General features: G+C 37.4%; 1 protein-coding gene across 1 annotated transcript; it reads left to right on the top strand.

The window, feature by feature from the left end:
* The first annotated feature begins 37,619 nt into the window (after positions 1–37,619).
* On the top strand, positions 37,620–135,510 carry SLC38A9 (solute carrier family 38 member 9). Its single transcript, XM_014477843.2, is given in 16 exon segments — positions 37,620–38,145; positions 51,508–51,654; positions 74,100–74,232; positions 77,662–77,783; positions 77,918–77,981; positions 78,212–78,305; positions 80,102–80,247; positions 80,249–80,273; positions 85,093–85,152; positions 88,064–88,258; positions 99,663–99,770; positions 115,098–115,204; positions 124,489–124,602; positions 126,586–126,734; positions 131,208–131,297; positions 132,486–135,510. Coding segments are annotated over 15 exon segments (1,686 nt in total). The 5' UTR covers positions 37,620–38,145; positions 51,508–51,541; the 3' UTR covers positions 132,652–135,510.
* Positions 135,511–136,907: the final 1,397 nt, after the last annotated feature.

The following is a 136,907-nucleotide window of genomic DNA, read 5'->3' as shown; positions in this document are numbered from 1 at the left end:
GGAGGTTCCTGACATAGTACAAAAGGCAGTGATCAAGACCATCTCCAAGAAAAAGAAATGGAAAAAGGCAAAATGGTTGTCTTAGGAGGCCTTACAAATAGCTGAGAAGAGAAGTGAAAGAAAAAGGAGAAAAGGAAAGATAAACCCATTTGAATGCAGAGTTCCAAAGAATAGCACAGAGAGAGAAGAAAGCCTTCCTCAGTGATCAGTGCAAAGAGATAGAGGAAAACAATAGAATGGGAAAGTCTAGAGATCTCTTCAAGAAAATGAGTGATACTAAAGGGAACAGTTCATGCAAAGATGGGCTCGATAAAGGACAGAAATAGTATGGACCTAAAAGAAGCAGAGATATTAAGAAGAGGTGGCAAATACACAGAACTATATACAAAAAAGATCTTCACGACCCAGATAATCACGATGGTGTAATCACTCACCTAGAGCCAGACATCCTGGAACGTGAAGTCAAGTGGGCCTTAGGAAGCATCACTATGAACAAAGCTAGTAGAGGTGATGGAATTCCAATTGAGCTATTTAAAATCCTAAAAGATGATGCTGTGAAAAGTGTTGCACTCAACATGCCAGCAAATTTTGAAGACTCAGCAGTGGCCACAGGACTGGAAAAGGTCAATTTTCATTCCAATCCACAAGAAAGGCAATACCAAAGAATGTTCAAACTACTGCACAACTGCACTCATCTCACATGCTAGCAAAGTAATGCTCAAAATTCTCCAAGCCAGGCTTCAACAGTACATGAACCATGAACTTACAGATGTTCAAGCTGGATTTAGAAAAGGCAGAGGGACCCAAGATCAAATTGCCAATATTCAAATTGCCAATAACTCAAGATCATTGAAAAAGCATGTGAGTTCAAGAAAAATATCTACTTCTGCTTTATTGACTAGGCCAAAGCCTTTGACTGTGTAGATCTCAACAAACTATGGAAAATTCTTAATGAGATGGGAATACCAGACCACCTGACCTGTCTCCTGAGAAATCTATTTCCAGGTCAAGAAGCAACAATTAGAACTGGACATGGAACAAAAGACTGGTTCCAAATAGGAAAAAGAGTACATCAAGGCTGTATATTGTCACCCTGCTTATTTAACTTACATGCAGAGTACATCATGCGAAATGCCAGGCTGGATGAAGCACAAGCTGGAATCAAGATTGCCAGGAGAAATATCAATAACCTAAGACATGCAGATGACACCACGCTTATGGCAGGAAGCAAAGAAGAACTAAAGAGCCTCTTGATGAGAATCAAAGAGGACAGTGGAAAAAGTGGCTTCAAATTCAATATTCAGAAAACGAAGACCATGGCATCCAGTCCCATCACTTCATGGCAAATAGACGGGGAAATAATGGAAACACTAACAGCCTTTATTTTGGGGGGCTCCAAAATCATGGCAGATGGTGACTGCAGCCATGAAATGAAAAAATGTTTGTTTCTTGGAAGAAAAGCCAATGACCAACCTAGACAGCATATTAAAAAGCAGAGACATTAATTTGCCAACAAAAGTCCATCTAGTCAAAGCTATGGTTTTTCCAGCAGTCATGTATGGATGTAAGAGCTGGGCTATAAAGAAAGCTGAGTGCCAAGAATTGATGTTTTTGAACTGGGGTTTTGGAGAAGACTCTTCAGAGTCCCTTGGACTACAAGGAGATCCAACCAGTCAATCCTAATGGAAAGCATTCCTGAATATTCATTGGAAGGATGCTGAAGCTGAAACTCCAATACTTTGGCCACTTGATGCGAAGAACTGACATTTGAAAAGATCCTGATGCTGAGCAAGATTGAAGACAGGAGGAGAAGGGTATGACAGAGGATGAGATGGTTGGATGGGATCACTGATCGATGGACATGACTTTGAGTAAGCTCTGGGAGTTGGTGATGGACAGGGAAGCCTGGCATGCTGCAGTCCATGGGGTCACAAAGAGTCGGACACAACTCAGCAGCAACTGAACTGAACTGAAATATAGAAAACAAATACTAACAGACCTAAAGGGAGAAATGGATCGGAATACAATAATAGAGACTTTAACACCTCACTGACATCAGTAGACAAATCTTCCAGACAGAAAATCAATAAGGCAACAGAGATCCTAAATGACGTATTAGAACAGTTAGACTTAATTGGTATTTTCAGGACATTCATGCTCAGACTCTTTGTGAGTCTGACACCACAGTTCAAAAGCATCAATCCTTGGCGCTAAGCTTTCTTTATGGTCCAACTCTCACATCCATACATGACTACTGGAAAAACCATGGCTCTGACTAGACAGACCTTTGCTGGCAAAGTAATGTCTCTGCTTTTTAATATGCTGTCTAGGTTGGTCATAACTTTCCTTCCAAGGAGCAAGCGTCTCTTTTAATTCATGGCTTCAGTCACCATCTGCAGTGATTTTGGAGCCCCCCAAAATAAAGGCTCTCACTGTTTCCACTGTTTTCCCATCTATTTGCCATGAAGTGATGGGACTGGATGCCATGATCTTCGTTTTCTGAATATTGAGTTTTAAGCCAACTTTTTCACTCTCCTCTTTCACTTTCAAGAGGCTCTTTAGTTCTTTGCTTTCTGCCATAAGGTTGTGTCATCTGCATATCTGAGGTTATTGATATTTCTCCTGGCAATCTTGATTCCAGCTTGTGCTTCATCCAGCTTGGCATTTCACATGATGTACTCTGCATATAAGTTAAATAAGCAGGGTGTAAGTTAAATAAGCAGGGTGTAAGTTAAATAAGCAGGGTGACAATATACAGCCTTGACGTACTCCTTTCCTGATTTGAAATCAGTCACATTACATCCCCCAAATACACATACTACACATTCTTTTCAATTACACATCATTTTCAATTAAAACATTCTCTAGGTTAGACCCATAGTAGGCCACCTCATGCGAAGAGTTGACTCATTGGAAAAGACTCTGATGCTGGGAGGGATTGGGGGCAGGAGGAGAAGGGGACGACAGAGGATGAGATGGCTGGATGGCATCACTGACTCAATGGACGTGAGTTTGAGTGAACTCCAGGAGTTGGTGATGGACAGGGAGGCCTGGGGTGCTGCAATTCACGGGTTGCAAAGAGTCAGGACACAACTGAGCGACTGAACTGAACTGAAGGATACAAAATAAGCCTCAACAAATTTTAAAGGACAGAAATTATTTTAAACATCTCTTCTGACCACAATGGCATGAAGTCAGAAATCAACCACTGAGAAACAAGAAAAAAAGTGATTATTCAGAGACTAAACAACATGCTACTTAAGAAAAAAAAAATGGATCAACGAGATCAAAGAGGAAATTTTAAAAATACCCTGAGACAAATGACAATGAAAACATAACTATATACAAAATCTATGGGATACAGGAAAAGCAGTCCTTTGAGGGAAGTTTACAGTGATACAGGCCTTCCTCACAGAACAAGAAAAACTCTCAAACAAGTAACCTAACCTATTACCTAAAGAATTAGAAACAGAAGAACAAACAAAAGCTAAAGTCAGAAGGAAGAGAGATTTAATAAAAATCAAAGAGAAAATAAATTAAAATAGATATTAAGAAATAGGAAAAAAAAATCAATAAAACTGAGACCTGGTTTTTTGAAATGACAAACAAAGTGCACAATCTCTGGCCAGGCTCACCAAGAACAAGAGAGAGAGAGGACAGAAATAAAACAAGAAATGAAAGGGGAAATATACCAACCAATACTGCAGAAATACAAAAAACCATAAGAGAATACTATGGACAATTATATGCCAATAAATTAAACAATCTAGAAGAAATGGACAAGTTTTTAGAAACATACAGCCTACCAAAACTGAAGCAAGAAGAAACAGATAATCTGAACAGACTGATCACTAGAAGTGAAATAGAAACTGTAATTTAAAAACTCCCTGCAACAGAAAGAAGCACATTTGAGCCAATTCTAATGAGGTGGATGAACCTAGAGTCTATTATACAGTGTGAAGTAAGTTTGACAGAGAAAAACAAATATTTTATACTAATGCATATACATGGAATCTAGAAAGATGGTACTGATGAAATTATTTGGGGCAGCAATGGAGACACAGACATAGAGAACAGATTTATGGACATGGATATGGGGAGGAAGGAGAGGGTGGGATGTATGGAGACAGTAACATGGAAACTTACATTACCATTACGTAAAATAGACAGTCAATAGGAATTTGCTGTATGACTCAGGGAACTCAAACTGGGGCTCTGTAACTACCTAGAGGAATGGGATTGGGAGGGAGGTTCAAATAGGAGTGGATATATGTATACCTATAGCTGATGCATGTTGATGTTGGGCAGAAACCAACACAATTCTATAAAGCAAATATCCTTCAATTAAAAACTAAATTTAAAATTTTTTTAAAGTATAGGGACCAAAATATTACTAAAAAAAAAAAAGAAAGTTCCCTACAAATGTTCAGAACTGGATGGCTTAAATGGAAAATTCTACCAAACATACAAAGAAAAACTTGAACCAATCCTTCTCAAACTTTTCCGTAAGACTGAGAAGGAACACTCCCAAAGTGATTCTATGACATCACCATCACCCTGATACCAGGCAAAGACATTACCAAAAAAGAAAATTACAGGCCAGTACCTCTGGTGAATATAGATGCAAAAATTCTCAAGGAAGTATTAGCAAATCAAACCCAACACATAAAAAGTCATACACCATGATTAAGCTGGTTTCATCACAGGGTCAAAAGAATGGTTCAACACATACACCATATTGACAAAAGACAAAAACCACATATCATCTCAACAGATGCAGAAAAAGCATTTGCTACAATTCAACACCCATTCATGATAAAAATTCTTACCAAAGTGGATATGGAGGGAACATATCCAAGCATAATAAAAACTATTTGTGACAAACCCACAGCCAACATAGTACTCAAAAGCAAAAAGTTGAAAGCCTTCCTACTAAAATCTGAAACAAGTATGCCCACTCTCACCATTTCCATTCAACATAGTATTGGAAGTCCTAGCCACAGCAATGAGATAAGAAAAATAAAAGATGTCCAAACTGGAAAGGAAGAGGTAATACTGTCATTATATGCAGATGGCATGATAATATATATAGAAAACCCTAAAAACTCCACACAAAAACTACTAGAACTGATAAAATCAGCAAGGTAGCAGGATACAAGATTACCATACAGAAATCTGTTGCATTTTTTAACACGTACAATGAAATATCAGAAAGGGAAAAGTAATGAAAATTCTTTTTAAAATCACATTAAAAACTCCTAAAAGAGAAGAAAGGCAAAACATTCTCTGAAATAAATCTTACCCAATGTTCTCCTAGGTTACTCTCCCAAGGCAACAGAAATAAAAACAAAAACTAGCAAATGGGACCTAATCAAAACTTACAGGCTTTTGCACGCCAAAGGAAACCATAAAAAAAAAAAAAAAATTAAAAGACACACTACAGACTGAGAGAAGGACCAAGAAGGGATTAATTTCAAAAATGTACAAACAGCTCAATAACAAAAGAAACAAACAGCCCAATTACAAAATGGGCTGAACACCTAAACAAACATTTCTGCAAAGAAGACATACAGATAGCCAACAGGCACATGAAAAGATGCTCAACACTGCTAACTATCAGAGAAATGCAAATCAAAACTACAATGAGGCATAACCTCATATCAGTCAGAATGGCTATCACTAAAAGGTCCTGAAAATAAACCACTATGTTGGCTGTGGGTTTGTCATAAAATTATAAATCCTGAAGAGAGTGTGGAGAAAAAGGAACCCTCCTACACTGTTGGTGGGAATGTAAACTGGTGCAGCCACTATGGAAAACCTCCATACGTTACAGAGGTTCTTTAAAAAACTAAGTTACTATATGATCTGGCAATCTCACTCCTGGGCATATACCTGGAGAAAACTCTAATTTGAAAAGATACATACACCCCTATGTACCCCAATGTTAACAGAAGCACTATTTACAATAACCAAGATATGGAAGAAATCTAAATGCCCATCAACAGAGGAAAGGACAAAGAATATATACACACACACACAATGGAATACTGCTCAGTCATTAAAAAAAGACAAATAATGCCATTTGAAGCAACATAGGCAGACCCAGAGAATAACATACTAAGTGAAGCAAGTCAGAAAAATGAAGACAAATATATCACTTACATCTGAAATCTAAAAAAGACAAACAGCAAAGTTCTGATTCACCAAAACTGACTCAAGAAAACAAAAACAAAAACTGTCCTACAGAAAGTGAACCAGTACTCAAATCTCTGTATCAAACCTATTTAAATGTAGTTTCACAGGTGAGCTCTAGCAAACTCTCAAAGAACAAATCATTCCAACATTATACAATTCTCCCAGAAAATAGAAAGAGGAATTATTCCCCAATTCATTCCACAAGGCCATAGTAATTATGATATGACAAGACAGAAGAAAATTAAACCTCTTTTACTCATGAGTAGATATAAAATGGAGAAGGAAATGGCAACCCACTCCAGTGTTCTTGCCTGGAGAATCCCATGGACAGAGAAGCCTGGTAGGCTGCAGTCCATGGGGTCGCACAGAGTCGGACACGACTGAAGCAACTTGGCAGCAGCAGGCAGATATAAAATCTCAAAAATACATATTAGCAAATCAATCCCAATAGTAAATTGAACAGGTACAACAGTATGACCAAGTTGAGTTTACTCCAGTATGCAAGGGTGTTTATCATCAGAACATCTAAAAAGGTAATTAATTAACATTAACAGATTAAAAAGTATATCTCCACAGATTAAAGTACATAATACAATTCAACACCATTCATAACCTAAACCATATATTTAGCAAACAAGGGAAAATAAGAGATGTTCATGGTAGCTTTGCTCATAACAACAAAAAAGGAAGCAACTCAAATGTACATTAAAAAAAGAATTCAAATATGTGGTACAGTCACACAACAGAGTTTTACATATATTGTGTTCTATACTGTATTACAGAGTATTAAATATATGGTATATCCACACAACAGAGTATAATTATAAATGAACTACAATAACTGGCAATACAGATGAACCTGGTGGTCTGGTATTTTGTGTGGCAAAAACCACAATACTGTAAAGTAATTAGATTCCAATTAAAATAAATAATAATAATAAAAAGAATCTGCCTTCCAATGGAGGTGACAGGTTCGATCCTTGGTTGGGGAATTAAGATCCCACGTGACACAGGGCAAAAAAGCTACTGAGCCTACACGTCTCAACTAGAAAGAAGCTCGCACGCTGCAACAGAGCAGACTCAAATAAGTAAATTTTTTTTTTTAAAAGAAAGAAATCTAAAATATCAGAGTCAACAGACTTTAACAAAACAGAGTTTAACAAAAGTGGTTAAACCTGGAAGTCAAGATTTCAGATTATTTTCTTTCTTTTCACCACTATATTTAAGTTTTTTCTTTTTTTTTGTTTTTTTGCAATAAGAATATTTAGATAGTAACTTAGGATAGCATTCATTGCCCTGGTATGTATTTCTGTAATAAGAAAATCTATTTTCATGAAAAAGAAATCAATTAAAAAAGAGGGAGGGGGGATGATTTGGGAGAATGGCATTGAAACATGTATAATATCATATAAGAAACGAATTGCCAGTCCAGGTTCGATGCAGGATACAGGATGCTTGGGGCTGGTGCACTGGGATGACCCAGATGGATGGTATGGGGAGGGAGGTGGGAGGGGGGTTCAGGATTGGGAACATGTGTACACCTGTGGCGGATTCATGTTGATGTATGGCAAAACCAATACAATATTGTAAAGTAATTAGCCTCTAATTAAAATAAATAAATTTAAATTTAAAAAATAAATAAAAGAAATATACTAAAAAAAAAATAGAGATACCAAAGTACTTATTATTCAGAAGGTAAATAAGCAAGCTATATTTTTCATTATTGATTTTACTTCATTAGTCTGAACATTCAAGATCTAATGCTAAGAAAAGTCCACATTTTTAGCTGGTGGCCATTTCAATCTAGCTTATTGATGACTTCACTACAACGTTACACCTTAATGTACTATAGATTCAAACTTTCATTCCTTTATGAAAGTTATCTTTGACACCTCACAGAACAAGGTTTCTTTTGATTACACAATGATCTATGCATATAGATATGTTAAGTATAGAATACTTTCACCCAATTTTCTTCTTTGAATACTTCAAGTACCTACACATGGTTATTAGCCTTTTCCTGGGGTTTCAGCAGGCAGCAATTTCATAAACTTTTGAGAATCAGGATATTCTACATTAAACTGCTGCATTTAAAAGTTTACAAAAGATAAGTGTATCTTGACAACAACAAAAATATTTCATCTAAACTTGACTTCCTTCTATCAAGAGGATTACTCTGAACTTAAGGTGAACATGGGAATTAAATTTGCTTTAACCTGACGAAATCTCTCAACAACCCACCACCTTTTACATTTTATAAACTACCTCTCCACAGGTTTTTTCACATTAGGACAGGCTTCAGTGAGTCAGTAGCTCCCTTAACTATAAAAATGTTTTACTTCATTCACAAATTTTTGATGAGAGAAATGAAACTACCTGGTGTCACCAGGCCCTCTTTCTTACATTAGTTGTTGTTTTAGTCCCAAAGTCACGTCCGACTCTTTTGCAACTCCGTGGGCTGTATATCCCACCAGGCTCCTCTGTCCATGGGATTCCCCAAGCAAGAATACTGAAGTGGGTTGCCATTTCCTTCTCCAGAGGATTTTCCTGACTTGGAATCAAACACACATCTCCTGCATTGGCAGGTGGATTCTGTATCACTGAGCCACCAAGAAAGCCCCTTTCTTGCATGAGAGTAAGACTTAAAAGAAGTAGTTACTCAAGGTCACAGAGACTCAGAAAATTCATAGTAACTTAAATTCATAGAAAGTAAACAATGGTTGCCAAGAGCTGAGGAGAGGAGTGATTGTTGAGTTATTGTTTACTGGGTATGAAATTTCAGTTTGGGAAGGTGAAAAAGTTTCAGAGGTAGATGGTGGTCATGGCTGCACAGCAACATGAAGGTACATAATATCACTTGAACAGTACATTTAAAAATGGTTAATACAGTAAATTTCGTTGCTACATGTATTTCTTAACTGAAAAAATACTAGAAGTAGCATATCAGCCTGCTGTGAACTTCAACAAAATCAAAGACTACTGTCATGAGTTTAATTTTCTAGCCCAGGTCCTACCACTTCCAGCTATCTTCTCAACTTTATAAAAAAATGTAGGTGAACAAAATGGAGACAAGTGACGGGAAAAACAACAGCTCCCTTATCTTGATTTGTTTCTCTTATTTGCCAAGGACCTCCCTAAGTTAGTTTTCAGATCCCAAAGAGGCTCATATTATCTTTTAATTAAATATTTTACTTTTTAATTATTTAATTAGATCAGATCAGATCAGTCGCTCAGTCGTGTCCGACTCTTTGCAACCCCATGAACTGCAGCCAGCCAGGCCTCCCTGTCCATTACCAACTCCCAGAGTTCATTCAAACTCACGTCCACCGAGTCGATGATGCCATCCAACCATCTCATCCTCTGTCTCCTCCTGCCCCCAATCCCTCCTAGCATCAGAGTCTTTTCCAATGAGTCAACTCTTCGCATGAGGTGGCCAAAGTACCGGAGTTTCAGCTTTAGCATCATTCCTTCCAAAGAAATCCCAGGGCTGATCTCCTTCAGAATGGACTGGCTGGATCTCCTTGCAGTCCAAGGTACTCTCAAGAGTCTTCTCCAACACCACAGTTCAAAAGCATCAATTTAAGTACAATATTGTGGTGGGTTTTGCCATACACTGACATCAATCAGCCACGAGTGTACAAGTGTCCCCCTGTTCCAAACCCTCCTCCCACCTACCTCCCCATCCCATCCCTCTGGGTTGTCCCAGTGCACCAGCTTTGAGTGCCCTGTTTCATGCATTGAACTTGGACTGGTCATCTATTTCACATATGGTAATATACACGTTTCAATGCTATTCTCTAAAATCATCCTACCCTCGCCTTCTCCCACAGAGTCCAAAAGCCTGTACTTTATATCTGTCTCTTTTGCTGTCTTACATATAGGGTCACTGTTACCATCTTTCTAAATTCCACCATATATATGCATTAATATACTGTATTGGTGTTTTTCCTTCTGACTTACTTCACTCTGTATAGGCTCCAGTTTCATCCACCTCATTAGAACTGACTCAAGTATGTTATTTTTATAGCTGAGTAATATTCCACTGTGCATACATATCACAACTTTCTTATCCATTCATCTGCGGATGGACATCTAGGTTGCCTCCATGTCCTAGCTACTGTAAACAGTGTTGCAATGAACATTGGGGTACACGTGTCTCTTTCAATTCTGGTTTCCTCAGTGTGTATGCCCAGCAGTGGGACTGCTGGGTCATATGGCAGTTCTATTTCCAGTTTTTTAGGGAATCTCCATACTGTTCTCCATAGTTGCTGTACTAGTTTGCATTCCTACCAACAGTGTAAGAGGGTTCCCTTTTCTCCGCACCTTCTCCAGCATTTACTGTTCGTAGACTTTTTGATAGCAGCCATTCTGACCAGCGTGAGATGGTACCTCATTGTGGTTTTGATTTGCATTTCTCTGATAAATGATGCTGAGCATCTTTTCATGTCTTTGTTAGCCATTTGTATGTCTTCTTTGGAGAAATGTCTGTTTAGTTCTTTGGCCCGTTTTTTGATTGGGTCATTTATTTTTCTGGTATTGAGCTGCTTGTATATTTTTGAGATTGTCAGTTGCTTTGTTTGCTATTATTTTCTCCCATTCTGAAGGCTGTCTTTTCAACTTGCTTATAGTTTCCTTCGTTGTACAAAAGCTTTTAATTAGGTCCCATTTGTTTATTTTTGCTTTTATTTCCATTACTCTGGGAGGTGGGTCACAGAGGGATCATGTTGTGATTTATGTCAGAGAGTGTTCTGCCTATGTTTTCCTCTAGGAGTTTTATTTTCTGGTTTTATATTTAGATCTTTAATTTATTTTGAGTTTATTTTTGTTTATGGTGTTAGGTGTTCTAGTTTCATTCTTTTATAGGTGGTTGACCAGTTTTCCCAGCACCACCTGTTAAAGAGATTGTCTTTTCTCCATTGTATATTTTTGTCTCCTTTGTCAAAGATAAGGTGTCTACAGGTGCACGGATTTATCTCTGGGCTTTCTATTTTGTTCCATTGATCTGTATTTCTGTTTTTGTGCCAGTACCATACTGTCTTGACGACTGTAGCTTTATAGTATAGTCTGAAGTCAGGCAGGTTGATTCCTCCAGTTCCATTCTTCTTTCTCAAGATTGCTTTGGCTATTTGAGGTTTTTTGTGTTTCCATACAAATTGTGAAATTAATTGTTCTAGTTTTGTGAAAAAAGCTATTGGTGGCTTGATAGGGATTGTATTGGATCTACAGATAGCTTTGGGTAGTACACTCATTTTCACTATGTTGATTCTTCCAATCCATGAACATGGTATATGTCTCCATATATTTCTGTCATCTTGGATTTCTGTCATCAGTGTTTTACAGTTTTCTAAATATAGGTCTTTTGTTTCCTGAGGTAAATTTATTCCTAAGTATTTTATTCTTTTTGACATAATGGTGAATGGGGTTGTTTCCTTAATTTCTGTATCTATTTTCTCATTGTTAGTGTATAGAAATGCAAGGGATTTATGCATATTAATTTGATATGAGTTTGGTTTAAATAGTTGTTATCCTGACAAGTCACCATCACTGTAACCTGCTTCAACACCTGAGTCTACTCTCCTACTGCCTCATATCAGGAATCCTGACAATTCCCATAGCAGCCTGAAAGCCAAACATGCAACTTCCAGGCTGGGCAAAGGTTTTACAGCAAACCCACTAAATCAAAGGATACACTCTGTAATACTACACTCTTTCTTCTCTCCCTTCCTTTAATTCTAAGAGGCTCCCAACCCAAAATATTCAAGCCAGAATGTCTCACTGCTGCTGCTGCTAAGTCGCTTCAGTCGTGTCCGACTCTGCGACCCCATAGACGGCAGCCCAGCAGGCTCCCCATCCCTGGGATTCTCCAGGCAAGAACACTGGAATGGGTTGCCATTTCCTTCTCCAATGCATGAAGTGAAAAGTGAAAGTGAAGTCGCTCAGTCATGTCCGACTCTTAGTGACTGCATAGACGGCAGCCTACCAGGCTCCTCTGCCCATGGGATTTTCCAGGCAAGAGTACTGCAGTGGGTTGCCACTGCCTTCTCCGGAATGTCTCACTAGAAAATTTTAAAGACATCCTTGACAAGGTATCTATTAGTCTGCTTCTCATCCAATGCATGAAGCCCTTAACCTAAAAACAGTTCTGCATTTTTGCCTTAACACATACCTGACGATGAAGCCGGAGTCCTGTTAAAAGTGTCTCCATTTGCTCCAGAAGAATACCTATCCTGTAAGAAAAAAGAAAAGATTAGTTTTCTACTTTGAATAATAAAAATGAGTAATCTATCTCATAAATACTAGAAAGTTTTAACAACTGGGTTTTGTCCAGAACAAAACAATTAAAGAATGTAAGATTTCCTGGGTCACTGCATGTTCCTTTATTAACTACTCTAAAACACCTTCACTTTAAAATTGTATGTATAGCATACTAATATATCACTTAAAACAATGGTCAGCAAACTATAGCCACAAGCCAAATCTGGTGGGCCACCAGTTTTTATAAATAAAGTTTTATTGGAAAAAAGCCATCCTCAATTCATTTAGGTATGTAACAGTCTGCTTCCTCTCAAACAAGTTTCTGATACTAAATGCAAAACTTTTGAACAGAGCTCTGAAATTCTTCAAAATCAAATTCAATAATTTAAGCACAAAAAGTGACCTAAAGTTTACAGATAACACTTCAATTAACTGACTGAATTAGAAAAATTACGATTTTTTTGTCAAATAAGTTTCTTTAAATAAACCTAAAGCTGGAGGGAGTGCACCAAGGTAGGTATTAACATCTTCAGGTAATACTTTTGCTCCAAAATTTCTTTCACAAAAGACACTGACTTTAAAAACTACCTTTATAAAGCTCAAAAGACATTCAACTATTTTTCTAACTTACTAAAAACATACAATAAAATCCTTGAAATGGCTTGGGATTTTGATAACTGCTACAGTAAAAAGTTCCAATTTATGATTACCATAGACGATAAGACAAACAAGAAAAGTAATCTAGCTTTCCCGATTTAAAGTGAAACACTGAAGACTTTCTCTTTTCTAGTATCCAAAATACTACTGGATGAATAGAGCCCCCAAAGGGGCTAGTTTTATAAGTGTTATAACATTCAGCTTCATATAACTGATAAAAAGTAATGAAACACCCTGGTACCAAACAACTGAAAAATTATTATTACCAAACAATCTTCAGAAGATGGAATTTAACATCCCACATACATTCTAAGGAAAATTTTGAAAAAAAAAAAATTTTGTTTCAATAGAATTCATCTTTCATCATAAAAATCCTTAACATTTTTCATTACCTTAAAAATAAGGTAATTTTTATAAGAAATAAATAAGAAATAAGCATTTATCTGCTCCATTGTAGGCAAAAAATTTTGTCTACATTTGCTGCCTCTATTTTCTCACATTCCATATTTCCTTCAAGCTACTCTTGCTAGCCTCCATCCTCACCTCTGCACTCAAAAAGCTTATAGTAAGCATATTATGTAATAAAATTACTACTTTTAAGATTCATCCTGCCAGAGCTCTCAGCAGCATTTGAAACAACAGACTATCTACTTCCCTCTCTGGCTTAGGGAACACATACTTCCCAGATTTTCCTCTTGCCCCATAGCCATTCCCTCCACAGTCTCCTTTGCCAGCTCCCCAGCTAACGTACCTTTAAAGTCAAAGTGTCCCACAGTTCATGGCAGAGCTCTCTGTTTTATTCCATCCAACTTTACCCACTTTCACAGATTTAAATCCTATTAAAATAGATAAATCCCAAATTTGTACCTACAGCTCTGATCCCTCTCCTAAACAACAACTACTGACTAGTATCCTTACTTAAATCTTTTCTTGCTGCTGCTGCTGCTAAGTCGCTTGAGTCATGTCCGACTCTGTGCGACCCCTTAGACGGTAGCCCAGCAGGCTCCCCCATCCCTGGGATTCTCCAGCCAAGAATACTGGAGTGGGTTGCCATTTCCTCCTCCAATGCATGAAAGTGGAAACTGAAAGTGAAGTCGCTCAGTCGTGTCTGACTCTTAGCAACCCCATGGACTGCAGCCCACCAGGCTCCTCCATCCATGGGATTTTCCAGGCCAGAGTACTGGAGTGGGGTACCCTTTTCTTAGGCCTCTGAAATTGAACACTGCAAATACAGAATTCTTGATTTTTTTCCCTGCCAAACTGGATCATCTCCATTTCAATAAAGAGCACCATCATCTATCTACTTGCTTCAGTAAAAAAACTTAGCATCACTCTCTCTTGCATTCCCCATATCCAGCCCATCTAGTTCTATCAACTATATGTCCACCTCTATCTCCAGGGTCCTCTCCCTCTCTTCCTTTTCTCTTTCCTTCTCAGATTTCATTTACTATAAATCTTCCATCTTACTATAGTTTAGCCATACTCGATATTTGTTGTTGCTCACTCAGTCATGCCCGACTCTTTGCGATCCCATGGACTGCAGCACAACAGGCATCCCTCTCCTTTACCATCTTCCAGAGGTTGTTCAAAGTCATGTCCATTGAGTCACATGATGCCATCCAACCATCTCATCCTCTGTCATCCCCGTCTCCTCCTGCCATCAGTCTTTCCCAGCATCAGGGTATTTTCTAATGAGTCTGCTCTTCAAATCAGGTAGCCAAAATATTCAGGACTGATTTCCTTTAGGATTGACAGGTTTGATCTCCTAGCAGTCCAAGGGACTCTCAAGAGTCTTCTCCAACATCACAGTTCAAAAGGATCAATCCTTGGCACTTAGCCTTCTTTACGGTCCAACTTCACACCCATACATGACTATTCAAAAAACCACAGCTTTGTCTAGATGGACCTTTGTTGACAAAGTAATGTCTCTACTTTTTAATATACTGTCTAGGATGGTCATAGCTTTTCTTCCAAGGAACAAGCATCTTTTAATTTCATGGCTGCAGTCACCATCTGCAGTGATTCTAGAACCCAAAAAAAATGGTCTCTCACTGTTTCCATTGTTTCCCCATCTATTTGCCACAAAGTGATGAGACCAGATACCATGATCTTCGTTTTTTGAATGTTAAATTTTAAGCCAGCCTTTTCACTCTCCTCATTCATTTTCATCAAGAGGCTCTTTAGTTCCTCTTCGCTTTCGACCATAAGGCTGATATCATCTGCATATCTGAGGTTATTGATATTTCTCCTGGGAATCTCGATTCCAGCTTGTGCTACATTCAGCCTGGCATTTCACATGATGTACTCTGCATATAAGTTAAATAAGCAGGGTGACAATATACAGCGTTGACGTACTCCTTTCCCAATTTGGAACCAAACCATTGTTTCATGTCCAGTTCTAACTGTTGCTTCTGGCCTTGCATACAGGTTTCTCAGGAGGCAGGTCAGGTGGTCTGGTATTTCCATCTCTTTAAGAATTTTACACAGTTTGAAGTGATCCACACAGTCAAAAGCTTTAGCATAGTCAGTGAGGCAGAAGTAGGTGTTTTTTTGGAATTCTCTTGCTTTTGCTATGATCCAGCGGATGTTGGCAATTTGATCTCTGGTTCCTCTGCCTTTTCTAAATCCAGCTTGAACATCTGGAAGTTCTCAGTTTATGTTGAAGCCTAGCTTTGAAAATTCTGAGCATTACTCTGCTAGAGCATGAGATGAGTGCAACTCTGTGGTAGTTTTTTGTCATTGCCTTTCTTTGGGAATGGAATGAAAACTGACCTTTTCCAGTCCTATGGCCACTGCTGAGTTTTCCAAATTTGCTGGCATATTGAGTGCAGCACTTTCACAGCATCATCTTTTAGGATTTCAAATAGCTCTATACTAGCTATAGGAGATTGAATAATGTCCACTCAATGATATCAAGCCCTAATTTCTGAAATATGTGTTATATTATTTGGAAAAAAAAAAGTTCTAGCCAATATAACTAAGAATTTTGAAATGAAGAGATTACCCTGGATTATCCAAGTGGGTCCTAAATGTCATCACAAGTGTCCTTATGAAAGGCCAAGGGTATTAACACAAACACAGAGAAGGCCAAGTGAAGACAACAGAAAGAGATGCAGCCACAAGCCAAGGCTGCCTATAACCACCAGAAGTTGGAAGAAGCATGGATTCTCTCCAAGAGCCTACTGAAGGAAAATAGCACTGCTGAGACCATGGTTTCTAACTTCTGGCCTCCAGAACTATAAGAGAAATTTTTCTGTTACTGTAAGCTATCTAGTTTGTGATAATTGGTTACAGCATCTATAGACAACTAATACATTGTACTTCTTCCTGTTGTCCTGATACCCCAAGTTTGTTTCCTCTTCAGGATCTTTGCACATCATGTGTTACTGGGACTCTTTGAGGTCTCCGGCTCATGAGTCATAGTCTCAAGGAATATTTTCCCCTCCACATGATCTAAATCTACCCATACCAATACTCTTCCTCTCTCCCTCACACAGAGAGTTTCCTGATTCTCTTATTACTATTATTATTAAATTATTATTTAATACTTTTTACTACTAGTATGTGATTTTTAATGTGCTTATTCTGTCTCCTCCAGTAAAATACAACATCCATGCCAGCAAGCCCCTTATCTATCATGTTCACCACTAGCTCCAGCATCTAATAAGGCTCAAAAAAACTTGTTGAATGAGTCTTAGGTCTTAACGTTACCTATTTTTAGAACACTTAGCTATAAAACTTTTATAACCTCTTTACTCATCCAAGTGAACCAATTTATAAATTTTAAAACTTAACATTATTTCAAACATTATAAATTTCAAAATAATAATTGTGGATGGACTAATTATCTTGAGCAGTTTCCACTTTAATTACAAGAGTATATGCCTTCTGAAATACACCAGAAAAATGGCAAAAAGATCAGACAGAAGAGATGAGTGTGTAGACTCATCAGTCATTTAGTAAGAAATATTACAACTAGCAAGCAAACCCAGTATACTTTTACAGTCATCACGCTCATCCATTTCATCTCTCATCCCAAAAAGTGTGCACACAATGTGCAAATGCCTAACCATTTCTGGACTACTGTAACTGCTAGATTACCAAATATTTCTCAACCTCACATTTTTTTATTATTCTATCCCCGCATGGTACATTCACTTCAAAAACTAGCATTGGGAAGTTCTAAAATCTACCAGAAGAGCAACCTGTTAGTTCAAAATTATGTAAGTTTGTGTTAATACTAAATCTCCTTAGAAGGATCCTTAGAAGCACTCAGAAAAGGCTTATCACATAATAAGAACCTCCTGCATAGCACAGGGAATTCTATTCAATACTTTTTAAAGACCTATATTAAGAATACAAAATAAAAAATGAATATATGTGTATGTATAACTGACCTATTTTGCTGTACAGCAGAAACACAACATTGTAAATCAAATATACTCCCAATTTTTTAAATTAAGAAAAGGCTGATCACAGATATTATTACCAATCCAAGATGATGTCACAGCCAATACAAATTGAACAAAAGGGAAACCCAGTCACTTCTTGAAACAGAAACCCAATTAGACCAACCAATCAAATGGTGCCTTTAAAAGAAAACAGGCTGAAGAAAAGACCTCAGATTTCTCCTACATAAAAATGTCATATGTTCATTAGCTTCTACACAGCTTATTCAACGAAGACAAGCAAACAAAGCCATCATGTTCCTTCAAGTCAAGTAGGTCAAATTACTAACTGCACATCTAGCATCAGATGTTAAGTTTGTGGACAAATGTAAAAAATTTACTACAAATTGGCCCCACACAGATATGTACTAGGAATCGTAAGGTAGAAATATTAACATAATTAATATTCAATCAGTATGACCAATATCAAGAAACAAAGTATGTTACTGAATAGCACAAAGACTCCCAAAAGGTAAATCTGGAAGCCTGACAGTTGACCATCCTCAATTTCAGACACCCTTTGCAATAACCATGCACAACATGCTACAGTGCAGTATACCATTTGAATAATACTTAGTTAAGACAAAATCTCAGAGTAAGAAAAAGTAAAAATTAGACAAGTCCAAACGGTACTTTGGTACAAATGGAAGAACATCTGTACTTGTGAGTTAAACTGTGTTATTAGAACAAATCTACCAAGAACCTGGGAAAAAAAAGAACCATAAAAAATTATTTGACCAAGTAATTCAATTTTTGAAAAAAATACTCCCAAATAATAAACTGTAGATATTCATGACAATACTACAGTGCAAAGATAACACTTTAATTTCTACCAACAGAAAATTAATTATGTTATGGTAGTTCTAGTCCATTAAATACTATATAACCATAAGAAATTATTTTTAGGAAGTTAGTAATACGGGATAGCTAGTGCTGAAGAGTGAAAAAGCTGAAATCAAAAATTACTATAATGTACAATCATTACAATCCATATAAAAATGTGTTTGGGAAATACAGTAGAAAATTTACTAAAACCTCAACAGAGCATTTGTGCTAGTGAGCGAGACTGTTAGGTAATGTTTCACCTCTTTTGGTCTTACAGTATTTTTATGATATTGTAACATAAAGAAGACTATAAAAAGATACAAAAAAAATGTTATTTCTAAAACAAGTCCCAAAGCAAGAAACATTATAAATTCAGATTAACATTTTAGGTATTTTAATCTAAACTTTATATGCAAACAGACCAAATTCAAGACAGACAAAGAATTAAATTTTATGTTTTGGGGTAAATTAAGAATTTCTATAAGATATCACTTGAAATAGAAAGTGTCAGAACCGACTAACATAAATACAAACTGGAAATCCTAAAAGGAAAACAATTTGACCTTTGGAGACATTTTCAAGTAGATAAAATTTATGTAAAAGCAATCCATTAAATATACTGTTTTCCAAAGTAGACTCTGTTCATCATCTTAAAGTCAAAACTAAATTCCAAAAACCCACTCCATAACCCCCTCACCTAAATTACAGTGTAACTTTTCAAAAGCTATTGAGGAAAAAGATCTGCAGATTTGTACATCTGAAGATCAAACTGATGTTACCATCTGAACCAGCCTAATGTTTTCAACTTGAGACCCCTGCTTGTATAAAACCAATTTTCAGAATTCAAATTGCCACCCAAAAACGAATTGTATTTTTCCATTTTCTATACAACTATATCTGAGACATTCAACCACATTAACACAAGCTTGCTTTCACCCACAATAAGTTCTAAATCACTGAGATTTAAATTAAGTTGCTAATAATATTATACCCGTTTTAGGTTTTAATTATTACATTACGTCAGACTGTTTTCTTCTATTTGAGGCTTAGCATGCTTCATCATTCCCTATAAGACAGTTAATAACAATCAGGTGGAGAAGCACAGCATGCTTCTCACCACAGATGAACTTTCTCACCACAGAGATTTTCAACTTTGATAAAATCTGTAGCATTCAATAACTACAAACTTTAAATTTTATTACCTTCTCAAATACAGGAACATAGGAAGATATATGAGGTTTGATTATTTCTGCTTCCCAATCTTCATCTCCCATGGTGGCTTCCAGTTCAGTTTTTATAAAAATACAAACATGCACATTTAGGCTCAGTCAGAATCAGAGATCACAGTTGTACCTTTAAAAGCATAAACCATCTTTTCACACATATACCTCCAAACTACACAATTAACTGTTGATCCTCCCCAGAAGTTTTTGCAAAAAGAGCAATTAAAGTTTTGTTTCTTACCGAGAGAGACCATTTATATTCATCCTTTTGGCTCAGACGGTAAAGAATCCGCCTGCAATGTGGGAGACCTGGATTCGATCCCTGGGTTGGGAGGATCCCCTAGAGAAGGGAATGGCTACCCACTCCAGTATTCTGGCCTGGAGAATTCCACGGACTGTATAGTCCATGGGGTCGCAAAGAGTCGGACACTACTGAGCACTTCCAATTTTTTACCTTAAAAAATTAGTTGAACCACTTATCTAATCACTCTAGCAATCACCATGTTCCGGTGAAGTGTAGGCTTTTCCCCAAAATCTGTTGACAGAATTTATTTTCTCACCGAAGGGTTCCCAGTACGTCTTACTGAATATTAAGGGGGAGGGGAAATTTTTCAGACACTACTCAAGGTTTCTCCCTTCAAAACTGGGTACGACATTTCGCGTGGGGTTTATTTAGTTTCTTTGGCGGGGAGGGGGAGATTGACCAGGGATCAAGGCCTTGAAGTTTGGCAGGGAAGGAAGGGGTGATTAGGTGGCCCAAATGTCTCCAACAAACAACTAGTTTCGCGAAAGAAAGTGTATACACGAATAGTTCTACAACCATCCGTGTTCTGAGAGTCTTGTTCTCTGAACACGGATGGTGTAGCACCAGGTGGTCAAAAATGCTCCTTCGCCTTTCCTGCAGGCCTCAACTCCAGACTTCGGACACGCACCGTGCTACTGGACTCTCCGGCAGGAAGCAGAAAAGACCCCAAAGGACAGCTTCAAACCCCTACCCACCCCAACGGTTCTTCACTTGGCCCGAAGTCCAGCTACTACTAGGAAGCCCAGAGCGTTGGGATGACTCCTGTACTGGGAAAAGAGCCGGCGGCCTACTCACCTCTCCGCGGCTTGCTCTCCCGGGGTCCTCACAGGCGCTGACGCGGCTTAAACGGCTGCACGTGCAGGACGCAGACTGCGTCTGGTGCGCTTATCCAACAACAAATGGCACCAGGCGACGAGCTCCATCAGCCAATCAGCGTCAGGCAGCCATGTCGTCCCGCCCCCATCTCCCGCCTCTCCTACCCTACGCGTTCGCGTTCGAGGCCGCTGTCGGCTGACCCATTACGTTCCGGACGGAGTGGCCCGTTAGGCCTGGGGGTACAAGGTTGATCGTGGGTCACTTTCTCTGGATGCTTGTGCGGGGTCCTCAATCTGGAGAGGCTATAGAATTTTCCTATGTAAGCACTGCAAGTCAAAGTTTAAAATAGAAGAGGAATTAAAACGTCCTCCTACCTACCTCTTTAAGTTTTCTCTCCTTTTTTTGCCTACTGCAGTCCCTGGCAGTTGGCCTCTATTTCTGAGGCGCTTGCTTCACATCCAGGGGGTTCCCAGGTACCTCAAAGTATGGCTGAGGCCGGGGGTGGTGGTGTATTTCTTTTTCTTCCCAGACCGAAGTTATGAGACTGTCACGCTGATACCTAGGAGGCTGTGAAGACAGTAACTTGTCTTAAAGAGCTAGAGGTCGAATTCTTTGGGCACCCTCTGATCCGGAAAGGAAAAATAAATTGTGCTGGTGAAGGTCGTTCATTAGATTTGTGACCCACCTGTTTATAGCCCTACTTACTGGCCAAACCTAAGGGTGTCCGAAGGTAGTTCAGACTTACACTCATCAACCAGTTAGTGTTCTGGCCCACAAAAAGTCAGAGAAATCTTTCCATATTTTCCTATCCTTCCAAAAGGCATAACAACACACCACTGGAAAAATGCCATTTTTATTTTTGGCTTTATATTCATCATTTTCCATGCTCTGAATCTTTTAATAAATTCCTGAATAGTTCAGAAATGTAAGTCCCAACACAGTCTGACACTCAGGCATAGAGGCTGAAGTACTTTATGGAACACTTTACACTTTCCAGCTCTAGAACCATCATTATTGGTCTCTTTAATTAAAAATACTTATTTTCTTTGAATCCTTAAAAAGTATTTATTTGGTTAGCATCAAACTTTGTCAGACTATTATCAAGGTGAATTTAAAAGATTACATTTAACAAAAGTGAAACCAGAATATTTTTTATAATTTTTATTTTTTCATTTTAAAAATTTCTATTTAAAAAATTTTTACATCGTACTCTTGAGGCATCTTATACTTTCAACTGTATATGTATGGGGGAGAGCTACCAACACTCTTTCTGATGCTCTGAATTTGTACACAGGGTCCTCTGATGTATTTTTACTCACTTTGAATTGAATGTTCTTTCGAAAATTTTTATGTTGTAGGAAAATATGTATTAAGTGAAAATAAAATATGAAATTGTGTAGATAGAATGATAACCAACTAGCTTTTTTATTTTAGGAATGGAAAGCTTGGAAATATTTTCTAAAATGAGCATATTTTTTTAAAACACTTGGCAAACATTCTCCGCTATTAACTCTAGAAGAAATTTTTGTGCTTTCAGGTATTGCAATGAAATAGTTCTTTATGAAACAATATAATCCTTGAGAGCTCCTAGTTAAGAAAAAGTGCATTCTGATGAGAACTAAAGTTCAGTATTGAGTAAAGGATAAACAATGGATAAAAATCATGCAATTCAAAACTTGAACATAAACAGTGAAAAAAAGACAAGCACGGTTTAGTAAACACTTGCTCCTTAATGGGTGTCCCAAGAAAATCAAGCCAGTATAAATATATTCTATTTTCTTGTTCTCACTAACAGATCCTAAGTTACTGGTGGTAATAAATCACAATGTATGGAAAAGGCAGAGATTCATTCATAAGTTAAAGAGGCTTTAAATGAGCACCTACTGTATGCCAGGTATTATGCTAAATGTTCCAGGTAAAATTAGCTTCTCAAGCAACATTCTAGTGACAAGAATGGCAATGACCAATGAAATTTAAACCTTAACATTCTTATCTCAAAAGATTCCCTGGAAAGCTTATGTAATGTTTCTCCAAATTCCCTAAATCCCCTATAATAAGGTAGGGCAAGAGTTTCCTCAAAGCTGTCTCTCAGTTTGGAATCAATGTAGTTAGTTCAAAGTACTGCATATAAATATGACTGATATAGATTTTATGTTCTTAGCATTCTCTCCACATTATTCAAGTTATGATTTTTTAATTGATGTGTACTGTGCCTTGCACCATGTCAAGTCTATTAAAAATTCTTTTAATCTACCAGTAGTACATGGGGCTTCTCTGGTGGTTCAGTGGTAAAGAACCTGCTTGCCAATGCAGGAGACGTGGGTTCAATCCCTGGGTCCAAAGACTTTCTGGAGAAAGAAATGACAACCCACTCCAGTACTGTTGCCTGGGAAATCCCATGGACAGAGGAGCCTGGTGGGCTACAGTCTATGGGGTCACTAAAGACTCAGACACGATTTACTGACTGAACAACAAACAGTACAAAAATGGGTCACCTCATGTGGGGGAGAATTAGATGTTCATCTTTAAGTATTATAAATATTTGAGAATCTTTTATTATGTACATAACCATACAATAGGCTAAAAAGAATTAAATACTGCAGATTGGAGCCCTATAAATCAACACAAAAACGAGGTGGAGTGGGTTATAATGTCTCAGACAGGTAGCACATCTTGTACTAGTGAAACTTCTAAGGAGGAAAGCAACTTGGACAGGGGTTTTCAGCATACCAAGCAAGGTTCAGAGAGGCCAAAATATCTGTATTTTTCAAGTAATGGCTAAGGCAGTGTTTATGAATGTGTGGTACTCATACCACTGATTTTAGGCAACTCATAGACAATTTCCATTTTGATAGTCATTTTAGTGTTTTTATTTAATATCTTAGTATATATTAGACACATTCAGTGCACATGTTGATAATGAACTCTGTTCGAGGAGCTTCGAGGTAACAAGCACCCTCTTATATCACTGTTGGGGATGTTCCATGCCCTAAACCTTGAGGGAAGGGAATTTGACAACATCTAGCAAAATCACATGTGTATTTACCCTTGGATCCTGTAATCCTACTTCTAGAATTTATCTCAAAGATACACTAACAAAAATATAAAAGGACAAATCTGATGTTCAGTTGCTCAATTGTGTCCAACTCTGCAACCCCATGGACTGCTGCACGCCAGGCTTCCCTGTCCTTCACCATCTCCTGGAGCTTGCTCAAACTCATGTCCATTGAATCAATGATGCCATCCAACCATCACATCTTCTGTCATCTCCTTCTCCTCTTGCCTTCCATCTTTCCCAGCATCAGGGTTTTTTCTAATGAGTCAGCTCTTCATGTCAAATAGCCAAAGTATTGGCCCCTCAGTTCAGCATCAGTCCTTCTAATGAATATGCAGGATCGATTTCATTTAGGATTGACTGGTTTGATCTCCTTGAAGCCCAAGGGACTCTCAAAAGTCTTCTCCAAAACCACAATTCAAAAGCATGAATTCTTTGGCATTCAGCTTCTTTATGGTCCAACTCTCACATCCATACATGACTACTGGAAAAACCATAGCTTTGACTAGATGGACCTTTGTCAGCAAAGTAATGTGTCTGCTTTTTAATACACTGTCTAGGTTTGTCATGGAGAAGGCAATGGCAACCCACTCTAGTACTCTTGCCTGGAAAACCCCATGGACGGAGGAGCCTGGTAGGCTGTAGTCCATGGGGTCGCTAAGAGTCGGACACGACTCAGCGACTTCACTTTCACTTTTCACTTTCATGCATTGGAGAAGGAAATGGCAACCCACTCCAGTGTTCTTGTCTGGAGAATCCCAGGGACGGGGGAGCCTGGTGGGCTTCCATCTATGGGGTCTCACAGAGTTGGACACAACTGAAGCGACTTAGCAGCAGCAGCAGCAGCAGATTTGTCATAACTTTTATTTCAAGGAGCAAGCATCTTTTAATTTCATGGCTTCATTCACCATCTTAGGTGATCTTGGAGCCCCCCAAAATAAAGTCTGTCACTGTTTCCACAAAGTTATTAACTGCAAAACTAAAAGTTAACCAGAAATAAGTCAAAAATCCCTCAATAGCAGACTGAAACATCCACCTATGTAGTTGAAGGGGCAGAAAAATTTTCCCTTCTTCCTTTGTAGGCTTTTTGGCTGGCCCAATAATTAAACTGACATTAAACAAAAGGAGAAAAACAACTTTAATTTCATACATACAGGAGTCACACAAAAATATGAGACTCAAAGAAGTGACCAGGGGTTTTCTTGATGGCTCAGTATCAATATAATGTCCTTCCAGTGCATATCCAGGGCTTATTAACTTTAGGATTGACTGGTTTGATCTCTGCAGTCCAAGGGACTCTCATAGTCTCCTCTAGCACCACAATTTGAAAGCATCAATTCTTCGGTGCTCAGCTTTCTTTATGGTCCAACTCTCATATCCCTACAAGATTACTGGAAAAACCATAGTTTTTTACTATATGGACCTTTGTTGGCAAACTGATGTCTCTGCTTTTTTTAATATGCTATCTAGGTTGGTCACAGCTTTTCTTCCAAGGAGCAAATGTCTTTTGATTTCATGGCTGCAGCCACTGTCTGCAGTGATTTTGGAGCCAAAGAAAAAATCTGGCACTAATTCCATTTTTTCCCCATCTATTTGCCATGAAGTGATGGGAACAGATGCTGTGATCTTTGTTTTTTGAATGTTGCATCTTAAGCCAGCCTTCTCACTCTCTTCTTTCACCCTCCTCAAGAAGTTCTTTAGTTCCTCTTCACTTTTTGCTATTAGAACGGTACAATTTTCGTATCTGAGGTTGTTGATATTTCTCCAGGCAATCTTGGTTCCAGTTTATGAGTCATCCAACCTGGCATTTCGCATGATGTACTCTGCACAGAAGTTAAATAAGCAGGATGACAATATACATCCTTGACATTGACATACTTGATTTTGAACCAGTCTTTTGTTCCATGTCCAGTTCTAACTGTTGCTTCTTGTCCTGCATACAGGTTTCTTAGGAGACAGGTAAGGTGGTCTGGTATTCCCATCTCTTTAAGAAGAGGGTGGGATGATTTGGGAGAATGGCATTGAAACATGTATAATATAAGAAACGAATTGCCAGTCCAGGTTCGATGCAGGATACAGGATGCTTGGGGCTGGTGCACTGGGATGACCCAGAGGGATGGTATGGGGAGGGAGGTGGGAGGGGGCTTCAGGATTGGGAACACGTGTACACTCATGGTGGATTCATGTTGATGTATGGCAAAAACCAATACAATATTGTAAAGTAATTAGCCTCCAATTAAAATAAATAAATTTAAATTAAAAAAAAGAAAAATGGAAGCATTGTAAAATCAGAAAATTATGATTACATATTGCTGCTGCTACTGCTGCTAAGTCGCTTCAGTCGTGTCCGACTCTGTGCGACCCCATGGACTGCAGCCTACCAGGCTTCTCCGTCCGTGGGATTCTCCAGGCAAGAACACTGGAGTGGGTTGCCATTTCCTTCTCCAATGCATGAAGGTGGAAAGTGAAAATGAAGTTGCTCAGTCGTGTCTGACTCTTAGCGACCCCATGGACTGCAGCCTACCAGGCTCCTCCATCCGTGGGATTTTCCAGGCAACAGTACTGGAGTGGGGTACCATTGCCTTCTCCCTGATTACATATTACTGATGCTATAAAATAAAAATAAAGATGTTCTAAAAAAGATTTAAATGAAAAAAAAAAAAAAATTTTCCAGTTTGTTGTGATCTACAAAGTCAAAGGCTTTAGTGGAGTCAAGTATGTTAGGTCAAGTATGCTGGCTTATATCTAAAGAGATATATCTGCTTGTATTTTTTTTAATGGAAGGACAAGCCAAAAATTATAAAATGACTAAGAGAGAATAGGTTGAGAAGGAGAAGAATGTCAGACTTCTCTGAATGAGTGGATTTGATTGTGAAACCATGTGATTGTTATACAAAATTATAAAACTAAATCAAATCAAAATTTAAAAAGGTAATCTTTAAAGTTAATGCAAAAAAACAAATGCACTTAAATAAATGTGTATTTAGTTAGTGGCTTAACCACACAGAAATGTATTTCAAATGCTTTAAAATATAGTAATTTGACCATATGTCCCTAGTGAGATATATCATAAGGCAAAAAATATTGCATAAAATCCACCAATTCTGTAGTCATATTGTCAGTAATAAACTGGTACATAATTAAGTTACTATTGTTTAAGAAGTAAGATTTTTCAGTGTGAGAGAAAAGAAATTGAAAAAGAAAAGCAGAGGTTAAGAAATAACCCTATACTCTTAAATTTGAACTAGAAGTATCAGTATGAACTCATGATATATTATCTCCTTAAAAAAATAAAAAATTTACAACACAAAGACTTCCGTACTCTGCCCACTGAAAAAACTTAGCAACTATGACAAACCCATCAGCAGTACACATGCTAACACATAGACTAATGTTGACTTGAAACAAAAACACTGCTAAATATTTCTCCAGCAAAGATTTGTTTATTCAGGATCAGAAGAGAACTGCATTTTGGGGTCGGCAGCCATCCCAAACCACATGCAAGTCCTGGCGTGGCAAAGGAAGGAGAACACTTTTATAGAGAGGAGAAAGGCTTGTCAAAGTACCTGCCCAATAAGATGGGTTCCTCAGAGCTCTAGAGGAGTTCCCCAGATAGGGATAACCACTTCTAAAAAGACTTTAGCCACAGAAGAGGTAGTCTGTCTTCAAGGAAAGTCTTCAGTCCAGTGCACAAACATACATATCACGACTAAAACAAACAGCTCATGGCTTTTCACTGAGTCCTTGTCAGGAAAGGAGTCTTTCCTCTTCCTGTTGGGTTCTATTATCATTACAGGTTACGAGAGCTCCCCCTTCTGGTCTCCCAACTCTATTTAACTGAGGTTTCTGTTCATTAATTTTTACATCTTCCCCTTTTGATCAGGATTTTTCTCTGAAAGCATTGCTGATCAAGAGTCAGGGTTTCTAGTTCTAACAGCTTTTTGTCCCTCAGTGTCACAAAGGACCATTACTGGGCATAGTGTCTCACATTAGATTGGAAACCCATTAATGTCACATTTGAGTAACAAGGAGGGGAAGGAGGGAAGACTGTCAAGCACTTTTTATCTAAAGTCCTGTTATCAAAATCATAGACATCGGAGATCTTCTGAAGCATTATGCCATCATCAAAGGTTTGGCAACAAACTTCCAACAGGCCTGGTCTACATATCTAGGGAAAGTTGTCTCATCAGATGTCATCTGCTTCAGTTCTGGAAAATCTTCACTTTCATGTCACCAGACGATGTGCAGTTTCAGTCAGGGTTTGGTGCTTTCTTTAGGTGTAGCTCAGGAATCCAAGAGTCTATTCTTTGGAGTCTGGAGGCACAAGGGTTGTTTGGAGTATTCAATAAAGGGCTTTCCAACAAGACTGAAGAGAGTTCTTCTGGATGTATCGTTTCTAATAGATGAAATCTCCAAGTTGCAAGTTGTGACACTTAAGGTCTTTGTCCCCCAAGGGTGCCATTTGAAAAGACTGATCTACCAAAACATGGTTATTTTTAATAGAAGCCATTACGCACTTGCAATACTGGAGTTCCTTTCCTTTTATCAGTTGTGGATCAAAAGAAGCAGGAGCCAAGTTCATTGGATATACTGTGACTATCTTTAAGAGTTTATAAATTCCAAAAGGAATGGATGTGAGATTTAGATGCCGAGGTCCAGCCCCGGCTGATCCGGGGTATTCGAAAGAGAGACGGCTTCAGCAACTATTTATTTATTTATTTATCAAAGATATAAAGAGTAATAGAATGAGGATAGCTCAGTAGGAAAATTCAGTGGAGAAAAGAAGCTGAGTAGCTTGGTTTACGCGGAAAATCAATATAACCCGTGACACCAGGTTAGCTCTGACCACGGAGGCCTCAGGCGCCCTCTCGAATAGCGGAAGGTGCCCCACCTTAGACACCTTCTCGAGTGGGTCTTAGATGCCCAGGCAAATAAATGGTTGCAGAGGATATCCACGCTCCAGATGGAGACTCAGCTGGAAGTTAAGGGGGAGAATGACATGGGGAGACCAAGCGTTGGTGAGCAAGGCCCGTAGCTTTATTTTCAACAGGGGCTTATATACCCTAAGTTACACATAGAGGATAATAGGGGATGCAAAATCAGCAGTCTTTGATCCTTATAAAAAACCAGGGTTTCTTTCCTACAAATTTATCGAATACAAATGGTTTAGGTGATTTACATCATCTTCTGGCCAGAAGGCTTATTAACATTTTATGACTCTTGACAAAGACTTATCAACCGTAAGACTTATTTTCTCTAAGAGTAATTATTTTAAGGTTTGGCACCATCTTCTGAAGATAAAATTGCATTCCTATAGGGCGGATGTGTAATGGGTTTACAACAAAGGAAAGAATTTATTACCTTAAGGGTCTAAAGTTACTAACACCAAGGCCACTACTTATTTTTTCTACATACCAACTATTAATTAATACATATTCAAGGATACAATTCAGGGGATGTGGAAACTTGGCAGCAAGCGTTGGTTCATCAATGAAATCTTTTACTAGTTTTATTCTGACAGTTTCTAATTCTCTGAGAGGCTCTAAGCTATTTGAACATCTTAAGCTTCCTTTGCCTCTCAAGGCTGGGAGACTGTAAACAATTGTATGCATAGCTGTAGGAGTCTGGGTAAACTTGTCAGGTGAGTTAGAGAGCCATCTGAGGGGTTTGGATTTAAACACTCCTAGTTGCCCAGGAACTTTATTAATTGGAGCTGTAAGTTAACTCTTTGTCAGAGAGAACGAGATGGTGGTAGGGGACAGCCCCCAGTAAAGTCAGAGGTGAGAGCACAAAGCAATAAAATAGGCAGACTCTGGTTTTTTGGGGGTAGATGCTCGAGAATATATGGGGGGACTCCTGAGGCTCGATCCCGCCTTTGCGTATGCCGAGCCTCCTTCCTCATGACCTTTGTCACGAGTGGAATGTCTCTTGCTGGCTCCCGGCATTTAGAGGAATCATAGCAAGGCTTTAGGCCTCTCTGAATTTTGCCAATTGAATCTAAACAACACCCTTTGTGCGTTAGACTAAACCAGAGGACTAAGGATGGTAACTACAGTGAAAGTGATATAAAGCCAGCCAAACAGCACAGACTTGTCAAAGCACCTGGCCAGTAAGATGGGCTCCTCATAGTTCTAGAAGACTTCCCCAGGTAGGGGTGATCTTTTTCAAAAGGACTTTAACCACAGAAGAAGTAGTAGTCTGTCTTCAAAGAAAGGCTTCATTCAGTCCAGTGTGAAAACATATAGACCATATCTAAAACATACATATATGCATTAAATGGAGGAACTTGTATGAAATCCACTTGCCAGACCTCAAATGGTCCACAATGCAGTTTAAATTGTCCAGGATGCAATACAAACCAGCTTCCCAGATTTGTACTTTGGACAAGTGAGACAAGTGAGGTAGGCATTTTTTGCAGCCTTGTTAATGTATTGATTCATGAAGGCTATTATTTTGTCAGTATACTAATTGTTTAATTCATATATAGTAGTGAAGAGTGGGAATTCTAGAGTCTTCAGCAGGCTGGATTATTATTTGGTCCAAAACACAGTTTTTAAAAAACCAACACTTAAAATTTTACTTCCACTGGAATAAGGAAGCCATGTTGTTTCCACATTCTGAAATCATGAACTACTTCAAAACCATGTCTACTAACGATATAAACATTGGCAGTTTTGTCCTTGCCTAAAGTACAAGTCCATGTAAGAGCATATAATTTAGTGTATTGGGCTGAAGTAGTCATGGATAAAGATGCTGCCTCAACAGCATCAAAAAGAGTTGTTATAGCATACCCAACACAATATTTTCCATTGTCACCTTTCAAATAAGAACCATCAGTGAATCATGAGAAAGAAATATTACACAGTGGAATTTCCTTTAGATCATTATAAGAATTCAGGAGGTGATCCATCAGCATTAAGCAGTCATGAGGTACTTGATGAGTGACAGAGGGAGGAGAAATAATCAGGGTAAGGTTATTACAAGGTAAAAGAGTTATGTGAAGGACAGTTAACCAAAGTACTTCACTGGAGTTGAGGCAGCTGTCTGAGGAACGTTGAGTGTGATGGGAATTCTGCTGTGTGTGTGTGCTTAGTAGTGTCCAGCTCTTTGTAGCCCCATGGACTATAGCCGCCCCCCAGGCTCCTCTGTCCGTGAAACTTTCGATACAAGAATACTGGAGTAGTGGTCACTTCCTACTTTAGGGGCTCTTCCCGACCTAGAGATTGACTCTCCGACTCTTGCATCTCCTGTACTGGCAAGCAGATTCTTTACAACTAGTGCCACCTGGAAGCCCTGAGCTTCTGCTGGCTGAGCAGATGTGCATAATTTTGTAACAATCTAGACACTAAAAGATGATGCTGTGAAAGTGCCAATATGCCAGAAAATTTGGAAAACTCAGCAGTGGCCACAGGACTGGAAAAGGTCAGCTTTCACTCCAATACAAAAGAAAGGCAATGCCAAAGAATGCTCAAACTACCGTACAATTGCACCCATCACACATGCTAGTAAACACAGCAACATCTGTCAGATGCCATGTGAACCAGCTTGAGATGCTTCACAGTTTTAACATTAGATCAAGCTAATTCTTTTGGCTAACATCACATCTTTGGAAAATTGAGTTTGCCACAGTTGCTATGATGTCAAGTAAGTGTCATGCAAAATCCAGTGTGGGACAGGACATGAAGATAGTGATGTCCCATCTGATTTCCAGGTTTGAGAAGTTACACAGTGCCCAATAGGTATATACACCCAATTAGTAAGCAATTGTGGTTCTTTAAGAATAAAATAAAATAGTTTTCTTTAAATTTACATATGTATTTAAATGGTTAAAATTGTTAGGGCATAAACACATATTAACTTGTTTGGATCTAACTACTTAGTAAATGGATACAAGGACACGGAGAAAAACTTACTCAGACACTGAAGGTGACATGAACCTCTGATCTAGCAGATGATCATCAATGGCTGCATCTGCTGCTGCTGCTAAATCGCTTCAGTTGTGTCCGACTCTGTTCGACCCCATGGACAGCAGCCCACCAGGCTCCCCTGTCCCTGGGATTCTCCAGGCAAGAACACTGGAGTGGGTTGCCATTTCCTTCTCCAATGCATGAAAGTGAAAAGTGAAAGTGAAGTCACTCAGTCACATCTGACTCTTAGCGACCCCATGGACTGCAGCCTACCAGGCTCCTCCATCCATGGGGTTTTCCAAGCAGGAGTACTGGAGTGGGTTGCCATTGCCTTCTCCGTATCAAAGAATGGTGAAAAGCTAAAGGAGAATTTTGAAAGAAAAAATATTTGAGCCCACTGAGTAGTTTAATATCGCAAATGAGACTTCCAGAAATGTGCTTTCTAATATGATGGAAAGTACACAATACCACTTACAAAGACTTGATTTTAAAAATCAAGCTTAAATATGATCAAGCTTCTAGCCTTAACTGCCATTCTTGTTCAGTTGCTAAGTCATGTCTGACTCTTTGTGACCCCATATACTGCAGCACGCCAGGCTCCTTTGTCCTCCACTGTCTCCCAGAGTTTGCTCAAAGTCATGTCCACTGAGTAGGTGATACTATCTAATAACAATCTCATTCTCTGCTGCCCTCTTCTCCTTTTGCCTTCAATCTTTCCCAGCATCAGGGTCTTTTTCAAGGAGATTTAACTACCAGTTAACTAATTCTATAAAGTCTGCCTTCTTTGCTGCATGACCACTCCATTCCATTAGCTTGGTGGTCAACTAGTAATTTTTTTTTTCTGGTTATTTATATATATTTTCTCTCTCTTTTTAAATTTAATTTTATTTTTTAACTTTACAATATTGTATTGGTTTTGCCATATATCAAAAAGAATCCACCACAGGTATACACGTGTTCCCCATCCTGAACCCTCCTCCCTCCTCCCTCCCCATACCATCCCTCTGGGTCGTCCCAGTGCACCAGCCCCAAGCATCCAGTATCGTGCATCGAACCTGGACTGGCGACTCGTTTCATATATGATATTATACATGTTTCAATGCCATTCTCCCAAATCATCCCACCCTCTCCCTCTCCCACAGAGTCCAAAAGACTGTTCTATACATCAGTGTCTCTTTTGCTGTCTCGTATACAGGGTTATTGTTACCATCTTTATAAATTCCATATATATGCATTAGTATACTGTATTGCTGTTTTTCTTTCTGGCTTACTTCACTCTGTATAATAGGCTCCAGTTTCATCCACCTCATTAGAACTGATTCAAATGTATTCTTTTTAATGGCTGAGTAATACTCCATTGTGTATATGTACCACAGCTTTCTTATCCATTCATCTGCTGATGGACATCTAGGTTGTTTCCATGTCCTGGCTATTATAAACAGTGCTGCGATGAACATTGGGGTACACGTGTCTCTTTCAATTCTGGTTTCCTCAGTGTGTATGGCCAGCAGTGGGATTGCTGGGTCATAAGGCAGTTCTATTTCCAGGTTTTTAAGGAATCTCCACACTGTTCTCCATAGTGGCTATACTAGTTTGCATTCCCACCAACAGTGTAAGAGGTTTCCCTTTTCTCCACACCCTCTCCAGCATTTATTGCTTGTAGACTTTTGGATTGCAGCCATTTTGACTGGCGTGAAATGGTACCTCATAGTGGTTTTGATTTGCGTTTCTCTGATAATGAGTGATGTTGAGCATCTTTTCATGTGTTTGTTAGCCATCTGTATGTCTTCTTTGGAGAAATGTCTATTTAGTTCTTTGGCCCATTTTTTTGATTGGGTCATTTATTTTCCTGGAATTGAGCTGTAGGAGTTGCTTGTATATTTTTGAGATTAGTTGTTTGTCAGTTGCTTCATCTGCTATTATTTTCTCCCATTCTGAAGGCTGTCTTTTCACCTTGCTTAGAGTTTCCTTTGTTGTGCATAAGCTTTTAAGTTTAATTAGGTCCCATTTGTTTATTTTTGCTTTTATTTCCAATATTCTGGGAGGTGGGTCATAGAGGATCCTGCTGTGATGTATGTCGGAGAATGTTTTGCCTATGTTCTCCTCTAGGAGTTTTATAGTTTCTGGTCTTACGTTTATATCTTTAATCCATTTTGAGTTTATTTTTGTGTATGGTGTTAGAAAGTGTTCTAGTTTCATTCTTTTACAAGTGGTTGACCAGTTTTCCCAGCACCACTTGTTAAAGAGATTGTCTTTTCTCCATTGTATATTCTTGCCTCTTTTGTCAAAGATGAGGTGTCCATATGTGCGTGGATTTATCTCTGGGCTTTCTATTTTGTTCCATTGATCTATATTTCTGTCTTTGTGCCAGTACCATACTGTCTTGATGACTGTGGCTTTGTAGTAGAGCCTGAAGTCAGGTAGGTTGATTCCTCCAGTTCCATTCTTCTTTCTCAAGATTGCTTTGGCTATTCGAGGTTTTTTGTATTTCCATACAAATTGTGAAATTATTTGTTCTAGCTCTGTGAAGAATACCATTGGTAGCTTGATAGGGATTGCATTGAATCTATAAATTGCTTTGGGTAGTATACTCATTTTCACTATATTGATTCTTCCAATCCATGAACATGGTATATTTCTCCATCTATTACTGTTCTCTTTGATTTCTTTCACCAGTGTTTTATAGTTTTCTATATATAGGTCTTTAGTTTCTTTAGGTAGATATATTTCTAAGTATTTTATTCTTTTCATTGCAATGGTGAATGGAATTGTTTCCTTAATTTCTCTTCCTATTTTCTCATTATTAGTGTATAGGAATGCAAGGGCTTTCTGTTGTTAATTTTATATCCTGCAACTTTACTGTAGTCATTGATTAGCTCTAGTAATTTTCTGGTGGAGTCTTTGGGGTTTTCTATGTAGAGGATCATGTCATCTGCAAACAGTGAGAGTTTTACTTCTTCTTTTCCAATTTGGATTCCTTTTATTTCTTTTTCTGCTCTGATTGCTGTGGCCAAAACTTCCAGAACTATTCAATTAGTAATTTAGCAGAGATGTCTTTATTAAATGCCTAGAAGCAAAAAAATAAACACTCAAGATTCAAAAAAACTCTTCCAGTGCTTGCCAATTAGTTGTGTCACTGGGGCACTCCTTCAATGCTTAGTTAGATACTTTACATTTCTGCAGTAGTCTTCATTTCCTCCTTGCACCAACTGTAAAGGTCAACCAGAAGTGAGAGCTTAGGTTGACAGGGTCTTCTCAGGTCTTTTCTGAGTATATGTCCAGACCAAGGTAGGCATGTGGCCTTCTGGATTTCCCAGAATAAGAGGAAGCTTTTCAAAATCCTTATTCCCCAAGTATCTGCTCTCCTAGCCTCTTCCTTCCAGGGTTTTGGCCTGCTTATTGTTTGTCTCATCTGTTATACTGTACCCTGATGGCAGTGGCTAATACATTTTAAACCCTTTTGACAAACACTGCCTAGGAAGCTAGCTGCCTTAGTCCTGGGGAGGCTCCAGGACAGCCTTGAGTCAAACTTTTAGGGAACCACCAGATAGGTCAAAACACACAATTACAACTCTTTATCTTTTTTTTTTTTTTGCCCTCACAGCACTGCCTGTGGGATCTTAGCTCCCTTACCAGCAATTGAACAGGGGCTCTCAGAAGTAAAATTGGGGACTCCTTAACACTGGACTGCCATGGAATCCTTTAGAATAAGGTCTGTGTTGCCCTCTGTGTTACTGTCAACCTAAGCCAGGAATGTGGGCTGCTGTCTTCAAGGCCACTGACAAGCTGGAGATGATCATAGAGCTCTCTTGCCGAAATTCAGCAGTCTCTCCTTAAGTGTTTCCCTGGTTGCTGTAATTTTTTTTTATTAGATTTCAGAGTACCCAAAAAAGTTGATTCTGACAGTTTTGCCAGCTTATTCATTGCTTTTGTGGGAGGGACAATTTTCAAGTTCCCTATTCAGCTATCTTTGCTGATGTCATTCTATACCATTTCCTTTTACGCTTCTCAGCCTTGCCTAAAAATATTTTCTCAGCTTGAAAAGCAGAGAAAAAAGAACATTTTGCTGTCACTGGAGTTATCAAAAGAAATGTACTGTTGATCTGAAGAATGTAATGTTGATCTAAAGAGCAGTTGTAAAAGTTTTTAAATAAGGATACCATTAGCAAAATAACTTTTATCTACCTTAAAGGCAAGGAGGGCATGGCAACACACTCCAGTATTCCTGCCCAGAGGATCTTATGGTCAGGGAAGCCTGGTGGGCTACAGTCCATAGGGTCACAAAGAATCAGACGCTACCGAAGTGACTTAGCATGCACCTTAAAGGCAACGTTCATCACATCACCTGCCTTGCATTTGTCAAACCCTCAATACCAGAGGCAGTGTTTGAGAGCACAGGTTTTGGAATAAGACCTTAGTCTGATTTCCAGCTCTTCTGCTGCTTAATAGTTGTTGTGCCTTGGGTAACTCACTTAAATTCTCTAGGATGGCTTCCTTATTTGTAAAATAGTGGTAATATACACTTCTAGAATCATGGTAAAGACTTAGAGAGATACTGAATGTGAGAGTACAGTGGATAATGATCCAACTGTCAATGCAGGGGACACAGGTTCAATCCCTGGTCAGGGAAGATTTCACATGCTGCAGAGCAACTAAGCCCACGCACCACAACTTCTGAGCCCAACAAATACTGAAGCCAGCACACCTAGAGCCTGTCCTCCACAAGAGAAGCCACCACAATGAGAAGCCTCTGTAACGAAGAGTAGCCCTGCTCTCCACAACTAGAGAAAGCCCGCACAGCAACAAAGATCCAGCACAGCCAAAAATAATAAAATATTTTTAAAAGATATTTTGCATGTAAAATGCTTGGCACTCAATATTAGATATTTATTAAATTTGGGTTATTTCATTTTCCATTAACATATTACATTGTTGTAGTTATGCTGGTTGTTTTGCTTCCAAAAAAAAAAAAAAAAAAACTCACAGGCTTCCTATATAAGAAGAGCTTGCTGCTGCTATGTCACTTCAGTCGTGTCCGACTCTGTGTGACCCCATAGACGGCAGCCCACCAGGCTCCCCCGTCCCTGGGATTCTCCAGGCAAGAACACTGGAGTGGGTTGCCATTTCCTTCTCCAATGCATGAAAGTGAAAAGTCAAAGTGAAGTCGCTCAGTCGTGTCTGACTCTTGGCGACCCCATGGACTGCAGCCTACCAGGCCCCTCCACCCATGGGATTTTCCAGGCAAAAGTACTGGAGTAGGGTGCCATTGCCTTCTCCAAGGAAGAGCTTAGGTATCACCATATGCTTTTCAGAAGGCTTACCTTAAGCTGACTTTTAATAACAAGCACATTAATTTTACTTAGTTGTATATTTATTTGGGGTGGCTCTGGGAGAAACTGTTAGGGATGAGGAGGGGGTGTTTAAAATCCTCCCAAATCCCCTTTCCGGCTAATGAGTAATTTGCCAACACGTTAAAAATTAAAAAAAAAAAAAAAAAGCCTAAGTGTCGAGACAAGGAAGGAAAAGTGCCAATCCAACTATTTATTTTTCAAACCAGCTTCCCTTGGTATCCATAGGGTTCAAGCACGTGATGAGAGTACAGAGCATCAGCCAGAACATCCCGAGATGAGAGACAGTGGGAAGTCCGCCCTAGATAGAAATATCACATCGGCCCTTTCTCAGTGGCCTCCGGGGTGGTACCGACTGCAGGAGATCGCGTCCCTCCGCTTCGACGCCTTAAGGGCCTCGGACAGACAACAGACTCCAGCGCGGACGTCAGGCGGCTGGGGGAAGCGATCTGCCTACCCCGGCCGCCCGTCTTCCTGAAGCCGAAGCCCAAGCAAAAGCCGAAGCTGAAGAAGGAGGGTTGGGCTCTGCGGCGGGAGGCGTGTTGGTTGTCGCAGAGCCCTCTGGGAGTTGTAGTCCGCGACGGCGGGAGGTTTGACTGCGGCTGCCGGCTTGGTGCTCTGAGAACTCCATCCCCCGCCGGCCCCCGCGACCTAGGCCTTTGCCTTTTCCTGTCCTGGGGACGAGAAGCCTCGCTGTGGCAAGTTGAGAAGCTTGGGGAAGGGGTGTCCTTCTTCCCGCCAAACACTCTGAGTTTCTGGGCTTGGCCTGCTCAGGTAGAGCACGTTCCGGGTTTTGCAAACTCACCTCCGGGGAAGGAGCGGAGGGAACAGGGTAGAAGCGGCCTGAACTACTGAGCTTGCATCGGAGCGGTCTGTCACCCGGGGAAGTTCTTTGGGGAAACGCTCCGGAACGGTGGCTTCTTGCGGGAGCGGTGAGGCCAAAGCTGGGGCCCGTGGAGTCCTGTCCGGAGGGGAGGCGCGCGCCCCTGCAGGGTTCGGGTGCGAGCAAAGCAGGGGACTCATTCCGTGACTGGGAGAACTCAAGGGGCTGTGGGAGTCGTGTCTGCCGGAGCCTTAAGGAAAAGACATGGTTACAGTGGGTGAACACCCAGGTGAGAGGAGGATGGCGGAGAATTGGCAGAATTATAGGAATGGGAGTAGGAGAGAGCTTAGAGAGGGGAGGTGGGGGGGAAACCCCTTTGATGCCTTGATGTGATCCTAACCGCAGATGGCGGGGGCGAGGGGTGGGGAGTGAGGGCCAGACCAGTAAGTCCTTGTCACTCTTCTCCCCAACCTCCACCCCCGGCTCGATTGTGAGAGCTAGTGTTCTGAAGGCAATGGCACCCCACGGAGGAGCCTGGTAGGCTGCAGTCCATGGGGTCGCACAGAGTCGGACACGACTGAAGCGACTTAGCAGCAGTAGCAGCAGTGCCCTGATAGTAGGTGGCTTGACATCTTCCTGTCTTAGAATAACAGCTAGAAGGGGTCTTTGAGAGTTGCTATCAAGTGCTTTGAGACTTTCCAGATGAGGAAAGTCAGGCCCACCGAGATGAAGAAATTGACTCGCTCACCACCAGACAACCAGTTATTGACCAGCTTGACTGAAACCTAATTTTCATGACTCTCAAGCCTTGCCTTAATCTATTGCTGCCATCAGTAGATTAGCAAACTCTAACCTGTTCGCCCTTCTTTTATCTTTTTACTCTGTCATATGCAAGGTAACCAGGCAACCCCTGAAGGGAAAGAAAGGCTTTAAACTCCAATGCGTGAGTGCAAAGTCGCTTCAATCGTTTCAGACTCTTTGCGACCCTATGGGCCGGCTGTAAACCGCCAGGCTTCTCTCTCAGTGGGATTCTGCAGACAAGAATACTGGAGTGGGTTGTCATGCCCTTCTCCAGGGACTCTTCCTGAACCAGGGATTGAATCAGCGTCTCTTCCCTCTCTTGCATTGGCGGGCGGATTCCTTACCACTAGGGCCACCTGGGAAGCCGTTAAACTTTTCAATAGGTTAAAGAAACCTTGTTTTAACTTGAACAAAAATCTCCTTGCATCACATGTTAAAATGACAGATCGATAGCAAACTAAAATGTAAGCTATAGATTCTTTGACTGGAAGAAAATAAAGTTCACCTTTCCCACTGTGTGCCCACTAGAGCTCTGAGAACCTTTAGCCTTAGATTTCTTCTCTCAATCTTAAATGCTGCATATCTCAGTTACATACATAAAAGTAGTTGCTGTTCATTGTGATTTTCATAATGCCCTGAATAGTTACAATAAAGGATAAACAGCATAGGAGGATGGGAATGCATGAATGATTTATAGTATTATTTTTTTTTAAAGAAAATATAACCATAAAAGTAAAAAAAAAAATCATTAAGAGGTTAAAAATCTCTACCAGGCCAGCATTTTATAATACACTTAAATTTAAGTCCTTTACCAGTATTCTTTCTTTCTTCCTCCCTAAACATAACTTGAGAGCATTTATAATAGTGTTCCCTATTGTGGGAGAAGAGGTTCTTTGGTGCTACTGCATTGTTTTAACTGGTAATTTCTTTATTAAGCCACATTCTCTTCCAGCACCGTCAAATTTACACCTCTTGAAGGATTTGTTGATCCAACTGTCACATCAGAATTTAAATATTATAGCTCCTGGCGGTTGACCATTAAGCAATTCATAAGGAAGAGGTTTGGATAAGTCCATTACTGGACTTTATAGAAGTTATAGACTTACAATACATAAAAGAACATACATATACATAACAAAACTGCTTTTACCAGGCTGCCTTTTTAATGGTATGATTCCATTTGCTTTTTTTTTTTTTGAATATTTATTTATTTGGCTGCATTAGGTCTTAATTGCAGCATGTGGGATGTTTTAGTTGTGGCATGTGGAATCTAATTCCATGACCAGGGATTGAACCCAGGCCTCTTGCATTGGGAACACAGATTCTTAGCCACTGGATCAATGGTAAAGTCCCCCATTTGCTTTTCTTTTTTTCCCCCGTTTGCTTTTATATTGGCGTACTGGATAGGTGTGTAAACTATGACCAAACTTGGCCCACTGCCAAATGTATTTACTTTTTATGTAGTTTTACTGGAATACAGCTGTGCTTGCTCATTTATATATTGTCTTTTGTGCTACAAGGCAAAGTTGAATAGTTGCACAGACTGTATGGCTGGCAAAGCCTAAAATATTTACTATCTGGCCATTAACAGAAAAAAAATTATCAACCCCCAGCCTGGTAAACTGAATATAAATATAATATAAACTGAATCTAAAACTCTACCATATGCAGAAGTATTAGTTAATAGTAATTCTCAGTCATAAATACTTATATGGTGGGTTCATAATCCATTTCTTTGGGCAAAAGCCAGTGCCTGTTATTGCAGATTGTTGCTAGCATCTTGGCATATATATTGAGTTGGCCAAAAACTTGATTTGGTTGTTTTATGTAAGGTGCTATAGTAGTGCTTTGTTGTTTTTAACTTCATTTGAAACAGTTCTGTTAGATTGTATTGTAACAGCTGTCATATCAGTGTGCATTAAAAAAATTCATCAAAATTGGTGAATTTTTGTGTAGCTTTTTTAATATTGAAGATGGAAGGAAAAAAGCAACACTTTTGGCATTTTATGTTTTATTATTTCAAGAAAGGTAAAAAGGCAACTGAAACACAAGAATAGACTTGTGCAGTGTGTAGAGAAGGTGGCATGACTGATCAAATGTGACAAAAAATGGTTTGTGGTTTGTACTGGAGCTTTCTTTCTTTCTTTCTTTCTGGCTGTGCTAGGTCTTTGTTGCTGTGTGGGCTTTTCTGTAGTTGCAGAGAGGAGGGGCTACTGTCTAGCTCCAATGCGTGGGCTTCTCATTGCGGTGCTTCTCTTGTTGTGGAACACAGGCTGTAGGGTGCACGGGCTTCAGTAGTTGCGGCACATGGGCTCAGTGGTTGTGCCTCCCAGCCTTTAGAGCACAGTCTTGGTAGCTGTGGCACATGGACTTAGTTACCCAGTGGCATGGGGACTCTTCCCAGACCAGGGGTCAAGCCTGTGTCCCCTGCATTGGCAGGTGGCCTCTTTAATCATTGAGCCATCAAGGAAGTACGGTACTGGAGATTTCTTGTTGGATGATGTTCTACAGTCAGGTAGACCAGTTGAAGTTGAGAGTGATCAAATCGAGACACTAATTGAAAACAGTCAACTTTCTATCATGAGGGAAATAGCCAACATACTCAGAATATCCACGTTAAGCACTGAAAATCATTTGCACCAGCTTGGTTGTGTTAATCGCTTTGATGTTTGGGTTCCATGTAAGTTAGGCAAAAAAACCTTGACCATATTTCTGCATTCAATCCTCTAATGAAAATTCCATTTTTAAAACAAATTGTGATGGGCAATAAAAATTGGATACCATACAGTAATGTGGAATGGAAGAGATCATGGGACAAGTGAAATGAACTACCACCAACCACACCAAAGGTTGATCTCCATTCAGAGAACATGATGTTGTATATATGGTGGGATTGGAAGGGAAGTCTCTACTATGAGCTCCTTCTGGAAAACAGAACTATTAATTCTAGCAAGTACTGCTCTCCATTTGGCCAACTGAAAGCAGCACTCAAAGAAAAGAATCTGGTATTAGTCAACAGAAAACACATAGTCTTCCATCAGGATAACGCAAGACTGCATATTTCTCTGATGACCAGACAAAAACTGTTACAGCTTGGCTGGGAAGGTCTGATTCATCTGCCATATTCACCAGACACTGCATCTTCAGATTTCCATTTATTTCAGTCCTTCCAAAATTCTCTTAATGGAAAATTTTCAATTCCCTGGAAGATTGTAAGAAGCACCTGAAACAGTTTCTTGCTCAAAAAGATAAAAAGTTTTGGGAAGATGGAATTATAAAATTGCCTGAAAAATGTCAGAGGGTAGTGGAAGAAAATGGTGAATGTTGTTGTTCAGTCACTAAGTTGTGTCCCACTGTTTGCAACCCCCTGGACCCCTGGACAGAAGAATGCCAGGCATCCCTGTTCTTCACTATTTCCTGGAGTTTCCTCAAGCTCTTGTCCATTGAGTCTGTGATGCCATCTAACCATCTCATCCTCTGCTGCCCCTTCTCCTCCTACCTTCAGACTTTCCCAGCAACAGGGTCTTTTCTGGGATGAGTCAGCTCTTTGCATCAGGTGGCCAGAGTATTGGAGCTTCACCTTCAGCATCAGTCCTTTCAATGAATGTTCAGGGTTGATTTCCTTTAGGATTGACTGGTTTGAGCTCCTTCCTGTCCAAGGGACTCTCAAGAGTGTTCTCCAGCACCACAATTGAAAGCCTCAGTTCTTTGGCGCTCAGCCTTATCTATGATCCAACTCTCACATCTGTATAATACTACTGTAAAAATCATAGCTTTGACTACATGGACCTTTGTTGGCAAAATGAAATCCCTGCTTTTTAGTATGCTGTCTAGGTTTGTCATAGCTTTCCTTCCAAGGAACAAACATCTTAGTTTCGTGGCTGCAGTCACAGTCCACAATGATTTTGCAGCCCAAGGAAATAAAATCTGCCACTGCATCCACTTTTTCCCATCTACTTGCCATGAAGTGATGAGACCAGATGCCATGATCTTCGTTTTTTGAATGTTGAGTTTTAAGCCGGCTTTTTCATTTCCTTTTCACCCTCCTCAAGAGGAACTCTTTAGTTCCTCTTCACTTTCTGTTATTAGAGTAGTTTCATCTGCATATTGGTGAATATGTTGTTCAATAAAGTTGTTGGTGAAAGAGATGAAAAATGTGTCTTCTGTTTTTGCTTTAAAACCGCAGGAACTTTTTGGCCAACCCAGTACTATAAATTTGCTTTCTCAAAGAATTGTGAAAGGAAGTTTCTGAACCTGGAGTGGAAAGGACTGACATTCTTTGAAATATGGTGATGCTCATAGTTAATACCTTTTAAAAGACGTTACAGGAGCTTCCTTTTGTTGTTCTCTATGTTCTTTTTATGGAGATAATGTTTCAGCATAGGTATTAGCAAGCAAGTTATTAATAAGCTATTTTGGTCTTGGGACCCCATACTAAAACCAATCTTAAATGATTAGGAGCTCATTATTAAATGACTTATCTTTGACATTAATCTTGCATCTGGGACTTTGTTTTAAAGGTCAGAGGACTGAATGAAATAGTGAATATGTCTGTTTATGTCATTTTGTGTATTTAATTTCCTGTGTTAGTGTTAGTCTATGACAAAAATAATGTTTTGGAATATTTAACTGTTTAGTCAATCATTGACAGCACTATCCTGTGTTACCATCTAAGTAATGTTAGCTATGAAACTCCAGTTCACCTCTCAACCTAATTCATCAGATTTTAAGATATCTTATAGTTCTCATCAAGACTTTCAAAAAAGATACTAAATTTCCTTTGAGACAGCTTTCTGGGGGAATTTAAAGTTGAGGCAACTGAAAATTATCAATTTTATTACAATTCTTCATATTTATTTGAATATTATAAATCTCTGAAAGGCACTGGGGACTTTGAATTTGAACTTTGAACTCATTCATGATTTATTTTAAATCATTGAAATATCAATTTTCTACTTGTTTGGAATAAAAGGCTAATTTGACAATGCAAATTTCAGATTTGCTCAGGAAAAAAAAAAAGATGTTTGTGATTAAACTGGAACTTTTATGTCAATTCCTGAATGTCCTTCATATTTTCCTTAACCCTGATTACTACTTTTTGTTAAGCCTGACTGAAATTTAAGAACCTTTCTAGATTTTCCTCTTTTCTGGTTTCCTAACATTCAATAATCAGTGAAAGTATCATCTCTGGGAGTTAAAAGAATCCTGTTTGTAAATTCAGCCACATCCTAGTTTAGTTTAGGAACCAATACAGTGGAGAGCATTGGTTAGCAAAATAAGTCAGAAGTGTAACCCTGTATTTCCACCATTGTTTAAGCAGGTAACTTTTTTCCCTACTCTGACTTGGTTATTGACTTTTCCTCTGTTTCACTGCTGCTAGAAGGATTATTGCTGCATAAGGAAATACCTAGGGCTTCCCTGGTGACTCAGATGGTAAATATTCTGCCTGCAATGCAGGAGACTCAGGTTGGATCCTGGATTGGGATGATCCCCTGGAGAAGAAAATGGCTACCTACTCTAGTATTCTTGCCTGGAGAATTCCATGGGCAGAGGAACCTGGTGAGCTATAGTACATGGGGTCACAAAGAGTCAGATATGTCCCTGGGGTCACAAAGAATCAGATATGTCCATGGGGTCACAAAGAGTCAGATATAGTAAGGAAATGCCTAGGGTTTCCCTGGTAGCTCAGATAGTAAAGAATCTGCCTTCAACATAAGAGACCCAGGTTTGATCCCTGGATTGGGATGATCCTATGGAGAAGAGAATGGCTACCCACTCCGGTATTCTTGCCTGGAGAATTCCATGGGCAGAGGAGCCTGGTGAGCTATAGTCCATGGGGTCACAAACAGTCAGATGTGATTGAGCGACTAACACCTACTTACTTACTAAGGAAATATCTAGAGTTCCCTGGTGCAGTGGTTAAGAATCCGCCTGCCAATGCACGAGACCCAGGTTCAGCCCCTTAGTTGGGAAGATCCCTTGGAGAAGGAAATGGCAAACCACTCCAATATTCTTGCCTGGGAAATCCCATGAACAGAGGAGCCTAATGGACTACTGTCCATTGGGTCACAAAGAAGTCAGACACAACTTAGCAACTAAACAACAAAGTGTTCCATTGTACCTGTACCACATCTTCTTTATCCATTCATTCATCTGTTGATGGACACTTAGGTTGCTTCCATGTCTTGGCAGTTATAAGTAATACTGCTCTAACCATTGGGGTACCTGTATCTTTTTGAATTAACGTTTTCATTTTTTTTTTTTTTCAGATACATACCCAGAAGTGGAATTAATGAGTCATATGGTAGTTCTATTTTTAGTTTTTCTGAGAAGTAGCCATACTGTTTTCCACAGTGGTTACACCAATTTACATTCCCACCAATGGTATATAAGGGTTCCCTTATATTGGCATACTCACCAAGACTTGTTGTTTCTTACCTTTTTGATGATAACCATTCTAATGGGTGTGAGGTGATATCTAATTGTGGTTTTGAATTTCCCTGATGATTAATGCTATTGAGCATCTTTATTGGTTGGCCATCTGTATGTCTTCTTTATAAAATGTCTATTCAGGTCTTCCACCCATTTTTAAATTGGGTTGTTTGGTTTTTTCATTGAGTTGTATGAGCTGTTTATATATTTTGAATTTTGACCCCTTATCAGTCATACCATTAGCAAATATTTTGTCCCATTTAGTACACTGTCTGTTTTGTCTGTTTTGATTTCCTTCGTGTTCTGCAAAACCTTTAATTCTGATTAGGTCATATTTATTTTTGCTTTTATTTCCTTTGCTTTAGCATTTGTTGTTCAGTTGCTCAGCCACGTCCAACTCTTTGTGACCCCATGGACTGCAGCACACCAGGCTTCCCCGTCCTTCACCATCTCCCGGAGTTTGCTCAAACTCATGTCCATTGATTCAGTGCTGCCATCCAGCCATCTCGTCCTCTGTCATCCCCTTCTTCTTGCTTTAGCATACAGATAAAAAAATACTGCTGTAATTTATGTTAGCATGTTCTGCTTATGTTTTCCTCTAGGAGTTTTATGGTTTCCAGTCTTATATTAGGTCTTTAATCCATTTTGAGTTTATTTTTGTATTTAGTGTGAGAAAATGTTCTAATTTCATTCTTTTACATGTAGTTGTCCAGTTTTCTGAGCACTTTTTGAAAAAATTCTTTTCTCCATTTTATATTCTTGCCTCCTTTGTCATAGATTAATTGACTATAAGTGCATGGGTTTATTTCTGTGCTTTCTATCCTGTTTAATTGATCTATTTGTTTTTGTGCCTATGTCATAGTTTTTATTTTTCATTATTATTTGTTTTTGTAGCTTTGTAGTATAGTCTGAAGTCAAAGAACATTATTCTTTTAACTCTTCTCTTTCTTAAGATTATTTTGGCTATTCAGGGTCTTTTGTATTTCCATACAAATTTTAAAATTATTTTTCTATAGTTCTGTGAGAAAGGCCCTTGGTATTTTAATAGTGATCGCATTGAATCTGTAGATTGCCTTGGGTAGTATGGTCATTTTAGCAGTATTAATTCTAACCCATGAACATGGTGTATCTTTTCATCTATTTGTGTCATTTTCAATTTCTTTCATCAGTGTCTTGTAGTTTTCCGAGTACAGGTCTTTTGCCTCCTTAGATAAGTTCATTTCTAGGTTTTTTATTCTTTTTTGATGCAATGGTACATGGACTTATTTTCTTAATTTCTCTTTTGAGTAATTCATTGTTCAGTTCAGTTCAGTTCAGTCACTCAGTCGTGTCCGACTCTTTGCGACCCCATGAATCGCAGCACACCAGGCCTCCCTGTCCATCACCAACTCCCGGAGTTCACTCAGACTCACGTCCATTGTTGCTGCTGCTGCTAAGTCGCTTCAGTCGTGTCCGACTCTGTGCGACCCCATAGACGGAAGCCCACCAGGCTCCCCCGCCCCTAGGATTCTCCAGGCAAGAACACTGGAGTGGGTTGCCATTTCCTTCTCCAGTGCATGAAAGTGAAAAGTGAAAAGGAAGTCGCTCAGTCGTGTCCAACTCTTAGCGACCCCATGGACTACAGCCTACCAGACTCCTCCGTCCATGGGATTTTCCAGGCAAGAGTACTGGAGTGGGGTGCCATTGCCTTCTCCTCACGTCCATTGTTAGTGTGTAGAATTAACAACCGATTTCTGTATATTAATTTTGTATACTGCAGCTTTACTGAATTCATCAATGACATCTGGTGGTTTTCTGGTGGCAGTGTAGGATTTTCTGTGTATAATGGAGCTTCCTTTATAGGTTATTATCCTTTTTCCCTTTGCTACCTTTAAAATGTTTTCATTGTGACTCACTTCTGACAGTTTTTTGTTGTTATTTTTTATGGCTTTATTGGGTTTTCATTGCTGCATGGGCTTTCTCTAGCTGCCGCGAGCATGAACTACTCTCTAGTTGTGGTACAAGGGCTTCTCATCACTGTGGCGTGCATGCCTGGGCACGTGGGCTTCAGTGGTTGTGGCTCCCGGGATTTAGAGCACAGTCTCAATAGTTGTGGCGCACAGGCTTAGTAGCTCTTTGGCATGTGGGATCTTCCTGGATCAGGGATGGAACCCATGTCTTGTGCACTGGCAGATGGATTCTTTACCACTGAGCCACCAGGGAAGCCCCTTTTGACAGTTTTAATATAATGCATCTTAGAGAAGATCTTTTTGCATTGAGGTTATTAGGTGTTCTCCTAGCTTCATAGCCATGTATATCCAATTCTTACCACAGGCTTGGGAAATTCTCAGCTATTATTTCTTTAAATAAACTCTGTTCCCTTCTTTCTTTTCTGGGATACCCAATGTCCTAATGTTGTCCTTCCTAAAAGAGTCAGTCAGCTCTTGTAGAATTTTCTGACTTAAAAAAAAATCTTATTTCTCTTCCTCTTCTACTGGTATTATTTCTAGATTTCTATCTTCAAGCTTGCTGATTCTGTCTTTTATCCAGTCTGCTCTATTTCCATTGCTTTGTAATTCATTTCATTTACTGAATTCTTCAGCTCTAGAATTTTCATTTATTTCTATTTTTAGAGTTTAAATCTCTTTGTTAAAGTATTACTTCTGTTCATTAATTTTATTCCTGAGCTTATTGAATCTGCTTTTCTGAGTTTTCTTTAGTTTGTTGAGTTTCTTCATGACAAATATTTTGAATCTGTTTCAATTACGTCACAATATTTCATTACTTTACATTTAGTTTCTGGAGAATTGTCATTTTGTAGTGCAGTGTTACTATGGTTCATGGTGCCTGATGAGCTGTTTCTCCACAGACAGTTTTCAAGTGGCAAACACCTTTTTTGTTGATTATAACAGATTCAATAGATTAGAAATTAGAGGCCTTTCTTCTGTTTTCCAGTAAGTGGTGCACAATCTTTTGGTTTCTCTTACCTGAACTACCTGTAGTTATATTTGAATCTTCACTCTCCATCCTCCATCACCTCTGTTAGCAGTGTTACCTTGGGCACTCATTATTGCTTCTTGTGCCTCCTGGGTTGTCGGTGCCTTGCCTTCTGCTATAGCCGGGATGGTGGTTTCTTACGTCATATCCAGGGTCTCCTGAATTACAGGCTCTGACATTGCAGGGGAAGGGAGAAGAGAGAGAAGAGCCAGGATTGCAGGGGCATCTATGCTGGGTGCAGTGTTGTAAGGTTCTCTGTCTTGGCCTGTTTGTTCATGGCGGCTGCTGAGGCAGGAGTCGTGTGCCCACCTCCCCTGCTGCCAACCAGTCTTTTGGGGCTGCAGTTTCAGCTGCTAGAGCTGGAGGGCCACTCTTCTCTTGGTTTCTCCCTCCCTCAGTTTCCCCCTCTTCTATATATTCTATCTAGTCTGCTCACTCTTAGATGTACAGATGTATGGAACTCTCCAGCATCCTAGTGTGTTGGGTGGAGGCAGTTTTGTTGTGTTTATAGATGTTTTACTGGTTGTACTTTGACGGGAAAAGATGAAGGTAGTTTTTTATTCTACCATGTTGCCAGCATCCTTTCTTCAACTTTTAAATACACCCATTGACTTTAAAATTTTGGCTATTATGTTTTGTTTTATTTTTTTGTTGTTGTTGTTATTTATCTGGGCCTAAGAGTTCACTCTGTCCTTTTCAAACATGCTGTTACTTTTTGAAAATATCCACTTTTTCCTTTATTTGTTTAAAGGTAGGAATCATAATTGTTTTATTATCTTATTCTGATAATAAAAATGTGGTTGAAGCCTTTGTGAAACTATTTCTGCTGTTTCTTCTGGTTCTCACTAATAGCATTTTATTTCTTTATATGCTGGTTTATTTTGACAGTGTACTGTTCATTGTTCTTGAAAAACTGTTTGCAGGTCTTTTTTGAGGGCTAGGATCAATGTTTTCTGGATCCTCAAAGAAAAGATTTACATTTGCTTCAGCCAGTTACCTATAAGCTCTACCAAGCAAGTAACCTGAAATTATGTTCACAGCTTTAAGTGTTCTTTGATCACCTTGCAAATCCATGAGGTACAGTTTGTAGTATATAATATCTCCCTCTACACAGACACACACACAGACACATACACACACAGGCTGTGGTCAGTGTCAAGAAAACTTGTTTGCGATTCTCTTGTGAGGGAGTGAGGCACTTTTCAGTTCAGTTCAGTTCAGTCGCTCAGAGTGTCCAGCTGTTTGCGACCCCATGGACCGCAGCACGCCAGGCCTCCCTGTCCATCACCAACTCCCGGAGTTTACCCAAACTCAGGTCCATGGAGTCGGTGATGCCATCCAACCATACCATCCTCTGTCATCCCCTTCTCCTGCCTCCAGTCTTTCCCAGCATCAGGGTCTTTTCAAATGAGTCAGCTCCTCGCATTAGGTGGCCAAAGTATTGGAGTTTCAGCTTCAACTTCAGTCCTTCCAATGAACACTCAGGACTGATCTCCTTTAGGATGGACTGGTTGGATCTCCTTGCAGTCCAAGGGACTCTCAAGAGTCTTCTCCAGCACCACAGTTCAAAGCATCAATTCTTCAGTGCTCAGCTTTCTTTATAGTCCAACTCTCACATCCATATGTGACTACTGGAAAAACCATAGGCTTCACTAGATGGACCTTTGTTGGCAAAGTAATGTCTCTGCTTTTTAATATGCTGTCTAGGTTGGTCATAGCTTTTCTTCCAAGGGGAAATTGTCTTTTAATTTCATGGCTTCATTCAACATCTGCAGTGATTTTGGAACCCAAGAATATAAAGTCTCTGTTTCCATTGTTTCCCCATCTATTTGCCATGAAGTGATGGGACCAAATGCCATGATCTTTGTTATTTGAATGTTGTTTTAAGCCGACTTTTTCACTCTCCTCTTTCACTTTAATCAAGAGGCTCTTTAGTTCTACTTTGCTTTCTGCCATAAGGGTGGTGTCATCTGCATATCTAAGATTATTGATATTTCTCCCAGCAATCTTGATTCCAGCTTGTGCTTCATCCAGCCCAGCATTTCTCATGATGTGCATATAAGTTAAATAAGCGGGGTGACAATATACAGCCTTGACATACTCCTTTTCCTATTTGGAACCAGTCTGTTGTTCCATGTCCAGTTCTAACTGTTGCTTCTTGACTTGCATATAGGTTTCTCAAGAGGCAGGTCAGGTGGTCTGGTATTCCCATCTCTTGAAGAATTTTCCACAGTTTATTCTGATCCACACAGTCAAAGGCTTTGGCATAGTCAATAAAGCAGAAATAGATGTTTTTCTGGAACTCTCTTGCCTTTTCCATGATCCAGCGGATGTTGGCAATTTGATCTCTGGTTCCTCTGCCTTTTCTAAAGTCAGCTTGAACATCTGGAAGTTCACAGTTCACATATTGTTGAAGTCTGACTTGGAGAATTTTGAGCATTACTTTGCTAGGTATGAGATGAGTGCAGTTGTGCAGTAGTTTGAGCATTCTTTGGCATTACCTTTCTTTGGGATTCAGTTCAGTTCAGTTTGGTCTCTCAGTTGTGTCCAACTCTCTGCGACCCCATGAATCGCAGCACGCCAGGCCTCCCTGTCCATCACGAACTCCCGGAGTTTACTCAAACTCATGTCCATCGAGTCGGTGATGCCATCCAGCGATCTCAATCTCTGTCATCCCCTTCTCCTCTTGCCCCCAATCCCTCCCAGCATCAGAGTCCTTTCCAGTGAGTCAACTTTTCGCATGAAGTGGCCAAAGTACTGGAGTTTCAGCTTCAGCATCATTCCTTCCAAAGAACACCCAGGACTGATCTCCTTTAGAATGGACTGGTTGGATCTCCTTGGGATTACTTCCTGTTAACTCCTAATCTGATGGTGAAGCGCTCTGTAGTCACAGCTGTATGGGAAGTAGGGATAGGGAGTGATTTCTTACTATACTCGTTCCTTACTTTGGATGAATTTTGGGGTTTGTTTTTTATTTCACTAATATTCCACAAGATCTTGAAAACCCCAGCACAGTTTCTCCTGGCACAGCGAATACCTTTAGAATGGAACCAACTTGTTTGAGCTACTTACTTTTCTAGGTTCCTTAAATTCACCTACAAATGGCCTGCTTTTCCTATTTTCAAAAAAAAAAATTTAATATTTTATCCAGTATTTTCAGTTGTTTTCTGCAGGAAAATGAGCCCAAATAGCCTAATCTGTTTTATTACTGGAAATGGATTGCCTTGCTTCTTTTTTTATTAAGCTGAAAAATAAGTAGTAACTCCTTTTCAACTTAGCAAGTTTCTGATAATATAAGTATTTTAGACATATATCTCATTAAGATATCTTCAGCAAATTCCTGTGTTTTTGATTTCTTATACATGCAAATGTATTACCTATCAGTAGTAAAATAATTCTTATATTAAACTTTAAATTATTTCTCTTTTCTGATTTATTACAGGACTGACTTCTTTAGTGCTTACAGTCTGAGAAAAATGGCAAATATGGATAGTGATTCTAGGCATCTTCTCATCCCTGAGGGAGATCATGAAATAAATCCTGGACCTATGAATATCCAGTTTGATTCATCAGATATAAGATCTAAAAGGTAAGTGTTTAAAATAAAACATTTATTTTATAATTAAGACTTTTAGTTATTAAAATAGAACTCATTATAACCAAATATATAGAGATTTTATTATAAAATATCTAATTTCTTACAGGGTCTGTATGTTTGTATATAAAAGGAAATATATATGAATACATTTTCTCACTTACATTTGACTTTTTAGACTAAACTCCGTATCTCTGTCAGGGATGGCTGAGGTAAGTTTTATGAAGTAATATGCATGTAACTCATTTAACAAATACATATTGATTGTCTGATCTGTGCGATGTATTACGCGGTCAGGCTTCCGCAGTGGCTCAGTGTTAAAGAATCCACCTGCCAATGTAGGAGATGTAGGTTTGATCCCTGGGTTGGGAAGATCTCCTGGAGGAGGAAATGGCAACTCACTCAAGTATTCTTGCCTGGAGAATTCCCTGGACAGAGGATCCTGACGGGCTACAGTCCATGGGTTTGCAAAGAGTTGGACATGACTGAGCAACTGAGCACAAGTATGGGAAGTGCTGGGAATAGAACAGTAAAAATAATTTATAATCCTTACCTTCTTTGAGTTTAAATTCTAGCAGATAGTTTAAGATAATTAGAGTTTAAAATTTATTTCATTCCTTACCTTGAAAATCCAAAAGAATCCACTGAAAAATTATTATAAATGCAATTTATAATAACAGTTTATATTAAAAAATTCAGTAAGGTGGTTGTTTACAAAATATGCAAAAATCAATAGCATTCTAATAATAAAATATAATGGAGGAAAAGATAAAATACATAGGAATAGCCTTAAGAATATGCAAAATCTATATGAGAGAAACTCTAAAATACTAAAATAACAGCACAATGTTTATTCAAATCTGAGATGCTGATTAAAAGTTGTACTGATTTTGGTTGTTCTTTTTTTTTTTTTTTAATATAAAATTAACATAAACTGCTGCCCATACCTCTGATGCAACAATTTCTTAGAACTTAGAATTTTATTTTTGTACCTACTAGAATTCTAGTGCAATTACAAAATCAAAAATATAAACAAAATATATCAGTTAAGATATTACAATCTGATTCTTCACATACAGCCTGCTTCTTCTGAATCACTTTTTGACTTGCAGTCATCAAAAATCATTATTTTTTCCTGCTCACACAAAATTGTCCATATTACGATTAAGAGCATTGATAGTGTAGTATTTCTTGAAAGAATTTTCTTCCAAATCACTGACACTTTTTAGTTTTGATGCTTGTACTTGCCTGATCTTACCAGAAGGTGTCACAAAAAGCTTTCTAACAACACTGTGGCTCATATTTATTCCTTGCTGCTGCTGCTGCTAAGTTGCTTCAGTCGTGTCCGACTCTGTGCAACCCCATAGACGGCAGCCCACCAGGCTCTCCCGTCCCTGGGATTCTCCAGGCAAGAACATTGGAGTGGGTTGCCATTTCCTTCTCCAATTCATTAAAGTGAAAAGTGAATGGTCTCTAAATGGTTTGATCATTGAAATGACCACAGATGAACTGTCATGCCACCAGGAGCAGTTACTTTCATGACTGCCACCTGGCTGACAGTGATTAAAAGATGTCCTGGATTATTAGATGCCTCCATATTTTAGAAAGGACTAAGTATGTATGTTCTAGTTAATAAGGTATTACATGTAACAAAAAGGGATATTCTGTTCTCAGTAGGGAAGACTCTAAAATATAGTGTCATGCTCTTTAAATTTTAACCCACAAAATTAATGTGATCTGCCCCTCGCCAAAAAAAATGCCAGAAACCAATGCCAAAGTTTACATGGCCCAGCAGTTTCACTTCTAAACATTAATTTGCAGTGTCAAATAGTATATGTACAGAGTTGTTTGATGCACTGTTTCTTTGTAATAGCAAAAGATTGAAAACAACAAAAATGTCTTTTCTTATAGGACTAGATAAATTATGGCACCTTGATACAATGGAATATTTTTCACCCATTAAAAAGAAGGAAGTGACTGTATTACATATCAAAATGGAACAAGTCTTCAACTTATTTTGTTAAATGAAAAAAGTGAAGTGCAGAGCTGTCAGTGTATATAGTATACTGCCATTTGGGTAAAGACATTAACAAGTTATATATATTGCAAATATATATAAATGAGTCCAGGGGAGTAAATAGGAAACTGTAAGAGTGTTGTTTCCTCAGAAAGAAGCTGAGTGCTTTAGGTGGGACATGTGGCAGTTACTGTTAGGTAAATACCCAACTATTCAACAACCCCACCTATTCCTTGAACTTCTGTTTTTCAGTTTTCTCAAACTCTGTTTCCTCTTCCATTTCTCCCAGGACCTAGGGCTTTCTTACTCATCTCTGTGTTCCAGTTTTTCTCAGGGAATTCACTCAAAAATCCCCTCTAGACAATGCTTTATAAATTATACTTTTTCTTCCTCCCCTTATTCACTATTATTTATCTATCCTATTGGTGCCAGCTGTAATGTCTGTTTAATGTTATGATGGCAAAAAAATGCTGATTTTAAGGCTTTAAGGAGTTTCCAGTCCAGGGGATGAAAGAGGATTGGTTTAAACTATTCTTGATAATCCTGTTTCCATTTTCCAGATACTTAATTTTTTAGTCTTTTTTAGCAGGTTGAGCAGTATGAAATTTATCACTTGAGAAATGTATCATTGTCATTTAAAGTGGTCATCAGAGAAGATAATGAAATGAATCTTGTAATTTTCACTTGTATGATTCAGTATCAGTGAATAGAAGGAGTAATGAATGCTGATTAAATGCTCGGAACTTTCTTGAAACCTCTGAATTCTATGATAAATAATTGACCACTGTGACGATACAACACAGGTCATTAAAGTGCATTCCACTGCAATAGGTTGGCAGGAGTTCAAACAGTTCTCTGAGTATTTAACCATTTAGATTAAATGGAAGTATATTTTCTATAATGAAATTTGTCAAAATAAGAGGGAATCAACTATTTTCAATCATAGGATAACTGTCTAGGTAAGCATGTTTTAAGGAAGGCAAATTTTTATAGGAGTTTAGCAGTATTGAATGCTAATTTTCTTGTGAAATAATTTCAGGAACTTATTTGATGGGGAAAAAAACAGGAATATCTTAAAATACTGATATTTCTACTAAAATGTGGGTTATTTCATTTTATATACATAAATTTCAGATATACTGTATTTTTTATTAACTTTGAAAAAATTAATGTTAATTTAGCCTTATCTTCACATATTTGTGAAATGATGAAGTATCATTTATACTTTTTTCTAATATACATTGCAGTAAATACAAAGGAGTTAAAATAGCATTTATCCTCGTGCTACCTAAAATCATCTTTCGTATAGCCACACTTTGGGAAACTGTCTTCAGCTGTTAGAATATAAAAAATAACATTTGATACTTTTAGATTGCTTATTCTCAGTTTAATTTGTGGTTGACTCTGTCTCTTCCACTAGGTGGCAATCAAAATCATGTTCTAGTTCAAACATAAAAATTTTAAGAAATATTTGGGACTGAAAGTGTGTTGGACTTGCTTATCATTTTGGTGGACTGGGGATCTGATTAGACTTAGGTAGATGAAGGAGCTTGTCACTGTAGAGGAACCATACATGTCATAATCATAAGCATTTGGATCATTTGGAGAATTTTTGCAAATTACACAAATCCATATTTCTCTCTGCATGCCTCCCCTCCCCTCCCTTATTAGTTTTTCACCTGGTTTGGGGTGAAGAATGTGGGTAGGGGGACAGAGAGGTTTAGAAATCTCCTATACTGTATTTGTTATATGCCATTGGGAGTCACTGGCCTTAGAGTTTGTTTTGCTGCTTTTCCCAGACTTTCTGGTAACCAGATATTAGAGCTGGTATTCAGGATTGCTTCATGCTCAGCTGCTGCTCTGGGATTATAACCTTTGGGAGTTGACCCTCCCAGCCAGCCTGAAACCAAATTGGGATTTGAACTTCCCTTTTTCAGTTTTCTCAAACTCTGTTTCCTCTTGCATTTCTCCCAGTACCTACAGCTTTCTTACTCATCTCTGTGTGTCCAGTTTTTCTCAGGGAATTCACTCAAAAATTCCCTCTAAACAATTCATTGTAAATTATACTTTTTCTTCCTCCCCTTATTCACTAATGTTTATCTATCCTATTGGTGCCAGCTCTGTTGTCTGATTAATGTTATGATGGCAAGCAATCTGATGTGTCAAAGACCTAGTCTGTTACTTTTTCATAACTATTTGCATTTTAATAAGGAGAATTCTAGAAATATAAAAGCCTAACCTAAGGATTAGATTTTTCTAATAACATTTCAAGGACTCTGGTAAGCCAGTGGGGTAGAGGTAGATATTTAAAATAGGCAGTCTTCTGGGTGCCCTTCAAAGATACCAAGCATGCTTATGGCCCTTATTTTTTTAAAGTGTTTATTTGTCTGCCCATGTGCAAACTGGCCTCTCTCACTTTTATCTGTCATTAATACTGTCACTAGATAGCAACCTGAATTGACTCTGTTTGTTATCTGTGGTCCGAGAGAGAGAGAGCTACTGGGTGAGAGTGAGCAAGCACATAACAAAGTGAAGAGTTTATCTATTAACGTGTCCTAGGCCAACAACAGTGATTGGAAGTGATTATTTGATTATTGAGGCTCAGTTTCATAGTTGGGGATTTATACAGATCTAGTAAAGTAGTTTTTCCAGGAGTGTTGGTTTCCAGAGCTGTGTAATTGAATTTTGAGGAACTTGCCATCCATGTTAAATAGGCAGGACCAGGGCCCTTGACCATGCCCACATATCAGTGCCCTGGAGCTGAGGACCAATTTGCTGATTGTATATTATATCTTTTGTTCCCTTCCCTCTCCTTCCTCCTTTCTCCCTTCTTCTTGCCTCTCTTCTTTTCTCTCCCTCTTTAGTCTTCTTCTCTCACCTCTCTTCTCCCTACTTTCCACCATTATTTTTCTCCAATGGAACTCTTTTTGCTAAATGCTTAAAGAGGGCAATCCTGGCCATGGATTTAGAGATGCTTTAAATCTAACTATGGACTTTGTTAGAATGGGATCTTATTTTGAGTTTCATTGGAACCTTTTTATTCTCTCTAGTTCATAGGTTCTTTTACTTCTGCCAGTCTTTCCAGATGTCTTTGCTTAACTGTCCTTTTGCATTTATATTTGCTTTCCTGAGGTGCTTCCATTTCTTTCCCTAGATCTGTCTGTCCTATCTGATGGTTTCTTCCCTTGCCTGCAAACTAGTTCTTTATTTTCTTCCCTTTCATCTTCCCTTATTAACATTATTTGGACAAATCTGAAGAAAGAGGAAGCCTAATAATGGAGTATGACTAGTGCTCGTTAGGGCCAGTCAATCAAGCGTGTTTTGTTGGGAGGAAAGAGTATGAAGAGTTGGCCTAGCATTTTTCTCTGTCAGTTGAAAAGGATTTTAGTGTATCAACCCCGCCCCCCAAAAAAGTGTAGTGGGCTGCAAATAAGAAAAGAGTTTATGGCGGTGGGGGAGGGGGGTGTCTTAAAATTATAATTCAGGAGACACACATTTGGGTAATCCTGAAAGAGTGTTCTGAGAAAGTCAGGGGCTTATAAAGACAGAAAGCCATGAGATTGTTAATACTTGCCTGGAAAGAATTGTTATTCATCCTTAAGGAATCACAAGTTGTTTTAGGATAGGGGTCCTAGATGTAAATTACTGGTTATTTTAGGGTAAGGGTCTGATAAGTATCTTGAGTTTCTGGCAGATGTTCTAAATAACTTGCTTATCAGGTCAAAAGGTCAGACTCCATCCAGGCTGAGACTTGCATAACTCATACTTCCTTAATGGCTTCCTGGCTCCCTTTCAGAAAACTCTCAGCAATACCAACTCCATTTGGATTTTCCTTTCTTAAGTAATTATATCATTACTGCAAAAGTGATGAAACCCATTGCAAACTCATTCAATTTTCTTATTAAAGAAAATTAAAACTCCTTTTAACAAACAGACAAAATCAAATATTTTAAGTTGGAGGCTCATGAAATTTAGGGATCTCGTCAAAAGCCTAATGGATGACTGTAGCCCAAAGATAAGGAATTGATATAAAAGAAACATACTGAGATTATGTATCTTTGTCTTGCCTGTTATATTTTAGTCTTAATCTCAAATTGTCTCCAAAAGTCTACTATATAATTTTCCTATGGCTTCTTGTTTTAAGATTTCATCTTGCAATCTATTCTGTATTTCTTTGTCCCCAAGTATAGTTTCTAAGGGCTTTTAAATATTAAGAGATAAGTGAATGCCTCAACATTTCAAGCTAAGAAATACTTTTCTATAAAGTGACATAGAAAATTACTTTGGTGCTATACGTATTTTAAAAAGTTTGATTCATTTGCAACATCATCACACTTCCTCATTTTTTCTTTTTCAGTTAGCTTATAATTTAACTTGGCATGTATCACTACTTCAATTAAGGTTATTTCTCTTTTATCAAATTCATATCTGACTTATTGTTATTTATTCTAACACTAGTTTTTATGTCTACCAATGCCTCTGGTTTTTTATTTTATTGTACTTCTTCCATAGAATGGCTTCTAATCTTCTCTTAAATTCTGGCTTATTTATTATAAATTGATGTAGCCATTGGTCTTCATCCTGTCTTTGAGTGTTGTTATGCCCTAGCTCTTATATATTAAAATTGTTATTACTTTAGTATGTTACTTTCATTTTGTTTCTCCTTTATTATAGTTGGCTCAGAGGGTAAAACGTCTGCCTACAATGTGGGAGAACTGGGTTCGATCCCTGGGTCGGGAAGATCCCCTGGAGAAGGAAATGGCAACCCACTCCGGTACTCTTGCCTGAAAAGTCCCATGGAAGGAGAAGCCTGGTAGGCTACAGTCCATGGGATCACAAAGAGTCAGACATGACTGAGCAACTTCACTTCACTTATTATGGTTAGAGAATAATTTTTATAAATATTTTCTATTTTATTTCAGCATTATTGAGACATAATTGGTCTGTTTTATTAAGGCTAGTAAATTTGGGTGTTAAAAATAATTGCTTAAAAAGAGGGCATGATCCTTAAACATTGCTAGTGGAATTGAAATATGATATAGCCACTCATTATTCCTTCCAGTTTTATTGAGATATAATTGACATCCAGCACTTTATAAGTTTAAGCTGTACATCATAATGATTTGACTTACATAATAAAATGATTATCACAATAAATTTAATATACATCCATCATCTCATGTAGATACAAAAATTTAAAAACAGAAAAAAATATTTTTCCTTATAATGAGAACTCTTAGGATTTACTCTCTTAACAACTTTCATATATAACATACAGCAGTATTAACTGTATTTATCATGTTGTGCATTATATTCCTAGTACATATTTATTTTGTAACTGAAAGTTTATATGTTTTCACTGCCTGTCTTCTTCCATTCCTCCTCTACCCTGCCTCTGGTAGAGTCTTTATTTCTATTTAGTCTTTATTTCTATGAATTTGTTTGTTTTTGAAGTATAATTGACCTGTAATGCAGTTCGTTCCTCTTATACAGCATAGTGATTTGACATTTCTGTGCATTTTAAAATGATCACTTCAATAAGCTTAGTTATGATCTGTCACCATACAAAGATACTACACTTTGTTTCCCATACTATTCATTTCATACCCATGACTTCTTTTGCAACTGGTATAGCCACTTTTGAAAACAGGGTGATAATTCCTAGAAATGTTAAATACAGGATTATCATTTGACTTAACAATTCTACACCTAGGTATATACCCAAGAGAATTGAAACATATGTCCAAACAAATATAAAGAAATGTCCATAACATTTATAATAGCCAAAAGTGGAACCAATCCAAATATCCATCAGTTGATATATGTGTAAACCAAATGTAGTATATCCATACAACATAATATTATTTGACCATAAAAAAAGGATTAAAGTGTCAATATATGCTACAATATGTATGAACCTTGAAAACATGTTATATAAAAGAGGCCACACACACAAAAAATATATGATTCAATTTATATGAACTATCTAAATTAGGTAAAGGCAATAGAGACAGAAAGAAGATTAATGGTTGCAGATACTGGCGAGAGGGAATAATGGAACTTCTTTTTGGAGTGATGAAAAGTTCTAAAGTTGATTATGGTGGGACTTCCCTGGCAGTCCAGTGGTTAAGACTCCACACTTCCACTGCAGGGGGCACAAGTGGTGCCCCTGATGGGAGAACTAAGATCCCACATTCTATATGGCATAGCCAAAAAACAAAAAATTGGTTTTGGTGCTTGAGAGACAACTCCATGAATGTTCTAAAAACTATTGAATCACACATTTAAATGGGTAAATTTTACAGTATGTGAATTAATATTTTAATAATCTATCATTTTTAATAAAGTATTTTTATTTTACTTATTTTTAAATTCTTTGGCCATGCCATGCAGCATGTGGGATCTTAGTTCCCAGCCAGGAATTGAACCCATGCTTCCTGCCATGGAAATGTGGAGTCTTAGCTACTAGACCTACTAGACAGACTGCCAGGGAAGTCTTGTTAATCTATTACTTTTTTTTTAATTAAAGAGGACAAGGGAGATTTTGCTTATGACAAGGGCAGACTAAGGAATTTGGACCAACCAACTGCTTAGAATAACTAGAAAAACTTACCACCCCTCCAATTGTTTTAATGTGCCTATGGACATAGGAGAACTGATAAGACAAGAACAGTAGGATCTAGATCTCGAAGAAGGAGGGCACCAAGAAAGGGAAGTGCAGCATTTCCTCAAGAGTATCTGCCAATTCTAGTTTAAGTTTATTAGCTGAGAAGCTATTAAATTGACAGAACTTTTGACAGCTTTACAAGGCCACAGGGAGAAAAATTGGAATTCAGTGCTCACTAAAAGTAGGCAGGCCCCTGCAAACTTCAAGCTGAAAAGCCTAGAAATATGAGTGAACAGGAAATAGAATGGTCTTCTTTCAGAGACTGTAGCTCAACTTTAACTCATCTCAGTTCCTAAAATTGAATTAAAGTAATCTAGGTCTGCTAAGTGTCTTAAATTGGTTCCTCAAAGCAAATGTACATCCTTTCTAAAGAAAATAATATTATTCTAAGCCTTCAACTTATTTATACTATTTTCTGTATACTAAAATTCCATTAAGTACAATGCCAGGTACTTAAAAATAGCTAGGCAGAGAAGATAAACCAACATGATTAGAAATTGGAGACTTGGATATACAATAAAGACTGACAGATGATCCAGCTGATGGAGTTATCAGAAACAGACTTTTAAAGACTATTTTTAATATGTTCAAGGAAACTGAAATAAGATTGAGAATTTTGGCACTGGCTAAAAATATAAAAAAGAACCAAACTCATAGAAAATGTTTGCTTAATTAAAAAAGGGCCCAGATAGAAAATCTGGGAACAAAAGACAGAAAACAGTAACCTAAAGTAAGAAATCAATGATGAAAACAAATCAAGGCAAGGATGTAGAACAATAGGAGTGATTATGCAGTACTAGAGTAAGTGTAAATTAGTATAATCGCTTTGCAAGAGAGTTTGTAATTATCTGCTAGCATTATCTGCTAGCATTACAAAACTCTCGCTTTGCAAGAGAGTTTGTAATTATCTGCTAGCATGTAATTATCTGCTAGCTTGTAACTATCTGCTAGATAGTTACAAGCTAGTTTGTAACTATCTGCTAGCTAGTAATTACTAGCATCAGCTAGTAATTACACTAGCAATTATCTGCTAGTGTAATTACAAATAGCATTACACTATTTGTAATCAATAGAAACATTTCACCAAGAGACATGTACAAAAATATAGATTATAAGTTATTCATAAGAGTGCCAAACTGGAAATAACCTGGATACCCACCAACCAGCTATGGTTAAATAAATCATATTTTCATGTAATGGAATATTACACATTTATAAAAATGAACAATCTACAGCTGCAAACAAGAATATGGATGAACCTCAGAAAGACAATGTTGGCGAAAGAAGCTAAACAGAAAAACACACATTGTGTTATTACACTTTATGTAAAGCTCAAAAGCAAGTAAAACTAATTTCATGTTTCTGTGCACCTGAGTGCAGAGTGCATGTATGTGGGTCTATACTTATCTGAAAATATACTAGACTGTTAACTGGTTATTTCTAATGGGTGATTTTTATTTTCTTATATAACATCTGTATTATCCTCAATATAAACAGTGTATGACTTTTATTAAAAAACAGCTTATCCAGAAAATATAGCATTCCCATAATATAGGATAAAAATAGTATATACAAAGTGAAAAACCCATTTTCTTACAAACAGTGTTTAAGTCAACTGTACTTCTATAGGATGATAAATTTATCTTTTTTCTCTAAGAGGAGATTTTGTTTTGTTCTTGTATGGAGAAGGTTCTGGAAAAAGACAAAAGCATAAAGAAGCATAAACCTATCATACAGAGGCAAGTGTTGTTAAAGCATTTTAGTATATTTTCTCCTATCCTTTTCAATGATGTTTTAATGAGATCATATACTATATACAATTTTAATTTTTTTAACTTTTTCAATTTAAATTTTTATTACTTGTTGTTGTTACTTCTGCAAAATATTCCTTAGTTGTCTGCCTGCCTACCTGTTTTTTCTCCTTCTCTGCTTCTGTCCCTTGCTGTCTACTTCCTTCCTCCCTTTCTTTTGTTCTATCCCTTCCTTTTGTCGGTAAGCATTCACTAAGCTCCTTTTGGTGCTAGACACTCTGGGGAAGGAGATAGACACTCAGCAAAAGTAAAAGAGAGGTTATAAATATTTGATATGTATTTATATATATGTATATTGTATATGTATATATAATAATATATGTACATGCACTCAGTTTTGCCATTGTAGAATGAAAACAGCCATAGACAACACGTAACTGCATGGGCCTTGCTGTGTTCTGATAAAAACTTTATTGATAAAAACAGACTATGGGCCAGACTTGTCCTATCTGGCTGTAACTAACAACCTCTGGTCTGCAAGGAGGGACTGGACTTAGGTGTAAGCAACTGTAGGGACTGGTACTTCTGGAAAAGTTAAAAAAGTAAGGTCCACTCACCTTAATTTCTCTCCACCCTCACAGTTGCTTCTAATAGTTGTTCTAATCTAATGAGCCTTTTAGATAATTAAACAGTCTCCAGCCTCTCCCTGAACCTTAGGCCTCTGCAGCACATCTAGAGTTCTTTGGCAAGGTTTTCTAAGGGTTTTAGCTTAGATAATTTAGCCATAAATTCTAGGGATTATGACTGAGGCTAAGAATAATAAGTAAGGGGAAAGTACCAGATTTCAAGGAATTGTAAAAAATTTTACAATAAAAATTATCGTTAAGGATCATTGAAATGCCCCCAAAAGCTATGATCATTTTTCCATATTAAGAATTATTTCTAAATATCATTTTATATAAATGCATATTATTTATTTAACTATATCATAATTTAACAATGTTTAACTATTAAGCTGTTCACAATTTTAATTATTTTAAATAATGCTTTGCTTAGCAGCTTTCTACATGCCATATTTATACCATATTTTGATTTCTTCTAGTAGAGTCTCAAAAGTATAATTATTAGAATAAAAGGATGGAAAGCAGAATTAAGGTTTTTTTATATATTACTATATAGCCAAATTGTTATCTAGAAAGGCTGTGCAACTTTATACTCCTGCCATCTATGCGTGGAAGTTCCTGTGTCAGAATCCCCTTTCTAGCACTGTTTATTTTCTTTTTCACTAAATTGTTTATAAAACTTTCCTATATGTAGAATTAGCTGATAAGAGCCAGTTGGCAGCAGATTTCATGTTGGACTGTTGCCTTATCAGACTGTTCGGTTATTTTGGGAGTGGTTTGCTAAGTAACATGGCATACAACCAACCGTGGATTCTGGTCAGGCTACTACAGTGTTTGCCATTTGGGTTGAAGGCCAGTTTATGTAGACCATTTGTTTCTAGTGTCTTTTTACCTTTTTTTTTAATCTTATTTGGCTCCACCAGGTTTTAGTTGAATCATGCAAGATCTTCAGTTGTGGCATCCAAACTTCTAGTTGCAAGTGTGTGGGATCCCACACATGTAGTTCCCTGATCAGAGATCAAACCCCCTGCACTGGGAGCATGCAGCCCTTAGCCACTGGACCCCAGGAAGTCCCCATTTACCTTTCTTGAGGGTCATGATAAAGATTTCTAAAGCTTGATAAGTTGTTGTTATTCATTTGCTAAGTTGTGTCCGACTCTTTGGGACCCCATGAACTATAGTACACCAGGCTTCCCTGTCCTTCACTATGTCCTGGAGTTTGTTTAAATTCATGTCCATTGAGTCAGTGATGCCTTCCAACCATCTCATCCTCTGTTGCCTTCTTCTCCTGCCTTCAATCTTTCCCAGCATCAGGGTCTTTTCTAGTGAGTCGGCTCTTTGCATCAGGCGGCCAAAGTATTGGAGCTTTAGCATCAGTCCTTCCAATTAATATTCAGGGTTGATTTCTTTTAGGATTGACTGGTTTGATCGCCTTAGTATTCCTTTCTTAAGTTATGGGAGAGGAATAAGAGCAAGGCTCTTTTTCTCTGGTAATCTGTTTAAAGAGTAGATGAATTTTTTGTGTTTTCAATTACTAGGTAACAATTAAGGTAATGAAGAAAGCAATTCTAGTGTTCATCTGAAGAATCATAGTATATATCAAAAATAAGACTTGTCTCAATATATATACTTAGTGAAATATTTCATTACATTTCCAGCTTTTGAGGAAATTTTAGTTAAAATTCTGGCCTGGCAATTTTCTTCTCCCCTGCTTTTTTTCTTTTTAATGGGGAGTAATTAGGCTTTGAAACTAGACATTTTATTTCTCTTCCAGAAATTCTTTTGGTAGATTTGTGTAAGAAGGAGAGTAATAATGGGTGTGACATTGAGGGTTGAAGCCTATAATATCTATAATTTATATTATTACTTATTTATAATTAATATAAATAATTATAACTAAGTATATAATTAAGTATATCTTAGTTATAATTTATAATTAAGACAAATTCTTTTCTTCCAAAAATTAATAATACTCTTACTTTATTGCAGTTAAAGAAATTGAGACAATTTGGGACTTACTGTAGCATTCTGATAAAATGAGCAAAAGAAAGAATGTGCTTGGAGAGTGTGCCCTCTTGGGAATTTCACATTCCTCATTGGCTCAGAGGGTAAAGTGTCTGCCTGCAATGCTGGAGACCTGAGTTCGATCCCTGGGTCAGGAAGATCCCCTGGAGAAGGAAATGGCAACCCACTCCAGTACTCTTGCCTGGAAAATCCCATGAACGGAGAAGCCTGGTAGGCTACAGTCCATGGGGTTGCAAAAAGTCAGACACGACTGAGCCAGTTCACTTCAATCTTACTTTGTAGAATGTCACTCATGGTGTTCTGTTGGAACTGCTTTTTCTAGGTAAAAAATAGGATGGGGTGGTGGTGGTGGTGGTGTTACTGTTTTATATCAACCTAGAGAAAAACTGAAGAACTGTTATGTTTGTATATACTTACAGGTGCTTCTAGCATCTTAACTTTGTTGAAAGTTCCTGATGTTTATTTATACAATTCTTTTGGCCTCATTCCAGTGCTGATACTAAAATCAAAACAAACAAAAAGAACCTTACATTTATCTTATTGATCATTTTGTAACCATGAAAGAAGAGATTGTTTAATTTCAGCACAGTTGAATTAAAACAATTTATGGGTTTTTAAAAACCAAAATTTGAAACCATGAATTGCACTGAAAGAATTTGTAAATTCATTCTTAGCAGCATCTGTATTTAATTAAACTGTATAGTCCTGAGAATTAATATTCAGGTCAAGTTCTTTGTCCATGTGTCATTAAGAAAGATTTTTACTTGTGACTAAGTAACAGCCTAGAATTTTAAAATAAAGAACCCATAACCTTAGCCAGGTATTTATCAGGTAAATACCCATAGCCAGGTATTTATCAGCATTTACTTTTTTATCATACCAACCTTATCAGTTAAGAAAAATAAGCTGAAAAATTGGAACTGTATATATTTATATGTGTGTATATGTACTTTTTTTTCTGTTTCATTTTTTATTTTTTTGTATGTGTACTTCTGTATTATGTATATTATAAAACACAAAAATAGAAATTTAAAAATTATGTAATGATCTTGATAGAATTAACTTTGAAGAAGTGAAAGTCACTCAGTTGTATCTGATTCTTTGTGACTCCATGAATATACAGTCCATGGAATTCTCCAGGCCAGAATACTGAGTGGGTAGCCTTTCCCTTCTCCAGGGGATCTTCCCAACCCAGGGGTCGAACTCAGGTCTTCTGCATTGCAGGCAGATTCTTTACCAACTGAGCTATCAGGGAATCCCAGTAGAAATAACTTTAAATTTTACTTAACAGTACATTAAAACTTTTATTTTTACTTTATAATATTAACAATAACAATAGAATATGCTTTATTATTTTTGAAAATCTTCTAACACCTTGCCACAATAGTAATTCAAGATAATTTGAAATTCATTTCTGCTCATCCTACAATAATATATGGAAGTTTTTGTTGAAATTTGCCTGGTAAATTTTTATCCTTCTCAATATGACTCAATCACATTTAGTGACTGCTGTGCTAGTTTTTGTATTCTGGTATTCCTTGTTATTAATATTTTTAAAGCCCCAAATACTCCTGTTTTTATTGGTTTAATACTGTTAACTTGGAAACAACCGGTAGCATTGTTCACCTTTCTTGGTTCTCTCTCCAGTCTATCCTCCCACCTCTCCTCTCCTTTACAAAAAAATTTAAAAAAACACACTGGTTTAGAGAGAGCCTTCAGAAAGCAGCTAATCTCTTTCCTGAGGCGAGGGAGAAATTAACAGAATCATCCTTCTCAGGTTAACTGGAATTAAAATCAAAACTGTTACAAGCCAGTAGCTTCTTGGCCAGAATGGAGGAGCTACCTCACGGGTCTGAAAGTACATTAGAGGGGAGCTAAATACTTCAGGGATATCCATTTGGAAGGTACTCTGATGAGAAGGATACAAAGGAGAAAGAATCATTAGATATACTCAAATCTAATAATTTACATTGGAATTATAACTTTATAATGTTTTTATACTGTTTTATGCAAAATGTAAATTTTCATGTTTGAAATAAATTGAATGTTTAATGTCACTGACTTTTAGCCATTTTATACTCTGAATACTTTTTAGTGAAGATATTAATACTTAGTATTATACAAAATTAATACCTAGATACTGGTGTTGTCATTTGCTTCATTATTACAATTTTTACTTTGATTTTTTTGTGTGGTTAATAACATGTTCAAAGACCATTTAGATTCTTTGGAAGTTCTTAAACATTAGAAAAATTTTAATCCGTGTCTATAAAATTGCAGTTTTGAGTTTTATTGGTGACAGACATTATTTTCAACAATAAAATCATGTAACAATGGAAACATTTTTAAACATCCATTATCAGAATATTTTCTGTATAATGTGAGTTTTTTAAAAAGCAACTGCTTTTTCAGGGACTTTCCTGATAGACCAGTGGTTAAAACTCCAAGCTTTCAATACGGGGTACACAGGTTGGATCCCTGGTCAGGGAACCAGAATCCCAAATGTCACTCAGAATGGCAATAAATTACTTTTCAAAAAGCAACTTCTTTCTCAGTCATTGTTACAATATCTTTACTTTGAAGGGAGACAGATTAGGTATGTGGGGAGTTATTTTAGTTTTGGATACCTTCTGGGTACCTATGTAGCATACTCTTGACAGCCACAAGTCATCATAGAAGAGGTCAACAAATTTGGAACAATTGTCTTGTTACAGAAAAAAGGTAGCTAATTCTTATTTAAGTTTAACAAATCTTTAAGATATTTTGCCACAAGATAACCAGCAAATTTCTGTATGGTACACAAGAATTTTTGGGTCCCTCTTGATCTCATTACTGAATTTTGAAAGAATATGTTACTTTAAGATCTGTTTTTAAAGTTCTTTTTAATCATATGTTATATACAGTATACAGAAAAGTGTATGGTACATATGTACAATTTAAAAATTCATAAAGCCCACACCCATCCAACCAACAGTGAAGTCTAGAAATTAGCTGCACAGCAGCTGTTTTGAAGCTATTTTGAAGGTGTGTGTCTTTCACCAAACACATCCCTCTGCCTCCCTATAGGTAGTCACTCTCATGACATTTATGTGATCATTTTCCTGCTTTTCTTTATTATTTATTGTCTATGTATCCCTAAATACTGAATTCAGTTTTACCTGTTTTTGCATCTCATGTAAATGGGATCCTACTGTGTATATTCTTTTGTGACTTGTTGAGCATTATAGTTTTCATCCAAGTGGTACATAACTACTTTCATTGTCAGTGGTTTCTAGCATTTTATTCTATAAGTATCAGCAGTTTATTTATTCATTCTACTTTTGAACATTTGGGATATTTCCATTGTGGGACTTTTACAAAGAATGACATTATTGTATGTGTCTCCTGGTATATATATACGAGAACTCTTCTAGGATATATCCCAGGGAGTAGATTTGATGGGTAGTAGTGTATATGGGGTCGCACAGAGTCGGACACGACTGAAGTGACTTAGCAGCAGCAGCAGCAGCAGTGTATATGTATATTCAACTTCAGCTTCCCAGGTGGCTCAGAGGTTAAAGCATCTGCCTGCAGTGCGGGAGACTTGGGTCCGATCCCTGGGTCAGGAAGATCCCCTGGAGAAGGAAATGGCAACCCACTCCAGTACTCTTGCCTGGAGAATCCCGTGGACGGAGGAGCCTGGTGGGCTACAGTCCACGGGGTCGCAGAAAGTCGGACACGACTGAGCGACTTCACTTTCACTTTCATATTCAACTTCACTAGATAGTGCCAGACTCTTTTCCACAGGGGTTTTACCAGCTTATATTTCCAGTAGAGTTTCCATTGTTCTGCCTCCTACTAGTACTTGATATTGTGAGATTGTTAAATTTTACCATTCTGATGAACATATTATGCTGTGTCATTATATTTTTTCCATGAGATGGAAGTTGGTAAAGTGTTATTAATGATAACCAGTTGTAGGATTATAGGTGATTTTTATATTTTCTATGCTTTTAAAGCATTTTCCTATAGTATTTACACTTACCTCTTCAGCTACCACTTCATTGCTCTCATTCCTCTTTACAGAAAACTCTTTGCAAGGATTATTTGTACTCACCATACCAAATTTTTCTCTTGAACCCAGTTCATTCAGGATTTTGCTCTAACTACTCCGCCAAAACTGCTCACATGCAGGTAACCAGTGGTCATTTCATAGACTAGTCCTCATCTCATTTGACTTAGCAGTAGCACTTGACACAATCATTCTCTAATCCTGAAAAGTCTTTAATTTGCTTTTGGATACCATACTAAATTAATTTTCCTTTAGGTTGCTGCTTCTCATTTTTTATAGCTTTTGATACTTTGATTATTCCCTCCATCATTTCTCCCCCAGGTATTTATTTAAAATTTTTTTAAACTAAAGAAAAGTTAAAAACGTTATCTTCATGATTTTTGATTAACTTTTTTTCTGATTATAAAAGCAATATAGGTTTTGATGGTCATACTGTGGTTATATAAGACGTCATCATTGGGGGTTTACCTGCATGAAGTGTATATGGGAAATCTTTGTAGTATTTTTTCCAACTTCTATATTTCTAAAGTGATTTCAAAATGTATTTACTCACTGTATTTTATTGGGCTCCTATGATATGCCAGGTACTGTTCTAGACCCTGGGAATAGAGTAGTGACCAAACTGACAAAAATCCCTGCTCTCGTGAAGCTTTTATTTATTAGAGGTAATCAGTAGTAAATAAAAAGTACATATTATGCTAGATAGTATAAATGCTAGAGAGAAAATGTAAGGCAGAAAAGCAGAGATGGTATAAGAAATGACAGGGATGGAGAACAGAGGTTGAAATTTTAGGTAGGGTGACAAGGATAACCAAATGTCTCATTGAGAAAGGGGACCTTGAGGAAGGACTTGAAAGAAGTAAAGAAGCAAGCCATGAAAACATTTAGGAGAAAGGCCTTCAGAGCCTCTGTTTAAAGTAATAACAAAGGTCCTAAAGTAGATGCATGCTTTCAGTGTGTCAGGAATGGTGAGGAAGGTACTGGGGTTAGTGTGGTACACAAATCCTAGAGATGGGGTGGTAGAGGGGTAGCAGAGAGCAGTTATGATATGTGAATCGGAGTTCAGGCTGGAGATAATAGTTGGAGTGCCATCAGCATGCACATTATATTTGAAGTTATGGGACTAAATGAGTCCACCAAGAGACTGAGTGTAGATAGAGAAGAGAAAATGGATTCAACTCTGGATTACCCTGACATTTAAGGATTGGGGGTTTGAGAAGGAATCAACTAAGAAGACTGAGAATTTGTCCCTTTAGGATTATGTCTATTGGCATGTGAAGTCCTGCAGGTACTAACTCAGGTTTCCCTCGTCTCTCACTACTTCTCTTCTTACTACTTGTAGTTTTAAAACATTTATCGTGCTCCCTTTCTGGGTTCTTTCTACATACTTTTCCATTCTTTAAAGCACAATTTTTTTTCTTTTCCTCATCCTTGATTAACTCCTTTGTATCTTTTCAGATTCACTTCAATAATAGTTTTCTTGTGGTCTGCCAGACATGATTTAGTTTCCCCTTCTATGTACTCTGCACGTACCCAGCATCACACAACCTTTTTGCTCCTATTATTGCTCATAATCACTTTCTCTCTTTTTCTATTCTTCCTCTCTGAACTGAAATTGCTCACTTACCTCTCTTCTCCAGTAGACTGTGATCCTTGAGGCTCTATGTCCTGTTGATTATTTAATATTTAACACAGTGCTTAATACTTTGTTGGCACTTAAACAATATTTCATAAACTAGAGAACCAATAAAGTAATTAACCCTAATAAAAAGAGAAGAGCTTATATAGGCTCAACCTTTGGAGATGTTTTACCGAAATTTTTACTTTCCTTTTAGGTTCAAAGGATTTGTTAAAGAAACCACTCATCACACACAATTTCAATAGTTAATAGGGGATTATTTGACTTAATTTCAACATACAGTCATTAAAAGAAGAGAAATAGAAACAATAGAGACAGCACCAAATTAGGCCAGCCGACCTCCAGACTTAAACAGTGCTGGGAAGTCCCTCATTAACAGCAATCTGGAGTCCCAATTGGGAAAAGGTCCCAGGCAGTGCATCCAACCACGAGTGAGACTTCAGATTGCAGTTTCAAGGGCTCCCACTTATAATTCCAGACACAAAAATGCAGCTCTGACTTTTTTTAACTTTTACAATGCTGTTTGTTTCACCTCTAGAATTTTGCTAGACCCCAGGGTGTTGGCCAGACCTCCAGGGGCTCAAGAATTTCGAAACCTGCTCTCTTATCTAAAGCGCCGCCTGACTTGCTGTGTTTGCAGGCAGGCATGGAATCCGGGCAGTACCCAGGCAGGTCAGAAGTGGGTCAGAGGCCTGCTCTCCTGCTTCTGAAGTCTGAACAAGACTTCCTCCATTTTAATTTCCCTAATAGGAGACATTGAGTAAAGTTGGAGCATAGGGCAGGGTTTTTGTGGAAGAGAATGTTATTTAGGCATCAGAGGAAGCAAGAAATGTGTCTATAAGCCAGAAATTACCAATATTTTTCTTATAGCAGCAAATATCTAGGCACAATGGCTTGATTAACTTCTTTTCTGTCTTCTTTATTGAAAAGCTGCCCAGCATACACAGTGTTTTACCAAACAGGTAGAAACAAGTACAGTGGGTTCATTATTTTGAATGTTTATTTGCATGGGGTTTTTGTGAATACTTGATTCTCTTTTCATTTTCTAACAAACAGTTCCAATTTGGTAGGTGTTTGAGAGTTTCATCTTCCATAGAGATGTGAATAAAGAAATAGTTTTAAATCAAGAGTCTTCATTGTGAGAATGAACCTTCTTAAGAGTCATGGAATTGTTAGTAAATTTCAGAGAAGCGTAACTGGTCAGTAGAAGGGTGGAGACAGATTTAAAAGCCAAAAATTTTTAAGGAATTTAAGGAGTGGAACCTAGAAAAGGTGTTAGGTAAAAATAAGGTTTCTTTGTTTATAAGTGTATTAAATGAAAATACAGGGTTTTGAGTCACATTTTTAAATATTTTAAAAATTTTGCTGAATGTTAAAAACATTTTTTTTTCTGTAGCATGACCATAAATATTTTTAAGGTGAGATAAACATAACTTGTGCATGAAATATTATAATTTCTTTCCAGTGTGACACAGTTGAGCTGCATTTCAAATGAGAAGTACCATTGATAGGGAGCATTCATGTGAAACTGTTCAAAAGAAAAAGTTTCAAAAAATGTTTTATTCTGAATATTCTCTGTATAGTTTCAATTTTAAGTGTTTTCAAATTCAACAAAAGTTCAATTTAGAAATATAATTCATATTTTTTGCTTTCTCAGATGAAGCTTTAGCATATGTTTCTAATAATTCAGTTAAAATATGCTGAGTTGTATATTTTTAAAAAGAATCTGCATTGAAAAGATTCCAAAATATTTGTTTGAACAGGCACTCAGCATCTTGATGAAAACTGTTGAAAAAGAACAACTTTCAGAGTCATTCTGCTCTCTGAGTACCCAAGCCAACTAAACTGGTACAGTTAACACTTCTGTAAGAGGCCAGGAGCCAAGAAATTGGAACACTTCCTGGACTGCTTTTTAACAGGCCTTTGAGCCAACTTAGTGCTTGGTATTAAATATTAATACCATTGAATTTTCAGAGTAACAAGCTACGAGTAGAACATTCTCATCTCTTTCTGTCAATGTCATGCTTATTAGTCTCTATTAGTTATCATTGATTAGCTTAAAGCTCTGCTTTATGTTGGCCTTAAAGCTGTAGTTTGTTTTTTAATTTTGTGGGATATCATTCTTACAAAACAAGAAGGGAATGTCCTGTAGAATGTGACCCCTCACTGTCTCCCAGACATAAATGTTTTTATATTGCTTTTTTTAATACTACTGAGTGCTACAGTAGAGATGTAAATTATTTAGAACACCTAATGCCTTCAAAAGAGTGGTAATTATCTCAGGCTACCAAATTTATAAGTAAGGATAGTTTATTTGGCCTCTGACTCTTGTTTTCAGTGTATCCCCTTGAGATTTATTGACATCACTGATTTCATTTAGCAAATATATGCTTACTATAGATAATATATCATATTGATCTCTATATCTACTTATTTGCTCTAGGAAATGCTCTTAGATGTTTTTTGAATTGAACTAGAAAGTACCCACCATATTTAGGTGCTATGGTGGAGAGTAAATAATAAACAAAAGATTCAAAGATGCTGTATGCTAACTAGAGAGACTAGGCTAAATTTAACTTCTCTAATATTACAGAGTTATTTGGAAAAATTGCATAAACTAAAATTCCAGTCACTTGGTTTTTCAAGTGCTTCCTGCAAGATTAGATTAACAGTGTCTCCAAAAATGGTTACCATACTTTAAGAAATTTTAAGCTTATTTCAGAACTATGAATGTAGAAGACTTACAGGGAACCAGTGATAAATCTCTTGGCTTTTTTTCCCCTTTATTATTTTGGATCTATGTACAATCTGAAATAGCAAATTCTATACAGTTTGGGAGACAATTCATTTGTAACTTCAAGGGATCTGAGGAATACAGTCATTTCATGCACCCCTGCAGATCTTTCCATTTAAAGTAGTTTATTGCTGGAAAGAAAGCAAATGGAGAGAGTTTCAGTAAGGAACTGAATGGGTTAATGACTGAACATGATGGTTGAAAATCAGAATCTATGGTTGATTGGGACACAGTTATGAGGAGAAAACATTGCATATAAATAGTAATGTAATGGTATGTTACTGAAATCTAAGAAAAGTAGAATGAGACAAAATATCTCTAGTGTCTTGATGTTCCATTTGATAGTACTTTGGATAAGTTTCATAAGGGAGTTGGTTGAGACCACTAATCCTTAGTACATGAACCAAGAAATAGGAATTGTATTTATCATAGGAAGTAATTTTGGCCCATAAAGGAGTAGAGACTCTTTAATAGAGGAATGTTTTTGTCTGTAATCTGTCTGATTCAATGCCAAACATTTTTCAGAGAATATTCAAAGCTGTGCCTAAGTTTCATTGTTGAAAACCGACAGCTGCTATATGTCTTTTTGATAACTGATTGAAGCTCTTTCTGTTATGTCTCCTCTGTTGCTAAATTCCTTAAGTTTAAAAAAGTGTGTTTAAAGTAAGAACTTTATGAAACAAAAGCTTTATTCTATACATTGGATAATACTTCTTTTGTGACATTTTCTTTTCCCACCAAAAGTGAGAAGTGAATGCCTTGCCTTGGTACATCCCATTTCTAATGGAGGACAAGAAGTCATTTTCTTCAATGGCTGACTTCCAGAATTTCTGCCTGAACGTTCTTTGTCAAGTGTATATTCCCTTCTCTAGGCCTTTCTATATAGAGCCCACAAACATCGTCAGTGTGAATGATGTCATTCAGAGGGTTAGCGACCATGCCTCTGCCATGAACAAGAGGATTCATTACTACAGCCGGCTCACCGCTCCTGCAGACAGGGCACTGGTAAGGGGCAAAGCATTGCTAATTGTCTAAGAAGTTGAAATGAACAGTGAACATAAGTCAGGGCAACTCCCAGTGGTTGAACTTTTTGCTGGCCATATTCCAAGGATGGCATCATGGAAAGTCAAAGATACTAATTAATACATCTTACATCTCAGACTAGTTCATTCTTATTAGCCTGGCATAGAGAAATTTGAAACAATCTCTTTATGTTTACAACACCCTAGAGATTTGTTAGATTGAATTCTGCTAATCCATAATCCTAAAATCTTTGAGAAGGATGAACTATTGAAGTAGTTTAGGTCATTGATTAATAAAATAAATAATAAGTTGTGCTTAGTCTATTCAATTTTTCAGTTTGTAGGTATAATGGAAAAATTTTTGAGATATTTTCTATAGGAATGAGAAACTGAAATTTATCAGATCAGATCAGATCAGTCGCTCAGTTGTGTCCGACTCTTTGCGACCCCATGAATTGCAGCACGCCAGGCCTCCCTGTCCATCACCAACTCCCGGAGTTCACTGAGACTCACGTCCATCGAGTCAGTGATGCCATCCAGCCATCTCATCCTCTGTCGTCCCCTTCTCCTCCTGCCCTGAATCCCTCCCAGCATCAGAGTCTTTTCCAATGAGTCAACTCTTTGCATGAGGTAGCCGAAGTACTGGAGTTTCAGCCTTAGCATCATTCCTTCCAAAGAAATCCCAGGGCTGATCTCCTTCAGAATGGACTGGTTGGAAGAGTCAAAGAGCAGATATTAAAGATTTTAAGCTTTGCAGTCCACCTACTGTCACATATTCTTTTCTGCTTTTGTTTTTGAATCATTTAAAATGTAAAAACTGCCCATAGGAAGAGACTGTAAAAAATCAGATTGAAGGCTACATCTTCCTATTAAATCTGTATTATTATCTTAGGTTCAAAACTATATAAGTAATTTCATGCTTATAAGAATTACCACATATGAGATGTTCAGAAATTTGAAAGTTTAAAGAAGAATGAAACATTCTGAGAAAAAAATCATTTTTATAGGTAATAATAAAAAGGGAGAAGGGAATTCAACATTCTAGATGTTTACAAGGGGCAAGGACTGAGCTAGTCACTTGAGCACAGATGTCTCATATTAGGCCTTGTGAATTCCTAAGATATCTTTTTGCGTAGTCAAAGTAGGGACTTTCAAAATATTCTGGGTGGGATCATTTGTTTCCCCCAATTTTTTCACTTTTTCTTATTCTAGGTCTTTACGTCAGTAGTTATGGTAAAGTCTTAGTGCCATATGAGAATTATCTAAGCCCTCTGGGGAGTAGAAGTAATCCAGTATCTCCAGGTCTAGTTCAGACCTCCTAGAGGCTGTATTCTCAGAAGCAAACTTCAGAGATACCAGCTGAGCCAGTCTAACTCTGAGTGTATGTTGTTTGCCTGGAAATTGTCAGCACTGTACACCAAGTTGAATCCCTTTTGTTAACTGACAGAGAGATGAGTCTAGTTAATCAAAGTATATAAACAGTGACCTAAAATTAATATGATATGACCATTTTAATGATTGTGTGTATACATCCACGCTCATTTTCTGAGAATCCCAAAATTATTTTTCTTAAAAGATTTTTAAAGGAAGAGAAATATGAAACCACAGGTGTCAGGTCTTTGCAGAGTTATAACTTTTATTTCTGAAAATTTCCCCACTTACTTTAATATTTTTATTCTAAATTGGAGAAGGGTAGTAAATCATTTGACTACCAACATCTCCCAGATGCTTGCTAATAAATGTGTGGCCTGCACAGGCCAGCATCACTGAGAGCATGTTAAAAAGGCAGACTCTCAGCCCTTAGTCCAGATCTACTGAATCAAAATCTGTATTTTAACAAATTTTCTGTGTGAATCACAAAAATATTCAAGTTTGAAAAGCACTGTCCTAGACCCACCGACAGAGTGTGGGATCCAATCTCCCAGTTTTTCTATATCTCCTAATAATTTCTTATCCTCTAGCTTTTTAATCGTATCCCTGATAGCTTTAGATTTTCACTTTTTATGAACTTGCTCTGGTAGATATCATAGTTTATCTCCTGCCTGATGCAGACATGGTCCTGTCCCTTTTTTCTTTTACTCCATAGTAGAATACAGCAGAGCTCAGACCCTAGAGGACTGAGGGTAAAGAGAAGGCGGCAGACCTATTTCTATATATGCTTTTGTAGCTCTAAGAAATAATTGTTTACAAAGCCACAGGCATGGCATTCAAGACATTCTTTCCCCACAAGGCACCAAAAATTGTATGCATAAAAAGAGAAGGATTTGATATTCTTTCTTTTTGCATCAGTTCGTATCCTGTCTACCTACTGAAGCCTAATATTCTGTCACTTCCTTGAGGTCTTTCCCAACTATTCCAGTCCCCATTATTGTTGTTATTATTATTGTCATTTCTGTGTTCCAGAATTGAACACTTAATTTTTATTCTTATAGCCTTATATAATTGTTTTATATGTTTTCTAACTGAAATTTAAACTTCTTGAAGTTAGGAGCCATATATTATTTTTTCTTGAACACTAAACCTAGCATTGTACCTAGCACAAAGTTGTAGATTTATGTAGTAAGTACTGATACAAAAGATTCTTGCTTTATACCAGTCAGTTCTTATGTCTTTAATATTATATGTAAGGACTACATATTCTCAAAGGACAATTCTCAGTGAGATGGTCAGAATTCCATCAGGAAACCATATTTCTTTTAACTCCCAGAATAGGGAGGTAGAAAGAAATGTGTCGGGGTCAAGTGGGAGCTATGTGTATGAGAAATATATACATATTTAATCATTCTTTTCCTGTGTGTCTTCAACCTCTCTCTATTGGTTCCATCCCTACTGTTTACATCTCCTGTCTTTAAGAATCTTTGTCTTGCCTTTACTTTAAGCCTCTTTAGCTTACCTTTTTCTTCTACTACCAAAGCATTTAAAAGAATAGTCTATATTTTTTATTCTTTTCTTACCCTTCTTTTGACTCCTCAATTTCTTATAGTTTGAGTTCCCAGCCTGCCTCTTCTCTAAAACCACATTCACATAGGAATTTGATGCCCACTTGATTCTTAAAATTCTCCTCACTTAAAGCCCAGTACTTTCCACATAGAATTACTTAATTTCAGTCTTTGTGGCTCTTCTTCCTCCTGTCTCGTAAAAGTAAAGAGAAAAATACTTTGACCATTGCATATTCTAAGAATTCATTCTCATTTGAGATGAACAGTTTATTATTTACAGTATTTAAACTCTTACTCCTTTAGATCTTACTATATTTAAAAAGTGATTTTTATGTTTTAATCAGGGGTACACACTGTTTATTTGTTCCTGATAGTTGGAAGTGTGTCTATAGTCAGGTACTTTATTGTATAGAAAATATCCTGTGTTGAACATTTACTGGTTCTAACATTTCTTTACTTTTTTTTTTAACCAGATTGCCCCAGATCATGTAGTTCCAGCTCCAGAAGAGTGCTACGTATATAGCCCACTGGGTTCTGCTTATAAACTTCAATGTTACACTGAAGGATATGGTAAAAACACCAGTTTAGTAACCATGTGAGTTAAAATACTTTTTGGAGCATAACTTAAATTATGTGTAAATAAAAATTACTGATTATTTTAATTTTTGTCTTAATTAAAATATTTGAAGAGTCAAACTTTATGTTTTACTACTATTACTCTGCTTTCAGTTTTATGATTTGGAATACCATGCTGGGAACATCTATACTAAGTATTCCTTGGGGCATAAAACAGGTAATATAATTTTCAGCACACTTTGTATTAGAATTTTTTTCTCTTTGTATTGTGAGTTTTACAAGTTTTCATAAGTCTACATAAAATTATTAAAGAAATAGATTATTATATTTAGTTTTATATTAGCTGTCAGATATTTATGATAATTGTTTAGAGTAACTTAATATGGTTGCATATTAATTTATTCTGACATGATACATGTTGTTCTATATTTTTATTTTTTTAAACAGGCTGGGTTTACTACTGGAATGTGTGTCATCATGCTGATGGGCCTTCTAACACTTTATTGCTGCTACAGAGTAGTGAAATCAAGATCTATGATATGTAAGAATTTACCATTGTAAAAATAAATGATGTGGATATTAATAAGAATTGATGTTGAGGTGGATCACTGATGTGTGATAACACACATTTCACAAGTGTGTTAACTATTTTCTGCCTAAAGGTTTATTTCTCATAATTCATAGCATTTGGCAGAACTGATATGGTAATAAATTTAGTGGCTTTCTTTGAAATTCTGAGAGGCTAGTTCTTTGCAGAATTCATTTACTTTGGTGCTAATTTCCTCAGAAGAATAATTTAAAAAGTCATATTTTAAAAATAAGATCTTTGCCAGAACTAAATTGAGAATTTTATGATTCTTATCAGTTAATTGTGACTCATTTTGACCTATCCCTACCAAAAGATCTAGATATTGGCATCTCCTAAAAGTGAAAATTGTAAATATGAAAATGTGAGCAATGTGTCCTTTATAATCAATTCTCAAAGTTGTACCAGCATGTCCACTCATTTCTATAAATTCTAGATCAGGGATATAACTTTTTAGATTGTTTTAAAGTAGTTTAGGACCTAAATAGATGTATATTATTTCAGTCAGTCTCAGCAAATGAGAATCAACAAACCAGGCTCTGCCTCCAGTTTTTTTGTCTCTACCAAGCAGTGGTATGTTTTTCTTAATTGTATTATTTCATCATATCCCTTTCCCATTTATCCACAAGCCCCTTGGTGCTCTTATAGATCTTCTAAATTCTTTATATGAAGTAGGCAGTTAACCCTTTATTGTCTCTTGTCAGTTTCTCTCGTATTCATATTTGAAATGGCTTTTGTATCATATTAGTTTGTTTATATCTGGCTATCTTTTCCATTGTAGTTTCTATTTCTTCAGTTGATAGAAAAGAACAATCTTTCAGTTTCTATTTTTATATTGTCATCTAAATTTTCAGTTATTTTTTAAATTCTTTAACTTAATTTTCTGAAATTTTTAATTGAAGTATAGTCAATGTACAATATTAAATGTTACAGGTGTACAATACAGTGATTCACAATTTTTAAAGATTATATTCCATTTATAGTTATTATAAAATATTTTCCATATTCCTCATGTTATACAGTAGATCCTTGTAGCTTATTTTATACATAATAGTTCATTCCTCTTAATCCTTCACTCCTCTATTACCTTTCCCACTTCCCTCATTGTCTGAAATTTTAATTGGCATGTTATGTAAATTATGACTCAAGAAAACGTTTCTCCATTATTAAGTATGCCAAATATTGGATATTGTCTTCTATCCCATATGATTATTTTCTAGCCTTGGTTTATCACTTGCTATTATTAGTTACCTTAATCTACTTCTCAGAATCTACCTACAATGCAGGAGATCTGGGTTCAATTCCTGGGTTGGGAAGATCCCCTGGAGAAGGAAATGGCAACCCACTCCAGTGTTCTTGGCTGGAGAATCCCATAGACTGTAGCCTGCCAGGCTCCTCTGTCCAAGGGGTCGCAGGAGTCAGACAAAACTTAGGGACTAAACCACTGCCACCACCACTTCTCAGATTATCTGTACTATTTCATTGGCCTAACTTCTTCTTATATGTTTGTTCTATAATTTTTTGTTTTTTGTTTTTTTATTGACATATAGTTGATTTACAATGTTGTGATAATCTGCCGTATCTAATGTTTTAATTACTGTTATTTCATAAGATGGTCTAATGCCTGGTGGTGAAATACCCACCCATAATCTTTTGCTAAATATTTTGAATCAGTTTAGAGAACACAAATTATGAATATGGAATATATAATTGACATCTAATTATATTTTCCCCTTTTATATTTTATCTAGCATCAGTGGATACCACTACCTGGGAATATCCAGATGTCTGCAGATATTATTTTGGCTCCTTTGGGCAGTGGTCAAGTCTCCTTTTCTCTTTGGTATCTCTCATTGGAGCAATGATAGTGTATTGGGTGCTTATGTCTAATTTTCTTTTTTAATACTGGAAAATTTATTTTTAGTAAGTATCCATATCATATGCTTTAGCATAATTATTTTCAAATATAATAACTACTATAATGTTTTGGTTTCAGTCTTAAATTCTGGACTTGAAATTAATGAAGTAAAAAGTAATATTTATGATTCTAGGAGATATACTTGATTCAGTTTGTTTTCTATTGTTTCTATGTTGATCACAAATATAAAATGTATGTTAATTCCCAAAACCTTATTTTTGGGTGAATATATTCCTTCAAATTCTCTAATTAACGTAAAATATTTCTAAGTTCCAAAAGATGTTTTAAGCATTGTTTGCATCGCCTAAGAATGAATTTTTTTCCTGCTTAAGTAATGGTATCCGTTTAGAAAACATGATCTCAACCTATACTCACTCTCCACCTCAACTAATATAGTTATTATATATAATAGTATATATAATATTATTATTATATCATAATAAATACTATTCTCTTTTTTATATGGAATTTGCATTAATTAAAATATACACATCTTGGCCATATAATTTTGACAAATGGATACATCCATGTCACTCACACCTCCTTCATGAAACATTTCCATCTTCCCAGAAAGTAGTGGTGTATTTTTTAATTATAAAAAATTCAGGTTATTTGTTGCCATTATAAGAGAACCTAGTTCATTTTTTAATATTTATCTTGAATCTCACAAATGTGTTGAATTCTTATTGCTTATAATTTTGTAAATTCACTTTGGATTTTCTGTTTAGATAGTTGTGTCATTCATGAATATGAAAACTTCTTCCTATCTAGTTATTATTTTTTGAATGATTCATATATATATGCATACATCTATATTTAGTATATACATTCAAACATATATAGGATTTCCCAGGTGACACTGGTAAAGAACCTATCTGCCAATGCAGGAGACATAAGAGATGTGGGTTTGATCCTTGGGTCAGGAAAATACCCTGGAGTAGGGCATGGCAACCCCTCCAGTACTTTTGCTTGGACAATGACCATGGACAGTGAAAGCTGGTGGCCTACAGTCCATTATGTTGCAAAAGAGGCACACATGACTTCAGTTCAGTCACTCAGTCGTGTCCGACTCTTTGCAACCCCATGGACCACAGCACACTAGGCCTCCCGTCCATCACCAAGTCCCAGAGTTTACTCAAACTCATGTCCATTGAGTCAGTGATGCCATCCAACTATCTCATCCTCTGTCGTCCCCTTCTCCTCCTGCCTTCAATCTTTCCCAGCATCAGGATCTTTTCTTGGCCTCAGGTGGCCAAAGTATTAGAGTTTCAGCTTCAACATCAGTCCTTCCAGTGAACACTCAGGACTAATCTCCTTTAGGATGGACTGGTTTGATCTCCTTGCAGTCCAAGAGACTCTCAAGAGTCTTCTCCAATACCACAGTTCAAAAGCATCAATTCTTCAGCACTCAGCTTTCTTTATAGTCCAACTTTCACATCCATACATGACTACTGGAAAAACCATGGTCTTGACTAGATGGACCCTTGTTGGCAAAATAATGTCTCTGCTTTTTAATATGCTGTCTAGGTTGGTCATGGCTTTCCTTCCAAGGAGTAAGCATCTTTTAATTTCATGGCTGCAAGCACCATCTGCAGTGATTTTGGAGCCCCCCAAAATAAAATCAGCCACTGTTTCCACTGTTTCCCCATCTATTTGCCATGAAGTGCTGGGACCGGATGCCATGATCTTAGTTTTCTGAATGTTGAGCTTTAAGCCAACTTTTTCACTGTCCTCTTTCCCTTTCATCAAGAGACTCTAGTTCTTCTTTACTTTCTGCCATAAGGGTGGTGTCATCTGCATATCTGAGGTTACTGCTGTTTCTCCTGGCAATCTTGATTCCAGCTTGTGTTTCATCCAGCCCAGCGTTTCTCATGATGTACTCTGCATATAAGTTAAACAAGCAGGGTGACAATATACAGCCTTGACGTATTCCTTTTCCTATTTGGAACCAGTCTGTTGTTCCATGTCCAGTTCGAACTGTTGCTTCCTGACCTGCATACAGATTTCTCAAGAGGCAGGTCAGGTGGTCTGGTATTCTATCTCTTGAAGAATTTTCCACAGTTTATTATGATCCACACAGTCAAAGGTTTTGGCATAGTCAATAAAGCAGAAATAGATATTTTTCTGGAACTCTCTTGCTTTTTTGATGATCCATCGGATGTTGGCAATTTGATCTCTGGTTCCTCTGCCTTTTCTAAAACCAGCTTGAACATCTGGAAGTTCACGGTTCACATATTGCTGAAGCCTGGCTTGGAGAATTTTGAGCATTACTTTGCTAGTGTATGCAATGAGTGCAATTGTGCAGTAGTTTGAGCTTTCTTCGGCATTGCCTTTCTTTGGGATTGGAATGAAAACTGACCTTTTCCAGTCCTGTGGCCACTGCTGAGGTTTCCAAATTTGCTAGCATATTAAGTGTAGCACTTTTACAGCATCATCTGTTAGGATTTGAAATAACTCAACTGGAATTTCATCACCTCCACTAGCTTTGTTTGAAGTGATGCTTTCTAAGGCCCACTTGACTTCACATTCCAGGATGTCTGGCTCTAGGTCAGTGATCACACCATCATGATTATCTGGGTCGTGAAGATCTTTTTTGTGCAGTTCTTCTGTGTATTCTTGCCACCTCTTCTTAATATCTTCTGCTTTTGTTAGGTCCATACCACTTCTGTCCTTTATTGAGCCCATCTTTGCATGAAATGTTCCCTTGGTATCTCTAATTTTCTTGAAGAGATCTCTAGTCTTTCGCATTCTGTTGTGTTGTGTTTTTTTTTTTTTATCTATTTCTTTGCACTGATTTCACTGATGAAGGCTTTCTTAGCACTCCTTGCTATTCTTTGGAACTCTGCATTCAAATGAGTATATCTTTCCTTTTCTCCTTTGCTTTTTGCTTCTCTTCTTTTCATGGCTATTTGTAAGGCCTCCTCAGCTAACCATTTTGCTTTTTTGCATTTCTTTTTCTTGGAATGGTCTTGATCCCTGTCTCCTGTACAATGTCACGAACCTCATTCCATAGTTCATCAGGCACTCTGTCTATCAGATCTAGTCCCTTAAATCTATTTCTCATTTCCACTGTATAATTGTAAGGAATTTGGTTTAGGTCATACCTGAATGGTCTAGTGGTTTTCCCTACTTTCTTCAATTTAAGTCTGGATTTGGCAATAAGGAGTTCATGATCTGAGCCACAGTTAGTTCCCTGTCTTGTTTTTGCTGACTGTACAGAGCTTCTCCATGTTTGGCTGCAAAGAATATAATCTGATTTCATTATTGGCCATCTGTGGTGATGTCCATGTGTAGAGTCTTCTTGTGTTACTGGAAGAGGGTGTTTGCTATGACCAGTGTGTTCTCTTGGCAAAACTCTATTATCCTTTGCCCTGTTTCATTCTGTACTCCAAGGCCAAATTTGCCTGTTACTCCAGGTGTTTCTTGACTTCCTTAGCAATGAAATAACAACAGATGACCATAACTGGCTTAAAATAAGAGAAATTTATTCTCTCACAGTCCTAGAAACTAGAAGTCTGAAATCAAAGTGTCTGTAGGGCCCTCTCCTTCCTCTGAAGCCTTTAGGGAAGAACCCTTCCTTTTTCTTCCTAGTTTCTGATGATCAACTGCTACCAGTCCTTGGCATTCCTTGACTTTAGTAATATTTCTCCAGTTTCACCCTCTGCCTTCACATGACCATCTTCCCCCAGGGTCTCTATGTCCAAAAATCTCCTGTTCTTGTTAAAGACACCCATCATTGAATTTAGGGTGTACCCTAATCCAGTATAACCTAACCTTAGCTTGATTATGTCTGCACAGACTCTGTTTCCAAATAAGGTCCATTTTATGTTTCCTGGTGGACATGGATTTGGGAGAATTCTATTCAACCTAGTATACTTGGTGTCAGGGTTTTTACTAGCCTTATGTAAATCTTTGGCATCAGGAATTATGTAATTATGTAAAGATCCATAACTGCCTATCTTGAATCACTAGTAACCCATGGAGACATTATAAAAACCTAAGCATAGATTACTTCTTTTATTCTATCTTGAGAAGCATATAATGGAGATGAATAATTCACAAATATAACTTACTTTATGACCTTAAAATCTAATCTAGCTTTTTTTTTTATCATCTTATTTAAGTTTTACATCACTTTCTTTAATGCTTACTAAGGTTATGAAAGGCTAACATAAAATAGAATAAAGTAAATTCCCTCAGGCAAATAAAAAACATATTTTTAACCCATTCTCTCATTTACTATAGAATGATATGAATGTCCAGGTATCTGCATTAGCTTTTTATTTTGCTGCTACTTTTAGTAAAACTTAGTGGCACCTGTGATCAATAATTAGTATATAGCTTTCACTTTATAAAAGCTGTTCTATATTTTGTCAAAACTTTAAGTGATTTTTTTCAGATAAATTCAGGTGTCTTGAGTAGTGGCTTTCCACCTTTTGCAGGTTTTAGAACTTTACTATATAAGATATAACTATACCTCCATAAATCAGTGTGAGTATAGGATAAGAAATTGTACACATTATCTTTATTCCAGGACTTTTAACTTCAGCCTTCTGGGTGGTTTTTTTGTTTTGTTTTGTTTTTAAAATCTTCACTCATAAAAATTTTCCACCATGAGACTGTGACACCAATGACATCATTCCTATAAAGCAGAGAAAAGAAGGTGAAGTTATGTTAATAATGAAGTAGTCTTTGTTCTGTGTATTAAATAATACTACCACAGACTAGATCTTAAAAGATTTTTATAGATAAAGAAAATTTAGAGGGTGATTGATTTAACATCTTCCACTCAGTATTAAATTATGCTTTCCTCATAATTTTTAGATTTTATTCATCACATTAATGACACAGACTCTATACCGAGTACCAACGATAGCAACCCTGGTAAGTAGTTTGGAGTTGAAAGTTTGCCTTATTTCTTTATTCATCACCTTTTTTCAAAAAAGATATGAGGTAGAACCTATAACTTTATTTTAGGTAAATGACCAGCATAAAATCATTATCTTTAGGTTAACTAAGCCACTATTAAATTGTTGATAACCAGTAAGGTAAAAAAAAAACAGCTTCACAAAAGTTTGTGTTAATGTAAGCTAAACAATATTTAGTTCATGTTATACAGTTCACAGTTATAGCTCACATCCACAGTATCCATATTTGCTTATGATCAATAAATATTTTCAAGTACCTCTATCACTGCTGATTGTTTTAGAAATCTAGGACCTTTGTTCTCAGTTTGTTAATTTAGTTTTAAACATTGATCATTTTAGTTAGTAATATTTAAGATATATAAATGTGTGCCCTAAATTTCCTAATAATGAACTAAGGCTAGGAAATATGGAAAAATAAATTGAAGATTTGCCTCCCCCCAAAAAAATCAATTTCTTAGAAAAGTTTATTTTAATTAATTTATTAAAAATAAACATTTGGGGACTTCCCTGGTGGTCCAGTGGCTAAGACTCCAAGTTCCCTGTGCAGGGGGCCTGGGTTTGATCCCTGGGCAGGGAACTGAGATCCCATGTGCTACAACTAAGACCTAGTGCAGCCAAATAAATACATTAAATAAATAAAGAGAATTAAAAAATAATAAATGTTTGTAGCCCATGTGTTTATCCAGTATAGCAGTAATGGGAAAAATGAATAGAAAAGTTAATATAACCTGAGTAACAGCATAACTAACATCACCTAAAGCTTTTATGTGTTTAGGTTTCAGAGATACTGAATTGATATTTTGATGGAGGTACACATTGATCACTAAGAGGACAATTCATTCAATGCATATTTATTAAATCTATTATGTGTCAGAAACTGTTCTAGGCTCTGGGATATAATGGACAGACAAGAGTTTCTCTTGTGAAGTATACATGCCAATGTTTGCTGTTCAGTGTCTTACTTTACCCCTTAATTAAATTAATTAATCTGTCATTTGTTAATGCTAGAAAATGAGTGAAGTACCAGCATTATTTCTGTGAATGCACATACACACACACATACTTTTCATTAATTATACTAAAATGTATTCATATAATTCAAACACATACCTCTTGAACCCTGTTCCTTACCTCAGAATTTTCAAAAGCCCAAGAAACATACCGGTTTTAAAACTGAAATTCATTTACTGTAGCTACTCTGATATCAATTGATGAAACTAGTATATTACTATCTAGTAGGATTTCTTGAGTAGAGAGTCAGTTCATTGTTGAGTTCATGAATATTAGAATTACACTAAAAATTTGGAGAGCATTATCAGCAAAGTCAGTTTACTTTGCATAGTGATATCTTAAGTTGATAGTAGCACTTCTTGATTCTTTGGTTTATTTTAAACAAAGTATTGAACAGAGCATCAAGCAATCCATTTCAGTAAACATTAGAAATTACAGCAGACATTTATTGGATACTTACTGTATGCAAGCATTGTTCTAAATGTTTTACAGCAACTTCATAAGGTAGTACCGTTCTCTTCATTTTCTAGAGGGCTTCCCTGGTAGCTAGCTCAGCTGATATAGAATATGCTTGCAGTGCAGGAGACCCTGGTTCGATTCCTGAATTGGGACAGTCCCCCAGAAAAGGGATAGGCTACCCATTCCAGTATTCTTGGGCTTCCCAAGGCACAGAGAATTTAGTGATTTGTGTGTAGAGTGACAGTGAAGATTCTTTATTCAATCAGTTTACTTCCATAACCTGTGTTCTTTACCACTCTAGTTAATTAGCACAGGAAAAATTCAAGTTAATTTACTTTTGTCCAGAGCATAGAAGGAAAAAAATAGAGGTTAAAAGTGCTGACTAAGAAAACTGTTTGGCTTTGTGGCATGCCATATAACAGATAGAGAATAAAATTGTTGCTCAGCATTTTTTTACAGCATTAAACATTCTTTACAAAGAGCTGATTATTAGCAAAAGTACTATTATGAACTTAGAAGCACAGTGAGAATGATTTGTATTCTCTCTGCAAACAGAAGACACTGCCACTTGTAGATCAGTGTTAGGAAAAATACATTTTATTCACTTCCCAGTTCTCTGGATATCATCTGGGCTTTCAGCTGCTCTAAGGCCTGAGAAACATCCAGGACAATTATTCTGGATTGCTGGGATTCAAGATTCTTAAGCTGTAGGCAATTATTAGATTTTGGCAGTACCATGGCAATGTTTCAATGGTGTCCGCTTTTTATTCCAAACCCATCAATTTTGCTTAATGTTAGAAGAAACCTGTTCTCTGGACTTTGTGTGGGTTATTAGCAAAACGAACAATTACCTTGAATGATGTGTCTTATATGATTGTAATAATAAGATCAAATATCATCCAACCTGATAGTTTCTCTCTGGCAGTGGGACAGAAGGATAGCTGGTAGAATAATTGTATAGTTTCCAGTAGAAAGTAGAAATCAAGGCTATACCTCAAAATTTTCTAACATTCTACCTTTAATTATTTATAGGTAAAAGTTTTCTGATTATAACTACATATAAAATAGATAAACCACAAGGACCTACTATATAGCACAGAAAAGTATATTCAATATCTTGTAATAACCTATAGTGGAAAAGAATCTGAAAAATAATACCTGAATCACTATGTTATATACCTGAAACTAACACAACATTATAAATCAACTATACTTCAAAGTTTTTAAATAAATAATTTAAAAATTTGAAAATATTCCACATATATCTAAACATAACCCTCTATTTTTTTTCCCAAAAAGGAGAAACTTAATACATGGTAAAACTTAAGGTTGGTAGAGCAAGTATAAGTCTCATTGTTTTTTGTTGCCTCCTCTGATCTGTTACTTCCTTGTTGCAGTGATTTGTCCAAGTGCCAGGAGCGGTGGCCATCCTGACAACAGCTCTGTGATTTTCTATGCTAGTAACTCGGAACTCCAGCAGTTTGAAAAGTGGTGGAATAAGTCCAAGACAGTGCCCTTTTACCTCATAGGGCTCCTTCTGCCACTGCTTAATTTCAAATCTCCTTCATTTTTTTCAAAATTTAACATCCTAGGTAAGCCAAGGACTGTGTTATAGAGCCTCTGTATAGTAGAATACATGCTGAATTCTGTGGGAATATGGTCTTACCAGCAAAATAGTTAACTTCCAGGCCTGTTCTTCTGTGTTTAATTTGTTCACACATATATTGCCCTAGTTTTTGCTTTTCTTGATGAAGTTTGGCACAGAGAAAAATAGAGATGGCCATCTCAAGCCCAAGTCCCTTTTAAAGATGAGTTACTGGGATTTCCATTCTGTCCTTACTGAACAACTATTCCTCATTTCCTCTACAACTAGTGGCAGTAGACTTAAAGATTTCAGCAGGAGAGATCCAAAGTGAATATGATAGGAATTCTCAATTCTAAAGTTTGGAAATGTTAGAACTTACTAAGGGAGATTATGGAATATTTTTTCCGTACAGATTCTATTTAAGAGTATAAACACAGAATTATCACTTTTTTTTAATATAAATTTATTTATTTTAATTGGAGGCTAATTACTTTACAATATTGTATTGGTTTTGCCATACATCAACATGAATCTGCCATGGGTGTACAGGTGTTCCCCATCCTGAACTGCCCCCCTGCCCCCGACCTCCCTCCCCATCCCTGGGTCATGCAAGTGCACCAGCCCCAAGCATCCAGCATCATGCATTGAACCTGGACTGGCAATTCATTTCACATATGATATTATGCATGTTTCAATGCCATTCTCCCAAATCATCCCACCCTCGCCCTCTCCCACAGAGTCCAAAAGACTGTTCTATACAGCAGTGTCTCTTTTGCTGTCTCGTATACAGGGTTATCGTTACCATCTTTCTAAATTCCATATGTATGTGTTAGTATACTGCATTGGTGTTTTCTTTCTAGCTTACTTCACTCTGTATAATAGGCTCCAGTTTCATCCACCTCATTAGAACTGATTCAAATGTATTCTTTTTAATGGCTGAGTAATACTCCATTGTATATATGTACCACAGCTTTCTTATCCATTTGTCTGCTGATGGACATCTAGGTTGCTTCCATGTCCCGGCTATTATAAACAGTGCTGCGATGAACATTGGGGTACACGTGTCTCTTTCAATTCTGGTTTCCTCAGTGTGTATGCCTAGCAGTGGGATTGCTGGGTCATATGGCAGTTCTATTTCCAGTTTTTTAAGGCATCTCCACACTGTTCTCCATAGTGGCTATACTAGTTTGCATTTCCACCAACAGTGTAAGAGGTTTCCCTTTTCTCCACACCCTCTCCAGCATTTATTGCTTGTAGACTTTTGGATTGCAGCCATTTTGACTGGCGTGAAATGGTACCTCACTATGGTTTTGATTTCTCTGATAATGAGTGATGTTGAGCATCTTTTCATGTGTTTGTTAGCCATCTGTATGTCTTCTGTGGAGAAATGTCTGTTTAGTTCTTTGGCCCATTTTTTGATTGGGTCATTTATTTTTCTGGAATTGAGCTGCAGGAGTTGCTTGTATATTTTGGAGATTAATTCTTTGTCAGTTGCTTCATTTGCTATTATTTTCTCCCATTCTGAAGGCTGTCTTTTCACCTTGCTTAGAGTTTCCTTTGTTGTGCAGAAGCTTTTAATTTTAATTAGGTCCCATTTGTTTATTTTTGCTTTCATTTCCAATATTCTGGGAGGTGGGTCATAGAGGATCCTGCTGTGATTTATGTTGGAGAGTGTTTTGCCTATGTTCCCCTCTAGGAGTTTTATAGTTTCTGGTCTTACGTTTATATCTTTAATCCATTTTGAGTTTATTTTTGTGTATGGTGTTAGAAAGTGTTCTAAATTCATTCTTTTACAAGTGGTTGACCAGTTTTCCCAGCACCACTTGTTAAAGAGATTGTCTTTTCTCCATTGTATATTCTTGCCTCCTTTGTCAAAGATAAGGTGTCCATAGGTGTGTGGGTTTATCTCTGGGCTTTCTGTTTTGTTCCACTGATCTATATTTCTGTCTTTGTGCCAGTACCATACTGTCCTGATGACTGTGGCTTTGTAGTAGAGCCTGAAGTCAGGCAGGTTAATTCCTCCAGTTCCATTCTTCTTTCTCAAGATTGCTTTGGCTATTTGAGGTTTTTTTGTATCTCCATACAAATTGTAAAATTATTCGTTCTAGCTCTGTGAAAAATACCGTTGGTGGCTTGATAGGGATTGCATTGAATCTATAAATTGCTTTGGGTAGTATACTCATTTTCACTATATTGGTTCTTCTGATCCATGAACACGGTATATTTCTCCATCTATTAGTGTCCTCTTTGATTTCTTTCACCACTGTTTTATAGTTTTCTATATATAGGTCTTTTGTTTTGGAGAAGGAAATGGCAACCCACTCCAGTATTCTTGCCTGGAGAATCCCATGGATGTGACTTCACTTTCACTTTCACTTTGTTTCTTTAGGTAGATATATTGCTAAGTATTTTATTCTTGTCGTTGAAATGGTGAATGGAATTGTTTCCTTAATTTCTCTTTCTATTTTCTCATTATTAGTGTATAGGAATGCAAGGGATTTCTGTGTGTTGATTTTATATCCTGCAACTTTACTATATTCATTGATTAGCTCTAGTAATTTTCTGGTGGAGTCTTTAGGGTTTTCTATGTAGAGGATCATGTCATCTGCATAAAGTGAGAGTTTTACTTCTTCTTTTCCTATTTGGATTCCTTTTATTTCTTTTTCTGCTCTGATTGCTGTGGCCAGAACTTCCAAAACTATGTTGAATAGTAGTGGTGCAAGTGGGCACCCTTGTCTTGTTCCTGACTTTAGGGGAAACGCTTTCAATTTTTCACCATTGAGGATAATGTTTGCTGTGGGTTTGTCATATATAGCTTTTATTATGTTGAGGTATGTTCCTTCTATTCCTGCTTTCTGGAGAGTTTTTTTTTTTTTTTTTTATCATAAATGGATGTTTAATTTTGTCAAAGGCTTTCTCTGCATCTATTGAGATAATCATATGGCATTTATTTTTCAATTTGTTAATGTGGTGTATTACATTGATTTGCGGATATTGAAGAATCCTTGCATCCCTGGGATAAAGCTCACTTGGTCATGATGTATGATCTTTTTAATGTGTTGTTGGATTCTGATTGCTAGAATTTTGTTAAGGATTATTGCATCTATGTTCATCAGTGATATTGGCCTGTAGTTTTCTTTTTTTGTGGCATCTTTGTCAGGTTTTGGTATTAGGGTGATGGTGCCCTCATAGAATGAGTTTGGAAGTTTACCTTCCTCTGCAATTTTCTGGAAGAGTTTGAGTAGGATAGGTATTAGCTCGTCTCTAAATTTTTGGTAGAATTTAGCTGTGAAGGCGTCTGGACCTAGGCTTTTGTTTGCTATAAGATTTCTGATTACAGTTTCAATTTCCGTGCTTGTGATGGGTCTGTTAAGATTTTCTATTTCTTCCTGGTTCAGTTTTGGAAAGTTGTACTTTTCTAAGAATTTGTCCATTTCTTCCACGTTGTCCATTTTATTGGCATATAATTGCTGATAGTAGTCTCTTATGATCCTTTGTATTTCTGTGTTGTCTGTTGTGATCTCTCCATTTTCATTTCTAATTTTATTGATTTGATTTTTCTCCCTTTGTTTCTTGATGAGTCTGGCTAATGGTTTGTCAATTTTATTTATCCTCTCAAAGAACCAGCTTTTGGCTTTGTTGATTTTTGCTATGGTCTCTTGTTTCTTTTGCATTTATTTCTGCCCTAATTTTTAAGATTTCTTTCCTTTTACTAACCCTGGGGTTCTTCATTTCTTCCTTTTCTAGTTGCTTTAGGTGTAGAGTTAGGTTATTTATTTGACTTTTTTCTTGTTTCTTGAGGCTATGCCTGTATTGCTATGAACCTTCGCCTTAGCACTGCTTTTCCAGTGTCCCACAGGTTTTGGGTTGTTGTGTTTTCATTTTCATTCATTTCTATGCATATTTTGATTTCTTCTGTAATTTGTTGGTTATTAAGCAGCGTGTTGTTCAGCCTCCATATGTTGGAATTTTTAATAGTTTTTCTCCTGTAATTGAGATCTAATCTTACTGCATTGTGGTCAGAAAAGATGCTTGGAATGATTTCAATTTTTTTGAATTTACCAAGGCTAGATTTATGGCCCAGAATGTGATCTATCCTGGAGAAGGTTCCGTGTACGCTTAAGATAAAGGTGAAATTCATTGTTTTGGGGTGAAATGTCCTATAGATATCAATTAGGTCTAACTGGTCTATTGTATCATTTAAAGTTTGTGTTTCCTTGTTAATTTTCTGTTTAGTTGATCTATCCATAGGTGGAGTCCATAGGTGTGAGTGGGGTATTAAATTCTCCCACTATTATTGTGTTATTGTTAATTTCCCCTTTCATACTTGTTAGCATTTGTCTTACATATTGCAGTGCTACTATGTTGGGTGCATATATATTTATAATTGTTATATCTTCTTGGATTGATCGTTTGATCATTATGTAGTGCCCTTCTTTGTTTCTTTTCACAGCCTTTGTTTTAAAGTCTATTTTATCTGATATGAGTATTGCTACTCCTGCTTTATTTTGGTCCCTATTTGCATGGAATATCTTTTTCCAGCCCTTCACTTTCAGTCTGTATGTGTCCCTTATTTTGAGGTGGGTCTCTTGTAGACAACATATATAGGGGTCTTATTTTTGTATCCATTCAGCCAGTCTTTGTCTTTTGGTTGGGGCATTCAACCCAGTTACATTTAAGGTAATTATTGATAAGCATGATCCTGTTGCCATTTACTTTATTGTTTTGGGTTCAAGTTTATACTCCCTTTTTGTGTTTCCTGTCTAGAGAAGATCTTTTAGCATTTGTTGGAGAGCTGGTTTGGTAGTGCTGAATTCTCTCAGCTTTTGCCTGTCTGTAAAGCTTTTAATTTCTCCTTCATATTTGAATGAGATCCTTGCTGGGTACAGTAATCTGGACTGTAGGTTATTTTCTTTTATCATTTTAAGTATGTCCTGCCATTCCCTCCTGGCCTGAAGAGTTTCTATTGAAAGATCAGCTGATATCCTTATGGGAATCCCCTTGTGTGTTATTTGTTGTTTTTCCCTTGCTGCTTTTAATATTTGTTCTTTGTGTTTGATATTTGTTAATTTGATTAATATGTGTCTTGATGTGTTTCGCCTTGGGTTTATCCTGTTTGGGACTCTGGGTTTCTTGGACTTGGGTGATTATTTCCTTCCCCATTTTAGGGAAGTTTTCAACTATTATCTCCTCAAGTATTTTCTCATGGTCTTTCTTTTTGTCTTCTTCTGGGACGCCTATGATTTGAATGTTGGGGTGTTTAACATTGTCCCAGAGGTCTCTGAGATTGTCCTCATTTCTTTTAATTCATTTTTCTTTTTTCCTCTCTGATTCATTTATTTCTACCATTCTATCTTCTACCGCACTAATCCTATCTTCTGCCTCCATTATTCTATTATTTGTTCCCTCCAGAGTGTTTTTGATATCATTTATTGAGGTTCAAGCTGGTTTTAGAAAAGACAGAGGAACCAGAGATCAAATTGCCAATATCCGCTGGATCATGGAAAAAGCAAGAGAGTTCCAGAAACATCTATTTCTGCTTTATTGACTATGCCAAAGCCTTTGACTGTGTGGATCACAATAAACTGTGGAAAATTCTGAAAGAGATGGGAATACCAGAACACCTGATCTGCCTCTTGAGAAATTGTATGCAGGTCAGGAAGCAACAGTTAGAACTGGACATGGAACAACAGACTGGTTCCAAATAGGAAAAGGAGTTCGTCAAGGCTGTTTATTGTCACCCTGTTTATTTAACTTATATTCAGAGTACATCATGAGAAACGCTGGACTGGAAGAAACACAAACTGGAATCAAGATTGCCGGGAGAAATATTAATAACCTCAGATATGCAGATGACACCACCCTTATGGCAGAAAGTGAAGAGGAACTCAAAAGGCTCTTGATGAAAGTGAAAGTGGAAAGTGAAAAAGTTGGTTTAAAGCTCAACATTCAGAAAACGAAGATCATGGCATCCAGACCCATCACTTCATGGGAAATAGATGGGGAAACAGTGGGAAGTGTCAGACTTTATTTTTCTGGACTCCAAAATCACTGCAGATGGTGACTGCAGCCATGAAATTAAAAGATGCCTACTCCTTGGAAGGAAAGTTATGACCAACCTAGATAGCATATTCAAAAGCAGAGACATTACTTTGCCAACAAAGGTTTGTCTAGTCAAGGCTATGGTTTTTGCTGTGGTCATGTATGGATGTGAGAGTTGGACTGTGAAGAAGGCTGAGTGCCAAAGAATTGATGCTTTTGAACTGTGGTGTTGGAGAAGACTCTTGAGAGTCCCTTGGACTGCAAGGAGATCCAACCGGTCCATTCTGAAGGAGATCAGCCCTGGGATTTCTTTGGAAGAATGATGCTAAAGCTGAAACTCCAGTACTTTGGCCACCTCATGGGAAGAGTTGACTCATTGGAAAAGACTCTGATGCTGGGAGGGATTGGGGGCAGGAGGAGAAGGGGACGACAGAGGATGAGATGGCTGGATGGCATCACTGACTCGATGGACGTGAGTCTCAGTGAACTCTGGGAGTTGGTGATGGACAGGGAGGCCTGGTGTGCTGTGATTCATGGGGTCGCAAAGAGTCGGACACGACTGAGGGACTGATCTGATCTGATCTGATTGCATTATTCATTACATATTGACTCTCTTTTATTTCTTCTAGGTCTTTGTTAAACCTTTCTTGCATCTTCTCAATCCTTGTCTCCAGGCTATTTATCTGTGATTCCATTTTGTTTTCAAGATTTTGGATCATTTTCACTATCATTATTCAGAATTCTTTATCAGGTAGATTCCCTATCTCTTTCTCTTTTGTTTGGTTTAGTAGGCATTTATCCTGTTCCTTTACCTGCTGGGTATTCCTCTGTCTCTTCATCTTGTTTATATTGCTGTGTTTGGGGTGGCCTTTCTGTATTCTGGCAGTTTGTGGAGTTCTCTCTATTGTGGAGTTTCCTCACTGTGGGTGGGGTTGGATGGGTGGCTTGTCAAGGTTTCCTGATTCAGGAAGCTTATGTCGGTGTTCTGGTGGGTGGGGCTGGACTTCTTCTCTCTGGAGTGTAATGAAGTGTCCAGTAATGAGTTATGAGATGTCAGTGGATTTGGAGTGACTTCGGACAGCCTGTATATTGAAGCTCAGGGCTATGTTCCTGTGTTGCTGGAGAATTTGCGTGGTATGTCTTGCTCTGGAACTTGTTGGCCCTTGGGTGGTGCTTGGTTTCAGTGTAGGTATGGAGGTGTTTGATGAGCTCCTGTCAGTTAATGTTCCCTGGAGTCAGGAGTTCTCTGGTTTCTCAGGATTTGGACTTAAGCCTCTTGTTTCTGGTTTTCAGTCTTATTTTTACAGGAGCCTCAAGACTTATCCATCTATACAGCACTGTTGATAAAACATCTAGGTCAAAGATGAAAAGTTTCTCCACAGTGAGGGACACCCAGAGAGGTTCACAGAGTTACATGGAGATGAGAAGAGGGAGGAGGGAGATAGAGGTGACCAGGATGAGATGAGGTGGAATCAAAAGAGGAGAGGGCAAGCTAGCCAGTAATCACTTCCTTATGTGTGCTCCACAATCTGGACCGCTCAGAGACATTCACGGAATTATACAGAGAAGAAAAGAGGGAGGAAGGAGACAGAGGTGGCCAGGAGGATAAAGGGGGGAATCAAAAGGAAAGAGACAGATCCAGCCAGTAATCAGTTCCCTAAGTGTTCTCCACCATCCGGAACACACAGATTCACAGAGTTGGGTAGAGAAGAGAAGGAGGAGGGAGGAGATAGAGGCGACCTGGTGGAGAAAAAGGAGAGTTCAAAGAGGGAGAGAGCAGTCAAGCCAGTAATCTCGCTCCCTAGTAAAAATGGGCACTGAAGATTGGGTTCTTAAAGGTACAAAATTGATAACAAATACCAAAAAACAAAGATTAAAAATCTAGAGTAGAGGTTGGATTTTCAAAAATTCAATATTAAAGAAAAAGTCACAAAAATCATAAAATATATATATGAAGTTTGCTTTAAAAAATAGGGTCTCTTTTTTTTGCAAAGTAATAGTAGGTTATAAAAATGAAAATTAAAGGAGTAATAGAGGACTTAAAAATAAAAAAAAATTAAAGAATGATAGTAAAAATATATCTAGGACTTTCTCTGGTGTTGTTGTGGGCAGTGTGGGGTCAATTCATTTTCAGATAGTTCCTTGATCCAGCTTATATTTCTCAAGATCTGTAGGTCCCTTCCTATGTAGTTGGTGCTAACTACAGGGCTTTAATCTATTGCACCTGTGACTTTTAGCTTCTTCTGTTTGCTGGTCTCTTCAGTGTCTAATTTCCGCCCTGAAGCAAGGGGGCGGTGGTGGATACTTTTTTAGGCTCACTTGTTCAGTCGCGCTGTAGGGAGGGAGGGATGCTGCAAACAAATAACACTGGCGTGTGCTCACAGTGTCTCAGCCACACTGGGTTTGCCCCCACTCACTGCATGTGTGCTTTTCCTGTCTACACTGCTTAGGCTCTAGGTTGCTCTGCCGGGAACTGTCTGAGGCCGGCCCTGGATTGTATGCACGTCTGAGATCTAAGCTGCTCAGGTTCAGGTACTCGGGTACTCCTCAAAGGCACAGACTCAGTTGGGCCTGCATTTTGTGCCCTTCCCAGGTCCCAGCAGCTCAGGTGACCAGGTGTTTGGTGAGTGCAGTCGCTGTGACTTATTGCCTCCCTATCCCTGCTGCTTGGTTTTCTGGGTGTACAACCAGCGCACTTTCTCAGGTGGATGTTGACCGTCCAGAATCCCAAGAAGTCTTGGTTAGCAACAAAGCCTGCTTGGAGTTTGGTAGATAATGCCTCTCTGGGGCTGTGATTGCCCCCTTCTGGCTCTGGCTGCCCTCGCCTGCCTGTCACCGGAGGGGGATGGGCCGGCCTGCAGCAGGCTAGCTCTGCTCAGTCCTTTGTTCTGTGAGCGGCCCTGACCGTGTCTTAGATTAGGGCTTTTTGCTTAGCTCTAGTCAGTCCTTTGTTTTGTGAGCGGGCCTGACAGCGTCTTAGGGTTTTTCCGTGTGGTAGCTATCCCACAGTCTGGTTTGCTATCCCAAGTTAGTTCCCTCAGATTGCCCTCGGGGCATTCAGGCCCGGTCCTTACTCTAAGCAATGCAGCCTGCACCTCCCTGCCCAGTCCCCGCATACTAGTGGCGGATGCAGGCGTCTGCGCTGCTTCTCTGCTGGGGGAGTTACCATTGGGCACGTAATCTGTGGGTTTTAATTATTTATTTTTCCTACCAGTTATGTTGCCCTCTGTGGTTCCAAGGCTTGCCACAGACTCTGCAGTGAGAGTGTTTCCTGGTGTTTGGAAACTTCTCTCTTTTTTAAGATTCCCTTCCCGGGACGGAGCTCCGTCCCTACCTCTTTTGTCTCTCTTTTTATCTTTTATATTTTCTCCTACTTCCTTTCGAAGACAGTGGGCTGCTTTTCTGGGTGCCTGATGTCTCCTGCCAGCATTCAGCATTTTTGTGGAATTTACTCAGTGTTCAAATGTTCTTTTGATGAATTTGTAGAGGAGAAAGTAGTCTCCCTGTCCTATTCATCCACCATCTTAGGACAGCCCCCATCACTTGACTTTGAACCTGGAATATTGTCCTCTAGCTGAAGTACCTTAGGCTTATTCTGGTTTTTCTCTGTTCCTCAGTGCTCGCTCTTTTTTTTCAACACTATTGCCTCTTTAAAGGATCAGACTTCTTTTTGTGAGGCCTGTTTTTCAGAAATTTCTGAAATCACTGAAGAAATTTCATAAAAGGAACCCCGATGAAAGCTCAGATCTGGTTAACTAAAGACAAGAGTATCATTCACAAAGAACTGATAACCTAAATAGATAATAAGATTTCACCTTCTCCCTGTACATATGGTCTCTTGGTAGGCAGACTAGAGAATGAAAAAATTAGATTACATCAAAGAGATGGCTTTTGGGGTTTTCAAAAAGACCAAAGAAGGAAGTAAGGATATTTCTCTATACCTTAGCTTCATAATAAAATTCACCATGAGACTACAACAGACACACACAGAAAATGAAGAGTTGTGGTTATATAAGCTTCAGGCTTTGGAGAAGGCAGTGGCAACCCACTCCAGTACTCTTGCCTGGAAAATCCCATGGATGAAGGAGCCTGGTAGGCTGCAGTCCATGGGGTCGCTAGGAGTCAGACATGACTTCAGCGACTTCACTTTCACTTTTCACTTTCATGCATTGGAGAAGGAAATGGCAACCCACTCCAGTATTCTTGCCTGGAGAATCCCAGGGACGGGGGAGCCTGGTGGGCTGCCGTCTATGGGGTCGCAGAGTCAGACACGACTGAAGTGACTTAGCAGCAGCAGCAAGCTTCAGGCTCTTGTATGCATCCTTTCTGAATCAGCTAACCTCCAAACCCACAGTAGAGCTTATAGAGCTCATTTGTGGTTTCCTGATTTGCTGGCCAACTTTCCTGTGGAACAGATCTTTAAAAGTTAGCTTGTGAACTTACAAAATAACTTGCTCAATTGGGCAAAACAATCACTAGGCTTCTAACCAGGTTAAATTATTCTCTACCTCCTTATGGCAAAACTTTCTCTTTTAAAACTATATATAGCTTCTTTAGAGAAATCAGAATCTAATTCCTCTAAAAACCATCCTGGATCTCTTGACTCTGCTCAGTAGTGACTGGACTTAATTCCTTAAATCCTCTGACTTCCAGCCTACTAAAAAATCCTGAAATTCTGAATGCCCACTTTACCCTGCATAAAGTAGGTGTTCACTGTACACACAGTGAATGGAATCTGAAATCTTTCCATGGAGCAAGTAGTACTATGCAACCAAAACTTCATCTAGATTCTAGATCAGATTATTCATGGACTATTTGACTTACTGCCTTTCTCAAATAAGTTTATGATCCACATTTACTACTTTTCTTTCTTTACTTTCTACCATCTTACACTAAATATTTTGACAGATTTTCCCAACTTGTTGGCTGTCTCTAACTTTTAATACAGAGAATAAGAGTCAGGGACTTCCCAGGGGTCCAGTGGTTAAGACTTCGTGCTTCCAAATTCAGGGAGTGCAGGTTCTATCCCTGGTTGGGGAACGAAGATCCCACATGCCGCACAGACAAATTAGAAAAAAGTCAGTTTTGTGTTTTGTTTTTTTCCTAAATAACCTTAATAATAACCTTATAATAAACTCTCTACATGTATCAGAACCTAAATTTGGCTCATAACTTCTTAGGCCTACTACATAGTTTTGTGCTTTGTTTTCTGATATCTTCTGGGGTTTGTTTCTGTTCTTTAGATCTCACCTGGGCATAAATACTAATGCTAATTTTCCAAACTTTGCTGAAAGTGTAGAAACAAAATTTGATTTTGAAATAGTCTGTAAAACAAAGATGATTAATGGTTTCTGAATTTTTCCTTGCAGGCACAGTATCCGTTCTCTACTTGATTTTTCTCGTCACTTGGAAGGCTATTCGCTTGGGATTTCATTTGGAGTTTCATTGGTTTATGCCAACAGAATATTTTGTCCCAGGTGAGCTATTTCAGCCAAGTAAAGAATTAATGAATTACAATAATGTGATCTTTGGTTAACTATTGTTAGCTTTTGTTACTATAAAACAAATAATCGAAGTTTTTATGATGATGAGCACTTTTTATTAATGCTGTTAAGCTAAAACCAGAAATACAGTTGAAATTACTTTGGTTTTCTTGCAGTTGGGGATAACCAGGACCCTTTGTCATTTCTACTTGGGAGTTAAAAGTCACAACGCAATTGAAAAATCAAGAACTCATTCTCTAGACGTCTCTGAGAAGGCATAACCCTAGAATTTTAGAGACTTAGAACACAGTCAGTAATACATATATCTGGAAATACTAGTAATTGTAGGTCATCTGCTTGGTGGTTCTATGGTGGGTAATGCCACGTGACCCAGGTCTGCTGCAGCCAGAGCCCCTGTCCCTGTGGCAGGCCACTGCTGACTCGTGCCTCCACAGGATACACTCAAACACTCAAAGGCAGGTCTGGCTCAGTCTCTGTGGGACCTCTGGGTCCTGGTGCGCATACAGTTGGAAGCATCTCTGGTGGGTAGGGGGTTTAATTCTAAATGCGATTTCGCCCCTCCTGCCATTTTGTTGAGGCTTTTCCTTTGCCCTTGGACATGGGGATATCTTTTTTTGGTGGGATCCAACATTCTCCTGTCAATAGTTGTTCAGCTGCTGCTGCTGCTGCTGCTGCTAAGTCGCTTCAGTCGTGTCCAACTCTGTGCGACCCATAGACGGCAGCCCACCAGGCTTCCCATCCCTGGGATTCTCCAGGCAAGAACACTGGAGTGGGTTGCCATTTCCTTCTCCAGTGCATGAAAGTGAAAAGTGAAAGTGAAGTCGCTCAGTCATGTCCGACTCTAGCGACCCCATGGACTGTAGCCTACCAGGCTCCTCCTGCAGCAAGTTGCAATTTTGGAGTTCTTGCAAGAGATGAGTACACGTTCTTCTATTCCTCCATCTTGTTGCAGAATGATTATACCAAAGAAATTCTCGCAGTGTTAAGAAAGTTCTGGGACCCACAACAGATTTCCCAACTTGAGGATTGGGCAAAGGGACTGAGAACCCCCAGGCAATTTGACTTTGGAGACAGTGGGATTTGATTACAGAACTTCCACAGGACTGGGGAAACAGATTCTTAGAGGGCACAAACAAAACCTTATGAACACCAGGGCCAGGAAAAAGGAGCATTGTGCCCACAAGAGACTGAGCCAGACTTGCCTTTGAGTGTCTAGGAGTCTCAGGCCAAACAACAGAGATGGAACACAGCCTCACCCATCAAAAGAAAATTGGATTAAAGATTTCCTGAGCGTGGCCCCACCCATTAGAATAAGAACCAGTTTCCTCCACAGTCAGTCTCTCCCATCAGGAAGCTTCCATAAGCATCTCATCCTTTTTCATCAGAGGGCAGACAGAATGAAAACCACAGTCACAGAAAACTAAGCAAACTGATCACATGGACCACAGCCTTGTCTAACTCAATGAAACTATGAGCCATGCCGTGTAGGGCCACCCAAGACAGACGGGTCATGGTGGAGAGTTCTGACAAAAGTGGTCCACTGGAGAAGGGAATGGCAAATCACTTCAGTATTCTTGCCTTGAGAACCCCATGAACAGTATGAAAAGGCAAAAAGATATGTCACTGAAAGATGAACTCCCCAGGTCAGTAGGTACCCAATATGCTACTGGAGAAGAGTGAAGAAATAACTCCAGAAAGAATGAAGAGACAGAGCCAAAGCAAAAACAACACCCAGTTGTGGATATGACTAGGGATAGAAGTAAAGTCTGATGCTGTAAAGAACAATATTACATGGGAACCCAGAATGTTAGATCCATGAATCAAGGTAAATTGGAAGTGGTCAAACAGGAGATGGCAAGAGTGAACATTGACATTTTAGGAATCAGTGAACTAAAATGGACCAGAATGGGAGAATTTAACTCAGATGACCATTATATCTGCTACTGTGGCCAAGAATCCCTTAGAAGAAATGGAGTAGCCCTCATAATCAACAAAAGAGTCCAAAGTGCAGTAGTTGGGTGAAATCTCAAAATGACAGAATGATCTCTGTTCGATTCCAAGGTAAACAATTCAATATCATAGTAATCCAAGTCTATGCCCCAATCACTAATGCTGAAGAAGCTGAAGTTGAATGGTTCAATGAAGACCTACAAGATCTTCCAGAACTAACACCAAAAAAGGATGTCCTCTTTATCATAGGAGACTGAAATGCAAAAGTAGGAAGTCAGGAGATACCTGGAGTAACAGGCAAGTTTGGCCTTGGAGTACAAAATGAAGCAGGGCGAAGGCTAACAGAGTTTTGCCAAGAGAACTCACTGGTCATAGCAAACACCCTCTTCCAACAACACAAGAGACAACTCTGCACATGGACATCACCAGATGGTCAATACCGAAATCAGATTATATTCTTTGCAGCCAAAGATGGAGAAGCTCTATACATTCAGCAAAAACAAGACCAGGAGCTGACTGTGGCTCAGATCATGAACTCCTTATTGCAAAATTCAGAGTTAAATGGAAGAAAGTAGAGAAATCCACTAGTTCATTCAGACATGATCTAAAATCAAATTCTTTATGATTATACAGTGAAAGTGACAAATAAATTCAAGGAATTAGATCTGATAGACACAGTACATCAAGAACTTGGTGACCAAGACCATCCCCATGAAAAAGAAATGCAAAATGGTTAGCTGAGGAGGCCTTACAAATAGCTGAGAAAAGGAGAGAAGCTAAAGGCAAAGGGGAAAAGTAAAGACATACCCATCTAAATGCAGAGTTAATAGCAAGGAGAAATAAGAAGGCCTTCCTCAGAGATTCAATGCAAAGAAATAGAGGAAAACAAAGAATGGGAACACTAGAGATCTCTTCAGGAAAATTAGAGATACCAAGGGAACATTTCATGGAAAGATGGGCACAATAAAGGACAGAAACAGTATGGACCTAACCGAAGCAGAAGTTATTAAGAAAAGGTAGCAAGAATGCACAGAATAACTATATAAAAATATAAAAAAAAGGTCTTAATGACCAGATAACCACAATGGTGCGATCACTCACCTAGAGCCAGACATCCTGGAATGTGAAGTCAAATGGGCCTTAGGAAGCATCACTAGGAACAAAGCTAGTGGAGGTGATGGAATTCCAGTTGAGCTATTTCAAATGCTGAAAGATGATGCTGTGAAAGTGCTGCACTCAATATGCCAGCAAATTTGGAAAACTCAGCAATGGTCACAGGACTGGAAAAGGTCAGTTTTCCAATCCCAAAGAAAGGTTATGCCAAAGAATGTTCAAACTACCACACAATTGCACTCATCTCACATGCTCGCAAAGTAATGCTCAAAATTCTCCAAGCCAGGCTTCAACAGTATATGAACTGAGTGCTTCCAGATGTTCAAGTTGGTTTTAGAAAAGGCAGAAGAGCCAGAGATCAAATTGCCAACATTCGCTGGATCATCGAAAAAGCAAGAGAGTTACAGAAAAGCATCTATTTCTGCTTTATTGACTACACCAAAGCCTTTGACTGTGTAGATCACAACAAACTGGAAAATTCTTCAAGAGATGGGAATACCAGACCACCTGACCTGCCTCCTGAGAGATCTGTATGCAGGTCAAGAAAGAATAGTTAGAACTGGACATGGTACAACGGACTAGTTCCATACATACAAAGGAATACATCAAGGCTGTATATTGTCACTCTGCTTATTTAACTTATATGTAGAGTACATCATGCAAAATGCTGGGCTGGATGAAGCACAAGCTGGAATCAAGATTGCCGGAAGAAATAACAGTAACCTCAGATATGCAGATAACACCACCCTTATGGCAGAAAGCAAAGAGGAACTAAAGAGCCTCTTGATGAAGGTGAAAGAGGAAAGTGAAAAAGTTGGCTTAAAGCTCAACATTCAGAAAATGAAGATCATGCCATCTGGTCCCATCACTTCATGGCAAATAGATGGGGAAACAATGGAAACAGTGACAGACCTTATTTTGGGTGCTCCAAAATCACTGCAGATGGTGACTACAGCCATGAAATCAAAAGATGCTTGCTCCTTGGAAGAAAAGCCATGACCAACCTAAAGCAGAGACATTACTTTGCCAACAAAGGACTGTTTAGTCAAGGCTATGGTTTTTCCAGTGGTCATGTATGGATGTGAGCATTGGACCATAAAGAAAGCTGTGTGCTGAAGAACTGTTGCTTTTGAACTGTGATGTTTTAGAAGACTCTTGAGAGTCCCTTGGACTGCAAGGAGATCAAACCAATCAATCCTAAAGGAAATCAAAACCTGAATATTCATTGGAAGGGCTGATGCTGAAGCTGAAGCTCCAATACTTTGTCCACCTGATGTGATGAATTGACTCATTGGAAAAGGCCTTGATACTGGGAGAGATTGAAGGCAGGAGGAGAAAGGGATGACAGAGGATGAGGTGGTTGGATGGCATCACCTATTCAATTGACGTGAGTTTGAGCAAGCTTCAAGAGTTGGTGATGGACAGGGAAGCCTGGCGTACTGCATTCCATGAGGTTGCAAAGAGTCGAACGTGACTGAGCAACTGAACTGAACTAAATGCTGGTAATTAACATCATTGTTCCCTTTATGGGTTTTTTCTTTTAATGTTGATGGTTTTCAGGCTAATTAAGATGGTGATTATTAAGTGTTCTTTTTCTTCTTTTTTTTTCCCCATAGCAATTTTTTGTTTCACCCAAATTTAGAGTATTTTGAACATGATAGAAGGGCATCTTTTCAACCGAAGGATCAGACTCAGGTGTCCCGCATTGTAGGCAGGATTCTTTACCATCTGAGCCTCCAGGGAAGCCCAAGAACACTGGAGTGGGTAGCTTAACCCTTCTCCAGGGAATCCGTCCAACCCAGGAATCGAACTCAGGTCTTCTACATTGCAGGCAGATTCTTTTTCTGCTGAGCTACCAGGGAAGTCCAAAGCAATGAATGGATAATGCTAAATGAGGAGACAGACTAGAAAATACAAGTGGCTATTATGCCTGTATCTTAAAAACTGATAAAAAGAAAGTAGTACAAAATCCTGTTGTTGGTTTAGGAAGACTGCTTTCCTTCCATTCTTCAACTGTTGATTCTGGCAGTGTAGATTTCAAGTCTTTATTCAATTTCTCAGGTTTGTCTCTAAAGCCTACAATTAGAGTTGTCTTCCTTTGTTTCATTTATTACAACATTCTTGAGTTTTCCAAGTGTGCTGAGTTGGTGATCATTGGAAGTCGTTGTTTATGTTACCATGGTTATGTATTTTTAGTTCATCTGGCTGCATCAACTTTAATTTTTTAAATTTCTATTAGAAGCCCACAAAGACTAAAAAGTCTATTTAAATTCAGGATAAAGGAAGCACTGGGGCTTGAAAGGCATCCTTCTCTCACAGATTATATTTAAAATTGGATAGTGATAAAAATGGCAACTTTAAGCTACTTCTTCCACTGATTAATAAAAATAGTCTATTTTCTAAAAGTAGATTCATAATGATTTATATTTAGACTTAGTGATAAAAGTTCCCGCTAATGATAGAACATTAGAGATAAATATGAAAGAAAGGGAGAGTATTAATAGTTATTTAGAAGATGGAAAAGAGAAACATATTTAAGTAGTTATCAAGCCATTTATTTCACTTTGCTTCATTTCTAAATGATATGAAAGGAGAATCATGAGGACTGAAAGGAGTTTTTATAAATATTTATGGCTCTGAGACTTACTGTGATTGAAGAATTTTTCAATAAAGAAAATATGTCATAAATCTTTCTCAGTAAAAGCTGATTAAAAATCAGAGAACTTGGAGGCTGTGAATCTTTATTGTCCTGATGAAGAATTCTCATAAACTTCTGGGTCTAATTGAATCTTTATGTACTCTTGTTTCTAAAAATTCATTTTTCAGTTCAGTACTTCTTCCCAGGTAATTGGAAAAATAACAAGAAAAACCTGCTCATGTATTTCATTCTATCCTTTCCTGCCTACTCAAGGACTTTACTTTTTGCTGTTATCCTTTGTTTTTTAACCATGCATTATCAGATTTTTCCTACTGAACTATTCCTACTAGTATACAAACATGTTACCGAGTCTAAAAACAAAAACTCGTATAACCCCATTCCCTGTAACTGTTATTTCTTTTTAAAGAAAAGCTTTGTAAGAGTTGTCTGTGCTGTCTCCACTTCTTCCATTTTGCCTTGGACTCACTTCTGTTAGGCTTTTGCTCCAGTCACTCCATGCCTGATGACCAGTGACTTCATCTTTCCAAACCCCATGACCAAATCCCATACCTCTTCTTACTCAACCTATTAGCAGCATGGGGCACATTTGGCCACATCTTCCATCTTAAAACACTTTATTTACTTAACTTCTAAAACCCTATTCTCTCTTGACTCTTCTACATAACTGTTCCTTTTCTTATCTCTGACCTCTAAATGATAGTCATCCGGTTTAGACACAAACCCCCCTTCTCTCTACCTTTATTCCCTAAGTAATGTCACCTAGTCACCTGGCTTCATATGTTGTCATCATAGATGATGACCAATCCCAATTTTATCTCTAGCTCAGATCTCTCTACTGAAACCCATACTCATATATGCTTCTTCTTGGATGTCCACTTTGTATTCTTAATTTACAAAAATCCAATAATTGTTTTCTCCCTCATCCACCCCCTCCCACCAGCCTGCTTAACCTGCTCTTCTCCCAGGCTTCTCATTCTCAGAAAATGGTAGCCCCAGTTTACCACTTGACCAGGCCAAACACTTAGGAGTCATACTTAACTGTTCTTTTTTTCCACTTCCCTTCCACCAATATCTGCACAACCGACCTTCTACTTTCAAAATAAATTGAGAATATGATTATTTATTATCATTTCTACCAAAAAAGAACTATGTTAAGCTCCTACTCTCTCAGCCAGATTATTGAAGTAGCCTCATAACTAGCCTCACTGTTTCCACTTTGTCTCCTCCATAGTCTGTTCCACACCTAGCAGACAGAGTTTGTTTTTAAGACACAACCTTCAAAAGCCTCTAGTGTTTCCCATCTTATTCAGAATAGAGGCAAGTCTTTGTCATTGTCTATAGGCCCTGTTGAATGTGACTCCTGGCTTTCTCTCTGATTTCATTCCCTATTACTTTCCCATTCATTCAGTCTACTCCACAACACTGCCTTCCTTGCTGCTCTACAAAATTGCCAAGCACGCTCCTAGCTCAGAGTCTTTGCACTCAGTATTCCCTGTACATAAAATGTCCTTTTTCTCAGGTTTCTACATGATTGGTATTGTTAGAGAGGTTTTCCCTGACTTTGTACCACCTCTCACACCTTCTTGTTCTTTGTTTTCTTTAGAACTGTCATCACTACCAAATCTTATATGCAAGTATCCCTGGTTATCTAAATGTTAAATTCCTGATTCTGACTGGTTGGAGTATTGAGGCATATTCATTATTCTAATCAACTTGGCTCCCGAGTTTCAGATAGAAAGTAGCAGACATTAAGATAACAAGAGACTTACCTAAAAATGTTTCTAAATCTGTTTGGTTCTTGAATTTGGGAAGTTCAGATGTTATGAAATATCTGTATTTATTTATTTTTATCTGGGTATCTAGAATGTTCACCCTCTGAGAAATAGTCTTTGTTCTTTTTATGCTTCTCTATTGTATCCCCAAGACCTATGATACTTCTAGCATATAGTGAGTACTCAATAAATAACTGAGAAAATGGGTTTATATCTACTCCTTCCCAAATCCCATTAAAACAATATTTTAAAAAATGTAAAAAGCACAAAGAAATTCTCCAGAAGAGACAATAGCAAACGAGAGACAGCAACAGATTTTTAGAAGCTAGAAAGCTGATACGTGGTTGGTAATTGACAGCAAAGCAGAGAAAGCTGAAATGTAAATACCTGTAGAGAGGGGGCCAATGTGAATGACACAATCCTTGAAAGCCTCAGTATGTGGAGACATTTGGGAACTCTGAAAGCAAAGATAAGGAGAAGGGCTTAAAATGGGAGAATTCCTTGAAAGTTTGTATCAGTAATAATTAGATATAATCCATCCCCCTTCCCTTTTCAATCTAGCAAGAGATGGAAGAAACTAAATCAGATACTCTCTGGACTTTGGTTTGCCAAGCTCAACAGAAGGGTAGGAATAAGACTCAGTTCTGAAAATGGGTTAAGTGAAAGCATATGTGCTGAATGGTGAGGCCAAACCCCACCTCCTACCCCTCCAATTCTCTTTTCTTACACCTTGCCTCTCAGAATGCTGATAGCATAGGAAAATAGAGGGTTCTCCTCAGGAGAAACCAGTAAGCCCAAGAAGACCTGGAGTCTCAGATATTTGGGTTCTATCAAAGAAATGGCAGGTACCTTGCTTGTCTCAGACCATTTAGATGTCCACTAAGTATGCTTTTTTTTTTTAGTGCTTCACTTTTAAATGTTAATATAACTGAATATCACTGGATACCTGTGGAAAACCTCTTACATAAAAATAAAACAAGAAAGATAAAAAAGGAACCTAAAGGGAAAATAATGAGGGAACAAAAGCAAAATTCTAAAAAATTACATCCTCAAAGTGACAAAAGACAGTGATATCCATGAAACAATATTTGAATACCATTGGAAATAAAATATGGATAGAAATTAAGAATTCAAAGAAAATTTGGAAGATAAAGCTAACCTTCTCAAAAGACTAGACAATGTGGATGGATGGATGGATGGATGACTGGAAGGAAGAAAGGAAAAATATAGGACAGAAAAGATGAGGAAATAGAGAATTAATCTAGGTGGTCCAGTATCCAACTGAAAATAGTACCATAGAGAAGAGAGAACGTGGTGAGGAAATTTCCTCAGAACTGAAGAACATGTGTTTCTATACATAAGGGCCCAAAACATTGTGAATAAGACCCACACCAAAGCGTATCATTATGAAATTTCACAACACCAGGGATAAAGAGAGGAGCTTTCAGGGACTAAGCACAAGTCTGTACAAAAGGTCTGGAATCAGAAGAGTATCAGACTTTTTAACAACAGCTCTGAAAGAAAAAGACAATAGAAGGTCATCAAAGGTCTCAGAATAAATTATTTTGACCTAAAATCCTAAAGCCCATCATACTCTCATCCAACTGTTAGAGTATATAATAAAGGTATTTTTGGAAAGTCTCACAAAATTTTACCTTCCATGCACTCTTTCTCAGGAAAATACTGCAAAATGTGCTTCACCAAAAAGAAGTAGACTATCAAGAAATTCCCAGAATGATGGTGAAGGGAAATCCTAGGAAACAGCTGTGCAGCAGGCCTAGGGAGCAGCCAGCCCAGATTATAGCAGGTAGACAGATGGCTCCAAGAGGCATTAAAAATAATAATAATAATAATAAAATGGAAAAGGTTATTGATGTGTTATATAGATAGAGTGGAGTTTTTCCATTATTTTGGAGATTTTAGGGAAGAATTAGTGTTAACTAGAAAATCAGGCAACCGAAAAGGAAAAAAGTCACCTATGACTTCCAATAAAACAGGTCAACACAAGTATTTTATATAAGAAAGAAGAGTGTAATAATAGTAATAGATTCCATAGCTTAACTGTGAATAACAGATAATCATAAAAATGAAAACTTTGATTTTATAAAATCAGAATTATGATTCTATTAGGGGAATAAGACATGGGGAAGTGAAGGGTGATCATGATATAAAAGTCCTAAAGCCTTCTGGTGGAAAATCAATGTCTCATGTCTAAAATTTAAAAGTAAAGAAAAAGGAATATAAGCATATTACTTAAAAATAGATTATAAATTTAAGATATGCTAAATAGTTAAAAGAGTTACGGGGATACCACTTCCACCCATTCAGATGGCTATAATTAAACAAATGGAAAAGAAATGTTGGCAAGGATGTTGAAAAATTGGTACCCTTATACATTGCTGGTGGAATTGTAATAAGGTTCAGTCCTATGGAAAATACTTTGGCACTTCCTTATAAAGTTCAACACAGAATAACCATATGAACATGCAATTCCACTCCTAGGTATGTATCTAAAAGAACTGAAAAAGGGTGTTGAAAGAAATACTTGTATGTGAAGCAGTATTCACAATAGTTCAAAAAGGGAAACAACCAAAATGTTCATCAATGAATGGATAAATTGTAGTATATCCATACAGTGGAATATTATTTGGTCATAAAAAGAAAGGAAGTACTAATTAATGCCACAACATGAATGAAGCTGGAATATATGCTAAGTGAAAGAGCCCAGTTTCAAAGGTCCACATATTGACTGAGTCCTTTCATATGAAATATTCAGAATAGGAAAATCTTCAGAGACATAAAGTAGAATAGTGATTGACTAGGGATGGGGGGTTTAGGTGGAAATGAGGAATGATGGCTAATGAATGTGGAGTTTCTTTGTAAACTGTTGTAAATTGATCCTGGTGCTGGTCATACAACTCTGAATATACTAAAAACTACCAGTTTGTAAACTAAATGGGTGAATGGTATGATAGTGTACATGCTCAGTCACTCAGTTGTGTCTGACTCTTTGCAACCCCATGGACTGCAGCCCTCCAGGCTCCTCTGCCCATGGAATTTTCCAGGCAGGAATACTGGATTTGGTTGTCATTTCCTCCACTAGGGGATCCTTACAGCCCAGGGATCAGACCTGGGTCTCCTGCACTGGTAAGTAGATTCTTTACCACTGCACCATGATATATGAATTAAATATCATCTATGAATTAAATACCAATAAAGCTGTTTGAGAAAACATATGCTGAAAGGATAGAAGAGATATTAAAGTAATGTATGTGCCTGTCTAAACAAACTTCAACATTCTGTAAAGGAATATATAAAAATATAGCACTCAGTGAAGCAAAATTAACAATATTTGACATCTTAAAAAAAAAAAAAGTTACAATTAGTTGCTTCTGGGAAACAGGATTCAGGATGGGAAATGTGAAAGGTATGAAACTGGTTTTTGTTAGAAACCTTGTGATACTGTTTAACTTTTAACAATTTAAGACTGCAATTAAGATTACATTTTTAAAATGAAAAGCTGTTAAATGCTTTGAAACTGACTTCAAAAAGAGACTCAGACACTGATTTTCAAGGATTATGGGGTGATTTGATAGCAGCATTGTGTTAATCTGCAGCCAGAAAAACATAATTTTGTAACCACATGTACTTTAAATAGTATGTATATACCCCACATTTTTTGTTGTTTTTGCTTTTGAACTTTTTAATTAAAGTATAGCATACATTTATAATAAAAGTGCACAGTTCCTGAGTGTACAGCTTGATTAATTTTCACAAACTGAACAAATCAGATAACCAGCACCCTGTTCAAAATCAGAAATTACTATTAATAGCACCCCAGAAATCCATCTCATTCTCCCTACCAGTTGGTATTGCCCTGCAGAGATAACCACTGTTCTAACTTTTAACCCCAAAGATTAATTTTGTCTGTTTTTTGACTGACTATAGTTGGTTATGTCCATATTTAGTTCTCTGCCCATGTTTTCAATCAGATTGTTTATTTTCTTGCTATTGAGTTATATGAGTTATTTATATATTTTGATTATTAGCTGTTTATCCAGTACATGATTTGCAAACACTTTCTCCCATTTTGTAGGTTGCCTGTTCATTTTGTCAATGGTTTCCTTTGCTCTACAGAAGCTTGTTAGGTTGATATGGTTCCATTTGTTTATTTTTGTTTTTGTTGCCTTTGCTTTTGTTGTGAAATAAAAATATCACTGCCAAGATCAGTATCATGGAGCTTACCGTCCTGCCCATGTTTTCTTCTCAGGGTTTTATGGTTTCAGGTCTTACTTTCAAGTTTTTAATCCATTTAGAGTTGATCTTTGTGTATGGTTTAAGATAGGGGGGCCCAGTTTCATTCTTTTGCATGTGTCTCCCGGTTTTTCCAACAGCATTTATTGAAGAGGCTCTTCTTCCCCCATTGTATATTCTTGACTTCTTTGTCATAAATTAATCAGCTGTATGTGTGTGGATTTATTTCTGAGCACTCTGTTCCACTGATCTATGTGTCTATTCTTTGTCAATACCATGCTGTTTTGATTACTGTATCTTGTAATAAAGTTTAAAACCAGGAAGTGTGATGCCACCAGCTTCATACTTCTTTCCCAAGATTGCTTTAGCTGTTTGGAGTCTTTTATGTTTCTATACACATTTCAGGACTGTTTGTTCTATTTCTGTGAAAAATGTCATTGAAATTTTGATGGAGATTGCATTGAATGTGTAGATTGTTTTGGGTAGTATAGACATTTTAACAATATTGATTCTTCCGATTCATGAACTTGGAGTCACTTTCCATTTATTTGTGTCTTCAATTTCTTTCATCATGTCTTACAGATTTTATAGGTCTTTCAACTCCTTGGCTAAATTTATATCTAGGTATTTTATTCTTTTTGATGCTACTATAAATGGGATTGTTTTCTTAATTTCTTTTTCTGATAGTTTGTTATTAGTGTATAGAAACAAACAGATTTTATATGTTGAAATAATACCCCCCAAGTTTTCTGATTTTGTGTATTGGTTCTAAAAATTTTTTGGTGGCATTCTTAGGGTTTTCTGTATATAGTATTATATCCTCAACAAATGGAGACAGTTTTATTTCTTCCTTTCCAATTTTGATGCCTTTTATTTCTTTTCTTGCTCTAAGACTTTCAATACTGTGTTGGATAAAAATGGCAAGAGTAGTCATCCTTGTCTTATTCCTGTTCTTGGAGGAAAAGTTTTTAGCTTATCATCATTGAATGTGATATTAGTTCTGGGTTTGTCTTATATATGGCCTTTATTATGTTGAGGTACTTTCCCTCCATACCCAGTTATTTGAGAGTTAATATCATAAATTGGTGTTCAGGCTCGATTTTGGAGGGTAAGTCCCTCCAGTGTGCACACTGCAAACATTTTTTCCCATCAATCTGGGCTTTTCCTTTACAGGACAAGCCAATTTGGTTGGGTACCCATTTGCAAAGGGGAGGTATTGTTGGACTCTACTCTGAGCCGGTTCATTGAGAACTAGTTCTCATGGGGCAGGCCCACCCTAGTTGATATTAGCTCATTTGTAGGGTACATTTATTTACCTGATTTGGGAACTGGTCCAGTTGGAACTGGTTCATTTGGAAGCTAGTTCTTGAGGGGGTGGGTAGCCTAGTTGGAATTAGTTCATTTGTTTTATAGGATCAGGGAATCAGTTCATCTGTATTCATTGATGCTGGAATCTGTGCCATTTTTCTTGGAATTTGTCTGCATCTTTTGTGTTTTGGTGTTATAAAGCTTATAAAAATGGGAAATATTTCATGTGTACCAGGGGAAAGATCTTTGGGGTGCATATTAGATATGTTAAGATCAGAAGGGCAATGGCCCTTGAATGGTTCACAATTAAACAGTCAGAAATGCTTTACAAAGGAGAGGAACATTCTGATAATGAACATGCCCAGGAGGCTCCCCTGGACTTGTGGCATCCAATTCTAATTTCCCCTACAGGAGCCCCGGAGAAGGAAATGGCAACCCACTCCAGTGTTCTTGCCTGGAGAATCTCATGGACAGAGGAGCCTGGCAGGCTACAACAGTCCATGGGATCGCAGAGTCAGACATGACTGAGTGACTTAAGCTTATTGTAAAATGCTTTTTCTGCATCTATTGAAATGATCATATGATTCTCATTCTTTAATTTGTTAATGTGGTGTATTGATTGATTGAATGTGGTATCATTGATTACAATGATTGATTTGTACATGTTGAACCACACTTGCATCCCTGGAATAAATCTCACTTGATAATGGTATGTAATCCTTTTAATGAATTGTTTAACTTGGATTGCTAATATTTTATTGAGAATTTTTGTATCTGTGTTCATCAGGGACATTGGCCTGTAATTTTCTTTTCTTGTAGTGTCTTTGTCTAGCTTTGGTATCAGGTTAATTCTGGCTTTGTAAAATGAGTTTGGAAGTGTTTTTCTCTTTTATTTTTTAGAAGAGCTTGAGAAGGATACTATTCTTGATTGGTAGAATTCACAGAGAAGCTATCTAGTCCTAGACTTTTGTTTGTTGAGAAGGTTTTAATTATTAATTCAATCTCTAGTCTGTTCAGATTTTCTGTTTTTTCATGATTCAGTCTTGGGAGTTTGCATGTTTTTAGGAATTTATTCATTCCTTCTAGATTGTCCAATTTGTTGGTGTTTTGGTGTATAATTGTTCACATAGTCTCATGATCTTTTGTATTTCTGTTATATTAGTTGTGGTGTCTTCTCTTTGTAGTTTCACTTATATGAATCCTCTCTTTTTTTTCTTGGTTAATCTAGCTGAAGTTTTATCTATTTTATCTTTCAAAAAAAGCCAGCTCTTAGTTTTGTTGATCTTTTCTATTATCTCTTTAATCCCTATTTCATTTATTTCTTGCTGATCTTTGTTATTTCTCTTCCTTTTAACTTTGGGATTTATTTGTTCTTGTTCTAGTTTCTTTAGGTATAAAAATGTTTATTTGAGATTTTTCTTATTTCTTGAGGTAGGCCTATCATGTACAAATGATAATTTTATCATCTTCTAAAATATTGGAGCTTTGTTATAATTATGTAAGTATAATGCTGTTGATCTGAAGTGATCATTCTTTTTCTTGTTAGAAAGTATCTTTCTGTTGAGGTCTGTCTCAATGGGGCTTTTTTTTTAACCTATATTGTTGGAACACCTCAGAGTAACTGCTATGAACACTGGAATGCATTATCTTTTCAAATTAGTGTTTTCATTTTCTTCAGATAAATACCCAGTAGTGGAATTACTGGGTCAACATGGTAGTTCTGTTTTGATGATAGCCATTTTGTATGAGATGCAAGGTAGTATCACATTTTGGTTTTAATTTGAATTTCTCTGATGATTAGCAGTGTAGATCATTTTTTCATGTGCCTTTTGACTATCTGTGTATCTTTTTTTGAAAAATGTATATTCAGGTCTTCTGCCCATTTTTCGTTCAGACCCTGAATTTGATCTTGCTCTGCAACATACTAGTTGTATGACCTCAAACAGAAACAACTAATAGAAAGTACCCTCACATGGACTTTCCTGGTGGTTCACTGGTTTCAACTCCGTGCTTCCAACACAGGGGGCATGGGTTCGATCCCACATGCTGCCAAGCTTGGCCAAAAATGATAAAGTATCCCCACAGGCATGATTTCTTGATTCCTCTTCTTTCCCTTTTCAAGTATTTGTTCAAGTATAATGTTAGCCTTGAGGAACTTTATAAAGGCATTTTATTCAGCTACTAGTACTCATTTTCCAGTTGTCAGTTTTAATGCATGTTTTTTCTTCTCTCTTTTTCTCCTAGAGATAAGATTTCAGTTTCCACAACTGACTGGGGTGCTTACCCTTGCTTTCTTTATTCATAATTGTATTATCACACTCTTGAAGAACAACAAGAACCAAGAAAATAATGTGAGTAATTACCTGAGGAATTGACTTTTGTTACTAAACCTTAATTTTTAAATGTAAACCACAAAACAATGGTCAGCAAACTTCTTCTTTAAAGGTTCAGGTGGTAAATATCTTAGACTTTATGGGCCATGGGATTGCAATTACCCAACTCTACTATTGTGGCACGAAAAGTAACTATAAATAATATGTAAGCAAGTGGGTAGTGCCTGTGTTACAAGAAAATTATATTTACTAAAACAGACAGTTGGCCATATTTCATCCATGGGCCATAATAGTTTGCTCTAGAGCACTCACTAAAAAAAGGAAAAAAAAAAGATGTATAGCTGGTAGCCATTAGTGGTGAGATCTTTAAAAATACCCAAGTGATCTAAAAGAAAACAAGAAAAAGGAAACAAAGAATATATGGTACAAATAGAAAACAAATAGAAAGACAATAGATTCAAACTCAGTCATATTAATAATTACATAAAAATGGTCTAAATACTACAATTAAAAGAGATTGTCAGTCTGACTAAAAAAAAAAGCTATATATTGTCTACAAGAAACTTACTTTAAATATAGATATACCATGCAGACATTAAGTGTAAGAGAGTTGTTGTTCAGTCACTAAGTTGTGTCCGACTCTTTGCAACCCCATGGACTGCAGCATGCCAGACTCCCCTGTGCTTCGCTATCTCCTGGAGTTTGTTCAAATTCATGTCTATTGAGTTAGTAATGCTACGTAATCAACTTATCCTCTGCCGCCTTCTTTTCCTGTTGTCTTCAATCTTTCCTAGTATCAGGGTCTTTCCCAATGAGTCAGCTCTTAGCATCAGGTAGCCAAAGTATCGGAGCTTCAATTTCAACGTCAGTCCTTCCAATTAATATTCAGGGTTGATTTCCTTTAGGATTGACTGGTTTGATCTCCTTGCAACCCAAGAGTCTCTCATGAGTCTTCTCTCCAGCACCACAATTCGAAAGAGTCATTTCTTTGGTGCTCAGCTTTTTTTGTGGTCCAGCTCTCACAGCCATATATGACTACTGGATAGAAAACATATAGAAAGATAATAGATTCAACCCAGTTGTGTTGATACTTACATTAAAAATGGTCTAAATACTACAATTAAAAGAGATTGTCAGTCTGATTAAAAGCAAAACCTAATTATATACTGTCTACAAGAAACTTACTTTACATATAAAGAGATCATGCAGACACTAAGCGTAAGAGAGATGGAGAGGCTATTTTAATATCAGACAAAGCAGACTTCAGAACAAGGAGTATTGCCAAAGATAAAGAGGAACATTATATGATGATCTTTAAGGACCAGTTCATCAAGAAGACATAATTATCTTAAACATGTATGCTCCCAGTAACAGAGCTTCCAAGTAAAGGAAACAGCAACTGTCTTAACTGTAAGAAGTAGAGAAATCCACAATTATATTAATAATTAGTGATTTCATCAACCCTCCCTTAATAATTGATGGAGCAAATGGAAAATAAGTAAAGATATCAAAAGCATGAAAAACACTATCAGCCTACCAGGCATTTATAAAAGTCTTAAACAACAGCAGAATTCACATTCTTTTCAAAAACACATGAAACATTTACCAAGACTGACCATATGCTGAGTCACAGAACAAGTCATAATACACTTGAAAGGACTGAAATCATACCAAGTATGTTCTTTGACCACAATGAAATTAGAAATCAATACCAGAAAGAAATCTGAGAAACTGACAAATATGTGGAAATTAAACAACATACTCCTAAGTAACTAATGAGTTCAAGGAAAAAAATTACAAGAAAAATTAGGGAAGTACTTTGAGATTACTGAAAATGAAGATCAGATCAGATCAGTCGCTCAGTCATGTCCAACTCTTTGCGACCCCATGAATCACAGCACGCCAGGCCTCCCTGTCCATCACCAACTCCCGGAGTTCACTACAAGATAAAACATATCAAAATATATGGGATGCACTAAAACTGTGCTTAGAGAGAAATTTATGGCTGTAAATACCTACATTAAAAAAAAAATCTCAAATCAGTAATCTAACCTTCTACCTTAAGACACTGGGGGAAAAAAGAGCAAACTAAACCCAAAGAAAGCAGAACTTAACCAGTTACCTGTGGCCTTGTTAGTAAAATTTGAATTCGGCTTGATAGCTTCTAACCATATAAACGAAAATCATGATGAAGTTCTAATAGGAGTCTATACAATTATTGAAAGGTGAAAGTGTTAGTCACTCAGTCATGTCTGACCCTTTGCAACTGTGGATCTTTCTGCTAACAGGAGAGAATATCCTTCATGTTTTTTCTAGTGCCTTTAAATTTGTCTTGCAATGTGAACATATTAAGTCTTCTCCAAGATTTCTTTGTATGATATTGACAAGTTAGACTCTCTGAACAATAAATAACTCAACCACATCAGTTCTTTCTTTCTCTCTTCTCTCATCACTGTACTAGATTTTAATATTAAAAGCAGCTTTTATCAAGGGTTCATAGTAATACAAGAAAGCCATGTGTTTAATGTTGCTTCATTGTTTTATAAGAACTGTAATTGAGATATTCTTTGTTAAATTGCTCAGCATCCTTTATGTAAAGACAGTAGACAGAAAATTTTCTCTGTTCAAGGCTAGGAAAACATTTCCTTAATGAACTCATTATTTGATAATAAGGGTCATATAACTATTCTTGTTTCTATTTTTACTTTGACTTTTGGAAAACTTAAGAATTAAGGTCTCTTACCATTTTCTATAACTTTTCCTAGGCAAATGTATTTTTGCAGTTTTTTTCTTTTTCTATTACCCTCACACTTTAGATTCAGTTTTTATTTTAGAAATGTTTAATATTATTGTACTTCTGTCATAAACAGTTTTAAATCTTTGGAGGGAATAGGAAGAAAATCTTACTATCCTAAATGAACATTTGGAACTTTGGAGTGTAAAGGAAAAATTGAGAATATACTTTATGGCTTTTACTTTTAAATCTGTCTCACCTTCTTCACAAATTTCCTGACTACTTGCCACTTGAACTAAGCTGCCAATCACAAATTTTAGGAAGTTTCGAGATACGTGGAAGATATCTTTTGTATCATCACAGGAATAGTGTATGTAGTTAACAGTGTATACTTTGGTTTCAGCCAGGATACCTTTCTATCCTACTCAACTGATCTCTAATGCTAATTTAAACCAAGTACCACAGAAACCAATTTTGTGAAGTTGGATTCTCATGTTTTGGGTCATTCTATCCATAAGGCTGTGTTTCTCAAACTTCACCACCAAAGTCCCCTTAATGAGAGAGAACACCTTGTATACCTGAGAATCTGGGGGTGAAGAAAACAATTTTAGTGGAATCTCATATCTTATCCTAAACACTCATGTATATTTTTATTGTACTCATAATTAGTTTGTCTTACTAGAAAACAGTCTTAAAACAATGAGTTAAGTTACAGGCAGACTTCACTTTGTACAGTTCCCATATGCATGAATTTCAGTTGCTTGTGGCTTAGTTAGATTTTATCAGCTCCCCCTAACAACATGGTTCAAATTTAGGTTACCACAGGATTTCAACTTGCATAAAGTAGTAACTGGGGGCTTCCCAGGTGGTACCTTGGTAAAGAATCCACCTGCCAATGCAGGAAGGACTGTACAAGTCAATGAATCACTTATGGATCCTCATCTGGAATCAACTTCAGAAAATCTTAGCACCTTAGAAACCTTCACCTCAAGAAGTTTTTTTTCTAGTGACTCCCAGAGTCTTGATTGGCATCTGAACTGGTCCTTTCACTTTTAGATTATTTTCCTTTGTGCCTCTGATCTAGTCCGCACACCCCTTCTCCAGAGATTTTATGTTGTGGCTGGTTGGAGTAATTCTTCCTCGGTGAGGTGTTTTCCTGTAATTCTTCCTGGTGAGGTATCTCCCCAGTATTTGCAAGCCTTGGCTGCAACGCACCTTCCTGACTCACCTGTTCCCAGTGAGTGAACAGCATGAGGGAGGAGCCAGCCGACCCCAACAGTGCTGCAGCTGCAAAGGCATCTTCCTCAAAGAGGTGTTGGGGCACTTTCACAGTCTCATGTCGCTTAGTCGTGTCCAACTCTTTGCGACCCCAGGAATTGCAGCCCACCAGTCTCCTCTGTCCACAGGGATTCTCCAGGCAAGAATACTAGAGTGGTTTGCCATTCCCTTTTCCAGGGGATCTTCCCGAGCCAGGGACCAAAACCAGGTCTCCTGCATTGCAGGCAGATTCCTTAGCTTCTGAGCCACCAGGTAACCCCCATGACACAATCTCATACTACCATAGAAAGAGAAGACTGTCTATACCTAGTTTTGGTCCTGAAAATTTTTAAGAGGAATAGCTTTTCTTGAAATTCACATCAGCTTATCTGAAGGTATGCATTCCTCAGTGCGAGAAGCAGACTGAATAGAGAGATAAATATTTCTGTCTTATGGTCCCCAAAGTACATAGGAAGAGTCCTGCCTTTCATACTATATCACTCAATGGACCTTGCAATCTATATTCCATATGTAAACAACCATAAATGAGTTCTTGTTTCTACTGAGTTGGGGGACTAGCATTTTGTAGAACTAGTGTGTGAGGTTCAGGTAATAAAATTTGGCTCAACTTTAGTCACTTGTGGAAAATAGTTTTTTAAAGGCTTAGAAGTAAAAGTTTAAATGGATGATGTCTTCTTACTGTCTTAATCGGTTGAAACCAGTGTATAAAATGCTTCCCCAGTGACTCAGCAGTAAAGAATCTGCCTGCAGTGCAGGAGATGCAGGTTCAATCCCTGGGTTAGAAGATCCCCTGGGGAAGGGAATGGCTATCCACTCTAGTATTCTTACCTGGAGAATTCCATGGACAGAGGAGTCTGGCGAGCTACAGTCTGTGGGGTCACAAAGAGTCGGACACAGCTGAGTGACTAACACTTTTCATTTTTCGTTGTATAAATTAAGCTAAATACATACTATATTCTGAGAAAACTTTGTCATTTGATTTATTCAAGGAGGTTTCAGTAAGTAATTTGAGTCACTGAAGTTTTGTTAATACCATGATATAATGTTTTCTTGAGATTTAAGTCAGAAAATGTGAAGCTTGTCAGGAACTTGGAATTTTTAATGTTGATTTTGGGTTAGTCATTCAGAGATCAGTAAAAAAAAAAAGAAAAAAACTTTGAAAATAGAAAAGAAAACATAAGAATAGAAAAAGCCTCATTCTCATCTATATAAACTATAGTTGTACTTGGATCTGAAGACATTTGTAAAGAATAGTGAGGCTCCTAAACAGGGGTAGTGCTCAAATTTTCCAGGTTTTCCAAATTTGACATAATTTCATGAGGTTTTCTTTTCACTAAACATATTTTTACCTATGTAACTAAATGAGATATAGTTTCTGTTCTTTAGTAAGACATACCTTACCCCAAAGAAAGTTGTAGAGTTGAAGATCATCCAACTCATTCCTCATCATCAGAATATATTTGCTCTATAACCATCCTGGATCTGTGGACCACCCTCTTCCTATTTCCTCATCATGTTTGAATCAGAAGCTATACCATGCTTGTTTTGTTTTGCCTATCTTTATTTAGTTTTATTCCCTGCTTACTTCTTTTAAAACTATTCAAGGTGCTCATATCTTGTTATTTACTTTTCTCTTCTTATGAATCTTGGGTAGTTTACTCAACTATATGTATGTCTGCAGTACTTTTTATGTAAATGTTTGGGGTAGGCCTGTCTCTTTTTCAGTAAATGCTCCGCTGGATAGTCACTATGAAAAGTATGTGGAACAGAAAGATTATAAACCATTTTTGAGAAACAGAGTGTGCTCCCAGGCCCACTTGTGCCCCACTTGGCATCCTTCCTGTCATTACTTCTGTACTGCCAGCCCTGCCAGCTGCTGCTTATTTGTGAGGCAGAGTAAGTTACTTTATTAATGTACAGGGTTCTTGACACATTTACCAGTTCTTATGGTCATTTGTGCTGATTTTTAAAAATATTTTTTACTTTGAGCCTCATTTTCTAAAAGATGGGTTTTTTTCTGCCGTTTTCCATTAAAGAGGCTTCTAAGAGGCCATATCTCCAGGCCTAGAATAGTGATGGCTTGGGTTCAAAGCACACATGTGTGCATGCTATTCATAGGTGGCATGTTTCCCAGGATCGTGCTCAACCTCAGCTGCTTTTATATTAAAACATCATTTCTTTCATTAGAGTATTTTCAGATGAAAACAGTTATTTTACAACTCTTGACATAGTTCTACTGAATGTACATTTAAATCACTGAGAAATAGATCTTTTCTAATCATTGTTATTTCTCTTGCATCTGTATGTGTACTTTATTGTTATCTTTTGTTACTCGTTATTTGGTACCTCTCTTTCACTGTTTTCTTTCCTATTGTTTATTAACTGTGACACAAAGGTATTATTCAACTGGTTAACTCTCCATTGTAGTAGCTAAGGGCATGTAGTTTGGAGCCGAAAAGTCTTTGGTTTGAATATTGACTTCACCAACTACTGACTGTGTAACCATGAACAAGTGTTGTAACCTCTCTGCACTAATTTATTTATCTATAAAATGAAGAAAAGGATTATACCTACTTTAAATGAGATAATGTATGTACTCTGCTTTGTACAGAGCCTAGTACCTAGAAGCACTTAATAATTGTAGACAACATGATTATTTTTATCTGTATTTACTGAGTTCCTGCTGTGTGCCAGGTATTGTCCTGGGTATTGGGATATAAGGCTTCCCAGGTGGCACTAGTGGTAAAGAACTTACCTGCCAGTGCAAGAGATGTAAGAAATGCAGATTCGATCCCTGGGTCAGAAAGAGCCCCTGGAAGAAGGCATGGGAATCCATTCCAGTATTCTTGCCTGGAGAATCCCACGGACAGAGGAGCCTGGCAGGCTGCAGTCCATAGGATCACACAGAGTCAGACACAACTGAAGCGGCTTTGCACGCATGCACACATTGGGGATATAAAGGTGAAGACACAGTCCTTGTCTCAGGGATGTCATAGTCTAGTAGTAGGGACCAACTTGGATATAGAAAAATTAGAAGACCAACATAATAGAAGAACTATTAACCTTGACTACTTTGGAGTGTGCAAGAATATTTTCTTTCCAGTTGATATCCTCATATCATAAATATAGATTCCTTTATAATAAAAATTAATGATGATTACAATATAGGGTAGTAGATGCCATATTTCAGATGTGTATGCAGTGCTATAAGAACAGGGAAGCAGAAGGGGGAAACTCTCTCATCAGGAAGCCCTTGCATCTTTGCCGATTTTCCCCAGTTTCCTAAGCTATACATCTTTGCAGAAAGCCTGCCCAAAATAATATGCTGATCAGGTGGTATACAGACTAAAGACTATCCATGAAATGGTAGCTGTCCCTCTTTATATGGATACATAGCTCTCTGACACAACCATTTTGGCCTTCCAAGATTTTGTGTTTTGCAAAACTTTCTTCTTGAGTAATACTGAGTAAGCTGAGGGTGGAATGACTTTCAAACATCACTCTGTGAGACACCTACCCATTGTTATGAATATGGGGGTTGCCTGGTCCATTTCTGTTCACACCTCACAAGACCACCGGGCAACTCAAAGGGTGACTGAAGTCTAGCCTGGGATGGGCCCTAGAGCTTCAAGAACTAGAGAAGAGACGTTGAAACTTCTCTGGAGGTTTTTTCGTCTTCCCCTTGTTTACCCCTACACAGTTAGAAACTCTTAAAACGCTGGAAGCAGTCTCCATAATCCAGGTTCCAGTAGTTCCATAGCCTAATGAAAGTGTTAGTGAAAGTGCTAGTCGCCCCAGTCGTGTCTGACTCTTTGCAACCCCATGGACTGTAGCCTGCCAGGCTCCTCTGTCTGTGGGATTTTCCAGGCAAGAATACTGGACTAGGTAGCCATTCTTTCTCTAGGGGATCTTCCCAACCCAGGGATCGAAACCAAATCTCCCGTGTTGCAGGCAGATTCTTTAGCATCTGAGCCACCAGGGAAGCCTCTACCATCTAATTTAGGGATTGAAATCCCTGTTTTGTTTTCAAGCTGATTGTCAACTTAGACTTGACTTTTGGGTTTCTCATAGTTTGTTTGTTTACTTGCTTTTGAAGTGAATTTATCAACATTTAAGTTTAGAACTCTCTACTATTGCTGTAGCCCATTTAAGGAGAAACGTTTCCCCCAAATCAGAAACGTTTCCTAATACCACATGTCCAGTTTTCTTACTGTGGTATCAAACTAGAGCAAAATTGTATATAATTTTTTTCTTATCTGTTTTCTTAGCTTTCAAAGTAATTTGTGTTTAAAATGAAAAATGAATAAGCTTATTGCCATAATTTAGTTGTGCTGAATTGTTTGGCCATAACTTTTGTGGTGATGGAGACCAGATTTATGAGCTGTGGGATCTGTTCTGTTTGGATCTGACAGCTGGCTCCATTAAATATCTTGGAGCTTTTTACTTTGCATGGGGATGGTTGGGAGGGTGGGAACAGCAGTGGAAGAAAGCAGTCCACTTTATTTAATGTTCTGCATTTGTTTACTGGCTCCAATCATAACACTGTGCAGCTGTTTGAACAGCTGCCTTTTGATTTCCTTTTGTTTACTGTTTAGGTTTATTAAGCTTGTCCTTAATGCCTGCTTACTGTCTGCTTTTTAACTAGCTTTTGTACTTTATAAAATATATTTTAATATATACCAGTCTCTTTTGGTCTAGGCATGCTTTGATGATCTACAAAGTTAATTCACTAAAAAGAAAAAAAAATTTTTTTTAATTCCATAGGTCATACAGAAAGCAGCCTATTCTTGATTTCTTGTTGTCCCTTAGCTTTATATTTTAGTTAAATATTTTAAAATTTGGTAAATAAATTGCATTTCAAAATTAAGTCCAAATTTCACTCATGATAACCACCATTTATGTTAACTTTCTAAGCCTGCCAACAGGTAACTTAGTCTACATACTCCAGATAGTTTTTAAAAAGTTGTCAGACTAGTTGTAAAGTCTGTGAATTTTGTTTTAACAAATGTCTCTGAGCAACCTGGATACCTAGGAGATATATATTTACACAGAGAGAGCAAAAATAAATATTATATTTATTTGTCAGTCTTATTATTTTGGAGAAGGAAATGGCAACCCACTCTAGTATTCTTGCCTGGAAAATCCCATGGACAGAGGAGACTGGTGGGCTACGGTCCATGGGGTCGCAGAGTCGGACACAACTGAGCCACTTCACTTTCACTTATTATTTAGCCTATTCAGACATACTAAAAATTTATTCATCATTGTGGGAATTTTATTCTCTTTACAGGTGAGGGACTTGTCCATTGCTTATATGCTGGTGACATTAACTTATCTCTATATTGGAGTCCTGGTTTTTGCTTCATTTCCTTCACCACCATTATCCAAAGATTGTATAGAGCAGGTAAGGCACTGTGTACCCTCTCTGTGTGATTGTTTACACCTTCATATCTGCAAAGCAAGCAGTGTGATAGAGTAGCAATGTATACTACCAGACAGGCCTGGGTTTGAATCCAGTCTCTTCTATTTACCATACATGTGGGAATTCAGGCACCTTCCCCGTTCTTTGTGAGCTTCAGTTTCCTCTTCCATTAAATATCATAATAGATACTCCATAGATTTTAGAAGGTCTCTCAGAAAACCTTCTGTCTGCTGGTACCTGTGGTACTCAAATAAATGATTCCTGTTATTTGCTTCTTATTTTTCTGTGTGTGTGGATAATTATGCTAGTAGCAGTCTTGAATTTATAAACCCTCACAGAGACTATATTCAGTTCCCTGATTTTCTAAAGTCCAGATCTGGAAATGTCCTGAATAAACTGGTTTCTTAATTCATCAGTCCCTGATAATAGATTTGACACTCATTTTGGTACTAGGTGGCAAGCATAAAAGCAAAGAAAAACTATTTCTAGCCTATTATACAGAGTGAAGTAAGCCAGAAAGAAAAACAGCAATACAGTATACTAACGCATATATATGGAATTTAGAAAGATGGTACCAATAACCCTGTGTACAAGACAGCAAAAGAGACACTGATGTATAGAACAGTCTTATGGACTCTGTGGGAGAGGGAGAGGGTGGGGAGATTTGGGAGAATGGCATTGAAACATGTAAAATACCATGTATGAAACGAGTTGCCAGTCCAGGTTCGATGCACAATACTGGATGTTTGGGGCTGGTGCACTGGGACGACCCAGAGGGATGGTGTGGGGAGGGAGGAGGGTTCAGGATGGGGAACACATGTATACCTGTGGCGGATTCATTTTGATATTTGGCAAAACTAATACAATTATGTAAAGTTTAAAAATAAAATAAAATTAAAAAGAGAGAGGAAGAGACAGAAAGAATAAAAGAAACATTCTTTTACTAAAAGGCTGCCATAAATAATATTATTTGATTTGACCCATCATAAACCTGGGAATAGCATAATCTCTAGTTTTATGTAACTGAAGAAGTTCTCAGAGAAAGTAGCATTCACAGGTGATTTTCATTCTAGTCAGAAGAAATTCCTCTAAGAGTGTGGTGGAGTACAAAATATGATTTATTACCTATGAATTATAAAGTTATTTCAGCATAATAGTGGTAATAATGTTCTCATCTCTTCAAGATAAATAGATTTGACTTATTGCTCTTTTGATAGTTTGAAATGTTCTCTTGATTTCCTTGATTCCAAAAGTTCTTTGGCAGCCAAATGTTTGCTGAAAATTCCCCTGATATGAAAAATCTCATATAAAGCCCACTCCCTTGGGAATAAGAATATCTGTGGTATTTGTATTTGAAAGGGAAAAAAAATCTGAGTGATTGGCTTTCTTTTTCTTAGATGCCAAATGAAAATGGAGAACAGAATCATGAAAGGAAGTAGAAAAAATTTCTTTTCTATTTATTGATAGACTATAGATAATAGTGATAGTAATAGATATACTCTCACTTTATTCTATAATCTTTAAAAATGCTACAGTGCATCAGAGGAGAAAAAATAAGAGAATTATTGAGAATGAAATAGCATTGAATTAGCTATTTAAATTTATTGAAACAAATTTATACTTAAACCTCATATACTAACAGAGCAGTAGTTCTCAAACTATCAGTGGTAAATAAGGTCTTATTTGTTGTTGTTTCAATGTCAAATGAATTGCAGATTGATACTTTTGTAAAACAAAAATATGCCAATGTCGAATTTCTTTAAGTTTCTAAATACTTACTTTTAATTTCTGTACTTAGCTATTGAAGAGTAATAGTTAGCAAATAGTTTGTGAACGGGCGCCAGCCCACAAAACCATGCAATTTGAGTGGCACCTGTGTTCAAAATAAGCAAAAAACTCCATTTTATAAATTTGTATATATTGAATTTGACTTGTGACATTACTTTATTGTCTTTCTTGGATTAGAACTTTTTAGACAACTTCCCTAGCAGTGACATCCTGTCCTTCATTGCAAGAATATTCCTGCTGTTCCAGATGATGACTGTGTATCCACTTCTAGGCTACTTGGCTCGCGTCCAGCTACTGGGTCATGTCTTCGGTGACGTTTATCCTAGGTAAGGGCTCTTCTCTTGACCAGCAAGATGTGCCAAGCAACAAATGACTGTGCAAACAGGTCAGTTTAAAATGTGACTGATCCTTTTGCTATGAAACTTTGCCTAATGAAAACGATTACTAAGGATAGACCTTTGGTGTTCTTTTCCCAGAAGTGCTTTAAAAATAGAAGCCGCTCCCTTGTCCAGAATGATTTAAAGTTAATTCCTGCCCATGTAGTTATGTTAGCTCTGATATCAGCTATATTTATCTTGTGATTTAGTTGCTATTAATCTACTCTTTGCCAAGAAGTTAGTAGTATGTAGTAGTACCTGTGTTAGTAATGTATGGCTAATGAGAAGCAACTCATTTAGTTATTGGTATTTACTTGTATATTTATTACCAGTCATGCAGTTTTACATAAACAATAATGGTTTAGGATTGAACGTGAGATACATAGCAAGTTTAAATTATTATTTGCTTCTGTAACGATTGCTATAATTTTTAATCTCTTATTGGCGATGAAAGAGTTTGAGTCCTCTTGAAAAATCTGTTCAAAGCTAGTCACCCTTATCCAAGAGAAGTTTCTATTTACTGAAACTTCCTTGTGGGCCCCTGGTTAATGCCTTCTCTTACATTAAGTTTTATTATAGATTATTCTAGTAAAAAGTACCTTGGAGAAGGCAATGGCACCCCACTCCAGTACTTTTGCCTGGAAAATCCCATGGACAGAGGAGCCTGGTGGGCTGCAGTCCATGGGGTCGCTAAGAGTCAGACACGACTGAGCGACTTCATTTTCACTTTTCACTTTCATGCACTGGAGGAGGAAATGGCAACCCACTCCAGTGTTCTTGCCTGGAGAATCCCAGGGACGGGGGAGCCTGGTGGGCTGCCGTCTGTGGGGTCGCACAGAGTCAGACACGACTGAAGCGACTTAGCAGCAGAAGCAGCAGTAAAAAGTACCTAGTCCTAAACTATTTTATTGGGAATAAATTATCTTAAATGAAGAAAGCTTTTGGATAAAATTTGAAAAAAGTTACACTTGCTGTAACCAACTAAACGAGTGGTCTTAACCAGTTTATTTGAAGTAAAGTAATGCAGTCTTTCCCCTCATTTAACAAATAATTGATTATAAGTATGTAGTTTTAAAAACAAAAAACTTTTAAAAGCCAACGTCAAGAGTTACCAAGCCTCTGGCCTTGACAACAGCAGCAACTACAGTTCTCACATTGGATTTCAGTAAATGTAAGAATCCTATTGTGTTTATATGCCCTGCCATATTTACTAATAAATACATTTTAAGTCATAGATGAAAAAAAAATTCTAGGTAAATGCATTATTCCTGTTTTCTGCTGTTATTTTGCATAATGTTGGCTGTTAGAATGTTTTCTCTTCTTGGAAGAAGTCTGGAATTTCCCTCTTTCATTCAGATTACATTTCTTCCCCTACCATCAGGAACACATTATCATTTATCCTACAGTTGCAAGTACTCTGCACACTGCATACTTTGGAGCATACTTTTTGATCTCAGGACCCCTTTACACTCTTAAGGTTTATTTGAGGACCCCCAGGAACTTTAGTTTATGTGAGTTATATCCATCAATATTTAACACGAAAAATTAGAACCAAACTTTTAAAATGTTTATTAATTTACTTAAAAAGCAATAATAAAGCCATTACTTGTTTACATATAAATGATATTTTTGAAAACGAACAATTTCCAAAAAATTTTTTTACATTTCAAAACTCTTTAATGTCTGATTTGCTAGTATATCATTGAATTATCCTATTTTCTACATTCATTCTGTTGTAATATGTAATTTTTATTTAAATATATGAAGAAGATACACCCTCCCATGGACACATAGTTGGAGCAAGAAGGAAGTACTTTTAATAGCCTTTCCAGATCACTGTGGGTATTTTTCTTTGCTACTGTGCCAAACCTTGACAGGTGGTAGTTTTTAAAAGTTAGTTGAATCTGAAACTCAGTTACATTAAAAGCCACTGGTTTGTCTTACAATTTGGATCTTCTACCCATGTATGATTTTATAACATTAGGTTTAGTCATTTGGAAAATACTGGTTTACTGAGTTCTATAGATCTTCCAAATATTGACCCATTTCATTATATATTATCAGACCCCACTTTCGCTATTATCACCACCAGTTGCATTATAAAAGTCTTAGATATTGCAATACTGTCCCGCTCTCATGGTAGCAAATACCAGCTCTCCAAATTCTAATTTTTACTTGAAAGCTCAATGTTATCATTGGCAACACAAACTACCAGTTGTTTTTCTTGAAATGATAAGATCATATCATTTATTTTTAAGAAAATGTCTGTCACATACCCAAATCTAAAGAAACATAGTTTGTCTGTCTTTCAATTAAAAATGGTCTTTGGGAAAAACAGCACGGTTGTCCCCCAGTTCAGTTGCACAAGTGCTTTTCCTCGAGGCAGCCATTGTACTTCAGCATGCAGCAGATGTGCTGTATTATATACTTTCTATTTGATCATACAGAAAATTAAAAAGATGTTTGTTCAGAGTATGAGATTTTGCACCACAACTAGAGAAAGCTCATGCACTGCAATGAAGAGCCCGCAGGTCGCAGTGAAGACCCAGCGCATCCAAAAACAAACAAAAACAACACCGAAGTATGAGATTTAAAAAAACTAATAATTTTCAGTCCTTTATCAAGGACAATTTTTAATAAAACTTTTTTTTGAGAATGTTTGGCAGTAAAGAATACAGTATAGAATACAGAGATAGTTGCAGCTACCTCTATCCAATCTAAGGGGGCAGCAGTTTACCCACCATTGCTTTTGCAAAGCATGTTTTGTCTGACTGGAAAATAATTTTTACCTCAGAGCTTCCTGGAAGGGAATTGGAAACTTCCCTGAGGTTCATGGTTACACTTTGAGAACCACTGCTTTGGAAAAATACACAAAATTGTTTCCTTTTACAATACAGAAATAACAGAGGCCCAGCCAATGTCTCAAAGCTCTGAAGCAATTTTAAGGTTGGAGTTTTTAGATAAATAGTAAGATCTAGAAGCCTGAATATCTTTGTAATTCATCAAGATATATGACTAACCATTTATTTGTATAAATAATTTTCCTCATTTTTAATTCTTTCTGTAATCTTTCCCAGGGATTAATTAACCTCTGATAACTTGGGCTCAAAATATTGCTTTGATATGTAACTTTGACTTTTAAGGATCATTTTGGGAGGAAATGGAGTTATTTCTCAAGCATCACATTCCATCTACCATATGATTATTTCTGTCCCAAAATTGATTTCACAAGCCTTGAATTGTTAACATCTAGTTCAATTTACTTAGCTGATATTCTGCTCATGGTAAATACTGAATAGCTTTACGTGACTAAATCTGAAAAATAAAAACCTGCCCATTTTGCCTTTCCCTTGATAAAATTTATTTTTCTAATTATAAAAGTAAAATAATACTTTACAAAGGAATACTATAAAACATACGAAATTTATCAGGTGTAGAAATGAAGAAAAACTACCCCAAATCCCAAATTGTAACACAATCACTACTCCCTTTAGTGTATTTCTTTCTGATATTTTTTTCAAACATTTTAAGATTTTCTTGTGTAGTAAAAATCTAACTAGCTTTTTCCTCAAGTTGCCTAGATAGATTTTTACCATCTAGGTAACAGTGATTATATATTTTTAACATTTTAAAATGTTTCCATCAAGTAAATTGCTGCCCTGCCATATTTCTAGGATGCTTCTATCTTTTTACAAATCAGTTCAGTTCAGTCGCTCAGTCGTGTCCAACTCTTTGAGACCCCATGGACTGCAACACGCCAGGCTTCCCTGTCCATCACCAACTCCTGGAACTTGCTCAAATTCAATGTCCATCAAGTTGGTGATGCCATCCAACCGTCTCGTCCTCCGTTGTCCCCTTCTCCTCCCGCCTCCAGCATCAGGGTCTTTTCCAGTGAGTCAGTTCTTCGCATCAAGCGGCCAAAGTGTTGGTGCGTCAGCTTCAGCATCAGTCCTTCTAATGAATATTCAGGACTGATTTCCTTTAGGATTGACTGGTTTGATCTCCTTGCAGTCCAAGGGACTCTTAAGAGTCTTCTCCAACACTACAGTTTCAAAAGCATCAATTCTTTTTACAATTCAAAAGCAGCAGTTCTTTTTACAAATACCTTTAATAGTTTTTTAATTTTCTTATGATATTCCACCCAAATGGAATTACAGATGAAAGAATGTAAACCCTGATATACACGACCAGTTTGCTCCTACAGAATTTAATCTAGTTATATAATTGCAGGAAAGGGCCAATATCACTGTCCCACCACCAGTATTGAGTACTCCTGTTGCCTTCTATTTATGCTGTAATTTTATTGTCAAGTTTAAGACATTCTCATTTTAGAGATGATAGAAATGAATTTCATTCTCACATTGTTATAATTTGCCTGTTTTTATATTTTTTCTTTCTTCAAACTCTCTTCTCAACTTTTAGCATTTTCCACGTGTTGATTTTTAATCTGTTTATTGTGGGAGCTGGAGTGATCATGGCCTGTTTCTACCCAAACATAGGAGGAATCATAAGGTACTGCCTGTAAGGCAACTTTGCCCCTTTACATATTGGTCTTTATTTTTATGCTTTTCCTATTGTTGTTGTCTTAATATAATTGTTTAAAATTCCAGTGAGTATTTAAAATTGCTAACATTCAAGTGCAGTTCACTGGTGTCAGTTAAGGGGCTCTTTATCTTCCACTTTTGCTTATTCCTCACTCTAGAAGCACCATTTTCCGTAGCCTTAGGTACCTTCCCCTTCTCTTTTTCTCATAATTTTCCACTGTATTTATTTTTATCCAAAATAAAGTTATTTTTAATATGTAACATCTAACTTCTTGGGGTACCTGGAAGGTCTCTAATATGTCAAGGCTATGTCCCAACTTTCTTAATCCATTTCTACTCAAGAACGTATTTCAGTGTCAATTGTAGTCAGAAAGTTTAGATCCCAGATGGCTCTTTGCTTAATATCCATTCTCCGAATATATTGTGATAGATTGAGTAGACTGGGATTAAAGTTGTGACCTCAGATTCTCATGGAAAACTGAAATTTATAATGATCCAATTTTTCTTCCTTAACCTTGTAGAAAGCAGGACTGAGTTACTTTTTTTGAAGACCCTTTCCTATAAAAGTAGCGAAAGACAAAAGAGGAGACCTTTAGCCTGACACTTGTGAAATATAATGGATTTACAAGTTCCCTTTAAGCTGTTTATAAGGAAATTAAGTATAGGGAAGGAAAGAAGTAAGTGTAGGTTCCTCAGTCATGTGTTTAGGTATTTTTGTTACTATCTTTGATAATTATGCTGAATACCAACAAGACATTCATCTGTTCTCAGTCTTAAGCAGATGCTTGCAGTCCTTCAACAACTCAGAATTTATAATTAGTTTATAAAAGATCAAAGATAGGAAGCCTATCTCCAGATGTTTCTGAGGAAGTAGCCATAATCACTGAGATACAGAGGAACTACAGAGACTTGAGAGATGAATAAAAAACTCTGTCAAGCAGATGCTATAAAGATGAACAGGAAATAGTATTTTATATTAACTTAGCAAGTAAAATAAGTTTTAAACTCAGATGCTTTATGTCAACAACAAATGAATCAAAAATAATTTTATTGTAACATCCAATTGAGGACGGTTTAAATTAACCTATATTTACCATAATTGTAAATCAGAAAAATGCAGAATGATTATTAACCTAAAAACTTTTTTATTCTGCAGGTATTCAGGAGCAGCATGTGGCCTGGCCTTTGTATTCATATATCCATCTCTCATCTATATAATTTCCCTCCACCAAGAAGACCGTCTCACGTGGCCTAAATTAATCTTTCACGTTTTCATCATTATTTTGGGCCTGGCTAACCTGATTGTTCAGTTTTTTATGTGAAATAGTCAACTGCCTTCTCAAGATCTTTCATGGTATTTTGAACTTTGACAACGGTTCCACATAAATTCACTTGAAAATGCTGTTCTTGCTCTGACTGTAAATATTTTCCTAAGGTCATTTGATAACAAGGAAATAAGGGTCCATTAGTCAGTAATTATTATTAGAGTGGGGAAAAGGGCAGTAAGAGTGGTCTTAATCTCTTTACCTTTCTCATATTCACTCATCTCTTCATTCTCACTGTCTTTTCCAAGTAGAAACATATGCCTCTAGGAAAAATCATGCTAGGTTTTACTTTTAGAGACGTAAGGTGGGTAGGTTTATTTTGGCTACAATAAAGGTTCTCAGGGTGTCACAGCAACTGTATTGCCAGGTCCCATTTCTGTTTCAGTGATTCAGTTTCATTTTATTACTTGCTAGATCATTTCTTCAGTTTGCCCAAACCTTTACTGTTTTGGACAGTAAACCAAATACCTCATTTTTTAAAAAGTGTCCATGACATCAGTGTTAGTAGAATTCTTATGTGAGTCCTTAATATCTGTTTTTAAAACAGGAAAAAAAAATCTACAATGTTAATACAGACCCCATGGTTGTGAAACTTATACAAAATAAAGGAACTAGGAGAATTTGTTGCAGTCTGACTCCTCTTTGTTTCTGATCCAGTTCTAGTTCCCCAGCCCCAGTTTCCATAGGAACACGTATGGTTGCCCTCCAAGATCCAGTGGGCTCTTTTGCTTTTTTTGGATCCCTGAAGATTGCATAGAATTTGATGACTGGACCAATGAGGAAGAGTGTAAGAAGCATGGAAGAGAGAGATGTATAAGGTGTTAAGGGAATAGAGAGGAGTCAGAAGGAGTGAGACCTCCTTAAAAGTATATTCTTTGCAGGGGGTGAAAGTGATTTCTTCAACACAGGAAAGGATTACTTCTGTTTAAAGTATGACCTCCAGAAGGAGACCACCCCCCCACAGCTTACTTCTGTAATTGGCAATGTTAAAGTGTTAGGTACTCAGTCATGTCTGACTCTTTGCAACCCCGTGGACTGTAGCCTGCCAGGCTCCTCTGTCTTTGGAATTCTCCAGGCAAGAATACTGGAGTGGGTTGCCATTCCCTTCTCCAAGGCATCTTCCTGACCCAGGTATTGAACCTGGATCTCCTGCTCTGCAGGCAGATTATCTACCACTTGAGCCACCACAGAAGTAACTGACAGGGTAGAGGTTAAATCCCCATAAGAAAAGCTACTTGGATCTGAGAAAAGGATTAGGGAATCTAAATTCTTGTAATTAAAACTTCTCTTTTCCTTTCAAACTAAAAGTTAAACCAAAATCCAAATCCATGTCTTCCATGTAATGAAACTTCTATGTTCAGCTGGAAAAGGTAGTTTTCTCTGATTTTATGGTCACATTAAACAGTATTGTGTTAATACCCAATTCCAAAATAATACATAAATTTATTTCCTTCCTATGAGAAAAACAGATGAAATGTTTTTTTAAACCTGGTAAAGAGCCCCAGATTCAAGACCAGCTATTCTTTCTTTCAGCAGAGGTTTCTATCTAGTCCACAGACCCGTACCTACAATGATGACCTATATTGCCTAAGCATTAGTACTCAGTAGTGTCTGACTCTTTGCAACCCCATGGACTGTAGCCTGCCAGGCTCCAATCTTCGTGGGATTCTCCTGGGCAAGAATACTGGAGTGGGTAGCCATTTCCTTCTCCAAGGGATCTTCCTGACTCAGGTGTCGAACCTGAGTCTCCTGCATTGCAGGCAGATGTCTTTACCATCTGAGCCATTAATACACCATATATTACCTAAGCTCTTTTTTAAAAAGTCTGTTTATGAAAATTCTCCAACATACACGAAAGTAGGAAAAAAAAAAGACAAATTCCTCATATACTCATCCCCTACATTTAGTACAGTAATTATAAGACTTTGCCATTGCTCACCTATCCCCCAGTTTTTCTTTTCCACTGAAACTTTCTAAAGTCAATCTTGGAAGTTATGTCATTTCATCTCTATAAACCTTAATATGCACTAGTAGTCTCTTCAACGTAGTTATGTTTATTGAATGAGATGGTCTTTCTAAAGTTTTTGTTTGTTTTTAGCAAAAACTGCTGGTAGATTCTAAGGAATTAGAAAAATCTGCATTAAATATCTGGATCTTTGTGTTAACCTCTCTCAGAACAGGAGTATAAGATGGGAGAAAGTGTGTCTGTGCCTGAGCATCTTTGTGACTTGAGAGTTTTGTTCAGTTGGAGACACAGGAATCAAAAACCAGACCTTGAGAGATCCCTGTTTATCCCGTTTCCTCCCTTGTCTTTAAAAACATGAGAGACAAACTTGCATTGCCTTTTTTCAGTGAAGTTAAAACACTGGAATGTTTTAACACATAGAAAAAATGATTTGATATGTTTTTCCCATTTAATAAAGTGAATATGAAAGTGAATATATTATTTATTAAACTAAAAACCAATGTGGATATTTGCTTTTTGTTTTCTTTGAGAGATTTGCTAATTCAGAACTTCCAAAACCCTATGTTAGATTTATGCTGAGTGACTTTGCCTCCTTAGGTTTTTCTTTACAAAGCCAGCTCCTTTGGCCTGGTGATTAGCTTGGTTGGAACATTCTTTGTGTGAGTCTGTGTGTCCTGGCTCACACATTAGAATGATGAGATAAGGTCCATTCCAATCATTCTACAATGAATTTTAGACCTTTTTCTACTGTCATCTCTTTGAATTTTCTAATTAAAATTTTTTACTTTTTGCTCTGATGTGATTTATTTTAGTTTCTTTGAATTTAGCTTAGTTAACACATAATCAAGGACATTTTAAAACTTAAGTGTTTGGAGAGCTCTTCCTTGGAAAGGCTCTGGATGAATATGTAGTATCCTAATACTAAGCCAGAAAAAAACAAAGAAATATGCTTTGACATCTGACATGTGTGGGTATGCATCCAAAACCTGTTTCATCTTCACACCCAAAGAATGCAGTGGAGGAAAGAATAAACTTACCCACAAAAGAGACTGTTTTAGAGGGAAATATTCACTTTATTTACCGTAAATATACTTTGCAAATACAATGCAAACTCTAAATGGAGAGACAGAAGAGTTTTTGGTTCTACTTGAAGTTTATTAGGATAATTTTTTAATCTACATTTTAACTTACTCCACACATAATTGAATAACATTGTCAGGGGAGGGGAAATTTCCCCCCATCCTTCTTTGTTGTTTTGACTGGTCTAATAATTAAACTGACCCAAGACAGATTAACAGGAGAAAAAAACAAAATAATTTAATTCACATATGTGGAATTCTCATAGAAATAAGATTCCCCAAATGATCAAAGCAAGCTCTTTATATATCATTTTTAGACAAAGAAAGAAATTGGTGAAGATTTAATGTATGCTAGGATAGCAAACTAATGAGGAAGTAACAAGTTTGTTTAGGTATTTGTTTAAGCCTTGAATTCCCTAACTCTGATGATAAGGATATTTTCTAGCCTCCTGGTATAGGGAGGATTCCTTCACCTGAGAGATTTACTTCTTGCTTTCATGAAGAAGGAGGAAATGAGTGTTTTTTATATCTTTTTTTCCTACCAGCTGTTTCTCAAGTAACTTCATTTCAGAATAATCAGTGTACCACTGTGCCATATCTTGGGGTAGCCTGCCCTGAACCTCGACACTGCAATGTTGAGTACTTCGGAGGAGGCAAATATGTATAAGACATCATTGATATCCTAAAGGAACTTGTAGTCTAGTAAAGGAGCTATGCCTACAGTTAACTGTGACACAGGGTACCATCAGACCAAGAGAAACAGATCCCTTCCAGTTGGGATCCTTAGGGAGGGCAGGTAAGGAAGCTGAGTGGTAAAGCGGCAAGGATAACTGTCCAAGATTTTAGATCTTTGATGCATTCACTGTCAAGTGGGATTTTGTAAAGCATAATTGCTTTTGGCAAATTGCCTCTAAATAAGAGGTTTAACTGCTTCTCTGCGCTATTTCTTGTTCTTTTTGCCTTTTCGCACTGCCTTGTTCACTTCTGTGACTCTTGGACAGCAAAGTACAATTGATCAATAGGGGAAATAATCAGTAATACACTGGGCAATATGAACAGAAAGATTCTATAAAATTTTCTCCCCAAAAACTTAAATTTCAGTATTCAAAATGTCAAATGTTTGGGCCCAGTGATTAGAGCAGGAAGTATTGATGTTGCTTGTTCTCTTTACAAAGCACTGACCTATTGCATTTTAGAATCTGCTGCTG

Source organism: Bos mutus, chromosome 20 (assembly GCF_027580195.1).
Source record: "Bos mutus isolate GX-2022 chromosome 20, NWIPB_WYAK_1.1, whole genome shotgun sequence".
NCBI classification, from domain to species: Eukaryota; Metazoa; Chordata; class Mammalia; order Artiodactyla; family Bovidae; genus Bos; species Bos mutus.
This window is presented reverse-complemented; position numbering and strand designations above follow the sequence as displayed.